This window comes from Dromiciops gliroides, chromosome 2, assembly GCF_019393635.1.
Source record: "Dromiciops gliroides isolate mDroGli1 chromosome 2, mDroGli1.pri, whole genome shotgun sequence".
NCBI lineage: Eukaryota > Metazoa > Chordata > Mammalia > Microbiotheria > Microbiotheriidae > Dromiciops > Dromiciops gliroides.
Window position 1 is genome coordinate 395,136,081 of NC_057862.1, and position 144,179 is coordinate 395,280,259.

The window sequence follows — 144,179 nt, forward strand, 5'->3', positions numbered from 1 at the left end:
AAAGCAGTAAAGAAGAGGGGAATACTGATTGTAACAGGAAAAGGTGGGGGTCTTTAGGTATTCCTTTGTAAATAATTATACTCTTTCACAAAGTCCAATTAGAATTTAAATGGTCTTTTATTTGACACTAGAGAGAGTGGCCAAGGAGTAAGACAAAGACTTCATCCCTTGGAAAGGAGGGCTCAGAAAACATTCCCCTTCCAGAACAGAGGGAAGGCCAAAGCTTTTATAGAGGATAGATAAGGTGACCACCTGAAAGTGGAAAGTTCCTTTTGGGGTGGGGTGGGGAAAGCTTGGATGCTTATCATATTCCTTAGAGTCAGAGGGATTTTTTTTGGAATGATGGTCCTGTCCTCTGGGGTTATTTCTGTCTCCAAACTCTAGTCAGATAGTAGCCACACCTAAGTGAATTTCCTGCTATGTATAGAATTTTATCTCCCCTTACTTCTTAGGTATGTCTGTCCTGATATCTAGTTGGCCAATCTAAGCTTTAATAGTCCCTTGATTCCTCAATATGTCTGTCCTGTTATCTGCAAAACCTTTGGTTTTGCTTCTCCCAGGAGAAACTTCTCCTGAGTTATCCTAAGCCCCATATATGTCACTGACAAAGCAGGCAAAATATTCAATGGCCTAGGTGGATGGTTGACCTCTGGCTAGCTGGGAGGTGAAGGCTAGTTTGGTGTTGTGCCTGAGGTTAGCAAATAGATATAATGGGCTAGTTTTCACTCATTCAATTAACAATCTCCTGGGTATCATTGTTCAGCCTGGTTTTTTTTTCCCCAATCATGTTCAAATCTTCATGACACCATTTGGGGTTTTCTTGACAAAGATACTGGAGTAGTTCGGCATTTCCTTCTCCACCACATTTTACAGATGAGGAAAGTGAGGCAAACAGGGTTAAGTGACTTGCTCAGGGTCACACAGCTACTAAGTGTCTTAGGCTGGATTTGAACTAAGGAAGATGGGTCTTCTTGACTCCAGGACCTGCATTCTATCCACTGAGCCACCTAGCTGACCTTCTAACGATGAGTGGAATAACTTCTCCAGAAATTGGGAGAAAAATTGCAATAGAACTTAGCTCCTCCACTCTCATGAACACAGGGCACACCACACCAACTTTTACACACACTATCATTGAGAAGAATGAGTTGTTCAGAGGACTCATCATGCCTGAGGGGATACTAGGGGCCTAAGTGAAGAGGTAACTCCAGGATCCAGTCTGCCAGGGATGTTCTCTCAGCTCCTCTCAGTAGACTTGCTCCTGGCTAAGTGTGGCATCTCCCTTGGGCACACTGCTGGACTGCACCTGTCCTTGCCAGGTGAGTTGCTGTTCCTAGATGGAGATGGGGGCTTCTCTGCCAGCCTCCATCTCACTGGGCATGGGCTTTCTGCTTTGCTGGCCGCTGGTCGGAGAGAATAGAACCAGCCCTTTAGGGCTGGCTGACAGCTTTTTAGTCTTAGCCACCACACCCACCTCACCAAAACCAGCTGAGTTCTTGAGCCTGAGAGTAGGTTTGACCAAGAGATCAAAGCCTTCTGCTGCTGCTAATTCCTCATCCCACTCAACCACTTTACCCAGCCCCAGAAGTTCTCAGGCTTAGCTGCACATGAATTTGAGCAGAAACAAAAGGTAATGGAGGGAGGCTGCCAGGCGTGGTTCACCATTCTTTGCTGCTGCTATATCCTGGCCAATGAAAAGCCTCAGTTTCCCTATGCATTGATGGGGAAACTGAGGTACAGGGAACTCAAACAGCAAGGACCAGAGGTTGGATTCAGATAGCGTCCTCTGACTGTATAGCCAACTTCATGGTCTAGATTGAGGAGAGAAGATGAACCAGATGAAGGAAGTCACCCCACCCTCACAGATTAGACAGTGTAGATGGTATGGGGGATAGAACTAGGCCTGGAGTTAGGAAGTCAAATCTGGCATCTGATACTTACTTGGCTGTATCACCCTGGGTAAGCCATTTAACCTTATTTGCCTCAGTTTCCTCAACTGTAAAATGGAGATGATAATAGCACCTACCTTCCAGGGTTGTTGTAAGGATCAAGTGAGATAATAATTGTAAAGCACCACAGTACCTGAACATAGTAAGTGCTATATAAATTATTATTATCAGCAGCTAGATGGCACAATAAATAGAGCTCTGGGTCTGGAGTCTGAAGTCCTGAGTTCAAATATGACCTCTGATACTTGCTAACTGTGTGACCCTGGGAAAGTCATTTTGTTTGCCTCAGTTTCCCCAATTGAAAAAAGGGATAATAATAAAACCTACCTCTCAGGTTTGTTGTGAGGCTCTCTCAGCACAGTGCCTGATACATAGTAGGCACTAAATAAATGCTGCTTCTTTTCCCAACTCCTTCTTCCCTCATTCGTCCAAAGATGAAGATAACAAAACCAAATAGAGACAACCAACTCAGCAGACATCTAAGAGCTACCCCCCCCACCTCCCGTCCCAAATCAGGTACAATGTTCTCTGTTCAGGTGGTTTGGTCTCTGATCTACAAATGTGAGTCACCAACTCAGTTAGTCTGTGAATAAGCATTTTTGGAGGCTCCATAGGTGCTGAGTAGCAAAGTACTTGGCTCATTCTGAAAGACAGCAAGGCAGCACAAAAAGCACTAGAGGCAGACTCAGAAATCCTAGGTTGGGATTCCAGCTTTGACTCTCCCTGGGTGCCTCAATTTTCTCATCTTTGAAAAGGGAATACGAATATTTATACCATAGTACAACCCAGAGTCAGTGAAGGGGAAGCACTTTGTAAACCTTCAAAGTGTTAGAGAGAAAGAAGTTGCTGTCCACTCACTAGCTGTCTGCCCAGGGGCAGCATCCCCTGGTAAGACACCTCAGGCTGTTTATTGTCTGTCCTTTCCTGTAATGGCTGTACCTAATTAGCACTATTCTAAAGTCTGGGCTCATCCAGCTTTTGCTTGAAGACCTCCAGTGATGGGAAGTTCACTCCAGTTTTTTTTTACCTACTCTAATTGTTGGGAAGTTTTTCCTTTTATCCTGATGAAATCTGCCTTCTGGTCACTCCTACCCAATGCTCTGGGAGACGGTGATCAGGGCTAACTTTGGTGTTCCTTTATATTAGATTTCCACAGAGGCAGCCATAAGAGAAAGAGTGTTGGGTATGGAGCCAGAGGATCTAGCATTGAATCTCAGCTTTGCTACTTCCTGCCTGGAGTGACCATGGGTAAGTCTTTTCTGGCCAGAAATCCTGAGGGTCTTTCCCTCCTAGATTTGTTTGTTTACCTATTCATTCATTCATTCATTCATTCATTCATTCATTTTTTGACTAGGTAAAAGAGGCCATTCTTGGCCTCCTTTCTTACCTGGCCTCAATCACTGAATAGGTGTTGTCTCAAACAAACTGAGACCTGGGAAAAGCCTTAGTTTCATTTTTGGTTTTTGTTTTTTGCAAGGCAATGAGGGTTAAGTGACTTTCCCAGGATCACATGGCTAGTAAGTGTCAAGTGTCTGAAGGGCCTTAGCTTAAAAAGGCCATGATCTCCCACTGCATCCCTGCCATCTCCAGTCGTCCTGATCTATATGCTGCTGGACCCAGATGGCTCCGGAAGAGAAATTGAGACTGGGGACTTTTCACAGCCCTCCTTTACTTAAATCCAATTCAACTGCAAGTCAGGACATTGCCTTCCCTGATACATTGGCCTTCCTCAAGAACGAAGGACAAACAACAACGACATTGGGCAAATCACTTCTCTTTTGGGACCTGAGTTTCCTCTTCTGTACAATGAGGAGGTTGGACTCTAAGCCTCTAAATCATGGGTTCTTAACCTTTTTTGGTGACATGGACACAGGGTCCTGCTAGAGCCAGCTCCAACAGGCACAGGAGAGCTGGTGGTTAAATTTTCAGGGTGAGCATTCACATCTTGGAAATTGGCAAATGTTACAAGTCAAGGCTTGGTATATTGTTTGGTTGACATGATGGAGAAAAATGTTAATTAAGCAGACTAAACCTAAAAGTGTGCCCTGGGTACGTTTTTTCCCAGAGAGCTAGTTATTAAACATTTCCCTGAACACCTTTGTGTGGGTCCCTCTGTTAGTCTGGTAAAGGCCTTCTTAAAGTAATGTTGTTAAATACATAAAATAAAACACACAAGATTACAAAAGAAATTATATTATGTTCATCATATTAAAAATAACAGTGTAATTTTTGTTCATTCAAGTGTATAGACTGCTTGAAATCTATCCATGAACTCCTGGGGGGGGGGTGTCTATGAACAGAATCCCAACTCCAAGCTCTCTGCCAGATCTAAGTCCTAGGATCTACCTAGATTAAAATGCCAGATGTAGGAAGAGGATTATGGGATTTGGAACTAAAAGGACCTTAGTCATCATCTACTGCAATCCTATCATTTTAAAGATGGGGAAACTGAGGCCAAAGGAGTGACGTGACCTCACCTGGTTGCATGAACTAGGATTCTCACCCAGCTTCTCAGATGCCCAGTTCAAAGTTCTGTCCATTATACCCTGCTGCTTCTAGATCAGGCCTTGCCTCGGCCCCCCACACTTTCCCTAGCTGGGCCTTGAGTTCCTATTTTCAGCTGGGCTTCACACTGGGTCCTGGGCTGCTCTGTCCCACCACTAAGCCGGAAGCAGTCTGGCTGGCCTTCCGGGCTCCCCGTGAGAGAATTACCAAACCAAATTCCTCAGAGCCTACAGGGAGCCAAAGCGAACAATTGGGCGCTGTTTGTGAGAGAGAGAGGGCTGGCTGCAGCTCAGCCCTGCACAGAGCCCACTGCCAAAACCAGGGCTAGGCTGCTGCCTTCCAGCGCCAGCCCTCACGTGGAGGGGGGCCATGAGAGGGAATTCATTTCCATCCTCTTCAGAACCCTTGCTAAGGGTCAAAGAGTCCCTGAACACTTGGCACTCCCTCCCAGTAACAGGTTTTCTCAGGGCTGGGAAGCTTCTCACCACAGCCCTTTAACAAGATTCCAACAGTGGGTTCGATTATCACAGAATCCCACAAAGTCAGAGCTGGAAGGGCTCTTAGAACATAGAATGTAAGAGCTGGAAGTCACTCTGGAATATAGACCATGGAATGTCACAGTCAGTCAGTCAATCAACTAGCATTTATTAAGCACCAGGGACTGTGCTAAGCACTGGGGAGATAAGAAAAGGCAAAAAAAAAAAAAATGGTCCCTGCTCTCAGGGAGCTCACAGTCCAATGGGGAGGCAGCATTAAAAAGTGTACAAACAAGATCTTTTCAGGACAAAGTGGGGTCATCTCAGAGGGAAGAGCCTAGCATAAAGGAGGACCCAGAAAGACTTTTTATGGAAGGTGGGACTTCACCTGGGGCTTGAAGGAAAACAGGGAAACTGGGAGGTGGGGATGAGGAGGAAGAACATTCCAGAATGAGAGCCAGCCAGGGAAAATGCTCTGAAACAAGAGATGGGGTGTCTTGTACAAGGAACAAAGAGACCAGTGTTATTCAGCTACAGAGGACAGGGTGGTAAGGTGTCAGAAGACTGCAAAGGTAAGAAAGGGCCTGGTTAGGAAGGGCTTTGAAAGCCAAATATTGGATTTTATATTTCACCCTGGAGAGAAGGGATCTTGGGAAATAAGACATAGAATCTTAGGGCTGAAGGTGACTGTTGTTTTTCAGTTGTTTCTGTTGTGTATGACTGTTTGTGGCCCCATTTGGATTTTCTTGACAAATATCCTGGAGTGATTTGCTATTTCCTTCTCCAGCTCATTTTATAGATGAGGAAACTGAGACAAGCAGTGTTAAGCGATTTGCCCAGGGTCACACAGCTAATGAGTATCTGAGGCTAAATTTGAACTCATGTCTTTCTCACTCCAGGCCCCGGTGCTCTCTACACTGCCACCTAGTTCAACCCCTTCAGTTTATATTGTATAAAACCAAGGCCCACAGAAGAGAAAGGACTTAACTGAAGATGACTCAGATGCAGCAGTGAAATCATGACTCCTACATCTGTATGATTTCATGTTGTTATAGAGCTGGCCCTTGGCAAAATTGGGGGGCTTGGGAATTTTGCTCCCCTATGGTCAATGAGGTGCAGAGGAAAGAATACAGAAGACCTGAATGTAAGTCCTGGTTCTGCTACTTACTCTCTGTGGGACCCTGGGCATATTCTCTCTGATCCTCAGTTTCCCCATCTGAAAAGCAGGTATATTAATCCATTGCACTGCCAATTTTACTGAGTTGCTTTGAGGTGACCCCTCAAGAGCAGAATCTCACTTTTGTCATTTTATCCCCAAGACCCACCCCGATGTCTGGCACAGAACAGGTACTTTGCCAATGTGTGTTGATTGATGGAGCACCCAGGAGTCCCCATCCTTTCCTTGACTCTTGGGCCCAGCAGGGTCTACTGGGGTAGTAGCTCCACTTGGTTTGGGGGTGGGGGTGGGCAGGAATTAACAGACCAGTGTGACAACAGGAGGTGTCCAGTGCTTGGAGAGCTAAATAATGAGGACTGGAGCAGACAACAAAAGGCATTTTCATCAGATAATGGATAAAGTGACTGGCTATTTCATTAACAAATGTAGCCTGTAAGCTGAGAAGAAAAGGGCTGGAGATCCACAGTGGGGAAGTAGGACTGTGGAAGGAGAAAGAACTGAATTGTCAAAGAGCTAAAAGACCCTTATAACTCCTCCAAGAGGAGGTGATGGAGCAAGCGCTCTAGACTAGAATAGTAGGGAAAGCCTTGGGTTTGAAGTCAAAGGACCTTACTTTGATGTCCAGCACAGATACTTACCAGTCAAGTCACTCCCCTTTGGTGAGCCTCAGTTTCCTCATCTGTAAAATGGAGACAATAATATTTGATCTGGAGAAGCAACGTTCTAGTGGACTGAGTCTATCCTGAGTCAGGAAGATGTGGGTTCAAGGCCCACCCCTGACACATATTGGTTATATGACACCAGGCAAGTCACTTAATCTTTCGGCATCCCAAGCAACTATCTCTCTGACTATAGGGTACATAGCTGGTGCCAGGGATCTTCATGAGAGGAGAAATTCTTCTCCAACAGTTGTTCTCTATATCAGTTGAAATCACAAGGTATATTAAAAAAAATACTGCCTACCTCAGAGGACTATTGTAAGGGAAGCCACTGTAAACCAGAAAGCATTTGGAAGTGTGAGCTCTAGTCACTGGCTGTGTGACCTTGTACAAGTCACTTCCCTTCCTCCTTTGTCAGATGGGGAGGTTAGACAGTAGTAAGACGAGACATTGTCTAGGGGCAATTCCAATTCTGATGTTCTATGATTCTACTGCACAAGACTGATGACAGGATCCAAGTAGGATATTGCAAAGGAAAATGCCTTGGAAGCTATAACACTCAGTACAGATGTGAGGAATTCCTGAATATAAAAATAGAGCCAGACCTTTTGACATTGTTCCTACCCTGCCCTTCATCACAACCATCTCCTGAACCCAGATAGATATTAGGAGAGCATACAATCATGGCATCATCGACATAGCTGGAAGGGGGGTCAGAGGCCATTGAGTCCAGTCCCCTCATTTTATAGATAAGGAAACTGGGACATAGAGACCTTGACTTTCCCATCAGGATCATAAGATTCAGAGCTGGATGGTTCTTAGAGATCATCCAGTCCACTCTCATTTTTACACATGAGGAAACTAAGGCTTGGAAAAAAGTCAAGTGACTTGCCTAAGGTCATAGGGACAGTCAATAGCAGACCCAGAAAGAGTTCAAACTCAAATCTCTTGACTTCTAGTCAAGGCCTCTTTCCCCCACACCATGATGAAATGGAACTGGGAAGGAGGAGATTTTGATCAGTCCTCATAACCTTATTCCTTAGCCTCATGGGGTCATAGATTTTGAGCTGGAAGGGACCTAATAGGACGTCTATGTCTAGCCACTCGTTTTATAGAAAAAGGAACCGAAGCCCAGTGAAGTTAAGAGACTTGCCCAAGGTCCCCTTCTAAAGCTAACACATGACAAAGTGGGAATCTGGCAAACATTGTACCACACTACATCACCCGGGAAAGTTCATCCTCCTCACTGGGCCTCAATTCTCTCATCTGCAGAACAAGAGGGTCAAGCTAGATGATCCCTAAGTCCCCTTGAAGCCCTGTGATAGATTATATGATATGCATGGAGGCATGAAGGACCCAGCTGTTGCCATCAAGGTCAACCTTCTTATCAAATCCTTTCTGTGGTACCGAGACCACTATCAAAGAGCCCTGAGCCATTTTGGGAAGTCAAGGCTAACACCACCCTTCCTGCCATGACACAGGCAGTCTGGCGTCTCCCTTCCATGGCTCACACTTCTCTAGTGATTCAAGGTTTATCAAGGACTTCCTTTATGACAATCATGGAGCTCAAAGGATCAGAGATCCTAGAGTTAGAGGGGACCTCAGAGTCATTTTACAGATGAGAACACTGAGGCACATAGAGGTTCAATGATATGGAGTAGACAGTATAAGGATTATCTTTTTTTTAAAAGGATCATCCCTACACTAATGCATTGTTGGTGGAGCTGTGAGCTGATCCAACCATTCTGGAGAGCAATTTGGAATTATGCCCAAAGGGCAATAAAGCTGTGCATACCCTTTGACCCAGCAATCCCACTTTTGGGTCTTTTGCCCAAAGAAATCATGGAAGGGGGAAAGGGACCCACATGTACAAAAATATTTATAGCTGCTCTTTACGTGGTAGCAAGGAATTGGAAGTTGAGGGGGTGTCCATCAATTGGGGAATGGCTGGACAAGTTGTGGTATATGAATACAATGGAATACTATTGTGCTGTAAGAAATGATGAGCAGGAAGAGTTCAGAGAAACCTGGAGGGTCTTACGTGAGCTGATGATGAGTGAGATGAGCAGAACCAGAAGAACATTGTACACAGTATCATCAACATTGAGTGTTGACCTACTGTGATGGACTATATTCTTCTCACCAATGCAATGGTACAGAAGAGTTCCAGGGAACTCATGATAGAAGAGGATCTCCAAATCCAAGAAAAAAAAAGAAAGAAAGAACTGTGGAGTATAGATGCTGATTGAATCATATTATTTCTTTTGTTTTGGGTGCTGTTTTTTTTTTCTATTTTGAGGTTTTGCATCACTGCTCTGATTCTTTCTCTTGTAACAGGATTAATGCAGAAATAGGATTAATGTTATTATGTGTATATATATGTGTGTGTATATCTATCTATCTATATGTATATGTATAGAGATATATAGATATAACCTATATCAGATTACCTGCTGTCTAGGGGAGGGGGGAGGGAGGGGAGGGAGGGAGAAAAATCTGAAATTGTAAAGCATGTATAAACAAAAGTTGAGAACTATCTTTACATGTAACGGAAAAAATAAAATACCTCATACATTAAAAATAAATAAATAAATAAATAAAATAAAAGGATCATCCCTGTATTTGCATGCAGAAGACCTGCTTGGGTTCAAATACTAACTGTGTTACTTATTATGCAATCTTGAGCAAATCATTTGCCTACTTACAGGAGACCAAGTTTCATCTTCCGTAAAATAAGAAACTGGAACTGAATCACCTTTAAATTTCCCTCTGGCTCAAAAATCTTGTGAAGCCCGTTTTATGGAGGAGGGAAAGAGGCTTAGATTGTCAATGATTTGTTGATGCATACACAGCTAGTTTTAAGAATCAGGATTGGAACTTGGGTCTCTAGATCCCAAATTCAATATGTTTTCTACTACTCTATCCTTCTACTCCTAGAAACACTATTGATACTTTGCCTTTTCCCTCCTCTGGGCACTGAAGGCCATGAGCCAGTGGAGCCCATGGGGCCTGGCACCACCATGCTGGAGCCAGTCAGAATAATTTCACAACATGTCAGGTCCCTTGTTCCGTTGTCGACAAACCCCAAGCTATCAGACCCCCCCCCCTTTCCGGAGCTCACTGGATTGGTGGGGAATGCCAACACGGTGATCGGTATAATTACTTAACCTCTGAGCACTTCCAGCTCACTCCAGGCCAAGTTCAAACAAGAGGCAATCAGGGGCTTAAGTGACTGCCAGGAAGGGATAGCTGCTCAGTTATTAAATATTAAACTAGGTTGGAGACGTATAATTGCAAATGAGAACCGTAGGCAGATGGGCCAATTGGGCTTCTTGGCCTTGGAATTTCAGCTAGCATGGCTCACTGACCAAAGCTATGAAGAGGGGTAGCCTCCCTTGGTGACCACTATGTAACCTCTGTGTCAAGCCTGCCAGGCCCAGGAACCCCACTGGGTTTTCACAATAGCTCCTAGGACAGGTTCATTTGGAGTTTTCTCAGAGGAGCTAACAAAGGAAAAACTTATATGAGAAAAGCAATTATGGAAAGGAAATACAACAGTCGAATATTCTCCATGTGTTCTGGGCTAAGTGTGACTTGAGGCTATCCAATGGTTCATGCTTGGGACTGGAGTAAAATGAGACACTCGTAGACAAAATGTCATTTAACAAAATGAAGTTTCCTCAACAGCGACATGAAAAGGATGTTCTGCAAAGACACAGTGCTGGTTCTTTTGGAAATAGCTCTTTTAGCTTCTGCTTTGGCCATGATGGTGTGTCCATTCACAAGTGTACATCATCCTAGGATAATGGGAAGTCCATGAAGTCTGAGAAGCCCAGACTGGGCTGGGAGTTTCTGCCTTGAGCTACCAGGAAGTTATGTCAATGATGAGAGCCTTAGTCTTCTTAAGTCTCCAGGACAGTGGACATTGGCAATAGGCCTTAAAGGATTCAACTGGTGTCTTAGAGGGAGAAGAATGGAGACAAGAAAAAGAGGGCACTTTGGGCCTAGGGATGGCATAAGCAAAGACAAAAGGCAAGAGAGGCAGGTATGTGTTGGAGAGATGGGAAACAATTTAAGTTGCCTTGAGGTGCAGAGTAAGGCTTGATTGAGGCTGGTTCTGAATGTCAAGCAGAAAAATATGAACTTCACATGATAGGCAATGGGGGGTCACAGCATGTCAATGCTGGAAGGAAACTTAGAACACAGAATGACCGAGCTGGAAGAGACCTTAATTCAAGTCAACAAACATTTATTAAACCCCTACAGTACAACAAACTGTGCTTGGGATACTAAAATAAAAAAACAATACAGTCCCTACTTGTGAAGGAACTTACAAATGAATAGACCTTAAATGTTAGGAGCCAAAAAAAGGAGCCTTATAATACAGACTATAGAAAATAAAATGTTAGAGCTAGAAAGGGCCATAGAACATGTATGGTAGACTACCAGAGCCTGGAGCCATTTTGTTTGGCCCCATCATTTTACATATGGGGAAAGACGTCCTGCTCCAGAAAACTGTTGGACTTTCCATATGAACTTGTTTTTTAAATTTCCTAAGAACTCCTTACTATCCTTTTTATCCTCACATGTGCAACTTCCTAGCAACATGCTAGCAACACAGTTGGCTTTGTTTTTTAGCAATGAGATAGCCACTTCAGAAAGCAGGTAACCCGGGCCACTGAGGGAATACATGATTTGCAAATGGGGAAGGTTAAATAGAAAATTAATTTTCAGGGTGGGAAGGCATTTGTACACTGCCTTCCCCAGGGAAGTTCTCTTCAACTGGTCCTCCCTGAAACAAGGGAGGGGGATGAGATGAATTTTCAGGTGAGCTGCAGTCAGCGGTGTGCTATATAGCCAGCTCTTCTGATACCTCTTATGAGAGCTGATTGTTAAATTTTCAGCACAGAAAGAGCTGATTGTTAAGCTTTCAGCATATACTTTTACGTCTCATAAATTGACAAATGCTACAAATCAAGGCTTGATGTACTGTTTTGTTGATTTTCTAGATTTAAGAAAGTGGTAGAGAAAATGTTTATAATTTAGATTAAACTTAAAAGGGTGTCTTGGGTACATTTTTTTCCCTCAGAGAACCAGTTGTTAAAACATTTACCAGTGTAGCACTGCTCCTGGCCTATGATTGAACGGTAAGGCAAATTTATTTGGTTGTTTTTTTAAGCTAATGTCATAGGATCACAGATTTAGACATGGAAACAAACTCAGATAGCATTGAGACTAATGCCCTCATTTTTCAATTGAGAAATCTGGGTCCCAGAGAGGTTAAGCAGTTTGCCTATGGTCGCGCCAATAAGTGGATGAGCCAGAATTTGAACTTAGGTCCTCTGAAAATCCAGCCCCCTTTCCATTATACCCTGCTACCTTAGGGCAAGGTAGGATAAGGCTGGCATGGAATCAAGAAGAACCTGAGTTCGAACCTGGCCTCAGGCACTTACTAGCTGTGTGAGCCTGGGCAAGTCATTTAAGCCTGTTTGCCTTGGTTTTCTTATGTGTAAAATGAGCTGGAGAAGGAAATGGCAAAAACACTCCCATGTATTTGCCAAGGAAACCCCAAATGGGGTTATGGAAAGGGTGGACACGAATAAACAACAACAACAAAGTTAAGACACCATGAAATCTGCATTTATTGAGCACCGACTACATTCTAGGCATTGTCTTCAGGCAGTCCAGGAAACCAATACCAAAGTCAGATAATCCCTGAGCTCTAGGAGTTCACATTCTAGACATAAGATATAAAAATCAGGCACGGGGCTTCCAGAGAGAATTACACACTTGCTTGCTTGCTTGTTTTTTTCCTCTCTTCCTTTAAACTGTATCCTCCCTCCTGAGTGTTTATGGAATTTCTGTGTACCTGCACCCCTCCCTCCTTCAAGTCTGGCAACAGAACATTGGCCAACTGCATAGAACCCAGTGATTGTCATAAGCGTGCATAAACTCCTCCCAGCCTGCCAGGCAGCTCTCCTTAAGCCTAATAAGGTGACTCTCAGTTGCCCATGAGGGCTCTGAGTTTGAAAAATGAGAGCACACCCAATACAGATATTTAAATCTTCCCTGTCTCCCTGGTCTGTCTTCTCCTGAGGCCATTGGCTTCAGCAACACCCCCTGAGCAGCCACCTGGCACCCATCCATGGGCTAGAAAGGAACCCAGAGGTCATTTGACTCTGTAAGGTAGGCAGGGTGGGTATCATCACCCCCATTATACAGAGAAGAGGACTGAGGTTCAGAGGGGCTAAGACTGGCCCAAAGCCACAAAGCTAGTAAACCTGTGGCAAAGCAGAGACTCAAACCCAGGTCTTCTGATTTCAGATCCAGCACACTTTGCACCATACCAGGCTTCCTCTCAAGATGAACACTCATGAAGCTACAGTGAACGATCCGTGACAGGATATAATTAAGTGCTAAATTGTCTAGTACCGACTCCAAGTGATAGAAGAGATCAGAGGAGAGAGATCAGTAAGGGCTGCAGAGGCTTTCAGGAAGAAGTGGCCTGAACTGGGCCTTGGAATCAATCAATCAAAAAGCAGTTATTAAGCACTTATTATATGGCAGGTTTGGTGCTGGGTGCTGGAGACACAGAGACAAAAACAGAGTAGTTTCCCTGGCCTCAAGAAGCTTATGGTAATAGAACAATAGATATTGACCTTTTAATAAATGGTTGATGAATGAATGAATGAAGTGAATGATGGAATGGCTTCCTTTAAGTCCCATCTAAAATCCCACTTTCTACAGGAAGTCTTCCTCAACCCCTCTAAATTCCAATGCCTTTCTTCTGTTAATGATTACTTATTTATCCTGTATATAGCTTATTTGAATATATTTGTTTGCATTGTTGTCTCCCCCATTTGATTGATTGATTGCCCACCTTGAGGGAAGGGATTGCCTTTTGTTTCTTTTTACATCCCCAGAACTTAGCTCAGTGCCTGGCACATGGTAAACATTGCATAAATATTTACTGATTAAATGAATGAATGAATCATATAGTGGAAAGAACACTGGTTTGGGAGTGAAATTTCATCTCTACTCTTTCTCAGGGGAAACAACACACACAAATATAATAATTAGTATTATATAACACCTTAAGGTTTGCAAAGTACATTACAAGTATTATCTCATTTGATCCTCACAGTCCTGAGAGGTAGTTGCTATTATAATCCCCATTTAGAGTGAGGCAAACAGAGCTTAAGTGACCTTCCCAGGTTCACAAAGTGAGAGAGTGTCTAAAACCAAATTTGAACTCAGGTCTTCTGGACTTCAAGTCCAGTACTGTCGCCACTACACAACCCAGTTACTTTTAAGTAAATACAAAGTAATGGAGGGGGTGGGGAAAGAGAAAGACTAGCAGCTGGGAGAATGAGGAGAGGTCTTATCTTGGAGATGGTGGTACTTGAGCTGAACTTTGAAGGGAGCTCAGGATTCCAACAGGTGAGAAAGAATGCATTCCATACCTGGAAGATGGCCTGTGCAAAGGTGGTGGGATCGTAAAGTATGTAATGAACCTGGAAAGATAGGCTCGAAGCAGATTAAGAGAGATTTTTGGATGCCAAAGTTTCTCCTTGAAGAAGTAGGGAGCCACTAGAAATTTTTGAACAGCTGAGTGTCCTGGTCAGACTCATGTTTTAGGAATATCATTTTGACAACAGTGTGGAGGATAGATTGGAGAGGAAAGAGGCTTGAGGCAGATTAGGAGATTAGAGTAATAGTCCAAGCAAAAGTTGATGAGGATGTGAACAAGGGTGGTGAATGTAGAGGAGATAGAGATGAGGTGTTGTAGAGGTCTGCTGATGCCAATTGATTCAATATGGTGGAGGAGGCAGGGAAGAGACAGAATAAGGGGAATTGAGGATTTGAGAATGACTCTTGAGATTTTGAACCTGGGTGACAAGGAAAATGGTAATTCCCTTGACAAGAATAGGCAGGTTTTGAAAGGGGATAGGTTTGGAGGACAAGATGAGTTCTGTCTTAGACACATTAAATTTGAGATGCCTATGGGGCACCCACTGGGAAATATGCAAAAGGAAATTGGAACTCAGTGGACTCAAGTCAACAAGCATTTATTAAGCACTTACCATGTGTCAGGCACTATCCTAAGTGCTGGAGATACAAATTCAAGTAAAAAGAAACTTAATCCCTGCCTTCAAGGAGTTTACAGTCTAAGGAGGGAAGACAGCAGGTGGGGGAGAGGTAGCTAGAGGGTAGCATGGTGATGAAATCCATAGAATGAAGGATGGTTGGTCTGGTCTCATATTCAAAATGGGGGTTCAGGTTGGAACTCACCAATGGGAGAAAGGGACCCAGGAACGGAGGGGGAAGGCAGCCACAGCATGGTTTGGGTGTGCAAATCTGGGAGTCCTCTCCATGGAGATAATTGAACCCATGGCAGATAAGAAAATTACTAAAAGGGAGGTTAGTAGAGAGAGAAGAGGGCCTTGGTGGAGGCAGGGAGAACACCTACAGTTAGGGGAGGGAACATGGAATATGATTAAACCCAGAAGACAAAGGAGCGGCCAGTAAGTAGGAAGAGAACCTGGAGACACCCAAAGAGGAGACAGTCGAGAAGAGGACAGGACAAAAAGCTAATGGATTTCTTTTTTGTTGTTGTTGGTTTTTGTGAGGCAATTGGGGTTAAGTGACTTGCCCAGGGTCACACAGCTAGTAAATGCCTGAGGCCAAATTTGAAGTCAGAAATATGAGGCTTCCTTTAGTCCTGGCACTCTATCCACTGCATCACCTAGCTTCCCTTTGGACAGTTGCTATGGGCCTTTTAATAAAGGCTTATAGAATGAATGAATGATGCCGTAGGATGGACACTGGCTTTAGAGTCAGAATATGTGGATTCCAATTTCATTTCTACTACTTAATACCCACACAACCTTACAAATCTTATGAATATAACTGTAGTCTAGAGTGAGGGACTAGAGAGGTGCCAGTTCTTAAAAATACAGCAAGTCAGTTTCTGCAAAGATTCCCATGGAAGGGCAGGACCTCATATTTTGTCTCCTCAGTGGCCAAGACCAGTTTGTAGCTGGCCCTTTAGAGGTAAGTTAGAAAGAACACTCACCCGTTGTTCAGGGAAATTCCTCTCTAGAGAGCAACAGGACCTATGGTGGGAAATGGGAAAAGAGGCAAAGACAGATCCCTGGGGCCACCCTCCTAGTTAATATGTCCCCATTAATGGCTCCTTCTTGGGTCTTGCTATTCATTGGGGTCTAGCAAATTGCACTATCCATCTAGCTCACATATTTCCATCTTGTCCTCTCAGATAATTCAAAAAACTTTGTTAAATGCTTTGTCAAAATCCGGGTAAACTCTTGTCCACAACATCCCCCTAACCTAACAGTTTAGTAACCCTATCAAAATAGGAAATGTTTCCTCAATCATAAGCCCTTCCTGATGAAGCCATGCTGTCTCTGAGTAATCACTGCTACCCTTTCTAAATGTTCATGAACCATCCCTTTAATAATAAGTTCTAGAATCTTGCCAAGAATTGGAAGTCAAGCTCATTGACCTGTGGCTGCAGACTCTACTTTTTTTTTTCTGAAAACTGGGAAACATTTGCTTTTCTCTGGTCCTCCAAAACCTCTCCTTTTCTCTCTGATCTTTCAAAGATCACTAACAATGGTTTAGCAATCATTTCTGTCAGTTCTGTCAGCATATTAGGATATGGTTTATCTGGGTCTGCAGACAACTCAGTAGCTAAAGCAGATAGATGCTTTTTTACCATTTCCTCACTTATCTCAGGTTTCAACTGCTTATTAACTGCTTTTGTTAGGTCCTTTCCAGTCCAAAGATCTTCCCTTTTGGCAAGAAAACAAGCATAATAAGTGTTAAGTGGTTTCCACCCCCTCATTTTGCAAAGGAAGAAAATGAAGCCCAGAGAAGTTAAGCAATTTGCAAAGTCACACAGGAAATAGAATTTGAACCCAAGTTCTTTGGAAATCCAGGGCTCTTTCCAACATGCTTATTAGCTACACAACTGTCAAATATTTTAACTTCTTGGATCCTCAGTTTCCTCCTCTGAAAATTGGGAATAATTCCAGTACTCCCTTTCTCACAGTACTCTTGTAAGAAAAGTGACATGTAAACCATAAAGTGCTATATGTCTCATAATTACTACTACTACTACTACTAAATTCTAAAGTGTTATGGAAATGTCAGATGCTAGTATAATTAATAAATGCTTGTTGAATTGTTGCTCAGTTGAATTGAACAGTAGGCGCTGAATAAATACTCATTGACTTAGCATCTGAAAGAGACCTACTGCTACAGCTCTGTGAATGTAGACTGTGGCTTACTTCATGGGGACATCATTCAGACACCTGCTCTTAGTTACAGGCAAGAACACCGTCTGCCTGTGGACACCTGCCGGTCCCCAAATTGAACCTCAAATAGACTCAGCCCAGGAAAAGCTTTCTGCCTTTCAACAAATGAATAGATCACCTACTACGTGCAAGGTGAATTTCCTTCCTTGATGCAGCCTCTAAATAGTAACCCATTAGCCGACCCCCTCCCTCATCCCTTCTCTCCTAAGAGTCAGGAAACCATGCATCCCAAACCTGGCTCAGCCACAACTTGCTGGTGGACCTTGGGCAAGGAACTGGACCTCTCTGAATCCCTATTTCCTGGCTGTAAAAAGGAGACAGCAGTCCTTTTACTGATTTCCTCACAGGATTGTTGTTAACTTCAAAAACAATAAGAATAGCTGAGCTTACATGGTGCTATGAGGTATACAGTGGTTTTTCCTGCATTATCTCGTTAGATTCTCCTAACAATCCTGTGAGGTATATGCAACAGGTTATATTATCTCCATTCTAGAGATGAGGAAACTGAGGTCCAGTGACTTGCCTGCAGTGATTGCAGAGCTAGTAAGTGTCCGAGAAAAGATTTAAAACCAGGCTTTTTGACTCTGAGACCAAGACTCCACCCACTATGCCAAGTTCAGAGAATCATAAGCTTAGAAGGGTACTTACAGCTCATATGTGGTCCAACCCCCTAAGGATGGAAAATATGAGGTCCAGACTGGGGAAGTAATTTGTCTGAAGTTACACAGCTCTTTAGACACGGAGCAGGGGCCAGAACCCAGATCTCCTGAGCCCCTGCTTTAGAGTTTGTTTGCTTTTCTTATGCCATGAGATAAGCACCTCAATGGCTTGGGCTCCCTCTCAGCCCCAGCCTTGTGTCCCCTGGAGGCAGGGTGGGTTCAGTTAAGGAACAAGGAAGCCCTGCCTGGCCCCTGTGCCCAATAGCCGTATTTCAAACCTGGCAGTCCTTAACCCGCTCCCCCAGCCCCCTTCTCCCACCCCGCTGATGAATAGAACAGCAAGCTGTCTGCAGAGCTGTGGGTGTTGCATTCCGAAGGAAACTACTAATTATGGCGTTCTGTCTCTAAAACAGCTCAGGACTAGCGGCACTGTCAAAGCCAGGCGCCTGGCTTCAGAGGGAGGTGGCACTTTCATCTCAGCTGATGACTCTTAACAGGCAGCCTTGCCACAACCCAGATGCCTTTCCCCAGAGCTGAGCTCCAAAAAGTGCCATTTGCTTGAATGGTGGAATGTTGTCAGGGAGCCAATAAACCCAAGGTGGGCAGGGCATGGACAGACGGGAGCCCGTAGGTTGGCTTACCTTTTGTTTTTACTACGATATAGAAAATGACATCCTCTTCCTCTCCTTCCCCGCCCCACCCCCACCATTCTCCATCCCTTAATAGGATTTAGAGCTGAAAGAAATCTTAGACCATAGAATGTCAGAGCTGTGAGGGACCTTAGAAAACAATGTCATAGGTGGAAGGGACCCTAGAACATGGAATGTCAGATCTGAGAGGAGCCTTAGAACATGGAATGTCAGACCTGAGAGGGAACTTAGAACATGGAATGTCAGACCTGAGGGGGCCTTAGAACATAGAATGTCAGAGCTGGAAGGAGCCTAGCATATACTTCAATGAATATCTAATCCCATAGCCGTGAGGGCTTCTTCCATTGGTCCAGATGGCAACTCATCTCCACCTTCTCATCTCATGTGATTCTTGTTCATGCCCTCCCCAGAAAGCCATGGAAGACCTACTCATTGCATGGGAGACCTTTTTCTCTAGTTCTTTTGGCATACTAATGTAATAATTGCCTTTTAACGAAAAATACTCATGAAAACAACAACAACCTCACATTTCTACAGTGCTTTAAGGCTTCCAAAGTGACATCCTCATGATAATAATAACCCTGTGAGGTTGCAAGGAAAATACTGTTATCCCCATTTAACAGATGGGGAAATGGAAGCATAGAGAGGTTTAAGCAACTTACCCACAAGCACACAGCTAGTGTGAGAACCCAGGTTCAAGCCCAAGTCCTTAGGCTCTAAGACCATCACCTCTTTCCACCACACCGAGTGAAAGGCTCTATAAAAAGGTATTATTATTATTATTACAATCCAGTTAGGGCCTCAACACCGTCTCTAAGCTACTATCCAGGGCTACAGTTTGCATCAATTACCTATATAGCAGCACGGAATTTTAGAGTGGGCAGGAATCTTAGAGATTAACTAGTCCATTTTGCAGCTGGGGAGACTCTGGCCCAGAAGAGAAAGCAACTTCCCCGAGATCACTTACTGTTTTGCATTACAGTTTTGGGGGCATGTGTCATATACCCCTTCTCAGCAGGCAGGTGGGCAAGAAGCAGCAAGACACCCCGAGGGAGAGACAAGGGGCAGCCCGAGCCTGCCAAGTCAAAACATCGCTACCACCTTGACCACCAGTGTCCCTCAGATGCTGATGGAGACAGCCCAGGACCCTGAACCCAAGAGCTTTGGGCCTGGCAGTGCTTCCAGCCCAGTGCCCTCAGCTCTCCTCCTGGAAAGTAACCCCTGTGGAGATACAGCCTGGGAACTGCTCCGGTAATTGCTGCAACCACCGCTAATGAGGATCCAGAAAGCAAAGTTCTTGCCGTCAAAGTCCTTCACACTGTCAAATGGTTCAACATCACAGACTGATAAGATTTCATTAATGGAAACGTCATTCAAGAAGAGGCATTAACATCTGCTTTGCCACTGCACCCTAAGAACCATGGAACCCTTTCATCTGACTTGTAGCCGGTAACAACATAGGGTGTTGTCACCCTCATTAGAGTGGGAGCTTCTTGAGCACAGGGATTAGCTGGTTTTTCTATTTGTGTTCTCAATGCTTTGTACGTAGTAAGCACTGAACAGATTCTTTCAGTCATTTATTCGCGCACTCAACAATAAGATCTATGAAGGCAGAGACCATGTTTCATCAGATCATTCTATCTCTCTACTTAACAGAAAAGGTGACTTGCACAGTCCATGTTAATTACACACAATTTGGGGAAAATATGGTCTGGAACCAAGAGTATTGGCACCAAAGTGCCAGTTTCCTACTGTCCAGAGAGCTGGTAAGAAGGAATGAAGCCCCCTCTGCAATGCCCCTGGGAACTGCCTAGAGAAAGGGGCTTTATATAAATAAATAGCAGGTGGTGTGATTATCATCCCATACTAATCCCCCAGGCCTCCTAATCCCTTCCTGGTGTGCGTGTGTGTGTGTGTGTGTGTGTGTGTTTGAGTGTGTTCTGTCTCTTGGTGAGGGCAGATCTTTTGGAAGATTGGGAGAATTGAAATTGAGGTCTCAGTCATAGAGTAGAAAGAGCAATGGATTTGGAGTCAGAAGACTTATCTCTGCATCTACATGGCTTTTTCCAGGTCTCAGTTTCCTGGTCTTTGCAATGGGGTAGAGAAGTAGAGGTTCTTAACTTTCTAAGTATGGTGGACCCCTTTGGCAGCCTGGTGAAGCTTATAGATCCCTTCTCAGAATAATGTTTGCTAAATGCATAAAATAAAATATGTAGGATTACAAAGGAAACCAATTATATTGAAACACGGTCATCAAAATACTTAAACAAGTTCATAGACTGCAGGCTAAGAATTCCTACTACATGGTCTCTAAAATCCCTTCCAACTCTGAATCTTGTTAAGAACCTGTAGCAGTTTAGTCTTGCTGGGAAAGACCACTCCCATTTCATAAAAATCACCAAGTATCTGCCACATTGAAGCCCAATGAAATCATCAGGTCACTTTCATTGTGACATTTCTCAGTTCCTTCCTATGAGGAGGTAATAATCATGACTCACATCTCTGATACTATTTTGATTTCCAAGATGCTTTTCTCACAAACACCCTTTGAGGTATGCTGTGAGATTATGATCTCCATTTCACAGATGAGAAAAGTGAGGCTCAGAAAGGAGAAAGCCACTTGCTCAAGCAAAGAAGAAGAAAACAGGCAAACAGAGGTTAAGTGACTTGACCAGGGTCACACAGCTAACAGGTATCTGAATCTGGATTTGACCTCAGGTCTTGCTGACTCCAGGACTAGATCTTCATCCTCTACATCACCTGAATGTAAGGTGTAAGGGGGGGGGTCTTTCCACTATACCACTACTCTAGGTGACCTGCTCTCAAGAACAGGTAAGAAAGACTTTTCCCAAGAGATGGAATATTATTTTCTTTTTCTATTCACATGCTACCCATAAACCTCCAGGCATCCCATAATTTATATTCAAAACTTAACCACTCCCAACAACTATTTTCAGGTCCCACAATCCCCATTGAAATTCAGATATTAGCACAGGAATCAGGAAAGCCTGGTTTTAGTTCCAGCTCAGACATTAACTCACAGTATGACCTTGAGTAAATCACTTCCCTGCTCTTGACTTCAATTCCTTCATATATTGGGGGAGGGGGAATTTCAGATCTCCCCCCCCACCTTGTTCTAACACCTTCATCTGCCAGTTATCAATATAGGATGGACTTTTCTCCATTTTTTTTTTTTAGTTAGGCAATTGGGATTAAGTGACTTGCCCAGGGTCACACAGCTAGTAAATGTTAAGTGTCTGAGGTCGGATTTGAACTCAGATCCTCCTGACTCCAGAGCAGGTGCTCTATCCACTGTGCCACCTAGGTGCCCCCCCCCAATTTTTTTTAATGGTAGTCAAAGTTTCTCAGTGCTGTTTTCATCCTCTCCCAGTTACCTGTTCCTCATTAGATCATCATAGATTACTGTCATTGATAACAGAGTGCATTTAGAACACACTTTCAACTTTGCAAAACACTTTCCTCAAAACCTTTGGAGGTAGGCAGGGGAGTGACTTGAGCATAGTCACATGACTAGGAAACATTAGACTTCGAAACAGACTTAGAAATTATCTGGTCTCCCCCTCCCCTATTTTTTTCCAGGTGAAGAAACTGAGGCCCAGATAGGGGAAGGGACACAAGGTCACGAAGATGTCATCTTCAGTGCTCTTGTCCAGACGCTGTCTCATCTGCAGAATGGACTGGAGTCTGGCTCCCAGGTTAGCCTAGGAACTGGGAGGCCAGGATTCAAGTCTGAACTTGGTCCTACTTTCTAAGTCTGACTGCCTTGCTGCATGACTCACCTATGATGATTCGGCCATCAACCAGGTGAGCACATAAATCATTTCTAGCTACAAGTAGGCATCCTCTTCTGGTCCCCTCTTTGCCCTGTCAACTTGCCATCCTTTGCTTCCCTACCCCACCTCCTCTTCTCCTTTCTCACCATCTTCTATTCCTTTCCTTTCTGCCTCTTTTCCAAACGGTGTTGAAGTCCTTCCTACACACACTCTATTTTTGTCCCCATCACCCTACCCTTCCTCTCCCCTCCCCCCCCCCCTTCCCTACATACACACTTCCTGCTCCTCTATCTCTCTTTCCACCTCAGGAAAGCTTTGAAATAAACAGGCATGGGGGGAGGGGGGAGGGAGGGAAGGAAAGGAGGAAGGATCCCCCGATGTTCTTGCTGGAAGAAAAGAAGGGAGGCAGTGAAGAAAAAGGACTGGACATTCGGAGTCACAGGATTTCGGTTTCGATCCTAGCACCGTTACTTACATACCTGTGTGACCTTGGGGAAGTCACTTTACTTGCCTAGTTCTAAGTTTCTTATCCGTAAAATGAGGGCATCGCTTATTAGTCCTTAGCCCTGGATCTCTAAGCTTCTTTCCACATCTAAATTCAGACTGGGATGAGAACGTTGGCCTAAGGGGGCGGTGGCTGCTTGGGTTAGCAAGGGATACCCCTGGGGAAGGTGGGTTTTTGAAACCTGAATGAGTTCGGTTTCGGCTCGGTGCAGGACTGATACATAGAGGGTACTGAATGGCTGGAAGGGGTTTCCCAGTGCCCAGGAGGTAGGCTGGCCAACTCCTCCAGTCCACCTTAAGAGAACAATGTTTAAGGCACACCGAGATGACCTTACAAAAACAAGTTTGCTCTAAGTGTAGCAGTGCCCTCTGTCTCCCGTTACTCCTACCAGTTGCCTTTTAAACTACCTTAAATCAATCCCGGGCTGAGCCTTTCTCGGGCTGACAGTGGTAGGGGGTTGGGGGGTGTAGAGGTTTTCTGAACTGGTACATTGTCGAAAACCGAGCCCCATCTAGTTCCGAATGCTAGGCAACGGCGGAGTGGGGGTGCTGGGAGACGTTATCGGAGGAATCGAGAGAGGAAAGGCAACAGCCAGAGAGGAAGGGGAGGAGGAAGAGGAGGACCCTGCTGGGGGAAGCAGGACTGAACAAGAGGGAAAAGGAAGCCTTTTGGAGCGAGGGAGCGGGCAGCTGCGCGCTTCCGGGAGGGCGCGGGGCTGGAGCAGCCCCAATCCCGGGCTATTGTAGGTGCGGCTGGGGGAAAACCGGCGCAGACTCGGGAGCGCTGGGGCTGAGCTGCTGTGGGGGTGGCGGGCGTACAGACTATGTGATTGCCTGTGGAAGGCGTCCGATTTCCCCGAGTGTTTGGGAAAGGCTCCTGGGCAGCGCACGGGCACCACGGCCAAGATTGACCAGGTCAGTGCAGCCGGCGCACTCTCCCGCGCGCGCGCGGATACACACACACACATACACACACACACGCACACACACGCACGCACCACACACACACACACACACACACACACACACACATACACACTCCTCCCCATCCCTTCCATCTCTCAGTCTCTCGCTCGCTCTCTCTGCCTCTCCCTTTCTTCCTCTCTTCTCTCTCTTCCCCTCTCCTCTCTCTTTCTTCTTCAATTCCTTCCTTTGCCTCTGTCTCTGCTCTCCCATGTTCAGGTCTTTCCTTCCTTGCCCTCAAGTTACCTCCCCCCACTCTAGGTCTGGGTCTGTCTGTGTGTCAGTGTCTGTCTCTCCCTCTCTCCTCCTTTTTTCTCCCTCCTCCTGTTTCCCCCTCTCTCCATTCTTTCTCTCCTTCCTTCCCTATCTCCTCTTTTTTGTCTCTCCTTCCATCCTTTCTCTCCCCATCCTTCCCCTCCATCCTCTCTCTCTCTCTCTCTCTCTCTCTCTCTCTCTCTCTCTCTCTCTCTCTCTCTCTCTCTCTCTCTCTCTCTCTCCCATCCTTCCCTCTCCCCTTCCCCCTTTTCTCTCTTCCCCCCCTTACACCCCCCGTCCCCCCCCCGTCCCCCCTCCCCCCCGCCCATGAGGGTTTCTCAAAAATAACCGCGGCGTGGCATCTCTCTTGCTGCGCCAGGTCGGTTCCCTTTTTGGGTTTTTTTTTTGGGGGTGGGGTGGGGAAGAGGGAGGCAGGGGCGGAGGAGAAAGGAGAAGGGACGGGGAGGGGCGAAGGAGGGAAAGGTAGAAGATTGTCATATTTCTGCTCCATCCGCCCGTCTGGTTGCCCGCACCGGGCTCGCTCCTAGCTCATTTGCCGCTCTCCTCTCGATTCCCCACAGCAGAGCCCCATGGAGCCTGCCCGCGGCTCTCGCCGGCTCCGCTCCTGGTCCCTGCTCTTCCTGCTCCTGGCAGCGTCCCATAGCTGGTCAGGTAAGTGACGAGGCTCACCTGCTGCCAGGTGTCTCCAACGTGTGCATTTTGGGGTGGCAGTTTGGGAGCTTCCCTCCCCCCTTCTCCCTCCCTCCGCCTTCCTTCCTCCTTCCTTCCTCTTCCTCCTCCTCCTCTCTCTGCAGTCTGCCCTCCCTCCTGCTCGTCCCTCCCCAGTCGTCCACCCTCTCCAGCACACACAGTGGGAATGTTTTCCAGGCATTCTGCTGTGTTGGGCACAGGAGGATTGGAGTACTTAGAATAGAGCACTGGGCTTGGAGGCAGGATTGGGTTCAAATCTGCTACTTCCTTGCTGTGTTATCTTTGGCAAGTCGTTTCCCCCTTCCAAGTCTCAATTTCTTCATCTGTAAGAGGGGGTTGAGTCTCTAAAGGCTCTCCTAGTTCCAAACATTCTATGATTCTGTGCTTTATGGAGGCAAAGGGATGGATACAGGTGAGAAGGCCAGAGTCACCCAGGGGAGATTGGTCTGGAGCTGGCAAAGGGTTTAGCCCCTAATTCCTCCCACTCCCGGGACTTCCCCAAACCCTTAATGCCAAAGGGCTCGAAGTCCCCTGAGCTCTTCCATTTGTAAGAGGATGGGGCCACCTTGCTCCCTCCTGCCACACTTCTACTGCGGTGCTTCCTAACCCGACCTAATGACTATGCCTTTAGTCTCCCCCCACCCCCCACCCCACGACACACACACCTCTCCTCAGCTGGTAGGACTGAGAAGCTGGATCAGCTAATCCCTGGCCAGGACTTCCCTTTGGGAAAGCAGGGGGATCTGCTGTGGCCCTAGGAGGGCCCAAATTCTCTCTCTCTCTCTCTCTCTCTCTCTCTCTCTCTCTCTCTCTCTCTCTCTCTCTCTCTCTCTCTGTGCCCCCTCCCTCCTCCTTCCACCCCCCTTTCTGTCTCCTCTCTCTCCCTCCCCCTCCATCACATGACCAAAAAGAGTGACTGTTTGGATGTGAGAAAGAAGGGGTATCTTTCACCTCAGTTGGTAAACCCTTGATTTCATTCCATTAGTGTCTGGGGCATGGTAGGCAGATTTGCTTGGGAGGGGGGTCTCCTGAGAGAGAACAACAACCCACACTTCTTTGAAATTCTGTGACTTTTTCTTGTGGTCAGTAAAAGCATAGCATCTGATGTTCCTCTTCTTTCTTCCTATTTTTTGTCTTGTTTCTTCTCATTCTGTCACTTCCTTCTGCCTTCCTTCCCAACCAATATACCAGTAAACTCCTATCCTGGGGAGCCACATTATTGCAACCAGGGTGTTCAGCTTCTTAGTGGACATAAATGAAGGCCATATCCTTCACATCATTTTACTCAATGTGTGACAAGTCACTTTCCCTCTCTGTGACTGTTTACTCCTCTTTAAATGAGGACATTGGATTATAGAGTCTAAGATTGCTTTCACATCTAATGTCCTGTATGCTAAGGCCCCTTTCAACCCTATTCAACATTCTATATGATATGTTCTGAGATTTCTTCTAGCTCTGATAGTTTGTGTTCTATTTGGCAAAATCTCTCTCAGACTTAACATTCTATGCATCTCCTCCAACATTATAACATATTGTTTGTATATGGTCTAAGAGCATGGCCCAATTCCTACAATGTATATATTCTTTAGTCATAATTCCAAACAAGGGTACTTTTCCAAGAGGGATTTGTGCCTAGGAGGAAAAAGCACTTTTTGTAAGGGTAAGGAATCAAAGGATTATGGAATTGAAAGTGACCACAGAGGCCATCTGGTCCAGCTTCTTCATTTTACAGATGAGGAAATTGAGGCTGAAGGACACAAAGTGATTTGCCCAAGGTCATAGGCTGAATTTGAATCCAGGGTCCTCTAACTCTAAAACTAGTGTTCTTTCCATGACACCATTACCTTTTGGGGACTCACTGAATCTGTGATGTGTTATAGTAAGCAACAATCTCAGGCCCTAAGCAGGGGAGGAAGGAAGGGAAAGTAAGATCCATCTTTACTGTGCCTTCACCATTTTCTGCATCGGGTGGGGGGGGTCTATGGTGCCTCTCCATCTTCCCTTCTACTCCATACATATACTAATGAAGGGAGTTAGTTAAAAGAAGGGGGATTTACTGTAATCATAAATTTAGAGCTGGAGGAATCCTTTAGTCTGACCCCCCCCACACTCACTTTACAGATGGAGAAATTGACTCCCACAGAGGTTGTGACTTGCCCAAAGTCTCACTAGTAATAAATGGGAGAGCTGAACCCAGAGCCCTTGGCTCCAAATCCAGCTTTCTTTTCACTGTATCCCTCTCTCCAATCCTTCTGCTCTGGCCATCCCCACTAAAATCACAATCCCCACCAAACACATTTCACGAGATTGTAGTTGAGCCAATACTGAGAGGAAGGAAGACTTGAAGCATTTGTATATTTCATGTCACCCTGGTGAATTACATCTGAAAGCTGACCTTTCCCAAGCTGGCCAGATGTGCCCTAGAAATTCATGAGTTACTGTCTAGCTATCTCTCTGACCATCCTTTTCCAGAGCCTGGAAAGGACATGATTCTTCCTCAGCAACCACTTGTTAATTTTCCTAAGTGGGGAATCTCAGCCAGTGTAGATTTTTGAGCTCTGGGCCTCATGGGTTGCTCCTTCCAGATCTTTCTCTGTTTGGATATATCTGGTTCTGCCAAGCAGAGAATGACACTGATTAACAAGTGTTAAGACTGGCTGCCTGTTTATTTTGGGTGACCATCGCTTGGAATACTAACACCCCTCTCCTGTGACAGTCTTCTAGCAAATCTTCCTTCTTTGCCTATAAAAACAATCTATAAACTGGCAAAGATTAAATCATAAAACTCCCGTTCCAATCCATTCAGCATCAATAGGCTGAGAAAGTGGAAACTGTGGAGGGGGCTGCATGAACGTTACAATAAATAAATCTTTTGAGCCTTAATTCTTTTCACAGAGGATAAATTTCCCTGCTGAAGAGGATGAATGGGACTGAGGGGGTTGGATGGCCACTGTCTATTTTTACCTCTAAGGCAAGGGCACTATAACTCACCTCTCCCATTGTCAGTACCTCCCGTTCTCTGTACTAAGCCCAGGAAGCAAACTCTGAACCTCTGAGCAATGCAGGGATTCCCTTCTGACAGGGTGGGTGCACAGAGTTCACCTGGTTTGGCTGACTCACAGATTCATTTCTTTGCAATTGATCCAAGCCTGGGAGTGATAAAGCATGAGATAGTAGAAATAGAAGACCTGGATTCAAATTTTGACCCCCCCCCCCAACTTAGTCATCAGACAAATCCAAACCCTTTTCTGAATCTCAATTTAGTTCTCCAAAAAACAAGGTGGGGTTGGGAAGCTTGGGCTCGGTGATCTAGCTAAGGTCCCTTTTAACTCCGACATTCATTAGTTTAGTGAAATTTATAAGAGGGCAAGAAAAAGGACTAGACTCGGAGGCAGAGGAGGTGGGATGGAACAGGCAAACAGTTTATGTTAGAAACTGGGTTTGTTCAAATGAGAAACTATAAAATGTCTCGTTTGGAAGGCAGCTTCTAAATGAATGACTGCTGGTGTCTGATGCAGAACCTGCCATTACCACTTGAAAATAGTATGATCATGTGATTCCTGCCAGGATCACGTGACCTGGGCTTGTTGGGGGTTCGGCATATGAATTTGGAAAAGGGGGTGGTGCTTTTGAGATAAATTCAGCTCATAACACTGCAAAAGGAGGGGTTCTGAGGAGATGCAAATGAACTTTGTTCTTAGAACGAAAAAGAACCAAAATGCCCAAAACCAACAATAGCTCCCATGTGGTAGTACAAAAGAAGAATTTCTATTTCCTCCTTCCCTTGGGTTCCCAGAGCTGAATCCCTGAGTGGTCACTCTTCAGTGGCCCCGCCTCCCCCATATCCCTGTTTGTTGGTGTGAACTTGGGCAACCTCTCTCAGACTCAGTTTCCCCCTCTAGATAATGGAAGTTTTGGTTTACAGAAGGGGCTTCTTTACTTTTTTGTATCATAGATCCTGGGATCTTTTGAAACCTATGGACCCCCTCTAGAATAATGTTTTCAAATCACTGAAGGAAATGTTAAGTTTCAGTTAGAAATTAATGAAAATAAAGATGTAATTTGTTTCCTGTCCAATTTTATAGACTCCCTGCATTCTATCAACAGCCTCCTTGGGTATCCATGGACCCCACGTTAAAACCCCCTGGGTTCAAGGATCTGCTAGCATTATGTTCTAACACCCTATCTTTCAGTACTTGTGTTGATGGTCTCTCCTCCAGAGCTCCAGGGCCCATTCTACTAATAAGATTCTGTGTTCTATGTTCTGTGACCTAAGCAAGGGGCTGAGTTGGGATCCGGCTGGCAGGTGGTGATTTGGTCCTTCAGATGATCCTTGACCTTTCCTAAGCATCATGACATTTTGCTAACATAGTTTAATTTGCTTATGTCTTGGACTTCATTTCACTTCTTCTTTCATGGAAAGAGAATTTGACCACACTGATGTGTCAGAGGTACTCTTAAACTGATGGGGTGTTTTTCGTTTATGATTGTGCAGTGAGCAATGATGCTTTTTGGTCATTAGCTGTTCACTACCACAGACTTTTAAGTCCAAGCTTTGTCCCAAAACCTAGTGGAAAGAACCTGAATTGGAGACGGGATTGAGTAGAACTTTGATGAGTTTAAGTTCTGGTGATACCATTGTATGACCTTGGGCTCTACTCTCTGACCCTTGGTTTGGTCATCTGTAAAATAAGGGGGTGGGTCCAGAAGATCTCTAAGGACCCTTCCAGCTCTGACATTTTAGGTTCTGAAGAAATAGAGGCACAATAGAAAGGTGACTGCACTGGCAGTTGGGAGACATGGGTTCTAGTGCTGTCCCTGACTTATCCACTTTGTGATCTTGGGCAAATTCCTTTCCCCTCTGTGGACTTCAGTTTCCTGCTCTGTCAAATGAGTTAGTCGACCCAGGTGGTCTCTAAAGGGCATCCTATCATTTGTGAAGGTAAATTACTTTAACTGTTAGTAACAGAGCTGGAGTAAAGGTTTGGGATTCTTGGCTCCAAAGCGCAGGTCCTCTGGGCTCAGCCCTGACAAACGTCTCTGATTGAAAAATGCATCCGAGTTTGGGGTGCTCGGGGAGGGTATTCATGGAATCCCTGTGATTGCGGCTTCATAGAAGGGGTTTCAGCTCTGGGCAACGTTTTATGACTAAGTTACAGTTCATTTCTCCGAAATCCCCAGCTGATCATGGAAACAGTGACAGACCCTTGGCCTGTATGAATAATACATGGAGTGTGACTTAGCCATAGCCAGCCTATTGACAGGGGAGCCCCAGGCCCAAGGCAGAGCTGATTTCTTACCAGGAGTCCTCGCGATGTGGGGAATTTGGGAAGCCAAAGCTGGAATCTTCCTCCTGTAGTTTTCTCTCTGCCCTTTTTCCAGCAGATGGAGAGGAGGTGGGTGAGGGGGAAGAGAGTTCTAAAAGTGTTACATGAATCCAACAAGCTTGTGTTCTCATTGCTTTGGTTTGCTGAGAGCGACAGGTTATTTTCTCATGTGGAATCTTGGGCCGAGGGTCTTTTTTTGTTTTGAGTTGTTTTTTTAACATGCCCAAACCGTAGGCTTCTAGGCATTTTTGGGAAAAAAAACCCGATTCTGTAGCTTTCCTACTTGTGCGACAGAGCCGAGCCGAGTCCTGGCAAACGTAGTTTAGTTATGTGCTGCTTTGACTTCTTATGAGGAAGGCCTTCCTAATAACCAGAGCTACCTAGCAAGAGAATGAGTTGACACAACATGGAGTGAGTTTCTTGTCATTGAAGGTATTTAAGCAGAGACTGGATTCCCCCTAGTCAGGGCTGTTACAGGTTAGACTAGATGCCCTTTGAGGAGGTCTCTTCCAACTCCAAGATATTATGATTGTTAAAGTGCGGTGTGGCAAGAAGTGATGTGACACAGTCAAAATAATTTTGAGTTTTGAGCCTGGTTCTGCCATTAATTTTTTGTGGGACCTTAACCTTTTTGAGTCTCAGCTTCCTCAACTATAAAATGAAGGGTTTAGTCATACTTGATTCTTTGTGACCCGATTAGGATTTTCATAGCAGGGACACTGGTACGGTTTGCCATTTCCTTTTCCAGTGCATTTTACAGATGAGGAAACTGGGGCAAACAGTGTTAAATGACTTGCCCAGGGTCACATAGCTAGCTAAGTGTCCAAGGTTGGATTTGAACTCAGATCTTCCTGACTCCAGGCCTGGTACTCTATCCACTATGTAACCTAGCTGCCCTGGGGTTGGACTAGCTGACCTCTAAACTGTCTCTATGATCCAAAGATCCTATGTCCTGGAGAAACAGGTTGAAATAGATGGCAGTTTTAACAAAGCACGGATTCATAAAATATTAGAGCTAAAAGAGACATTCAAATATGCACAGCTTTGGAATTAAAAGAGATATTAGGGGGCAGCTAGATGGCGCAGTGGATAGAGCACCGGCCCTGGATTCAGGAGTACCTGAGTTCAAATCTGACCTCAGACACTTAACACTTACTAGCTGTGTGACCCTTGGCAAGTTGCTTAACCCCAATTGCCTCACTAAAAATAAATAAATAAATAAATAAATAAATAAATAAATAAATAAATAGGTAGATAGATAGATAGATAAATAAAATAAAAGAGATATTAGAATACAAGACATAAGGAAGGGGAAAGAATAAGCATTTATATAGCACCTACTATGTGCCAGGTACTGGTTTGTTTTACAGATATTATCTCATTTGTTTTTCACAGCAATTTGTGAGGTAGATGCCATTATTATGTCCATTTTACAGTTGAGGAAACTGAGGCAGAGAGAGGTTAAGTAACTTTCCAGAGTCACATAGCTAGTATTTGCAGCTGGATTTTAACCCAGAGCTTCCTGACTCCAAGCCTAGTGCTCTATATACTACATCACCAGCTGTGTTTAGATTAGAATATTGGAATTAAAAGGGATCTTGAAACATACCTAGACTATCAGAGTGAGAAGGGATCTTGGAACACAGACTGTCAGACAGTGTGGTATAAGAGAAAACACTCAGGCTCTAGAGTCAGAGATCCTGGGTTCAAATTCTATGACTTCAGTTCCTTTGGCCTCAGTTTCCTCGTCTGTAAAATGAGATTGGACTCATTGGCCTCTGAGGCCCTTTCCAGCTCTAGAACCTATGATAGAAGGGATCTTAGAAAACAAAATTTTAGAATATAAACGTTCAGACCAAGAAGGGACCTTGGAAATCTAGTTCAACACCCTCATTTTGCCAATGAAGAAACTGAGGTCCCAAGGGTTAGCTGAAGTCTTGCTTCCTCTGCATTTTTTTCTCAAGCATTCCTGTTGATCAGTGAAATGGGACAGGGGGCATACAGTAACTCCCTGGAGTTCTTCTGAAAAGTGTGACCATCACAGAACAAAGAGAACCAAAGAGAACCAAAACGAGTTCCAGATCCACACAACTATGAAGGAAACATTTATTTTCACAGCCGAAACTGCTTTCCTGTTAACTTCCAGGGTTCCTGGGACAGAACATCCTTGCTGAGCCTATTACAAGATCTATTTACCCTGCCGGGCCCCTAGTCCAGAGGGATGCAAAATAGCCGAGCTGGAAGTTGGAAATGATGTAGGATTGGTTCTTTATGTCTGTAAAATTTTCTAGCACATCAGTTTCGAGCATCAGCATGGTGAATGGCCAGTGCTTACAGCCATGGGCTATAAGATCAGATCAGGTAGGCATGTCAGGCCTGTAAATTGGAACCTCTGAATGAGCAATGAACTTTGGAGCCAGCAAAAATGGTGGAGACAGGTGGGTGGTGTTCACAGAACCCACATTGACCAGAGATTTGAAAGCCCAGCTGTAACTCACGGAATCATAGTATTGGAGTTAGAAGGTACTGGGCCATGGAAGAGAGAATGGCAAAATGGAAGAGATTTAAATACCATCTAACCCAGCTCCTTTGTCTTACAGGAGAGGGGACTGAGGCCCAGAAAAGAGAAGTCACTTGCTTAATGTTTCTCAACTGCTTAGTCACTGAGCTGGAATTAAATTAAACGCAGGTCTCCTGACAGCTAGTCCAGTATTCTTTCCATGATCTCATACCAACTCCACATGATAGTCTGCTCCCCTAGCTGACAACAACAACAACAATAATCATAATAACCAAAACACAAAATACTTTAAGGTTTACAAACTATTTTCATCTCATTTGAGCTTACAAAAATCCTGTGACATAGGTACTATAGGAATTCCTTTTTTAATTCTTTTTTATTTTGGTAAGGTAATTGGGGTTAAGTGACTTGCCCAGGGTCACACAGCTAGTAAGTTTTAAGTGTCTGAGGCAGGATTTGAACTCAGGTCCTCCTGACTCCAGGGCCGGTGCTCTATCCACTGCGCCACCTAGTTGCTCTTGTAGGAATTCTTAATCTCCATTTTTCACATGAGGAAACTGAGGCACCAGAGAGGTCAAGTGACTTTTTTTAAAATTACATTTATTTAGGATTTAACAAATGCCAAATAAAATGGACATTTCCATATACAAAGAACAGAAAAAGAGGGTTTGCAGATCTCTATTATGTATAGCTTACTTTTCTTTTTAAGTATATAAGGTCAGGCTTTCAAAGCTGTCATACTTGTCAATGCTTCTTTATGGTCTTCTGTTTTTTGCATTTAAAAAATGCCCCATTGACCCTCTTTTCTTCCTTTCCTTACTCTCTCAACCTTCCCTCACTCCACCCTTCCCCACTGGAAAAAAGAAGGAAAGAGAAAAAACAAAATCATTATAACAGATATTGATAGTCAAGCCAAAAAAAGAAAAAATTTCCACATTGTTTCTGAAAATGTATGTCTCCATCTAGAGTCCATCACCTCTTTATCAAGAGGTGGGGGCACATTCTTTGTGACTGGTCCTCATTTCATTCACTGATCAGAATTCCCAAGTCTTTCAAAGTTGTTTTTCTTTACAATGTTGTTGTTATCATATGTTGTTTTACTGATTCTACTCACTTCACTCTGACTCGTTTCATATAGTTCTTAACAGGTTTCTCTCAAGAGGATTTTGCCTGTGATCACATAGGTAGAAAGTGATAGGAGTAGAATTTGAACTTGGCTCTCTGTCGACTCCAAGAACAATGGTCTTTCCTCTAATATGAGGAATGGATTTCACTGTGGAATGGTTGCATTGGGAAACAGAGTGGACTAGAGGGGAAAACAGGTCCTCTTGACTTGGGTCAGTCATGAAATGATTTGCATAGGGCAAACCCCGCTGGTTAAGATCAGGGTCAGAATTCGAACACAGGTCCTTGGGGCCAGTTCCTTTTGCCCTTTACCACAAATGAAGGCTAGCTTAATAGTTCTGTACTGATGGCAACAACACATATGCAGTTGATTTTGCATGTATGAGACATGGGTACAATTGCATGTGTGTTATGCCCACAAGTACAGAATTATTAAGCTGAAGGGGTCAAGCTCAAATAGAAACAGGGCTACTGGTGGATCCTGCAGGTTGAATGTTGACTTAGAAAATAACACATTAACGTTATCTACCTTCGTATTGTATTTTTTTAAATTTATTTTGTCAAATATTTCCTAATCACATTTTATTTATTTACTTAATTAATTAGTGGGGCATTGAGGGTTAAGTGACTTGCCCAGGGTCACACAGCTAGTGAGTGTCAAGTGTGTGAGGCTGGCTTTGAACTCAGGTCCTCCTGAATCCAGGGCTGGCACTCTATCCACTGCGCCACCTAGCTGTCCCCCCAATTAAATTTTAATCTGGGTCTGGATAGCATGGGCCTGAGGGTGGTGTGTTTGACACCTGTAGTTTAGAATATTGAATTTAGAGTCAGGGTATTTTCTTATGAAACTTGACTCTGACACAAGCAGGGTGCAAATCATTTAATTTCTCTGAACCTCAGTTTTCTCATCTGTGAAATACTTAGATTCCCTATCTTTGGGGGCTTGGGAAAGGAAAGAGCTTTGTAAATCTTAAAGAAATGCTATAATTATTTTTGGTTTTGGGGTTTTTTTGAGAGGCAGAAGATTGAGGCTAGAGCACTAGCTTCAGAGCCAGAAGCCTTGGGTTCAGGTCTTGCTTCTGACTCATACTGACTTTATGACCATGGATAAGTCACTTATCCCCTCAGTGCCGGGCAAAGACTAGAAGTCATAGAGAATGTGCCAATACACTTTGGGAGAAGGAGTGTTCTAGGGATTCCCTGTACCAATAAAACCATAGGTCCAGGCCATTGTTGTTTAGTTGTTTTCAGTTGTGTCTGACTCTTCATGACACCATTTGGGGTTTTCTTGGCAAAGCTACTGGAGTGGTTTGCCATTTCCTTCTCCAGATCATTTTACAGATGAGGAACTGAGGAAAACAGGGTTAAATGACTTGCCCAGGGTCACACAGCTCGTAAGTGTGAGGCCAGATTTGAACTCAAGAAGATGAGTCTAGTGGCCAGTATAATACAGATGGAGTAGAGAGGGTACCTTCCCCTGTCTTGGCACAGGTCAACCCAAGGCACCAGCATGGCTCAAGCTCTCATACTTATTGTGTATGAGTTCTGGGCCAGCCCTGCAGGGAGATGCAGAGTTTAACTAATACTTGGTTCCAAAACCAGCATACCTTTAAATATGATATAAATATGAACAAGAAGCATTATAATGGGAAGAAAGCCAAGCTGCCCAGTCAGGAAAACCTGGGTTCAGGCATCCCCTCTGACCCATTTGGTTGGCATGACCCTCACTTAAATTCTCATTGGTTCTGGGCAACTCTTTGAGACAAGCCTCATTGTTAGAGAAAGTTCCTCCCCAGAAGTGCCCCACACAACGACAAATTTGAATAAGATTCATGCCTAAGAAGAGGACGGGGTGTTTTACTGTGAGACCACATGAAGGAGATGCCAACTGCAGCTGAAGGTCCCCGGGAGAGCTTCACGGAGGAGGTGTCCGAGCAGGGCCCTGAACCATGACTGGGTTGACTACCTCCTGAGCTTTCAGCTTGCAGGGAGGTAACCAGGAAGCTCTCCCGGAAACCAGGACAGGTGTGAGGCTATTTAAAGCTAGAGTGTCTCTTTTGCAAGCTTCCCGCACCTGCTCCCGCACTATCGCCAGCATTATCATACAGTGTAAGTGTATCTGCTCACTTCACAGTTTTAAAGTGGTATGTGTCGATTTCCCTGAGTGATGTCCCATGAATGCCAGCTCAGAAGCAGGGTGCCAGCTGCTGCCACCACTAGGGCCTGCTATCCATTCATTCCCCCAGGGGGGTAAGTTGGATGTGCTTTGATTGTTGCTTAGACAGAGGGCCCCAGGGTGAGCTCAACTAATAATAAATAAGTGCTTGGATTCCTGTTTCACTTCACAATTTACAAAACACTTTGCTGATATCAACCTTGTAAAGAAGGTTGTGTGAGTGTTGTGATCTCTATTTTACAGATAGGGGAAAAAAAAGAAATGACCTGCCCAGGGTCACACAGCTTACACAGTGACAGAGCTGTTCCAAACCAGCTCCTTTCTTTACCAGGGCCCTTTCTTCAACACCACGCTATGTGTCCCTTGTTTAGCAGTCCCCTAGAGTAGCAAGGCAGGTTGTCAACCATTTGGGACCCTTGGGTGGCTGTCCTAAGCAAGCGAGAGGGGACGGCATCTTCTTAGCTGCTTTCTCTGCTGCTGGATTCAGAGAGAGGCTTCTGAAACACCCCCTGCCCACCCTCCCCTCCCCCAGCTAAGAATTCTAGAACTGAGCTGGTCAGTTCTCATCAGAAGCTCTTGATGCTTGGTGACTTGACTGGGCCCAGGACCGGCTTCAGCCCCCTCCCCATGCACACAACTAGTAGATTATTGGAACTAGAAGGACTTTAACTAGTGGAATGTTAGCCCTTAACTAATGCAGGAGTTTCAGAACATTAGAGCAAGCAGAGACCACCTATAACCAACCGCCTAGAAGGTAGCTAGGTCATATAAGTAGATAAGTTAAACTTGGAATAGAGAATCTCAAAGTAGGGGAGTTTAAATGCTGCCCAAGTTTCCTCAGTTTCCTCATCTGTAAAATGTGGATAATATTAGCCCCTGGAGCATGGGGTTGTAAGAATCAAATGAGATAACATACATAAAGCCCTTGCAAACCCTGAAGTTAAATGCTAGCTATAGTCCTTAAAACTATCTAGTTTAAGCTGATCCTTTTACAGATGGAGAAGCTGAGGCCCAGAGAGATGAAGAGACTTCTCACAAGGGAACTCCACTTTTCCCAAGAACATAAAAGAGATGACTCATTTGCCCACAACGTTGTCCCAGAAGGAACCACACAGACTCACAACACAGAGGAAAGGGGCAGCCAGCCACTAGATGCTGCCAGGGCAGAGTTCTTGGGTAGAACATATTCAAACATTAACTCCTCGTACTATCTCACTCAGAGGTAGATATCTGTGAATCACTCTCCAGCGGAGCTGGAATGAGGCCAGGTTAGCTAATGAGCACAGAAAGGCATTTGGTGTTGGCTTTCATAGCTGTTGCTACACGGCAACTTCCCAATGGGAGGGGTAGCTCCCATGCCGATGTGCTGCAGGTATCCTGGAGTGGGGCATGGGCAACCACTCCCAAGATCCTTTGCTACAGCGGCTGGTGGGGCTGAAAGATGGCTCATAGGATGACGAAAGCTGCATTTGAAAATCTGGAGACCTGGGTCTCAGTCCCATCAACATTTCTGATGTAATGTGAGATCTGGGCTTCAGCTTCCTCTTCTGTAGAATGAGAAGGCTTCATGAGATGGTCTAGGAGGGTCCTTCTGTCTCTGACATTTCATGGGTTTACCAGTTTGATTCCTTGTCATCCCCACTCCCGGTACATGCCAGAATTAATCTTAACCACCTTACCTACTCCCTTCCCTCATCAAACCTTTTCTGTCTCACCCCACTCTTTCCCTGGAAAAGGATCTGCTACTAGTCATGTCTACCTCAGTATGAATTCTAGTCTTAAGTCTCCTTCTCCCAGGAGCATTGCGATTTTTCATTCAGTTTTTAATTGGAGAGTGAAGGACTTTATCCTTGGATGAAAGACCATCTATAAATCCCAAGTGTCAGAGTTGGAAGAGACCTTAATACAAACTCCTAATTGTGGGAAATGAGGCCCAGACAGAAGAGAATTAATTGCCCAGTCACTCAGTAAGTTAGTCTTAGAGTCAGGATTAGAACACAAGACTTTTGACTCTATCTCCTGTATTTTTCCCATTGAACTAACTTTAGGCATCTCTGAAGAGCAGGGGTGGAAAGGAATGGGTGCCTGGGTCATCTCCCTATAATCATATCTCACCCTGTAGGCAGCTGGCCAACCCTGTCAAGTTGGTGGAGACTGTCTGTGACATATAGCAGATTTGAGGGGCAGAGAAACAGCCTAATGAGTGGATGTTACAAAGAGGCAAATTTAGGAAAAACTTCGTAATAATTACAGTTTTGTGAAATGGGCTACCCTAGTAGGTAAGTGGGCTTCCTGTCATCAGGGGTCTTCTAAGATTAAGTGACCACTTGTGATGTATTGAATGGGGGTGCTAAACTTGAATAAGGAAGAGTTGGATTCAGATCCCACCACAGACCCTTGCTAACGGCATGACGCTGATCAAATGGCTCAGCCTCATTGCCCTTTTCTGTAAAAATAGCCCCCACCTCCCAGAGTGGTTGTGAGAACCAAACGAGATCATCTTTATAAAGTACTTTGGGAACCTGAAAGCACTGGATGGATGCGGCTTATTAATACCGTGTTGTAGTGGGGATCCTTGTTGAAGTTGGACTGGAAGGCCATTGAAGTCCTCTCTGGCTCTGAGGGTCTGTAATGACCCCATGATGTCCTCTCGTTCTGCCCTCCTCTGAGTCGCCTCATGTGGGGAGCTGGAACGGGAAAGCTCAGCTGTATTATCTGGCCAAAGCCGCTGAGGCTTACCTAGGAGGCTACTCTATTTAAACTATTGATCTTGCATGGACCCTCAGGCCTGCTCCCATCAGACCAAGTCAGTGCATTAACCCTGGCTGTCAGAAATGTGCACTAGCTGAGCCCCAGAGGGGAGAGGTTACGTGCTGTGGGAAATAGAGATTTCATTCATTCTTTCATTCTTTTAATCAGTATCAACTCATGGAATGTCAGAGCTAGAAGGGGCCTTAGAAATCTTACCTGATTAGACTCTATCATTTTACAAATAAGGAAACTGAGGCTCAGAAAGGAGAAATTACTTACCCAAGGTCACACAGCTAATAAGTATTATATGTAGGATCAAAATGTATCCTCTCTGGATTTCAATTAAACCCTTCATTTTACAGATGAGAAAAAAAAGAGTCTCAGAGGAGAGTAGTGACTTGCCCAAGGTCACATGCAGCTAAACGACATCTGAGCCAGGGTTTGAACCTTAATACTCAGACTCCAAATCCAATACTCTTCAACTGCACCAAACTGCTTTTGTTGTTGTTTAGTCGTTTTTTTGGTCATGTCTGATTCTTTGTGACTCCATTTGGGGTTTTCTTGGTAAAGATACAAACGAAGGTTTGCTATTTCCCTCTCCAGTTCATTTTACAGATGAGGAAACTGAGGCAAACAGGGTTAAGTGACTTGCCCAGGGTCACGCAGGTAGTAAATGTCTGAGTTAAGATTTGAACTCAGGTCTTCCTGACTCCAGGCCCAGTGTTCTATCCACTGTGCCACCTAGCTGCTTTTATATCCATGAATATTATGCATTCAGAGAAGGAAGAACTTCCTGTGGGCAGGAGTGGTAAGGAAAGCATCCCTGGAGGAGGTGGGAATGAAACTGGGCCTTGGAGGTGCTGGTTCTGGATCCTGCAGGCCTTAAAGTCCTGGGCACTCTCCAAGTCCAGCTGAGTTGTCGGGCAGAATGCCCACCTCAGTCTCCTACTTCCCTTAGCTCTTTGAGTTTACTTAGTCTCCGAGGTGGTGTTCCATCCCCCCTCACCCCGTTTTCCCTTTGGTGTTCATTGTGTGATCTCTTCTATTGGAGGCATCCAACGAGGTCCTTCTCAATAGGGTGCTTTGAGAGCCCCTCCGCACACTGCGGCGCTTCTATGGAGACGGGACCGGCTCCCAGTCTCAACAGAAGTGTCAGTGAGATGCCCATCCTGTATGAGTCTGGTTTTCGGGAAACATAAGTTTTAGCTTCATTATTTCAGCAGTGAGGGATGTGGACCCATGAGAGAGGGACACCATGAGGATTATGGGAAATGAGAGCAGAAGGCCAAACTTGCTCTCTGCTGGGTCCCTCCGCCAGCTAATTTGAAGACCTCTGTAAGCAGTGGCTCTCCCTGCCAAGACCCAGGGATGAGATGGGAAATCGTGGGGTTTGGTTTGATAGTGAGAGCACAGTGACTGAGAACACCACATGGAGGATTTTTAACAAGCCTTTCCCTAAACAGAACATGCAGAGAGAGGGAGGGAGGGGGAGAGAGAGAGAAAAAAAAAACACCCTTCCTTGGTAAACAGATTAAAATAATACTTGGCACTTATGTAGCGCTTTTTAAAAAAAACCTTCAAACACTTTATAAACACTAGCTAATTAATTGAGCCAGCTAAATCTGTCTGCAGTTGGTGGAAGGAGTGTGAGAGGAGCTAAAAAAAAAAAAAAAACCCAACCCTACACCACTCCAACTTTTATCATCAACTGGGTGGTGTTAGAGCCTTCCGGGCACTCTCTGGAAGGTTCTCCTGTTCCAACATGCAGCGTTCTTGACACTGACAGACTTTGTTTGTACATTTTAGCACCCAAAGTGGAGTAAGCCATCCAGCTACTGGTTCCTTCCCTCATTTGTCCATCAAGCCTAAATAAAATAGCTGAACAGAAACTGGGGAGCCCCCTTCCAAGCCAGATGCTGTTGGGAACAGAATGGAGCTGCATTTCCGAGACCTTTCTAGCCCATCCAGTATTCTTTTTCACCTACACACAAGGCATTGGGCATCTGAGGATCTGATCACTTAGGGAGCTGTCTGGGTGCATTTTGGAAGCCACCAATTCTGTCTCTGGAATGCTTAGCATATCATGGGGTCTTGACCCTGGAAGGAACCTTGGATTGTAGAACAGAAAATGCTAGAACTGGAAAGGATTTTAGAACACAGGAAGTTGAAACAGTTCTGTGCTAATAAATGTGAGAACTTAAAAGAAGCAGATGAATATAAAATACAAAATATAAAATACTCAAATTAACAAAAAAGGATGTGGGTGATCTTAATTGACCAATTTCAGAGAAATCAGCCATTTAACAGCTGCTCTGCAAAAAAAAAAAAAAAAGATACCAGGACCATCCAGATTGACAAGTGCATTCCACCAAGCCTTCAAAACCCAAGTACTTCTCATATTAAGTATACTATTAATTTTTGATACATTTTTTATTACGAACATAAACACCAAATAAAATTAGTATTTCCATTTACAGGGTTGAACAGAAAAAGAATTATATATGAAATTGTAAATATCTATTACATAGTGTTTGCTTTTCCTCTTAAGTTTATCATAAATTTAACATGTAACTTTCAAAGCTGTCCTATTTGTCTGTGTTTCCTTCTGGCTTTCTGTCTGCTTTGGAGCATTAAAAAAAAGCTTCAATGATCTGCCTTACCCCTTTTTTTTTTTTTTTTTTTGGCAATCCTAATACTAGCCTCTTTCCCTGCTAACTGCTCCCCTCCCCCACTGAAAAAAAGAAAAAGAAATAGACAAAGATGGTAGGCGACTCATTTCCTTCCATGAGGATAATATAATTTGGATCCTTAAACCTGACAAAACTAAGTCTGGAAGAGAAAAAGGAGCCAGGGAGTGGAGGAGGGGAGAATGGTAGAGCTGGAAAGAACCTTGGTGTCCAACCCCTTCCTTTCGTAGACGAAGCTGAGCCCCAGAAAGGAGAAGCAACCTGGCATGGCAAGTTAGGGGCTAAGAGAGACTAGAACCCAGGTCTTCTGAACCCCCCTTCTTTCTACTACACTGGGATCTTTGGGTAGTAAAAGAGGGGTCATGGTAGAGGTAGCTTTCTTACTAAGGTGCATCTTGGCTTTCTGTGGAACCACAGTGCCTCAACATGTTCTCTGTGCTGCTCTCTACTTCCCTTCCCTCTCTGGCTACAAAATGAAATGATGTGTCTACAATTTCTCTCTCTCTGTCTCTCTCTCTCTCTGTCTCTCTCTCTCTCTCTCTCTCTCTCTCTCTGTCTCTCTGTCTCTCTCTCTCTCTGTCTCTCTCTCTCTCTCTGTCTCTCTGTCTCTCTGTCTCTCTGTCTCTCTGTCTCTCTGTCTCTCTCTCTCTCTCTCTCTCTCTCTCTCTCTGTATCACACATAGAATATCTCTCTTCCTCCCTCCCTGACTTCCTCTCTCTCTTTCCCTGTCTGTCTCTTTTTCCCTCTGTCTCTCTCTCACACAATATCTCTCTCCCTCCTTCCCTTCCTTCTTCCCTCCTTCACTCTCTGCCTTCCTCCTTCTCTTCTCTGTCTCTCTCTCTCTCTGTCTCTCTCTCTCTCCATCTCTCTCTCCCTCTTTCTTTCTCTCTGTTTTCCTCTCTCTCTCTCTCTCTCTCTCCTTCTCTCTCTGTATCACACACAGAATATCTCTCTTCCTCCCTCCCTTCTTTCCTCTCTCTTTCCCTGTCTGTCTTTCTCTCCTTCCTTTTTTCTCTCTCTTTTCCCCTCTTTCTGTCTCTCTCACACACAATATCTCTCTCCCTCCTTCCCTTCCTTCTTCCCTCCTTCACTTTCTGCCTTCCTCCTTCTCTCTTCTGTCTGTCTGTCTGTCTGTCTGTCTCTGTCTCTCTGTCTCTGTCTCTCTCTCTCTCTCTCTCACACACACACACACACACACACACACACACACACACACACACACATACCCTTTAGAAACAGGGAACTGCTGCTATTCTGTGTTCTGGGTCTGCCCTCTTCTTTACCTCTATCCATTTACTCAAACTTACCTATAAATAAACACTGGCCATCCCTGTCTTGTAACAATAGGGCAAAGGAATAACTAATTGCTAGAGAGAAGGTAGCCAGATATTCCTCTTTAGTCATAAGATCATAGATTTAGAGCTGGAAGGGAGCTTAGAGGCCATCTGGATCACTCCTTCCATTTCACTGATGAGGGAACTTACTCTCAGAGATGCAAAATGATTTGCCCAAGGTCATACAGGTAGTAGGTTGCAGAGGCAAGATTTGAACTCAGGTAATCTATCTAACCCTGCAGGAAAGTAGGAGGGAAAGAGGATAAGGAGGAAAGGGTGAAAGAAGGGAGGGCAGAGTGGGGGACGGTACAATCAGAAGCAAAACATTTTTGAGGCGGAATAGGGTAAAAGAAGATAGGAAATAAAATAAATATCATGGGAAGGGAATAGGATGGAGGGAAATAGTTTTGAAGATTGATTATAATGGCAAAATATATGGTACTTACTTTGCTGAGCTGTTGTGTAGAAAATTATTTGTCAAGTTTAAGGTACTATATAGGGGCAGCTAGGTGGTGCAGTGGATAAAGCACTGGTCCTGGATTCAGGAGGACCTGAGTTCAAATCCAGCCTCAGACACTTGATACATTCTAGCTGTGTGACCCTGGGCAAGTCACTTAACCCCCATTGCCCCAGAAAAGAAAAAAAAGGTACTATATAAAGGTTATGATGAACAGGATGCTATCAGAAAAACCTGGAAAGACCTACATGAACTGAAGTAGAGTGAAATGTACTATATACAAAATAACAGCAATAGTGTAAGATGATCTGCTGGGAAGGATGTGATTATTTTCAGCAATGCAATGATCCAATATAACTCTGAAGGACTTATAAAAATTGCAATCCATCTACAGAGAAAGAACTGATGGTGTCTGAAAACAAATTGAAACAATTTTTTGATAGTTCCTTAATCTGAAGTTTTGTTTTTGTCTGTTTTCTCTCACAACCTGGCTAATGTGGAGATGTTTTCCGTGACTACTCATGTATAATTTATATTGAATTGCTTGAGTTTGGGGCGGGGTGGGGGTAGGAAGGAAGGGAGGAAGAGAAGTTGGAATACAAAGTTTTTAAAAATTGATGTCAAAATTTGTTTTTACATGTAATTTGGAAAATAAAATTCTAAACAGAAGATTTGAACTTAGGTCCTTTGACTCCAAATTCAAGTTCTCCAAACTCAGTGCTGTTTCCAGCATCCTGTATTGTATCTTATATAATCCATATAGGTCTCTTATTAGTACAAGGCATATTTGGGCGGGGGGGAAATATTCAGCATAGTCTTCATTTTTAAAATCACAGAACAGATGTCAGGGAGGCAGTATGATGCAGTGGATTTAAAGTCAGGAGACCTGGGTTCAAATCTTAGCTCCAATACTTACTATCTCTATGACCCTGGGCCAATCCCTTACTGTCTCTGGGCCTCAGTTTCCTCATCTCTAAAAATAAAGGGGTTTGACTCCACGACCTAAGGTTCCTTCCAGCTCTGGAGCTTTACTTCTATCATTGTGCCATAGTGGGAAGTTCACTGGACTTAGAGTCAGCTGGTATCAAGTTCTAGCTCTTGTCCTGTGAACCTGTTGGTTTCCTCTTGTAAGAAGTAGGGACCATGGACATTAGAGAGTGAGAAAGCATCTCAGAGATTATCTGTGCCAACTCCCCCATCTCACAGGTGTGATAACTGAGTCCCCAGAAAGTTGAGTAACTTGCTTAGGGTCATACAAACAATAAATAGCAGTCAGGATTTAAACCCAGGTGCTTTAATTCCAAATCCATCGTCCATTTCACTGTTACTTGTTCTACCTTCCTCAGAGTATCATGAAGAAAACATTTGTAAACCTTTAAAAGTAAACTTGATTACAAGCTTTTGTTTATCCATTTCCTTGCGTTTCTACCTTTATCCCTTCTTCCCACCTTTTGAGAGAGCCATCCCTGATAACAGAATTTATTTATTTGTTTGTTTGTTTTATTTTTTGGTGAGGCAATTGGGGTTAAGTGATTTTCCCAGGGTCACACAGCTAGTAAGTGTCAAGTGTCTGAGGCTGGATTTGAACTCAGGTCATCCTGAATCCAGGGCTGGTGCTTTATCCACTGAGCAATCTAGCTGCCCCCTGATAACAGAATTTTTTAAAAAAGATGAGAAAAAATTAACAAAATCAGTCAATACATTGAAACCTCCCTGACATTATATGTGATATTTCACAACCAGCCTCTGCAAAGGGATGTGGGAAGTTTCTTTTCTTTGGGGACAAGCTTTCTTCTGTAAACCTTTTATTGATGTAGAAATGTGGGGCTGTCATTGTTCATTATTGTTCTGTCCTCCACGTTCCTTCCCTTAGTTATCAGGGATAACTTCATGCTTGGCTAAGGTCTCATCACTCACTCTTTCCTGACATTCTTGCCTTTGAACCCTTTCATTCATTTCTCACCCCTTCTCCCCCCCAGCCCTGGGCGTCTTTCCCTCATGCTTCTTTAGTGCTGCAAGCCCACTCAGAGGGTGACGGGTGGGGACAGTAGTCGCTGCACCATCCTCATGGGCTGGATTATGAGTTTGAAAGGAGCCATCACCAGAGGGTCTCAGCTCTCATCCTGTGTTCCTGTGTAGTGAGAATCATGGTCTCTGGGTCCCCATTTCCTCAGATAACTGATATCATTAAGGGAAGACTACCCCACCCCTACCCCAACTCTGTGTTTGCCCCAAGTGACACTGCCCAGGCCTACCCTGGGCTTTTTTCTCAGGATAATAAGACTTTGTTGTTGTTGTTGTTGTTATTGCTGCAGGAGCCTGGGGTCAGGAGGAGATTCAGGTGCTGCAGCCTAAGGAGCCTGTGTCTGTGGTAGAGGGAGAGACGGTCACACTGAACTGCACGGTGCCTGGAACACCACCTGCAGGGCCAGTAAAATGGTTCAAGGGGAAAGGGCCCCAAAGGCAGGAAATTTACAATTTCAAAGGAGACCTCTTTCCCCGGATAAAGGCTGCTGACCTATCTGCCAGCAACAAGGACTTCTCCATCAGGATCAGCAACATCACTCCTGAGGACTCAGGCACCTATTACTGTGTGAAGTTCAAAAAGGGGAATCCTGACACAGAGGTTAAGTCTGGAAATGGCACCATGCTCTCTGTGACAGGTGAGTACGGCCTGACTCTACTCTCTTAGCACTGGCAGTGGTACCATCAGCACCTTCGATTTAGAGGAATTCCACTATGTGGTCAAAAAAAAGAAAAGGGAGAGAAAATGAAAGAGTGGGGAGGGGAGGAGCCTTCCACTGAATGAGCTTGTGCCCTGGAGTGAGCTAAAATGACAGGCATGAATCTGCATGTGGGCAGTAGTGTGGCCCCTACCACCTTCCCCAACCCCCTCCTGCTCCCAGCAAATCCCCCTGCCCACCCCCCCCACCCCCGCACCCCCCCACGGACTTAGAACCCTAGCCCAACCCATCCACCAGCCCAGCCCTTGGAGCTACACCTGTTATGCCGGCCTGCATGTTTCCAGTACTCTAGAAGCTGTTCACCCTGGAAATGTGCTCCTGGGGTGGATACTTTTTTTTTTTTTCTTTAGTGAGGCAATTGGGGTTAAGTGACTTGCCCAGGGTCACACAGTAAGTGTTAAGTGTCTGAGGCCAGATTTGAACTCAGGTACTCCTGACTCCAGGGCTGGTGCTTATCCACTGCGCCACCTAGCTGCCCCTCTGGGAAGGATACTTTTGACTAGACTGGGCCTTAGACCACAACAGGTGTGACTCCTCTCTGTAGGCTTTAAAGCCAGAAGGGGCCTTAAATAAAGGGCATCTGGTCCAAACCTCTCATTTAACAGAGGAGGAAACTCAGCGGGCCCGGGCACGGGGTAAAGAGACTTGGCCAGGGTTGTACAGATGGTAAGTGTTGGGGCAAGATTTGAACCCAAGGGAGCAGCTAGGTGGCACAGTGGATAAAACACCGGCCCTGGATTCAGGAGGACCTAAGTTCAAATCCAACCACAGACACTTGACACTTACTAGCTGTGTGACTCTGGACAAGTCACTTAACCCTCATTGCCACCCCCCCCAAAAAAAAAAGATTTGAACCTAAGCTCTCTAGTATCATATCCACAGGCATTTCTAGGACACAATGCTAGCAGCTTCTCTTGAGTCCTCCTTGGGTACTTTAACCCCAGATCTCTCAGTCAGTCAGTCACTCAGTATTTATTCAGCTTTTACTATGTGCCTGCCACTGTATAAGCACTGAGGATAGAAAGGCAAAAACAACCCCAAAGAGTTAAGTGAGCCCTTCATAGGAGCTCATGGAGCTAATAGTGGTGACACTGGGCTCTCCATCAGTTCTGTCAGTGAATAAATTGTCAGCACTCAGCATAGTGCCTTAATAAATATGTGTCAATAAATATTTATGGGGCAGCTAGGTGATGCAGTGGATAAAGTGCTGGCCCTGGATTCAGGAGGACCTGAGTTCAGGTCCAACCTCAGACACTTGACACTTACTAGCTGTGTGACCCTGAGCAAGTCACTTAACCCTCATTGCCCCGCCTATATATATATTATATATATACATAGTCACTACTGTGCGCTTAAACACAGTGTTAAGTGCTGGAGATAAAAAGAAAGTTAACAGACAGTCCCTGCCCTTAAGGGGCTCACATACATTGTTGTTGGGTTGTTTTTTAAAGGCAGTTAGGGTTAAGTGACTTGCCCAGGGTCACATAGCTAATATGTGTCTGAAACTGGATTTGAACTCAGGTCTTCTTGATTCCAGGGCCAGAGTTCTAGTCACTGCACCACTGAGCTGGGGGAAACAATGTGCAAAAAACTATGTACATGCAAGATGAATGTAGGTAAATTATGGAGACTGGATCTTAGAGGGGTGTCTTCAGCTCAGCCAGAGTTCTCTTCCATCCACCCAACCCTTTCATCTATATCTATATCTATATCTATATCTATATCTATATCTATATCTATATCTATATCTATATCTATATCTATATCTATATCTATATCTGTCTATATCTGTCTATATCTGTATCTGTATCTATGTCTATACTTATACCTATACTATCTATATCTATCTCTGTCTCTGTCCACATCTATATTTATATCCACACCCATACCCATACCTCTATCTGTTTCCTAATGTGTTTGCTCATTTTGCTGTAGACACTTGTGATATAACAGAAAAAAATAACTGGATTTGCCATCAAAAGATCTGGGTTCAGATCCTGGCTCTTCTACTTGCTACTGTGGTGACCTTGGGCAAATTTTTTCCCCTTTCTGGATCTCATTTTCCTTATCTAGAAAATAAAGAACTTAGACTAAGGCCCCTTCCAGCTCTGCTGTCTTATGTGCTAAGGTCCTTTCCAGCTTAAACATGCCTTGTTCTAATGTCACTTCTATCTGTGACATTCTGCTTTCTTGCCGAATATACTCTTCACATAATACTCAAGTACCATAGGCATTTTCACCAGTCTTTTGCAGAAACAAAATCTGCACATTACAACCAACAGGTCCCTCCAGACACAGAACCTGGGTCCTGCCTCCGGCAGGGAAATGGAGGATTGGAAGAGTGAGGCCTCCCAGATGAGACCTTTTTCTCTGTTCTCAAGAAACACCCCCGCCCCTTCCCAGGAAGTTTTTCCATTCTTGAAAATGTTTCCATTTAAACAGACTCCGGCATAACAACAAATGCTCACTGTCCAAACACACAAGATGTGGCTGCACCAACCTGCAGAAATGTCACTGAGAGAATCTGTCGGAGCTCAGAAAAAGTCTCCCTGCATTCTGTAAATAGCAAACCCGAATAAGAAAGCATGTGACGTGGGCTTTGTTTCACATGGTCCCCAGAGTGGCTCCCTAGAGTCATTGTCTGGTGGTTTGCTGCTGCTGCTGAGAGGCAGCTTTATCCATGGAAAGAGACCTATACTGGGTTTCTGTCCAGCCCTGTGACTATGGGTAATAATGATAACCCTGACATCATATATAGATAGGCCTTAAAGTTTTAGAAAGCACTTTCCTCAAAGGAATATGGTGAGGCAGGTGTGGTATTATTGTCCCCATTTTACAAATGAGAAAACTGAGTCTTAGGGGAAGGAAGTGATTTGCCTGGAATCTTTCAGATATCGAGTATAGGAACTGGAATATAATAATAATAGCTGGGGGAAGCTAGGTGGCACAGTAGTTAAAGCACAGGCCCTGGATTCAGGAAGACCTGAGTTCAAATCCGGCCTCAGACACTTGACACTTACTAGCTGTGTGACCCTGGGCAAGTCACTTATCCCTCATTGCCCCACAAAAATAATAATAGCCAACAGTTATGTGTGTGTGTGTGTGTGTATATATATACATATATATGTATATATACATATACACACACACACACATATAATGCCTACTATGTGTCAGGCACTGTGCTAAATGCTTAACAAATATCTCATTTGAGCTTCACAACAACCCTAGGAGGTAGGTGCCATTATTATTATACCCATTTTATAGATGAGGAAACTCAACCCAAGCTTCCTGACTACAAATCCAGTGAGCCACCTTTCCCCTCTTTTCCTCAGTTTCCTTCTCTTTTGAATGACTAAATGTTTCCTAAGGTCCCAACTTTAAATCTTATTTGTTTTTGTTTTTGTTTTTTGGTGAGGCAATTGGGGTTAAGTGACTTGCCCAGGGTCACACAGCTAGTAAGTGTCAATTGTCAGAGGTTGGATTTGAACTCAGGTACTTCTGACTCCAGGGCTGGTGCTCTATCCACTGCGCCACCTAGCTGCCCCTAACTTTAAATCTTATGATCCCAGGACTGGATGATCTCCAATGACCATTCCAACTCTTAACACTCTGGCTGTAGGCTTATTTTCTGGGCATTGGGGGAAAAAAAGATTTTTGCTACTTCCAAGGTCTTAGAATCATAAAGGAGAGCAAAGAATTTCAGAGGCAAATGAGCCTTTATAGAGACCATTTAGTCCCATCTCCTTCCTTTATAGATGGGGAAACAGGCCCAGAGGAGAAAAGTTACTTACCCAAAGTCACTGTCTGTGTCAGAGCTGATAGCTGACCTGGAACTCCTGACATCTGGACTAGTCTAGTCTTGGCACTTCATGAAAATTCAGATCTCCTCCTGTTACAAATGCTCCCCCTATTGTTTTAATAATTTACTTTACTTAAATGATTCCTCTCTTGTGGGAAAAAATTAATGGGATAATATGAACATAGATTAATGAAACTAAAAGTGTGCCATACCATGTTAAATATTTACAAAATTGGCTAAGACTAGTGACATCTCTAGAGAGGACCAGGTAATAATTAGCAGCTGAGAGAGCCTAAGTTAGTCTTTGTAAGGGCCAGTGAGGGTAGAAATAAACCAAGCACCTGCCTTCATTCAGACTCTACCAGTCTTCTCAGTCCTCCTCTCTCTGCAGCCTTTGACACCGTTGATCACCCTTTTCTCCTAAACACTCTTCTCTCTAGGTTTTTGTGTCACGTCTCTCTCCTGGTTCTCCTCCTACCTCTCTGACTGCTCCTTCTCAGTCTCCTTTGCTGTATCTTCATCCAAGTCATTCCTACTAACTATGGGTATCCCCCAAGGTTCTGCCCTGCAGGGCTCTCTTCTCTTCTCCTTCTCTACTGTTTCACTGGATGATCTCATCAGTTCCCATGGATTCAATTATCGTTTCTCTGCTGCTGATTCACAGATTTACATATCCAGCCTTCACAACTCTTTCCTAACCTCTAATCTTGCATCTCCAGCTGTTTCTTGGATATATCAAACTGGTCATCCCATAACATCATAAACTCAACACCCCCAAAACTGAACACGTTCTTTTCCCTCCAAGACTTCCTCTTCCTAACTTTCTTATTCCCATTCTTTCTCCCAGTCATCCAGGCTCTCATCCTAGGTGTCATCCTTGACTCTTCTACTTTCTGTCACCCTCTTTATCCAATCTGTTGCCAAGTCCTGGTGACATTTCTGGTGTAGATGCCCTGCTCTCTGACATTGCTACCTCCCTGGGCAGGCCCTCATGACCTCATACCTGGACTATTGCACCAGCCTCCTGATTGGGCTCCCTGCCTAAGGTCTCTCATCACTCCAGTCTGTCCTTCCCTCGGCCGTCCAACTGATATCCCTAAAGTGCAGACCTTACTATGAAATGCCCACTTCAATTGTTTGCATTTTGTCTCTCCCATTAGAATGTGACTCCTTGGGAGAAAGGACTATCTTTTGCCTTTCTTTTTATCCGTGACTTTTAGCACAGTGCCTGGACATAGCAGGCTCTTAATAAATTCTTCCTGACTTAACATACATTTTTTGTTGGTGGTTTTGGAGAGGTAATTGGGGTTAAGTGACTTGTCCAGGGTCACACAGCTAGTGTCTGAGGCCATATTTGAACTCATGTCCTCTAGACTCTAGGGTTGATGCTCTATCCCTTACACCACCTAGCTGCCCCTATAGCTCACAATTCTAATTGTTCATATTTCTACACCATGAGATGCTTTACTAAGCACTTTACTCACAATAACCCTTTGAGGTCTGTGGTGCTTATGTTACTGCCCCCATTTTACAGATGAGGAAATTGAGGCTAAGAGAGGGGAGACAGTCACACAGCTAATTTAATTGGTGAAACTGGGATGCAAATTCAGATCTTTGACTAAAAGCTCATGGATCGTTTTTTTCTTCCTTCCTTCCTCTTCCTCCTCCTCCTTCTCTCTCTCCCTCTTTCTTATTCTCTTTCTCCCTTTCTCCCTTCCTTCCTTCCTTCCTCCTTCTCTCTCTTTCTCTTTCTCCCTTCCTCCTTCTTCTTCTCTCTTTCTTTCTCCCTTCCTTCCTTCCTTCCTTCCTTCCTTCCTTCCTTCCTTCCTTCCTTCCTTCCTTCCTTCCTTCCTTCCTTCCTTCCTTCCTTCCTTCCTTCCTCCTCCTCCTCCTCCTCCTCCTCCTCCTCCTCCTCCTCCTCCTCCTCCTCCTCCTCCTCCTCCTCCTCTTCTTCTTCTTCTTCTTCTTCTTCTTCTTCTTCTTCTTCTTCTTCTTCTTCTTCTTCTTCTCTCTCTCTCTCTCTCTCTCTCTCTCTCTCTCTCTCTCTCTCTCTCTCTCTCTCTCTCCATGTGCTATACTGTGTTTAAAGCTAGCAGGAGCCTTTCTGCCAACCTCCTAATTTTACTGGTAGAAAGTGGATCAGGAGAGCCTGGTCAGCTTAATGAGGTTAAAAGATGAGACCATTGTTTGAGATTTTTATTACTTCTCTATGGTAGGTGGGGAGGGCTTTGATTATGTGTCATAGATAGGGGGAGTCTATCCCCCTGAGTGATTGATAGTTTAATTGGATTATGTTATTATAGCTTTGAGCTACACAGGCCCATGAAAGGGAGCAGATAGATCTGCTTTGAGGACATGGAGACAGAGCAGACTCCAGAGCGTAGAATGTGGCAGGAAGAGGTAAAGCCTATGCATTGCCACACATCCCTGTGTAAGAACTATGGAGCCTCCTCCTAGACAGATCTTAGCCATCCAGCAGCAGCTGGTGAGAGCGCACTGGTGAAGTGACACAATTTCCTGGACCTCTATGCCCCGGGGAGGGTAGAAGAGAATCATACAGCCTCCGAAAAGTAGGGAAACACCTGACCTGGTAGGTTGTAGCCACCAAGGTGCAGTGGGAGAATGCTGAGAGAACTGGACCCAGCCTTCTAGAGAGGAGAGGGGACTTTTTATAGGATTGACCTTTATTTAAAACCCCCTGAAAGAGTCTCAGAGACCCCCAAGTGATCCCAGGCACTTTTTTGCAGGACAATGAGGGTTAAGTGACTTGCCCAGGGTCACACAGCTAGTAAGTGTCAAGTGTCTGAGGCCAGATTTGAACTCAGGTCCTCCTGAACCCAGGGCTGGTGCTTTATCCACTGTGCCACCTAGCTGCACCGAGAGGGGACTTTTGGACAGTGTGCCAAGTTGCCAACCCAGCTCTCTTATGGCTTCCACTGCAACTATGAGTTCCTCAAATCTGTGCAGATCTGATGGGTGACTCCCAATATAACCCTGAGGCTTTTCCCCTCCTGGGGAAACTAAACTATAGAGTGGAGCTATGACTCTGGAAGACTACATAATTTCTTGGAAGGGAAGGTGGAGCTCACTGAACTGAAGGAGGATTGGGGGTTTTGGTTTGCTTTTAAGATTGGGTCTCCCTGTTTCTCTTCTGATCAGCATTGGAACTTTGACCATGCCTGTATCTGACTCAGGCCAGTTCAGCCCTCTGTAAGCAATTTAGCAGTCCCCTCTTTCTAGGGGCTAACCATACTGATGGCAGTTTTAGTGTGGACAACTGGTTGGCTTTAGTTCCAACATGGTTCAGTGCACAAGAGATCCACCCTGGTAGCTGGTTGGATGGCTGGTGGTTGAGTGTTGTCTTTTGTTCTTGAAGAAGAACAAAATGATATAACTATGTTAATAGGCTTAAGGTACAGTGTGTCCAACTGTGGCTGATCATGAGCTTGGAAGGCTCCATCATCAGTTGAGCACAAATGGCCTATATTATAGGCATGTACCACCACACTCCGCAAGAACTGTGTTTTATTGATAATGGGCTACTCTTTGAATTGGTTTTGCATTTTCTGTGGAGTTAAATCAAGCCTATTCTGAATCCAGATATGTCCACTAAGCTGGATGCTTGCAAGGAAGATAACACTTTTCAAAAACCTACATCTAGAGGCAGCTAGGTGGCACAGTGGATAAAGCACTGGCCCTGGATTCAGGAGGACCTGAGTTCAAATCCCAACTCACACTTTACACACTTACTGTGTGACCCTGGACAAGTCACTTAACCCCAATTGCCTCACAAAAAACCCAAAACCCTACATCTAGGGGCAGCTAGGTAGCACAGTGGATAAAGCACTGGCCCTGGATTCAGGAAGACCTGAGTTCAAATCTGACCTCAGACCCTTGACACTTACTAGCTGTGTGACCCTGGGCAAGTCACTTAACCCTCATTGCTCCCCCCCCAAAAAAATTAAATTAAATTAAAATTTAAAAAAACCTATATCTAGAAGACCTAGATATGTCCCAGGGACAGCTATGGGTGGGGACAAAACAAACAGAAGATTTTGTGATAAGATCCATCCCAGTTTGGGGGTAAGGGGTTACATACAGATGGAGAAACTGAGGCCTTGTCTTCTGCAAACATGTCCAGGCCTCTTCCATCCTAAAACCCCTTCACTTAACCCTGCCATCCCCTCAAGCTATTGTCCTAGCCACACTCCTGTCACAGCCAAACTCCTAGAAAGGTTCCTTTCTCAGTGCTTCCACTTTCTTATCTTCCAGTCATTTTTCAGTTCCTTACCATCTGGCTCCACCCAACCATCTTGCCTCCAAATGAAACTGCTTTTTTCCCCAAAGTTATATATGTTTTCTTCATTCTTATATCCAATAGCAAAAAAAATTAAAAATCAATAAATAATTACATGAATCCAATGACCTTTCCTTAGTCCTCATTCTTCTTAACCTCTCTGACACTGTTGATCATTTTCTATTCCCTTGGCTTCTGGGGTACTGCTGTCTTTGTTCTCCTCCTGAATGTCTAACCACTCCTCATTCTCCTTTTCTGGGCTATCATCCACTTTCCACCCTTATGTCCTTAGGGTTCTGTTCTGGGCATTCTATATTCTATCCCTTGGTAATCTCATCAGTTCCCCTGATTCAGTTAAAGACAACTCCTAAATCTATTTAACCAACTCTAATCTCACTACTCAACTCTAGGCCTGTATTTACCAACTGCCAGCTGGGCTTCTTCCCCTGGATGTATCCCATCACCATCTCAAACTTAACATGTCTAAAAATAAAACTCATAATTTTATCCAAACTTATCCCTCTTCCAAATGTGCCTATTTCTGTTATGGGAAGCATCACTCCTCCAATCACCCAGGTTTGCAACCTCAGGACCACACTTGGTTCTTCCTTTCCTTCACCTTTCTCCTTCCAGTGGTCATGTCTTGTTGACGCATCTCCACAGCAACTTTCACATCAGCCCCTTCCTTGAGAAAAAATTAAACTTTATTTTTTCAAAGAACTAAAATCCACCTTTTCTCCTTCCTATCCACCTCTAATTAAGAACAAAAGAAATATAAAACTCCTCTTACAAACATGTATCTTTCCTAACACCAGGGTCTTTTCAAATGAGACCTGTCTTTTCATGTGACTAGAGTAATTAAGCTTCAGCTTCAGTATTTGACCTTTCAGTGAAATAGTCTGAATTAATTTTGTTAAGTATTGACTGATTTGATCTTCTTGCTGTCCAAGGGACTCTCAAAAGTCTTCTCCAGCACTACAATTCACAAGCAGCAATTCTGCAGCACTCAGCTCTCCTTATAGTCCAACTCTCCCAGCCATACATTACTACTAGAAAGAGCAAAACTTTGACTTAAATGGACCTTTGTTAGCAAGGTGATGTCTCTGCTTTTTAGTATGCTGTCCAGATTTGCCATAGCTTTCCTTCCAAAGAGCAAGTGTCTTTTAATTTCATGGCTGCACTTACCATCTGTAGTGATCTTTGAGCTCAAGAATATAAAATATGACACTGCTTCGATTTCTTATCCCTCTGTTTGCCAGGAATTGATGGAACTAGTTGCCAAGATCTTGATATTAAGCTTCAAGCCAGCTTTTACACTTCCCTCTTTCACCCTCATCAAGAAGCTTCTTAGTACTTCTTTATTTTCTGTCATCAGAGTATATCTGCATATCTGAGATGTTAATATTTCTCTCAGCCACCTTAATTCTGACTTTTGATTCATCCAGGCTGGCATTTCACATTATGGACTCTTTATATAAGTTAAATAAATAAGGTGACAATATATATCCTTGGCATACTCCTATTCCAATCTTAAACCAATCAATTGTTCCATGTTTGTTTCTAAGTGTTGCTTCTTGGCCCGCATATAGGTTCCACAGGAGACAAGCAAGATGGTCTGCTACTCCCATCTCTTTGAGGACTTGACTTGCCACATTTTGTTGTGATCCACATAGTCAAAGGCTTTAGTATAGTCAATGAAGCAGGAGTAGATGTTTTTCTGGAACTCTCTTGCTTTCTCTATAACCCAGCAAATGTTGGCAATTTGGTCTCTAGTTCCTCTGCCTCTTCAAAAGCCAGCCTGCTCTTCTGGTAGTTCTCAGTTCACCTATTGCTGAAGCCTAGCTTGCAGAATCTTAAGCATAGCCTTGTTGGAATGTGAAATGAAAGCACTTGTTCAGTAATTTGAACATTCTTTGGCATTGCCTTTCCAGTAATGAGTTTTCTAAATTGCTGGCATATATAGTACAACATTTTAACAGCCTCATCTTTTAGGATTTTAAACACTTCAACTGGAATTCTGTCACCTCCACTAGCCTTATTGTTACTAATGCTTCCTAAGGCCCACTTGACTTCATTTTGGGGGCTGTCTGGCTCTGATGAGTAACCATACCATTTTGGTTTTAAGTGATATTAAGATATTTCTTATATAGTTCTTTTGTGTATACTAGTTATCTCTTCTTAATCTCCTCTGCTTCTGTTAGTCCCTGCCATTTTTATCTTTTATCATGCCCACTTTGCATAAAATGTTCCCTTGATACCTCTAATTTTCTAGAAGAGATCTCATCTTTCCCATTCTATTGTTTTCTTTATTTCTTTGCATTGCTCATTTAAGAAAACCTTATCTCTCCTTACTATTCTCTGAAATTCTACATTCAGTTGGATATATCTTTCCCTTTCTCCTTTACTTTTTTTTTTGGGGGGGGGTGGTTGAGGCAGTTGGGGTTAAGTGACTTGCCCAGGGTCACACAGCTAGTAAGTGTCACGTGTCCAAGGATGGATTTGAACTCAGGTCCTCCTGACTCCAGGGCCAGTGCTCTATCCACTGTGCCACCTAGCTGCCCCTCTCCTTTACTTTTCACTTCTTTCCTTAGGTATTTGTAAAGCCTTATCTGTCAGCTATTTGGGGTTTGTTGGTTTTGGTTTTGTTTTGTTTCTTTGTTTTTCTTTTTCTTTAGAATGTTGTTTTTTGTTGTTGTTGTTGCTTCCTCATGTACAGTATAGTACTTTCCATAGTTCTGCAGGCACTCTATCTACTAGTTCTAATACCTTCATTCTAAATCAGTTCATCACTGCCACTTCATATTCATAAGGGATGTTATTTAGGTCATATGGTCTGATGGTTTTCCCTACTTTTTTCAATTTAAGCCTGAATTTATCATGATCTGAGCCACAGTCAGCTCCATGTCTTATTTTAACTGACTAAATAGAGCTTTTCCACCTTTGGCTGCAAAGTATAAAATCATTGATTTTGATATTGATTGTCCATATGTAGTGTCACTGTTTGGGTTGTTGAAAAAAGTGTTTGCTATGACCATCTAGTAATCTTGACAAAACTCTTATTAGTTTCTGCCCTGTTTAATTTTGTATTCCATGACCAAATTTGTCTGTTATTACAATTATCTTTTGATTTCCTACTTTAGCATCCTTTTTTTTGGTGTTGTTTCTAGATGTTGTAGGTCTTCCTAGACTGATCAACTCCGGCCTCTTCAGCATCAGTGTTTGGAGCATAGACATATTATGGTGATATTGAATAGTTTGCCTTGGATTAAAACAGATATTATTCTGTCATTTTTTGAGATTATGCCCCAGTACTGCTTTTCTTACTCTTTTATTGACCCTGAGGGATATTCCATTCCTTCTAAGGGATTCTTGCCCACAGTAGTATATGTAATGATCACCTGAATTAAATTTACCCATTTCTATCCATTTAAGTTCACTAACACCCAAGATGTCAATGTTTAATCTTTCCATCTTCTATTTGATCACATCCAGCTTCCCCTGGTTCATAGATCTTACATTCCTGGTTCCCGTGCAATATTGCTCTTTACATCAGACTTGTCTTTTGTCGCCAAGCACACCTGCAAGTTAGCTTCTTTTCAGCTTTGGCCCAGCCACTTCATTCTTTCTGGAGCTACTTGTAGTTGTCCTCTGCTCTTCCTCAGTAGAGTGTTGGCTACTTTCCAACCTGAGGGACTCATCTTCCAGTATCACATCTTTATCATTTTAATACTGTCCAAGGGATTTTCTTGGCAAAGATACTGGAGTGATTTGCCATTTTCTTCTTCAGTGGATCACCTTTTGTCATAACTCTCCACTATGACCTGTTCATCTTGGGTAACCCTACATGGCATAGCTCATAGTTTCATTGAGCTATGTAAGCTCCTCTGCCACAACAAAGTAGCCATCCAGGAGAGGTCCCTTACTCTACTCTCTTTCTTATTCCCTGCTCTTCTTTTTCCCTTCCCCCCACTTTTTCCTTGTTGAATGAAATGTATTTCTGTATTCATGGTGTGTGTGTGTGTGTGTGTGTGTGTGTGTATTCCTCTCTCTTTTGACCAGTTCAGATGAAAATAAAGTTCAATGATCATTCACTTCCCAGCACCTATTTCTCATTTATACAGACATCTACTTCTAGATACTAATGATGAGATAAATTTCCCCATCCTTCCTCTCCTTTTCCCCTTCTCTAGTGTATTTCCCATTCCCCTTCCTTTCTATTCTTTTTTTAAGATCGTCAAAATGTAACAGAACCAGTTCCAGGAATTCCCTTTAATTAAACTCCCCCATAAACCCTGATAATGACAAAGGTTTTTTTGGTGGGGGGGAGGGGAGGAAGGGCAGGACAATGAGCGTTAAGTGACTTGCCCAGGGTCACACAGCTAGTAATTGTCAAGTGTCTGAGGCCAAATTTGAATTTAGGCCCTCCTGAATCCAGGCATGGTGCTTAATCTACTGTACCACCTAGCTGCCCTGGTAATAAAATTTTAAGGGGATATGTGAATCATCTCCCCATGTTAGGAAATAAAGTTTAACCTCATTTAGTCTCTTAAAATTATTCATTAATGTTTACCTTCTTATATGTCTTGACTCTTGTGTTTGAACTTTAAAGTTTCTACTCATCTCTGGTCTTTTCATCAAGAATGCTTAAAAGTCTTCAATTTTAGAAAGGGACCATTTTTACTCCTGCCAGATTATACTCAGTTTTTCTGGCAAATTGTTCTTGTCTGTAAGCCTTTGTCATTTGCCTTCTGAAATACTGTATTCCAAGCTCTTCTCTCCTTCATAGGTATGGCTATTAAATCATACATGATACTGATTATGGCTTCTCAGTACTTAGATACTTTCTTTCTTGATGCTTGAAATATTTTGGCTATGATCTTCTTGGGAGTTTTGGCTTTGGTGTTTCTTTCAGGAGGTGACTGGTGGATTCTTTCTATTTCCCTTTTGTTCTCTAGTTCTAAGAGATCTGAGCAGTTTTCTGATTTTTTGAAATCTGATTTCTATGTTCTTTTTTGGCCATGACTAAAATAGATCCTTGATCTATTTTTAAGGTCATTTTTGCGATGAGATACATTACATTTTCTTTTTTTCCAGTCTTTTACCTTTGTCTTAATATTTCTTGTTGCCTCATAAAGTCATTGTCTTTCACGTGTTCCATTTATAATTTCCAGAAATTTGTTTGGACAAAGTTTTGTTTCTCTTGTGCCAAGATGTTAATTCCCTTTCCAAATCTTTCTTCCAATGCTCTCATTTCTTTAACTTTTTTCCCTTTAGTGCTCTCATTTTATTTATAAGAAAATTTTTGAAACTGTTTTTTAACTGTTCATCTCTCCCAGGAATTCTAGTCAACCTTGAGCCTAAGCTGCATTTTTCTTTTAGGCATTGCTTATGGATTTTTTAGAGTCATTCTCTTCTTCAGGGTTTGTGTCTTGAGCATCTCCAACATTATAATAGCTTTTGATGGTCAGATTCTCTTTTTTTATTTGCTCATTCTTCTAGCCTACTTCCTGACTTCAGACTTTTTCTTAAGGTGGACTCTTCACACTTTTATAAGCAATGACTGTTTCCCCTAGATTACTGTGGCTGTGTCCTTGGGATATTGAGTGTTGTTATTCCAGGATCTCAGGTTCAGCTTATGGTCAGGTCCAATGAAGAACCTGATTGATACTCTTCTGGTCTAAACTATGCAATTTTCTAATTTGGGTTTGGGTTTGCACAACATACCTCTTGGCTTGCCCCAGTGGGAGTTCCAGTAGACTACTGCTATACTCAACCACCATCAATTAGGTAAAAAGTGACAGAACAATCTATAGGTTCCCTTTTGGTCTGCCCTGGCTATTTCATTGCAGGCTTCTGGCTGGGCCAAAAGCTAAAACTATGACTCCACTTGAGTTCTGGGGTCAGAGCCACACAGCTGCTGCTGGCTTCTGAACTTGTTTTGTGCTCAACACACAGCCTGATCAGTCTTCATTCTGCAATGCCACTGCAAGTAGAGGTTCCCTCTTCAGTCTACCCTGGATCTGTGACCCAGAACTTGGTAGTGAGCTGCCAGTTAATGTCTATTCCTGCCCCTTGCACAGTCAGGCCCCTTCTTGCCATGGTGTATGGCCTCTCCCTGCTCTGAGATGCTCACTAGAGTCATTCCTATCTACCTTGACCCAAGCTCTAGTATCCACAGATCTCCCTATCTCACTTTACTGACCTGGGCTGGAAAAATGGCTCACTGTGATTTTTTTTTACTTGTATTTCCAAATCATAACTTGATTTAATGTGTTTTCTAGCTCTACTTGGAGGAGTTGTAGGATAGAGTTTAGCCATGCTTTCTTCTGCTGCTCCTCAGCCTGGGCTCCTTTTCCTTCCTTTCAACTCCCACACTCTCTGTCTGAATTCAGATCCTCAACACCTGACATCTGGAATATGCTATAACCTTCTAACTGGTCTCCCCACGTCTAGTCTTTCCTCACTCCAAACCACCTCACACACAGTTGCCAAAATGATATCCTAAAATATAGATCTGACCATGTTACCACCTCTCCCTACATACACATACACACACACATACACTTTAAAAAACCTACATTACCTCTCTATTTCCTCTAGAATAAAATTTTAAATAGTCAGATTGACTTTTAAGGCCTTCCACAATCTGATTTCCACCTACCTTTCCAGTCTTTTTTATTAATATACTCCTTATAATACACTCTGTTCCAGTCAAACTGACCTGTTAGCTATTACAATATTCCATTTTCTGCCCCTATATCTTTGCACCAATAATGCACTCTTTTGTGGATATTTACTTTTCTTTCCACCTTCTACTCAGAGAATCTCAGGTTTCCTTTGAAACAAAGCTCAGGGGCCACATCTTCACAGAAACCTTTCCTAATCCCCCTTGTTGTGAGTGCCCTCTCCCTCTTAAAATGACCCTGTATCACTTTGTGTGTACTTGTGTACCCTTCCAGCAGAATGTTAGCTCCCTGAAGGCAGGGACAGTTTCATTTTTTTTCCTTTCTTTGTGTCTCCAGTACTTAAGCACAATGCTTTGTACAGAGTAAACATTTTAATGTCTGTTGAATTGAATTGATGTAGCTTACCCATGATTACACTGGGAGTAAATAGGAAAGCTAGAACTCACATTGTTACTTAAATCTGCCAGAATGATCCTAATTATTAAGCCAGCCATACCTCTTCCCCTTAATAATTAAGATATTAAATTGTCTTTACATATACCAGTAATATACTATATGATTTGTTTCTCAATGTTCTGCAGATGGATGATGCTGCTCTCAAACAAAATATAGCCCTATGTTAAGTGAAGTACAGTGAGCTGTTCACACAATATTGTGTAGTAGAAAGAGCAGTTTAAAATCTAGCTAAGGGATCATCCTAAAGTGTGGGTCTGATCATGGCACACTCCTACTCAGTAAACCCCAGTGTCTCCCTATCTCATCCAGGATCAAATATAAAATGCTCCGTTTAGTGTTCAATGCCCTTTATAACCTGCGCCCCTCTCTGCATTTCCAGTCTTCTTATGCCTTATACTTTACACCTCACTCCAACCCCCGCCCTGCAACATCATCTTCACCACCAACACTCCCCCACCACCATCATTATCACTATGATTTATATAGTACCCACTGTGTGCCAGGCACTATGGTAAGTGTTTTACAATTATTATCTCATTTGATCCTTACAACAATCCTGGGAAGTAGGTGCTACTTAAAGATGACAAAACTAATTCAAACTAAGGTTGTGACCTGCCCAGAGTCATATAGCTACTTAGTATGTGAGACCAGATTGGAACTCAGGTCCTACCAACTCTAGGCCCTCTATTCATTAAGGCACCTTGCTGCCTTAATGCAGTAACATTGGCCTCTTTACTGTTCCTTGAAGAAGACCCCCCCCCCCAATCTCTCAGTTCCAGGCATTTTCTCTGGCTATCCCTCATGCCTGGAATTCTCTCTCTCTTCATCTCTGCCTATTAGCTTCCCTGGCCTCCTTCAAATCCCAACTAAAATCCCATCTATAGGAAGCATTTCCCACTCATTCTGTTGATTATTTCCAATTCATTCTGTATATAGCTTTTTTGCACATAGTTATTTGCATATTCTCTCTCATTAGATCATAAGCTTTTGGGGAGAGAGGAATGAATGTCTTTTTTTTGGGGGGGGGGTCGGGCAATGAAGGTTAAGTGATTTGCTCAGGATCACACAGCTAGTAAGTGTCAAGTGTCTGAGGCCAGATTTGAACTCAGGTCCTCCTGAATCCAGGGCTGGTGCTTTATCCACTGCACCACTTAGCTGCCCCCATGAATGTCTTTTAACTTTCTTTTTATCCATAGCACTTAGCTCAGTGTCTGACACATAGTGGGAGCTTAATAAATGTTTACTAACTGGCTGTCAGCCCAGAGTTACCACTTATTGACTTGTGTGACCATGAATGACTCACTTAACCTCTCTGGGCCTCAGTTTCCTTTTCTGTAAAATGGAAAGGATATCTGACTTGCCAAACTGAGAGGGGGTTGTTATAAAGATTAAACAATATAATGTATGAAAGTACTTTGGCCAAACTGCTATATAAATAAAACAAAATTATTGGTTAAATTCACCATAACATTAATTAGGTATCTACTGTAAACAATTTTTTGTGTGTGACATTGAAGGAGATAGAAAGTTTAGATAATTCAATGCAGCAGATACTTCTTAGATACCTATTGTGTATGTCACCATATTAAGTGTTGGAGATTTAAAAAATGTTCCTGACCTTAGGAAGCTTACATTTTACTGAGGAAATACACAGATACATATTATATAGGGTAAGGAGTAAAGGGGGTAAAGGAGAAACCAGACAAAGTGCTCCAGGTCTACTTGGTGAAGAAAAAAAGAATAATTAAATGGGGTGGGGTGGGGAGAGGTGGAAGGGGGAAAGGATCAGGGAAGTCTTCTCGGAGGAGTTGGCAACTGAGCCAAGACTTCAAGGGTCCAAGGAGGTGGACCATTATCATCAAGAAGAAAGACTTCTGGATAGGAGAACAATTTTATGAGTAAACAAGAGAGCTGTATGAGGTATAAAATGGATAATTTCATTTACATTAAATTGTTAAATTTTGTAGAAATAAAACAAATGTATCCAAAATCAAAAGGAAAGCAGAAAATTGGGGGAAATTTTTATGGCCCGTTTCTCAGATAAAGGTTTCATACCTCAAATAAAGAACTTCATCAAATCTAGAAGAATACAAATCATTCCCAGTTGATAAATGGTCAAAGGATATGAACACACAGTTTACAAGTGAAGAAATCAAAACAATTTATGGTCATATAAAAATGTTCTAAATCATTATTGGTTAGAGAAATGCAAATTAAAACAACCTTGAGATATCATTTTATGTCTCTGAGATTGGTTAAAATGATTGAAGGGGAAAACAACAAATGTTGGAGAGGATGTGGAAAAATTGGGACACTAATTCACTATTGGTGGAACTGTGAAATGATCTAACCATTTTGGAGAGCAATCTGGAATTATGCCCAAAGAGTTATTAAACTGTCTATACCCTTTGACCCAGCAATACCACTACTAGGTCTGTTTCTCAAGATGGTTAGGGGAAAAGGAAAAGAACCTATATCTTCTAAAATATTTATAGCAGCCCTTTTTGTGGTGACAAAGAACTGGAAATTGTGGGAATGCCCATCAATTGAGGAATGGCTAAACAAGTTGTGGTATATGATTATGATGTAATATTACTGTGCTGTAAGAAATGATGAGTTCGTTGATTGTAGAAAAACATGGATAGACTTGCACAAAATAAGAAAGAGCAAAATGAGCAGAACCAAGAGAATATTGTATTTAATAACAGTAATATTGTTTTAAGAACAACTCTAAGGGGGCAGCTAGGTGGCACAGTGGATAGAGCACCGGCCCTGGAGTCAGGAGTACCTGAGTTCAAATCCGGCCTCAGACACTTCATACTTACTAGCTGTGTGACCCTGGGCAAGTCACTTAACCCCAATTGCCTCACTGAAAAAAAAAAAAAAGAAAGAAAAAAGAACAACTCTAAGACAATAAGTCATTCTATTATAAATACCCAAATTAACTACAAAGGACCTATCAAGGAAGATGCTATCTGCATCCAGAAAAAAACTAATAGAAATATGTATAGAATGATTTTTATATTCACACACATATACATATACATATACATATTTGTGTCTAATGGTAACCATCTATCTCTAGGGCAGGGGGAAACGGAGGTGGGGGAAGGGGGAAAAAAGGAGAGAAGAAGCACTTCTGATATTGATACTTTTACCCCAGGATTTATTCCACCCTCTGCCCTGTCTGGACTAGGAGAAGTAGGGGCCCCATGTGTGATTCCTCTCAGGGTCTGGTATCGGAAGCTTCCTCAATATTGGGCCTTTTTGGTTTCCATTTGCAAAGGTGGCATCTGTTCCACCCTCCATTACCACATGGTGGCTACTATTACTGTGTGAAACAACACGTACCCATCCTTTATTGTGAGTCCTATGGGCTGAGTTCACAGGGAAGGTAGAATCCACCAGAGAGGAGGGAGAGTTGCTTGATGCCCTCCAAGAAAGGGGAAGAGAATTTCTTTGATTGCTGAGGGACTCTGATTGCTAAGTCTGTTTTGTGCTTCTTGTTGCATCAAATAGAATCTGTCCTATATCTCATATCCTTTCCGCCTGAATGCTTACAGGAGAGCTATCTGTTGTTTCTAGGAAAACCTTAGGCTAAGGCACAAATTACGAAGGTTACTATTGAGAGAGATCCTCAAAGTAAACCCTATCCATCATGTCAGGGGCCAGGGAGAGGTAAATTTCTGTAGGTGGTAGAAGCTGTAGGTGTGGAGCTTCCAACATATGTTAGTATGACATGAATAGATGTGAGAATTATCTATGTAGAGAAAATAATTGAAGCCATGGGAGTGAACAAAATTCATAAAGGATGGGGATAGGGGGAGACAGACAGAGAGACAGACAGATGGACAGGGAAAGAGAGAGAAAGCAAGAGGGAGAGAGAGGAGAGAGAGGGAGATAGAGATAGAAAGAGAGAGACAGAGAGACAGACAGAGACAGAGACCCAGACCCAAGGTCAGACCCTTGCAGAACATTGACAAAAGTCAGGAAGAAAGCCTAAGAAAACAAGGAGCCAACATAGGAAATAGAACAAATAGGGAGTTTGAGGAGAAACATTTTTTAATAAAGCCAGTGAAGAAGAGAGTATCCAGAAGGAAGGTCTGCCAGAAGTATAAAATGTTTGCAGAGAGGCAAAGGATTTGTGAAATAAATTGATTTCAGTTTAATCAGCACTAAAGTACCAACTGTGTACAAAACACCGTGCTAGGCAATGGAAGTACAGAGGAAAAATGGAAGCCAGTGCTTGTCCTCAAGGAACTTGTATTCTGCTGGGGGCATACAACATAATTTTTTTTTCCTTTTTTTGCAGGGCAGTGAGGATTAAGTGACTTGCCCAGGGTCACACAGCTAGTAAGCGTCAAGTGTCTGAGGCCGAATTTGAACTCAGGTCCTCCTGAATCCAGAGCCAGTGTTTTATCCACTGCACCACCTAGCTGCATAATTTGAAGAGGACAGTGCTAATAATTAGGAAGTTTTCCATAATAAATGAAACTTTAGTTTGATAGAAGCTAAGAATTCTAAGAGGTAGAGATAAGGAGTTAGAGTTTGTCAGGCATGTGGTACAGCCTATGCAAGAGCATGGAGGCTGGAGATGGGATGCCAGGTTTGAAGACCATCAAGTAGGCCAATTTGTCTGGAAAAATAATGCATAGGGGGCAGCTAGGTGGTGCAGTGGATAAATCACCGGCCCTGGAGTCAGGAGGACCTGAGTTCAAATCCAACCTCACACACTTGAGACTTACTAGCTGTGTGACCACGGGCAAGTCACCTAACCCCCATTGCCCTGCCCCCCCCAAAATAATAATAATGCATAAAGGGGGATAATGTGAAATAAGTCTGGAAAGGTAAGTTGGAGTCAATTTTCAAAGGGTTTTAAATGCCAAGTTGAGGACTTCTTTTGTCTTGTTTTTATTTTTGTTTTTCTTTACCCTAGGAGCAACAGAGAGCCACTAAAAATTCTGTAGCAGGTGAATGGTATGGTCAGACCTTTGTTCTGTAAAGATTGTTTTGTTGGCAATGTAGAGGTTAGACTCAATATCCATCCAGGAAAAAATGAATGAATAAAGAATGTCCATTGTCCAGATTGTAATATTTAGTTTGGACAACCTTATAGGTTTGTCTACATTTGTGTGGGGGGCGGGGGGTGGGGCAGTGTACACATGCACACACATACTTGTGTACCTCAGACTGACCCTATAGGTGAGTAATGAGTTAGGCAGATTGACCAGGAGGAGAGTGGTCTGGAGTTCCTTTAATGGCCTCAAGTTTCTCCCTAAAATAAAACTCATCTTTTTAATATCAGTATTCTTCCAGTGACATATGGGTATGAGTCACGGAACTGTATAGTTGCTGAAGAATTGAAATTGAGGGTCATGCAAAGGGCAGTGAGGAGGTGTGTGGTGTGAGGAGGCTGCAATATATTACAAATAGGGAATTACTAAGGAGAGGCATTTGAAAGGGTGTCGCAAAAAAAAAAAAAATTATGAACAACAAAAAAACGGACCAGTCTATGATGAGAATGAGGGAAAATCAACTGATGGATAGCCTGTGTGCTCCAAGGTGATGTTAAGAGAACTTAAGGAAGGTTCTCAGAACGTGTTGAAAGGATAATAATATTAACTAGCATTTATATAGCACTTGAAGGTTTACAAAGTGCTTTTACAAACATTTTCTTATTTGATCCTCACAATGGCCCTGGGAGGTAGTTACTATTATTATCCTCATTTTACAGATGAAACTGAAATAGAGTTTAAGTGACTTGCCCAGAGTCTCACAGCTAGTAAATATCTGAGGCTGGATTTGAACTCAAGTCTTCCTAACTCCAGATCAGGCACTCTGTCCACTATGCTCCCTAACTGTCCCTAATACACAGTCTACCCCTTGGCAAACTTATGGGAGAACATAGATAGGGTTGGGCTGGCATGGATGATGGATTGTGATCTGCATTGCTAGAAGTAATAATGAGGTCACAGATCTGTTGGAGCTTTACAGTGGAGGATGATTTGAAGAGGGTAAAGAGTAGAAACAAGGAATCTAATTAGAGGTTACTGCAGGAGTCCAGGTGAGAGGTGTTGAAAGCCTGAACTAGAGAGGTAGCTGTATGAATTGAAAGAAGGGGACAGAGAAGCAGCTAGGTAGCACAGTAGATAAAGCACTGGACTTGGATTCAGGAGGACCTGAGTTCAAATCCAGCCTCAGACACTTGACACTTACTAGCTGTGTGACCCTGGGCAAGTCACTTAACCCTCATTGCTTCACAAGAAAAAGAAAAAGAAAGAAGGGGACAGATGGGAGTAATGTCCTGCCCACCCCACTATCACCCTGTGACAGAGAGCATGCTTCATGCCCCATGCTCCCAGAGCATGTTTTTGTGTTTCTTGCCTCAGACACAAGGGTTCCTAATTATGGCTCTGGTAGTGAGGTGGGTAGGAAAAAAACCAAGAGGAATCAGAAAGAAGATGGAGGAGAGAATGGTAGATGCTGTCCAAAGCTACAGAAAAGCCAAGAGTTTATCAGCCTTGGAGTGAGCAGTTTAGATGAAGGTCAGAAGTTCAATGCAAGTGTGAGAAATGAAAGCAACTATTATAGACACTTTTTTTGCAGAGCAATGAGGGTTAAGTGACTTGTCCAGGGTCACACAGCTAGCAAGTGTCAAGTGTCTGAGACCAGATTTGAACTCAGCTCCTCCTGAATCCAGGGCTGGTGCTTTATCCACTGCGCCACCTAGCTGCCCCCATATAACCACTTTTATAGGCAGGAGGGAGGGGATTCTTGACAAGGTGGAAGAGTCAACTGAAGGTTAAGGGTGAAAGAGACAGAGACAGGAGGGGATAAGGGTCAAGGGCAGACTTAGAACATTTGGCCATGGCAAGAAGATCTGCTTCTTCCTCAGGGACTGGGACAAAGGAGGATAAAATGGGGGATGACACAGAGGGGCTGTCCAGGAGGAAGGGGGCTGAAAAAAGGCCATGAGATTGGGCAGTTAGGGGGTCACTGGTGACCTTTGAAAAAGCAATTTAAGTAGAATGATGGAGATGGAAATCTGATTACAACGGGAAGGGGTAGCTAGAAAAAAAGTACACATGAAAATGTTCTGAGGGCTTTCATGAACTACAAACTTAATGAGACTCAACAGTGTGATGTGGTAGTGAAAAATGCTAACCCAATTTTAGTCTGCATTGACATCAAGAGTGGTGATGTGCAAACAAAGGGGAGGAATAGTGCAATTGTCCTCTGCCCTGGCCAACCACATATGGTTGTTAGGTTCTTCTGTAGGAAGGACATTGGTGAATCCCAGTGTAACCTAGGGTAAGGTAACCATGATGGTAAAAGGACTTGAGTCCATGCCCTAGAAAAAGCAGATGAAGGAATTGGAGATGTTTAGCCTGGAGAAGAGGCTGGGACAGGGGTCGGGGAGTGGGATGATGCACAAAACAGTCTTCAAGTATTAGAAGAATTGTCTCTTTTTTAAGTAAATTTTATTTTGTTTCAGTCAATGAAAACCCTTCTCTCCCTCTCACCTTTTCTTCTCCCATTTGAGAAAGAAAAAACAACAAAACATCTGTTACAAATATGCATAGTCAAGCAACACATTCCCACATTGGCTATGTCCAAAAAATGCACCTCATTCTGCATTCTGAGCCTATCACTTCTTTATTATTTTTTTCTCATGAGTCCCCCAAAATCATGATTCATCATTGCATTGATCAAAGTTTCTAAGTCTTTCAAAATTCTTTGTCTTTGCAATATTGTCACTGTATAAACCATTCCACTTGTTATGATCATTTCACTCTGCATCATTTCATACATGTCTTCCTGGGTTTTTCTAAAATCATTCCCTTCATCATTTCTTATAGCACAATAGTATTCTATCACATTCATATGCTATAATTTGTTCAGCAACTCACCAATTGATAAACATCTCACTTTCCAATTCTTTGCCACCACAAAAAGAGCTGCTATAAATAGTTTTGCACCTTCTTAGAGTTTGTTTTGCTTAAGATTAATCCCTACTTACTTTGCCTTCCCTCTTTTTTTAAAGCAAATATATCATTTATTTGTTTGTTTTTTGTTTATTTATCTTAAGTCTTTTATTTTTTGAGTTCCAAATTCTTTCCCTCTTTTCCACCTACTGAGAAGGAAAGTAAAATTATATCAATTATACATATGAAATCATGCAAGACATTTCCATATTAGCTATGTCACAAAAATCAAAAAAATGAGAAAATTATAATTCAATTTGCACTAAGAGTTCATCAGGGCTTAGTGGATAAGGCACCGGCCTGGATTCAGGAGGACCTGCGTTCAAATCCGGTCTCAGACACTTGACACTTGCTAGCTGTGTGACCCTGGACAAGACACTTAACCCTCATTGCTCTGCAAAAAAAAACCAAAAACAAAAAACAAAAGAGTTCATCAATTCTCTCTCTGGAGGTGGACGGCATTTTTCATCATGAGTCCTTTGGAGTTGTCTTAGATGACTATACTGATCAGAGTAGCCAAGGCTTTCACAGTTGATCATCATTACAACTTTTTAACTGTGCACAATGATCTCTTGGTTCTTCTCACTTCACTTTGCATCAGTTCATATTGGTCTTAGCATGTTTTCCTGAAATGATGCAAAGTGAAATGATCGTAACAAGTGGAATGGTTTATACAGTGACAATATTGCAAAGACAAAGAATCTTGAAAGACTCAGAAACTTTGATCAATGCAATGACGAATCATGATTTGGGGGGACTCATGAGAAAAAATAAAGAAGTGATGGGCTCAGAGTGCAGACTGAGATGCATTTTTTGGACATAGCCAATGTGGGAAAGTTTTGCTTGACTATGCATATTTGTAACAGGTGTTTTGTTGTTCTGACATGTATCATCTTCCCATATAGGAATGTAAACAGTTTAACTTTTTTGAATCCCTTATGATTTCTCCTACATGTTTACCTTTTTATGCTTTGCTTGAGTCTTATGTTTGAATGTCAACTTTTCTATTCAGCTCTGGTCTCCAGGAATTCTTGAAAGTCCTCTATTTCATTAAGTATCTTTTTCCCCCTGAAGTTTTGCTGTGTAGGTATTCTTGGTTGTAATCCTATCTCCTTTGCTTTTTGCAATGTCATATTCCAAGTCCTACACTCCTTTAATGTGAAAGCTGCTAAATCTTACATGGTCCTGACTGTGGCTCCATGATATTTGAATTGTTTCTTTCTATCTGCTTACAATATTTTCTTTCTCCTTGACCTGAGAGCACTGAAATGTGTCTATAATATTCCTGGGAGTTTTCACTTGATGATCTCTTAAGGAGTTGATCTTTAGGTTCTTTCCATTTCTGTTCTACCCACTGGATATAAGATGTTGGAGCAGTTTTCCTTCATAATTTCTTGAAATATAATGTCTAGGCTCTTTTTTTGTTCATGGAGTTCAAGTAGTCCAATAATTCTTAAATTATCTCTTTGATCTATTTTCCAAGTCAGTTGCTTTTCCAAGTTCACATTTTCTAATTTTTTTCATTCTTTTGACTTTATTTTATTTTTTCTTGTAGTCTCATGGAATCATTAGCTTCCACTTGCCCAACACCAATTTTAAGAAATTATTTTCTTTGATGAGCTTTTGTTTCTCATTTTCCATTTGACCGGTACTGCTTTTTAAGGAATTCTTTTGTTCAGTGATTTTTTGTGCTTCTTTTACCATTAAGCCAATTCTGTTTTTAAGGTGTTGTTTTCTTCAGTATTTTTATGCCTCTTTTACTAAGCTATTCTCTCTCTCTCTCTCTCTCTCTCTCTCTCTCTCTCTCTCTCTCTCTCTCTCTCTCTCTCTCTCGGCAGAGAGTGTTAAGTGACTTGCCCAGGGTCACACAGCTAGTAAATGTCAAGTGTCTGACACCAGATTTGAATTCAGGTCCTCCTGAATACAGAGCCGGCGTTTTATCCACTGTACCACCTAGCTGCCCCCTATTAATTCTCTTTTCATAATTTTCTTGCATCACTCTCATTTCTTTTCCCAATTTTTCCTCTATTGCCCTTATCTCTTTCTTTAACTCTTCCCAGGAATTTTTGTTGGGCTTGGGTCCAATTAGCGTGTTTCTTTGAGTCTCTTTTGATAGCTGTTTTCACATTTTCTTCTTCTGAATTTATGTTTTTGTCTTCCCTGTCACCTGGTAAAGTTCTGTTGTTGTTGTTATTTGTTCATTTTCCCAGCCTATTTTTTGACTCAGAACTTTATATTAAGGTTGGGCTTTGCTCATCATGGGGTAGGGAAGCACTGTCCCAAGTTTCAAGCTTTTTCCATGCTGCTATTTTCAGAGCTGAGGGTCTTCAAGTTTTTGGTGTTTCCAAGGTGGTGTGATCCTGGGAGAGATGTGGCCACTGTTCTCTTGGTCTGTGCTCTGGTCTTTACCCAGGAAGGGCCCCTGATCCCCTGCAGCGTCAAGCACTAGTGTTCTTTACCCTGGAACTGTGACCAGGGCCCCTGCTTCCTTGTGACTAATCACAAATGCTTCTTTCCACCCTGAAACTGCAACCCAGAACTCGTCATAGGCAATAGAGTTGCCAGTCAGCACCAGCTGTATCCAATGTCAGCAAAGGGTCCCCTTTAGTTTATTTTTGACCAATTGACTAACCCCCTTACCATCTCTTGGCTGAGAGCTCCTGCTGCTGCTGCTGCTGTACTTGCCTCCAAGGCCCATCACAGAATGTGCCAAGTTCTTGACCAATCCCTACCCCTAGTGTCACAGAATTCTCCTGCCTACCTCCCAAGTCTACTTTGCCTGGAAAAGTGTCTCACTATGACCTTTTGTTGACTCTGATGCCCCAAAATTTAATTTGAAGAATTATTGTAAAGTTGTTTAGAGGACAATGTTGGAAGAGTTCATCTGGGTTGCTACCTGTACTCTGCAATCTTGACTCCACTGTTTTGAAGAGTGATCTTGAGAAAGAGGGATAAAACTTGTTCTCCCTGGCCTCAGAAAATAGAATTAGGAGCAATGCAAAGAAATTGCAGAAGCAGATTTCAGCTCGTTATAAGGAAAAACATCCTAAGCAGAGATGTCCAAAAGTGAACTAGACTACCTTAGGAAGTTATAAGTTTCCCATCACTGAAGATTTTCAGAAGTGGCTGAATAATCACTTATGAGGAAGTTATAGGGGAAATACTTTCTTAGGTATGGGTTTGGCCTAAATAATTTTAAAGTTTCCTCAAACCCTGTGATTCTATGTGTTTAGAGCATCACAGGTAGCCAGGAAATATAGGCATCAGGGATAAGCAGACTGTTTTCTTTTTTTGTCTAACTTTTATTTTATTTTCAATTAAAAGGCTTTTGTTTTCTTTCTACCTCTCACATCCAACCTCCCACTATCAGGGATATGGAGAAGAAAACACTTGTAATAAATATTCCCCCAAAATCCCCATATTGGAAGTGTCTAAAAATATATACCTCATTCTATGTCTTGAGTCCATCAGCTCTCTGTTAGGAGATAGGTAGCCTGTATCATCACTGGCCCTTTAGAATTGTGGTGCTTCACAGAATTTTTCAGAATTCTTAAATCTTTCAGATTTTTTGTCTTTCTAGTGTTGTTCTTTTGAAAATCATTCACATAGTTTTGTTCTTTTCATTCAGACTCAGTTCATACAAGTCTTTTCAATTTTCTCTGAAACTATTGGACCTTAGACACTTACTAGCTTTGTGACTCTGGGCAAGTCACTTAATTTCTGTTTGCCTCAGCTTCCTCATCTATAAAGTTAGGATAATAATAGCACTTAGCTCACAAGGTTGTTGTGAGACATTAAATGAGATAATACTTATAAAAAGTGTTTAGCATAGTGTCTGGCCCATAGTAGGTGCTATATAAATGCTTTTCCCCCTTTCTATCTTCATAATTTTTTAAAAATATTTTTATTTCATTAAATATTTCCCAATTACATGTAAAAATGTAACATTCAATTTTTTTTTAATTTCAAATTCTGAATTCTCTTCTTCCTTACTGCTTCTTCCCTACCCTTTGAGAAAAAATTTTATTAGAACCCAGAGAAATTGTCATAATTAAATTATATATTATACATCATTTATAGACCATAACACAATAAAAATAAAGAGAACAGGCAAAAGACACAGACATAAGTAGAGATAAATTAATTATATCCCTCCAAAATATAAAACTTAATAAGAAAAGCCTAAAATAGATCAAAGAACAAATCATAGAAACAATTAAAAAATATGTGAATGATAACAGAAATGAGGAGACATCATATTAAATTCTTTGGATTCATCTAAAGTAGTCCAGAGAAGGAAAACTTAATTTCTAAAAACATAAATTAAACATGTTAAAAATCATTTTAGTGAACTGAATATACATTTTATATATTTGAAATCTGAGAAATAAACACCCCCAAACACCATTGAAAGATGAGATCTTGAAAACTAGAAAAGAAACAGTTTTACTTGGAAACAAAAACCTACAGAACTATAGACTAAAAATAAAAGCTGACTTTTTGAAATAACTAACAAAAGTTAGAAACCTTTAGCTAATCTGATTTTTAGAAGATGAGGAAATTAGTAGAAATGAACAAGATATAATTTAAAAAAGAGAAATAAAATCTGTAATCAGAATCTACTATATACATTCTTACTGTGTAAACTGAGAAAACTGAAAACTTAAAAGAAATAGAGAATTCTTTTTACAATATTATTACTATGCCAGTTCTGCTGGAATACACAGCAAATATGTAAAGATAATGAACTCTGAGACATAATAATCCTGATCAAGAGAGTGACCAAAAAGAATGCCAAAGGACTCAGTGAAAAATGCTACCTACCTCCAGATGGAGAACTGATGGACTTCATTTTCTTTCTTTCTGGTTTGTTTTTCTTAGAACATGGCTAATATGGAAATTTGTTTTATATGATTTCATATTTGAAATAGGTTTTGTATTTCTTGCCTTCTCAATAGGTGTGAGAAACACTGTGGGAGGGAAAGAATCTGGACCTGAAAAAAAAACAAACCTGAATTTTAAAAAATAAATAAAATAGAGCACTATCTATAAAATACAAAATTCACAAAATTTAAAGAATTTTAAACACCAGATTGTGATCTTAAATAACCAAATTCACAAAAAGAAATAAAACTAGATATGATATATGGAAGAAATCAAAGTGGGTTGGGGGGAATCCTGCTACAAATCTATATAGATTTAAAGAATCCCATCAAACTTTAAAATAAAAATTAACACCTCTACTAACAAATTGTCAAGAATTAAAACAGAGCACACTCTGTCAAACTCCATTTATGAAAAAACATTAATTCAAATACCTAAACCCATGTAGGAATGTAAACAGTTTGATCTTTTAATATCCCTCATGAAGTCTTTTTCCTATTTACCTTTTTATGCTTCTCCAGGATCTTGTATTTGAAAGTCAAATTTTCTATTCAGTTCAGGTCTTTTCATCACAAGTGCTTGAAAGACCTCTTTCTCATTGAAATCCCATTTTTGCCTCTGAAAAATTATACTCAGTTTTGCTGGATACATGATTTTTGGCTGAAGTCCCAGTTCCTTTTCCCTCTGGAATATCATAATCCATGCCCTTCGGTCCTTCAATGTAGAAGCTGCTAGATCTTGCTTTATCCTTATTGGAGCTCCACAGTATTTGAATTCCTTTTTTCTAGCTGCTTGCAGTCTTTTCTCCTTGACCTGGGAGTTCTGGAATTTGGCTATAATATTCCTGGAGGTTTTCCTTTTGGGATCTCTTTCTGGAGGTGATCAGTGGATTCTTTCAATTTCTATTTTAGCTTCTGCTTCTAGAATATCAGGGCAATTTTCCCTCACAGTCTCTTGGAGGATGGTGTCTAAGCTTTTGTTTTGGTCATAGTTTTCAGGTAGTTCAATGATTTTCAAATTATCTCTCCTAGATTTATTTTCTAGGTCAGCTGTTTTTCCAAGAAGATATTTCACACTGCCCTCTATTTTTTCATTAAATTGGATTTGCTTTACTGTGTCTTGGTTTCTCATAAAGTCACTAGCTTCCATTTGTTCAATCCTAATTCTGAAGGCAGTTATTTTCATCAGACAGTTTTTTAATCTCCTTTTCCATTTGGCTTTTTAAACTGTTGTCTTTTTTCTCATGACTCTCCTGCATTGCTCTCATTTCCCTTTCCATTCTTTCCTCCTTTTCTCTACATCTTCTTTCTATTTCTCCTACTTTCTCTTCAAAGTCCCTTTTGAGAGCTTCCATGGCCTGAGACCAGTTCATATTTTTCTTGGAAGCTTTGGATGTTGGAGATTTGACCCTGTTATTATCTTCTTCTTCTGAGGTTGTATTGTGGTCTACCTTTCCCCCAAAGAAGTTTTCGATGGTCTTCTGCTTTCTCTGCCTGCTCATCCTGGCTTACTATTTCTTGGCTTTTAACTCCTTCTTTAAGTGTGTTGCTGTTTCCAGGACAAACTGTTCAAGCTACAGCGTGGCCTGGGGGATGATTGGGCTTCTTCTCAACCTGCCTGGCCTCGCTTTCACTTGATTTTAAACTCTCCACTGGGGGTAGGGTGGGGCTGCTTCTCGGCTCCACTCCTGTTCTCAGCTTCAGAGAGTCCCAGGTGTTTTGGGTTGGGGGCGGGGCAGGCTTTAATCTCACCTGGCCTGTTCTCAGGTCCGGAGATAATCTCAGGCCTATTTACTAAGGAACCAACCAGCAAAGCTTTTAGTGGTGTGGTTCTCAGCTTCCGATGAGACTGCTCCCCTGCTCCCCTCCCCCACCTGGGTCTCCCCCACTCAGGATTTCTTCCTGGTTGCTCCCTGGGGTGGGACAGTCGAGTCCTTCCCCCAATCCACTGGTACCCCCGCACTTACCCCGACCCAGGCCAGTCGTTCAGTCCGACCGCGTGCTCGGTTCCAAAAGACGCCAGTGCTGCAGCCAATTCCGAGGCACTGGGGCAAATTCCTCTGGCCGGTGTCTGGTGTGTCGGCCCGATTGCGGGTTTACGCTTTATTCGTGGCCCAACACGGCCCCCTGAAATCTATCTATAGCTGGAGAAAACTCTCAGCCCAAATTTTTGTGTGTTTTTCTGCCCCAAGGGTTTTTTTATTGCTATTTTTGGGATTATTGTATAAGGATCCCTGTGAGCTTAATGTCTTTCCTCCGCCATCTTGGCTCTGCCCCCAGTATCTACTTCCCTACCCTTTGAGAAGGCAAACAATATGATATCAATTATACATGTGAAGTCATGCAAAACACTTCCATATTAGCCATGTTGCAAAAAGCAAAAAACAAACAAACAAAAAAGCACACACAAAAAACAAAATTTTAAAAGTATGTTTCAATCTGTACTCAGAGCTCATCATTTCTCTCTCTGGAGGTAGATAGATAGATCATGGAACCTTTGGAATTATCTTGGATCATTGTCTTGAATAGAGTCTTTCATAGTTGATCATCCATACAATATTGCCGTTACTGTGTACAATGTTCTTCTGGTTCTGCTCATTTCACTTTACATCTGTTTACATAAATCTTCTTAGGTGTTCAGAAAGCATCTGGTTCATCATTTCTTATACCACTCTAGTATTTCATCACAAGCATATACCACAACTTGTTCAGCCATTCCCTCTTCATTTCTTACTGCTGTAAGAATAATATTCCATCACTCCATCCAGTCATTCTCCAACTGATGTATACCCCATTATCCTCCTCAAAGAACTTCAATAAATATTTGAGGGTCCTTTTTCCTCTTTCTTTGATCTCTTTGGGGTATAGGCAATGTAGAGTAGTTATCTTTCTAGGTGTAGACAGCTTTTCCAAGAAGTTTAGTGAGAGGAGAGACATGAGATCACAGGACTGTGGGTCTGGATCTGGAGGAGATCTTAGACGGTATTTAGTCCAAGCCCTTCATTTTATAGATGAGGAAACTGAGGCCCGGGGGTGGGGGGAGGTGAGTGACCTGCACAAAGCCATATCAATAGTTAATATCTGACAGAGGATTTGAACCCAGGTTTTCTGACTCCAGAGGTAGTGTTCTTTCCACTGTGTTTGATTGAATAAGACAGAGGAAGCTCCTTCTTAGGACTGAGGAGACCTAAGCATATTTTCCTTTCCCTGACACTCTCAATAAAGAAGTTTTATGTAAGTGAATGGCAAACTCACATTCTTGCCACTTTCTACTGTATATAGAGGGTTTTTTAAAAAACTTTTTCTAAAACTGATAGAGTATTAAGATGAAACCAGGTAGCAGTAATTTAAGGAGATGCCTAAGAGCCTGGGCATTGTTAATGATTCTTTTGTATTTAATTGGTATTTTTATTAACTGATTATTTAGTACTTTTATTTCATTGTGTTTATTAACTGTTTCTATGTGCAGCCAAACCTTCTGTTCCTGTGGTGTCCAGCTCCCAGGAGAGAGTAAACGTTAATCAGAAGGGGGATTTCACTTGTAACTCAACTGGCTTCTCGCCCCGAAACATCACCCTAAAATGGTTTAAAAATGAGAAAGAGATCTCTTCCCTCTCGACCGAGATTATCCCTAAGGGTGATAGTGTTTCCTACAACATCACCAGTGCTGCCCAGGTAACGCTCGAAGCTGGCGATGTCGGCTCCAAGGTCATCTGTAAGGTGACTCACCAAACATTAGTGTCTCCTCTTCAAGGGATAAAGAATCTGTCGGACATTATCCGAGGTAGGTGAACCCTTGCTCTGGACACATTCCCTACTTCCTACTGTATTTTCCCTAATTGGTTCTAGGGCACAAACCTGACCTTCATTAGACTATGAATTCCTTGAGATCAGGGACTGTCTTGTCTTCTGCCTTTCTTTGTATCCCCAGCTCTTAGCACTGAACCCGGTAGAAAGTAGGCATTTAATAAATGCTCATTCACTGACTGGCTTGACACAGAGTTGCCTCAAAAGGTTAACCCTTAGCTATCAACCGTGAAGCCCAAATATAATCTTCTGAGGTTCAGTCCTGGAAACTGACTTCCCTTATACCCTTATCCCTTGCTCACAGCATCCCTACTCCTGCTTCTTTTTTTTTTTTTTTAGTGAGGCAATTGGGTTTAAGTGACTTGCCCAGGGTCCCACAGCTAGTAAGTGTTAAGTGTCTGAGGCTAGATTTGAACCCAGGTACTCCTGACTCCAGGGCCGGTGCTCTATCCACTGCGCCACCTAGCTGCCCCCCTACTCCTGCTTCTTGATGAGACCATCCTTTAAATAGTAGAGATAATAATAGCTTCTAAGCCACTGAGAGTTCAGGGGATTTTCATCTCCTTGTGAAGATGCAAATGTTAATGATCCCCATTTTACAGATGAGGAAACTGAGTTTAGAAATTGAAAGTAACTTCCTTGGGGTCACACACCTCCTAAGTTTTGAAGGTAGAATTCACACCCGGCTCTTCTGGTCCCAAGACTAATGATCCTCCTATGACAAGCTGACATTGCTTCCTAATTCAATAGTGGATGATGGAGTTCTTGGCAGCACCAGAGTGAGACAAATGCCACCAATGCCTCTGCCCTCAGAATGCCAGGAAGGAGGAAAACAAGTCTAAAGAAGAGTATGGCATAGTGGGAAAGAGGAGTCAGAAGACCTGGGTCAAGGCCTGCTGTTGGCCAACTATCTGACCCTGGATAAGACATTTAATCTTTCTGAGACTATTTCTACGTCTGTAAAATGGGGCATTATAGTACTTGTGCTACCTATCTCCCAGAGCCGTGGTGAAAGAGATGATGTATAAACCACAAAGCCCTGGGGAAATATAAGCCATTATTATTGTTGGGTTAGAATAATGAAGGTAGACTCATTTGTTAAGTTTTACTGTGTGCCAAGTGTATATGCTAAGCTAGGGAGGAGAGGGTGGTCTACAAATACCAAAGCAAAGATAGTCCCTGCCCTCCGAGAAGGCCGCATTCTAACAGGGTAGGCAACACAGATAGCCGTGGAGGCATGGGCAGAGTGAGAGGCATAATTAGGTTTGGATGTGGCAGCTAGGTGGCGCAATGGACAAAGCACCTGGATTCAGGGGGACCTGAGTTCAAATCTGGCCTCAAACACCTGGCACTTACTAGCTGTGTGACCCTGGGCAAGCCATTTAACCCTTATTGCCCTGCCCCCCCCCCAAAAAATTAGGTTTTGAACATTACAGAGGAGCCATAGGGCACTAAGTTCAATTGCTTAAAGTTTCAAAAATGGCTGTCCCTCATTGCTGGAAGGCCTGCCCCCCACTGCTCTGACTTCCGATCTCTTCTTTTAAGTCCCGGCTAAAATCCCATCTCCTGCAGGAAGCCTTTCCCAATCCCCCTTAATTCTAGGGCCTTCCCTCTGTTTATCACTTCTTTATTTTTTTTTCTCCAGGGGGGTTAAGTGATTTGCCCAGGGTCACACAGCTAGTAAGTGTCAAGTGTCTGAGGTCGGATTTGAACTCAGGTCCTCCTGAATCCAGGGCTGGTGCTTTATCCACTGCACCACCTAGCTGCCCCCTGTTTATCATTTCTTATTTATCCTGTATATGAGTGTAACTGTGATAGGATTGGGGGAGCTCAGATTCCACTGACCACACAGAGTTTCTGATGAAAGTACATCAATCAAGGCAACAGGCAAACAGTTAGACTCATTGTCTTCCTTGCTGCTTTACAAGAAAGATAAATCTCAGAGATCTTATAGATACAGAGGATGAACTCTGTTTTTATAAAGGTAATTCATCCTAAGATCCCTGTAAGGAAACCAAGTCTTCCTGAGACTGAGACAAAGGAAACAGTGGGTGAGAAATATGGAGGCGGTTCCTACCTGTTCTTGGGGGTTGTTTTGCATAGTACGTTGTTGTTGTTCAGTCATTTCAGTCATGTCCAACTCTTCGTGACCCCATTTGGGGTTTTCTTGGCAAAGATACTACAGTGGTTTGCCATTTCCTTCTCCAGCTCATTTTACAAATGAGGAAACTGAGGCAAATGGGGTTAAGTGACTTGCCCAGGGTCAAACAGCTAGTAAGTGTCTAAAGCCAGATCTGAACTCAGGAAGAGAAGTCTTCCTGACTCTAGGCCTGGTGCTTTATCCATTGTACCATCTAGCTGCCTTTTGCCATCTAGCTGCTTTTTCATTTTATGTAGAGGTTCCTTCAAAGATAACAAAACTGATTTGGGCTAAGAGCATAAAAATGCTTATACTGTATGCTGCTCAGAGGCATCTGGGTAGTACACTGGATAGAGTGCTGGCCCTGGAGTCAGGAAGACCCGAATTCAAATTTGGCCTCAGACACGACTAACTGGGCATGTCACTTCACTTCTGTCTGCCTCAGTTTTCTCCTCTGTAACTGGGGATAATAATGGCACCTATCCCCCAGGTTGTTGTGAGGTGCAAATGAGATAAGATTTATATAGTAGTGCTTTGCAAACCTTAAAATATGTAAATAATAGCTATTATTATTGTATGAAGTGTTCAGGTTGCTCTATGTCCCTGGTTTACAGTGACCCCCCACCTTCCCTGCATTCCCAGTCCATCTCCCCTGCTCTAGTCTTGATTCTTTCCCCCTCTTTTCCCCTCCAAAATACCTTTAGTTAACCAATTCAACCTTACATTGCCATTGAGCTTTGAAGCCCCTGCCCCAATGTCCTGTTATTGCTCAGCCTTTTCCAAACCCCAGCCCTATGTTTCTCCCACCCTAGCCACCCTCTTTCCTACTGCCCCATACTCCTGAACTCCTCTAGAAGACATAACACAGCTGTGCTGTCTGGGACCTCGAGTGTTACCCAACCTCCACTTGGCATTCACTGCTGCTTATTAGTTCTTTTCCTGTTCCCTGATTGACTCCATTGGATTCTCTCTTCTCATTTAGCCCACCTCTACTGTGACCTCCTTGTTCCCACTCATCAGAGGACCTTATTTAATTTTTCACTGAAAAAAAATGGAAGCCTTATGTCATGCATGTCTACTCTTCTCCAGTTCCATACTTCAGTTCACCTTAGCATCATCCCTAGACTCTCCTCTGTTCTTGGAGGACAAGCCAGCTATTCTCCCTGTCACCAGCAAACTTTCTTCTTGTACCCCTGATCCCATCCTGTACTGTCTCCTTCAGGAGCTTGTCCCTCTGATCATTGCCTCTCCCTCCTGAATTTTCAACTTCTTCTTCCCCACTCACTCCTTCCCTGTTGTCTTCAAACATGCTCACACCTTTCCCATGCTTTTAAAAACCTTCATTTGACCTTACCATCCCCTCAAGCTATCATCCCACAGCTCTCCTTCCTTTCACAGTCTTTATACCCTTTCCCAGCCAAACTCTTAGAAAAAAAAAAAAAGCCTTCTCCTGCTTTCAGTTTCTCTCCTACCTCTCATGTCTCAACCCTTGGTAGTAGAATTCCCATTCTTAGCTCTTCCTCATTACATAGTCCACTATTCCCCTCTTGCATCCTCACCATTTCACTACATCTGTCCTCTCCAAGGGCACCAGGTCGGGATACAGAAAGAAAAAAAAAACAGTTCCTGCCCTCAAGAAGCTTACAGTCTACTAGGAGAATCTGTCGCCCCTAATGTTAGGGATTTCCCAATTAAGCCTAAAGATACCTACTACCAGAACAGTCCTGGTCCTTCTTTATTCTTGCTTCCTTCCTTGTGTTATAGCCCAAAGGACATAACACAGACAGGTCTTCACTTGGTTAACCTAAAGGCTTTGCCTTTTCTTCTAGTTACACCTGAAGTGAGCATTTCTTCTCATACACTTCCCATGAATGGCACCAATGTCACCTGTCATGTGAAGAAGTTCTACCCCCAAAATGTGAGTGTCACCTGGCTAAAGAACAACACTGAGAGTGAGAAAGTGAATCATTCTGAACCCATAAAGAATGAAGATGGCACCTACAGCCTCAACATCTCACTCATGGTCAACATGTCTGGGCAGAAAGAAGCTGTGAATATCACTTGTCAGGTGTTGCATGATTCCCAGGCTCCGATTTATGCCACTGAAATAATTGGAGTCCCAACCAGTTCTGGAGCTATGGAAAAAAAAGAACCAGGTGAGTTCATCTCTGCTTTCATAGGGAGACTTTAGCTCTCTGCTGCTTGATTTGGAAAAATCAGAGTAGATTCAGCCCCATGGGTACATTTTAATCCACCATGGCTGACCTGACCAAGGATGGTGATCAAATTGTCATTAGTATCATCCTTCACATGGAGTATAAAAACTTTTTAGTTTACAAAGCTCTTTCAAACCTGTTGTTTCATATGGTGGGACAATGGCCAAGAAATGACTTACCCAAAATATACAGCTGGTAAGTAACAGAGCCTGGACAAAATCTGAGCCTTTGGTCCCTTGTCCAGGATTCATTACACTATTCAAAGATGTCAGCTAATGGGTACATAGGATAGAGCGCTGGACCTGTAACACAAAGAAGTGTTGTGAAGATCAGATGAGATAATATTGTTAAGTTCTTAGCACAGTGCCTGGCACATAGTAGTCACTTAATAAATGTTTTATTCTTTATTTTGGGGGGGTAGGAAACAGTTTACCAGTGTCATTGTCAAAGGTCCACCATAATTGTTTTTACCACAGTTAATACTTAATTTATTACAGAGAATCAACCAGCATGTCATATGCTTCTGTATGTAATATAAGACATACAGGTGGTACAGTGGATAGAGTGCTGGGCCTGGAGTCATCAAAACTTGAGTTCAAATCCAGCTTCAGATACTTATTAATTGTGTAACCCAGAGCAATCACTTAATCTCTGTTTCCCTCATCTGTAATATGAGGATAGCACCTACTTTCCAGGGTTGTTGTGAAATTCAAATGAGAATATTTTTAAAGTGCCTGGCACATAGCATGTGCTATATAAATGTTAGCTATTATTATTTTTATGATTATGTTTATGCAACTCATAAGAGTAGCATTCTTTCTTTGTGTATGTTTTAAGAGCCACACACAAAATGAGCACAATTAGAAAATACTTTTCAGGAAAAAATTAATAAAAAATGAAAATTTAAAATAAAAATTTAAAAAACACTTTTCACACAAATTAAAAACAAATCTAAACAATCTAATAAATATTTCGTTGCTCATGGGTAGACTGAGCCAGTATAATAAAATAATTCTATCTAAATTAATTTACTTATTTAGTGCCATACCAAACAACCAAAGAATTATTTTATGAGACTTGGAAAAATAATAATAGAATTCATCTGAAAGAACAAAAGGCCATGAATATCAAGGGAATCAGTGAAAAAAATGTAAAGGAAGGCAGCATAACTGTACCAGACTTCAAGCTATAATATAAAATTTTAATTATCAAAACAATCTGGTACTGGCTAAGAAAGAGAGTGATTGATCAGTGGAATAGATTAGGTACATAATATACAGAAGTAATAAAAATTTAGTGTTTAATAAACTCTGAGATCCAAATTATTGAGGCAGGAACTCAGTTTGACAAAAACTGCTGGGAAAACTGGAAAGCAGTCTGACAGAAACTAGGCATAGACCAGTATCTCACACCATATAACAAGAAAAAGTCAAAATAGGTACATGAGGGGGGCAGCTAGGTGGCGCAGTGGATAAAGCACCGGCCCTGGATTCAGGAGGACCTGAGTTCAAATCCGGCCTCAGACACTTGACACTTACTAGCTGTGTGACCCTGGGCAAATCACTTAACCCCCATTGCCCTGCAAAAAAAAAAAAATAGGTACATGATCCAAACATAAAGGATATCATAAGCAAACTCAGGGAGAATAGAAAAAGCCATCTGTCAGATCTATGGATAAAAGAAGATTTATGACCAGACAAGAGATAGAAAGGATCACAGGAGGTAAACTGGATAATTGATTGCATGAAATTAGTTTTGCATGAACAAAATCAATGCAGCCAAAATAAAAAAGAAATCAGGAAACGAGGGTGGTGGGGAGCAGGTTTCAGCAAGTTTCTCTGATAAAGGCCTTAGTTCTCAAATATATAGGTTCCCAAACCAAATTTAAAAATAAGAACTATTCCTCAATTGATAAATGGTGAAAAGATTTGAATAGACAGTTTTCAGAGAAAGAAATCAAAGAAATCAAATGCAATCAATGCACACAAAAATCTTCTAAATCAGTAATAATTAGAGTAATGCAGATTAAAACAACTCTGCATACCACCTTACACCTATCAGATTGACTAACAAGACAGAAAAGGAAAATAAATGTTAGAGAAGATGTGGGAAATAGGGACACTAATGTACTATTGGTGAAGTTGTGAACTGATCCAACCATTCTGGAGAGTAATTTGGAACTATGCCTAAAGGGATATAAAATTGCATACCCATCTGTATTCCAAATAGATCAAAGAAAAAGGAAAAAAGACCTATTTGTATAAAAATATTTATAGCATCTCTTTTTGTAGTGTCAAAGAATTAGAAATTGAGGAGAGGCCCATCAATTGGAGAATGGCTGACCAAGTTGTGGTGTATGATTGTAATGGAATACTATTGAACTATAAGAAATGTTAAGCAGGCTGAGTTCAGAAAAACCTGAGAAAACTTATATGAACCAATGCAAAGTGTAGTGAGTAGAACTAGGAGCACATTGTACATAGTAACAGCAATTATTGTAAAAATAATCAGCTGTGAATGACTTGACTATTCTTAGCAATACAATGATCTAAGACTAAGGGACTCTGGATGAAAAATACTTTCTATATCCAGAGACAGATCCAGTGAATTCTGAATGCGAAGTGAAGCATATTTTTTCACTTTATTTTTCTTGCTTTTTTACATAGTTAATATGGAAATATGTTTTGCATGACCTCACATTTATAATGGGTGTCATATTACTTGCCTGCTCAGTGGCAGGGGGAGGGGAGGGACTGGAGAGAGGGAGAGAATTTGGAACTCAAAATTTAAAAAGGAATGTCTAAAAAAAAGAAAAGAACTACACACAAAGAATATAGGATCATAGATTTAGAGATGAAAGGGACCATCAAATATAACCTCCTTCATTTTCTAGATAAGGATGCCAAGGCTCAGACTTTCCCAGAGAAAGTTATCAGAAGCAGAATTTGAACTCAAGTTTTCCTGTCTCTAAGTCCAGAACTCTATCCACTAGACCATGATGCTCCGTACATATTCTCATGGTCTCAGGTTATCCATCTTTAATTTAAATCTATGGCCTTTAGCAAATATTTTCTCAGAATCCCTACAAGAGTTGGGTTGGGAGGAAGATAGTGGGGGCGGTGATGCATATACATGTAAGGAAAGGGAATTTTTTTTTTTAGTGAGGCAATTGGGGTTAAGTGACTTGCCCAGGGTCACACAGCTAGTAAGTGTTAAGTGTCAAAATGTACAGGGCCTATAATACACCAGGGATACATAAACAAACCAAAAAAACCCAGCTCCTACCCTCAGGAAGCTGACATTCTGCTTTATGTAAATTATCTGGAGTACAAGTATTATAATCCTCATTTCACAAGTAATCAGTCAGTCAACAAACATTTACCAAGTGTCAACTGTGTGCCAGTCACTGTACTAGACAATCCCTACTCATGTGGAGCTTACATTCTAATGGGAGATGCAACAATATATGTGTGTATGTATGCATGTAGGTAGGTAGGTAGGTAGGTATATATATATATATATATACAAATATACTTGTATATGTATGTGTATGGAGGTATGGAGATAGGTATGAAGGTATGGAGGTATGTATGTGTATATATGTGTGTGTGTGTGTGTGTGTATATGTATATATATATATGTATATATATATATATACACACACACACATGCAGCATAAGCATAAGGTGAAAAAATATAAATACATACAAAGTGGGTGAATATAAGATAGTTTGCAAGGGAGAGCAATAACTATAAAGATGGGGATAATGATAGCACCTGCCTCCCAGAGTTGTGAAAATCCTATGAGACAATATTTGTAAAGCACTTAGCCCAGGGCCTGGCACATAGTAGGCAGTCTATAAATACTAGCTATTATTATTCTGTCATGTTGTGAGCTCCCTGAGGGCAGGGACCATCTCTTGCCTCTTTTTGTGTCCCCACTGCTTAGTGCCTGGCACATAGTAGGTAGTCAATAAATGCTTCTTGACTGACTGACAGTTGGGGGAATCAGGAAAGGTTTTATACCCAAAAATAGTGTTTGAAGTACATCTTAAAGGAAGAAATGAGATTATTTGACGCATATTGGACGCCATCACAAAAGCATGGAGTTGGAAGATGGAGTGGAATCTAGTTTGGCTGGATTGAAGAATGGAGGAGAGGGAGTATGTTCAAATGAGGTTGGGGTTATGTTGTGAAGAGCTTTAAGAGGTAAACAAGGGGCAGCTAGGTGGCACAGTGGATAGAACACCGGCCCTGGAGTCAGGAGGACCTGAGTTCAAATCCGGCCTCAGACACTTAACAATTACTAGCTGTGTGACCCTGGGCAAGTCACTTAACCCCAATTGCCTCACTAAAAAAAAAAAGAGGTAAACAGAGGCTTTATATTCTACCCTAGAAGCAATAGGAAGCCATTAGATGATGAAATTGGGAAGTGACACAGTCATATTTGTGCTTAAGGAAAATTATCCTGGCAACAGTGTTGGGGATGGACTAGAGGAGGGAGAGCCTTGAGGTAGGGAGATAAATTAAGAGGCTGCTACAATCATCTCAGCAAGAGAGGACAAGGGTGACTGTGTGTGTGAAGAGGAGTCAGCTGTAAGAGATGTGGACATGAAAAGGGCAGGATCAGGTAAAGTTGGACATAGGAGGTGAGGGAGAGTGAGGAGATGAGGATCATGCCACGTTTCTGGACCTGAGGCACTGGGAGGAGGATGGGGCCTTCAGCAAAAATAAGAAAGTTTGGAAAGTGGGGAGGGTCGAAGGAATAATGAATTTAATTTTGGACAGGTTTGAGTTTAAGGTGTCTCTGGTCATGGATGGAATGAGGTGGGATGGCTAGGTAGCACAAGGGATAGAACACCAGCCCTGGAGTCAGGAGGACCTGAGTTCAAATTTTACCTCAGACACTTACTAGCTGTTTGACCCTGGGCAAGTCACTTGACCGAAATTGCTTCCCCCCAAAAAAAGATGTCTCGGAGATATCTAGTTTAAAAGTCCAATAGGCAGTTGGTGATATTGTGCTGAAGCTCAAAGGAGAGACTGGGTTTGGAGAGAAAGGGAAAGGTGGAGATGGAATCAAAGATGGAGATAGAGGTAAAGAGAGATAATATAGGTCATCAGCATAGATGAGAGTTAAACCTATGGAAACTAAAGAGGTTGGTTACTGATGGAGAATGTAAACAGATAAGAGAGGAGGATCCAGGACAGAACCTTGAGGAAGACCTATAGTTAAAGGGCATGCATGATATGGATAAGCCAGAAAAAGAGACTGAAAGGAATAATCAGAGATGGATAGAAGAACTTCCTCCCTGAAAGTAGTTTCACAAAAACCCAGAGAACAGAGACTATCAGAAGGAGAGCGTAGGTCAGCTGGGTCAAATGCAACTGATAGATGCAGGTGGAGGAAGACTGCCAGCAGATTGGGCAATTAAGAGATCGTTGGTAACTTTGGAGAAGGCAGTTTCAGTAGAGTAATGAAAACAGAAGCCAGATTCCAAAGAATTGTGAAGTAAATGAGAAAAAAGGAAAGGAAGTAGAGGCAGTGAGTAGAGACAGCTTTTTTTCTAGTTTTGCTGAGAAAAGGAGGAGATACAGGACAATAGTTTGAGAGTGGTGGGATTTAGTGGGGCAGCTAGTTCAAGCAGGGGGTAGAGTGTTGGGCCTAGAGTCAGAAAGACTCCTCTTTCTGAGTTCAAATCCGGCTTCATACACTTACTAGCTGTGTGACCCTGGGTGAGTCACTTAACCCTGTCTGCCTCAGTTTCCTTATCTATAAAATGAGCTGGAGAAAGAAATGGCAAACCACTCCAATGTCTTTGCTAAGAAAACCCCAAATGGGATTACAAAGAGTTAGACATGACTAGACAGCAGCAGCAACAACAACAAAGGGATTTAGCGACAGTTTTTTTATTTTTAAAGTTGGGGGCAGACTTGGGCATGCTGAAAGCAATAGGGAAAGAACTGGTAGGTAGGGACAGGTTGAAATTGGAAGCAAATGATTGAGGATGTAGGATGTTGAAAAAGACTAGAGGGGTTGGGATCAAGTGAAGAAAGTAAGGCTCATGGGGAGATGAAGTACTTGCCCTGGACCACCCTGTAGCAACTCTTTTTTTTTCTTTTTGTAGCCAAACTTTTAGGAAACTCCCTCTATTAGTGCAGGTTGACCCCTGCTTTACAATTATGTGACCCTTATGCAAAGAATTGCCTGGGGACACTGGAAGTTTCAGTGATTTACCCTGGAGTCACACTGCCAGTATTTGTCAGAGGCAGAATTTGAACACAGGTCTTCCTTACTCTGAGGCTAGCTCTATCCCCTACTCTGTGCTGTCTCTTTTTAAAAAGTGATAACTAAAAAAAAAAAGATTCCCATGAAAGATTTACATCATTTCTTCTTCATCTACTTACTGCCTCTATGGGAATGCGTGCTTAGCACAGTGAATCTGCCCACACGTCCTAGAACATCTGAAAACACACACCCAGATGCTACTGGTTAATGACTCTTATTTAATATAAAGAAGCATCTCTTTTCTTTTTTTTGCATACATGGAACACCTGCTTCCTGTAATTCCTGCAAGCTTTCTCATTTCAGAGTCTGGATCCCAAAACATCTTTATTGCAGTGGGTATAGTGTGTATTGTGCTGGCAGCTCTGCTGATAGCCACCATCTACCTCATCCGAGCCAAACAGAAAAAAGGTAAGTGTGAATTCCCCTTTCTTTTTTCCTGTTCAAAATCATCATGGGTTTTTTTTTCTTTTTAAAATCGGGCCCTCTGATTTCCTTGGTAGGCCAAGACCATTCCCGGGGAGGAGGAACCCCTCTGCCATTGTCAGTGCAAATGAACAATTGTTCTACAATGTAGAGTCTATAGAACTTGGCCTCTCCTGCTCCAGGCAGCTCTCTGAGATCATATGTTGCAGAATGATTGCCAATCTGCAGTGGTAGAGAGACTTTCCCTACCGGGAGTTCTCAATACTGATGAAATGAAATCACAAGTACAGCCCCCCCCCAATCATAAAATGCCAGCATTCCAAGAGACTATACAATACAGAATGATGAAACCTAGATTGTCGCTGGAAGCTGTATGTCCTTTTAAAGCTGAGATGTTAGGAATAGAAAGAAAATTACAACATTGAATGTTGATATGGATATTGTAAAGTTTGGACAGAGTTAAAAAAGACCTTTGAGGTTATCTCATCCAACCTCCTGCCATTTAGCAGATGTAGAAATGGGGCCCACAGAGAAGGAACAGTTTGTCCAAGGTCACTAGTCTTTCCTCAGGCTGTTCAACCTGCAGCATCCCAGAGTGGCAGGATATTCACTCCCTGGATTGTAGGTTGTGGCCTACACGGTCACTGACATGGTTCGATCATTTGTCTTGTGACCCCGAGATTTCCTCAATTCCTATCAAAGCTACCCTTTGGATGTTAAGTTTTCAGGAGGCATTCTGAATTCAATAATCCATTTTATTTGCTACTTGGAGGCAGTTGGGTGTAGTGGGGAAAGCCCTGGACTTGTTCCAGTCAGAAGATGTGGATCTGAGGCCTGACCAATGATATTTACCAGCTGTGAGAGCTCTTTGAGCCTCAGTATCCTTATAGGATGAATGGGGGGAACAGGGAGTATAACACTTGGGCTGGTTAGGAACAATTAAGCAGGAAAAGCACATGGGGCATGTTTTGTAACCCCAGACTGCTATATAGATTCAAGCTGTGGCTGATAAGAGACAGGGACTATAAAATTAGGAGAATTCAGCTGCAGGTGCATCAGAGAGACTCGGATTTGGGGCATCAATTGCCCAGAACACATGAGGCATCTGGTGAGAAAGTTTCCTTCACCATAGCAGCTTGTACTACTTGACTGTCTGCCTTCAGAGGAGGACATTTAGAAGTGACTTTGCATCTGAGCCTAATCACAGCAATAACTCCCATTGATAGTGCACCTCAGAGGGTCACAGTGGGCTTGAATGAATTGTCATTTGATTCCCCACAATGCTATTAGGTGGGTAGGGCAAGTATTAGTACTCTCATTTTATACATGGGGAAACTGAGACTCAACAAGTTGAAGTGATTCATCTTTGAGTGTCAGAGCTGGAATTAGGACCTGGGCCTTTTCTTTTCTTTTCTTTTCTTTTTTTTTTTTTTTTGGTGAGGCAATTGGGGTTAAGTGACTTGCCTAGGGTCACACAGCTAGTAATTGTTAAGTGTCTGAGGCCGGATTTGAACTCAGGTCCTCCTGACTTCAGGGCCAGTGCTCTATCCATTGTACCACCTAGCTGCCCCCATGGACCTGGGCCTTTTCAATGCCAAATTCAGGGCTTTTTCCCCCTATACAACACCGGCTCTTGAATCTTGAGTCTCAGCAAACTCAGCCATTCCAATTACCATAGTAGAGAGTATGCTGAACTTATAGTTAAGAAGATCTGGCTTCAAATCCTATCTCTTTCAATTAGTATCTGTGAGACCATGAACAAGTAAATCATTTAACCCCTCTAGTGCTCAGTCTTCCAATCCGTAAAATGCCAGGGTTAAACTAGATGATCTCTAAATCCTATCATTTTATCCTTTGTTATTTTGTTATTCTTTCATCTTAGTCATGTCCAATTAATTCTTCATGACACCATTTGGGATATTTTTGTCAGAGACACTGAACGGTCTCTGTCCCAATCTCTGTCCTCTTCTCTGAGGTTCAGAGTAATACCCCTGACACATGTACAAGCCCCAGGTATGTTCTGCACATAATAATGTGTGCCACATACAGTATGGCAAGATTCATCGTATCTTGTCCAGAAAATGACCAATGGTATAGCCTAGTATGGTAGCAGCAGGAACACTCTGGGGTCATAGAGGGATCCCTGGATTGAAGTTGAGAGGACTTGGCCTCAGATCTCTTGTTTTACTATGTAATATCTGTGCGTCCTTGAGTAAGTCACAAGTCATTTAACCTTTTTAGGCCTTGGGTTTCACTTCCATAAAAAAAAAAAAGAGAGAGATTGGACTTTTTTGCTTGTTGTTCAGTCGTTTCAGTCATGTCCCACTCTCCCTGATCCCATTTTGGGGTTTTTTTTTGCAAAGGTCCTAGAGTGGTTTGCCATTTCCTTCTCTAGGTCATTTTACAGATGAGGAAACCGAGGTAAACAGGATTAACTGGCTCACCCAGAGTCATGCTGCTAGTAAATGTATGAGGTAGGATTTGAACTCAGAAAATGAGCCTTCCTGATTCCAAGTGCAGTGCTCTAGCCACCTGACTGCCCCAGGACCACAGGACCAGGTTACTTCTCAAAACCAGGCAAAAGATTAGGCCTTCTGAACACACATGTTAAAGTTGCTTAGACTAGGAATATTTCCTATAAAATAGTAATCATTACACTTTGTGGTTTGCAAAATACTTTCCATATATGACCTTCTTTGATTATTGCAACCTGCCCACCAATAGCACCTCTATTCCTGGTCTCATTTTACAGATGAGGAAACTGAGACTCAAAGAGGGGGGAAAGAGCTTACCCCAGATGCCTAAGAGCTAGGATTCAGACCAGGACTCTCATCTCCAAATCCAATGGTTAGGCCTCCAAGCCACTGCTGCCTGCTTATGATGGCTTGGCTCCTGTTCTTTGATTCTAATGGGAAAGGAACATCAACCTAGGAAATCTCCTGAAACCTCGAGATTTCGTAATTTCATGGATTTTGAACTGGAGGAGACTCTGGAGACCATCCAAGTCCTTCTCCCTCATTTTACAAATGAGGAAGCTGAACCTTCAAAGTTGTGGGAGCAGCAAAGCAGCAGGCCAGAGCGTCTCAACCTAGGTCCCCTCTGTTCTCTCCTCTGTACCAGAAGGCAGCAGACGTGTTCCCCGTTATTTACATGGGTTTCCTTTTCCTCCCTTGCCATCCTTACTCCCAGAAATTGACTTTGTATGGCTTTGAAGAAATACGGTTGTTTTTTCTAAGTTTCTCTGGAAAGCACCGAGAAGGCCTTGCCTGCCTCCTGCATGAAGGTCATAAGAATGGAACCTTTTAAGGAATAATAAATAAATGCAGTTTTCTTTCTCTCTTTCAGCAAAAGGTTCGACTTCTTCTACAAGGTACGCTCAGGGCAGAGGTGGGAGGTGGGGACGGGTTTGTTTTTGTTTTCTTAAATAAATGAAGGCGAATCACTGATGAAGTAGATCGAGGAAGCAGGAAGCCCTGGGTTCCAGTCTTGCCCCTGACTTTTACTGGACAATCCCCTTAACCTCTCAATGTCCCTAAACAACTCTCCAGGACTAGAAGATGCTTGTCTGCATTTGTACTATGTTCCTCACTGGGAGGACCCTGTAGTGATGAAATAACAGATGGGGGAGGGGGGGGAAGAAAAGTATTTGGCAACCCATGTAGAATTCTGCTCACTCTGTCCCCACCCTTTGTTCTTTGTATTTTGTTATGAAATCCCCTCTGCCTTGGTAACCTTCCCTGACTTCCTCCTCTAATGCCTCATCAGAGCAGGGAGATGATTCTGGGTTCTGAAAGGCTGGGCCAGGCAACAAGCATTTATGAAGCATTTGCTGTGTGCCAGGTAGGTCCTATTAAGCAGGAGAGGCACCCAGTGTGAGCCCAGGGACAGACACGCAGCGTGCTGGCCAAGGACCAGCCCAAGTCAGGAGAGGCTTATTGCCAGAGGGTTGGCCACCACAGGGATGAATACACTGACCAAAGGACACCATGGGGAACTATCTCTTTGTATGTGCAGGACTTGCCATCCAGAAGCCACACAGATGATATCACAGACACTTGAAGTCGTACCCTTACAAATACCTCATGCTTGATGTTTTAAAGAGGGTAGATCTCAGTGTAGCCAAAATGCTCTACTCCTAGAGGCATCCCACTAATTCAGGCCCATGACCTGTCAGGCAGGAAGCATTTATTTATTTATTTTTAATTAATTAATTAAATTTTCTTTTTATCAATTACATGTAAAAATGTTTTTTGAGCTCCAGATTTTTCTCCCACCCTCTCTTCCCTCCCCCCTCCCGAAGCCAGTAAGCAATTTGATATAGGTTATATATTACAATCATGTAAAACATATTTCCACATTAATCAGAAGAAAAGGGAAAAAACACAAGAAAAAAAACAAGAATGATAACAAAAGAGCAACAACAAGAGTGAAAGTAGTGTGCTTAGTCTGCATTCAGACGCCGGAATTCTTTTTCTGAATGTGGAAAGCACTTTCCACCATGAGTCTTTTGGCGTCATCTTGGATCATTGCATTGCGGAAGCATTCCTTTACTGTGTACCAAGCACTCTGCTAAGCACCGCACAAACAACAGAGGCCTGCCCTCAAGGGGCTCACAGTCTAATGGGGGAGATGACATGCCAACAACTATGTACAGATGAGCTGTTGACAGGATGAATGGGAATAGTCAAGGGTGAGGGGAGAGCTAGAATTACAGGAGCTCAGAACAGGCTTGCTATAGAAGGTGAGATTTTAGGTGGGACTTGAAAGAAGCCAGGAGGTAGAGGTGAGGAAGAAGAGGGTTACAGGCGTGAGGGGGGAGCCAGTGAAAAGTTCCAAGCAGGAGCTGGGACTGTCCTGTTTAAGAACAGCAAGGCCAGTGTCCCTGGATCACTGAATAGTTGTGGGGTGTGGGAGTGAGGGGAGGTATAATAAAACTGCAAAGTTAGGGGAAGCAAAATTGTGAAGGCCTTTAAATGCCAAAGAGAGGATTTTATATTTAATATATATTATATTATTAAATATCCCTAGCAGGGCAGCTAACGGGCAGAGCCCCAGGCCTAGAGTCAAGAAGATTTGAATTCTAATTCAGCTTCTGATATTTACTAGCTGTGTGTCTCTGGGCAAGTCACTTAGCCCCTATTTGCCTCAGTTTCCCCATCTGTAAAATTGGGGATAATAATAGCACCTAGGTTTGTTGTAAGGATCACAAATGAGATAATTATAAAGTGCTTAGCACAGTGCCTGGCCTTTAGTAGGTGTTTAATAAATGTTATATATTATTATTACATAATAAGTTACTAATAATGGGTAGCACTTATGTAGCACTTTAAGGTTTTCAAAGCATTGTACATGTGTCAGCTCCTTTGATCCTCACAACCACCCTGGGAGGTTGGTGCAGTTATTTTCCCTACTTTACAGAGAAGACAGCCAAGAGAAGTTAAGTAACTTTCCCAGAGTTGTCTGAGGCTGTATTTGAACTCAGGTCTTCCTACCCCCAATCATAGCACTGCATCTATTGTACTACCTAGCCCCCAATTAGTTACCTTGCCTCTGTTCTCCACTTTCTCAAATCCATCTTATAAATACCACCAATTTCATCTTCCTAAATCGCCATTTTTATCAGGTCTCTTCACCGTTCAAGAACCTTCAGTGACTCCCCATTACCTACAAATACAATCTGGCCTGCTTAGCTTCTCATCTCTAAGGCCCTTCACATTTAGCTCAGCTTGGTATAGTGGGATGAACATTAGCTATGAAAATGGTACCCGAGTTCAAATTCTGCCTTGGTTATTACTGCCTGTGTGAATGTGACTGACAGACTCAACCTCTCTGGGCCTCAGTTTCCCTATCTGTAATATGATGGGGTTTGACTGGATGGTTCTAAGTTCCCTTCTAGCTCTGGGATAATGATCCTACCTTTCTAATCTTATCTCCCATCATTCCCCATAATAAACTTGGCCCATACACAGTCCCCCTAAATATGCTTTGAGCTTTTACCACTTCTGTATTTTTTTTTTTTTTTGGTGAGGCAATTGGGGTTAAATGACTTGCCCAGGGTCACACAGCTAGTAAGTGTCAAGTGTCTGAGGCCGGATTTGAACTCAGGGTACTCCTGAATCCAGGGCCAGTGCTTTATCCACTGGGCCACCTAGCTGCCCCTTACCACTTCTGTATTATTACCCGTGTATTCCTCCCTCCTTTGGAATGTCCTTTTCCCCCATAGAAATCTATATTTCAAAGTCCAGCTCAGATTCCACTTCCTCCAGGAAGCCTTCCCTGATTGCCCCAAGTCCTGGCCTTCCCTTTAATGACTCCCACAGCCCTCCCTAACTTTCTGAATCAAAAGCATTTACAGTTAGGTCGCAATCAGTACAAATGATGAATCCCTTGACATGCTTGAATTATTTGACTCCACCCTGCATATTTCCATTGGGCTGAAACCAATTACCCTATTTTATGTAATTATAACTTAGACTAGCACACATTTAAATACAGGCGGCCATTTCATAGGATGCATTGTTCTCACTAATCGGAACCTGGCTATAGCACAGACGACCTTGTAGAGCTAGTTATTCTTGCACGTACGTGCCTTATGTCCCCTATTAGACTGTGAGCTCCTAAAGGAAAGGGCTTGTACCTCGTTCCCCGTACAAAAGCAATCACAGCCTCCTGCACCAAATGCTTAACAACATTTGCTGGTTGATTTTTTTTTTCTCCCCAAAGAAACACGCAGCAGCCCGCTGCTGTTGGTAGTGTTTTATGCCCTGCAGTAGGTTTCTAACGAGACCTCCCCAAGAACTCTTTGACGTGACCAACTCCAGAATTACTTTGAGTCGAACTTAATATCTGCTTACCATTAAGTGCCTGGCTCTCTCTGGAGGTTCCTAGTTCATTGGCTTCCAAAGTCCATCAGTGTTTAACCCCCAAGCGAGATGGCTGAGCAGCCAAGTTGGGAGGCTCCCCCTCTGGACTCAGAGCAGCCTCCAAGTTATAACTGAAGTAGGATTTCTCATTCTACAGCAGGGATGCACACCCTGAGTCCATGAACTTAGATGGGGGAAAATGTTATTTCCTTATCTCGATAGACTTGGTTTCCTTTGTAATCCTGTGTGTTTATTTTATGTATTAAAAATTACTATTCTGAGAAAGAGTCTATAGAGAAGTACCTGCCACCTAAAAATCTTAAGAACCCCTGCTCTATTGGGCAGAGAACCATAAGATCAAAAATTTAGAAAAAAAAATTTTTAATTAAAAAAATAGGGCAGTAGGTGGCACAGTGGATAGAGCACCGGCCCTGGATTCAGAAGGACCTGAGTTCAAATTCGGCCTCAGACACTTAATACTTACTAGCTGTGTGACCCTGGGCAAGTCACTTAACCCCAATTGCCTCACAAATAAATAAATAAATAAATAAATAAATTTCAAAATAAATTTAGAGCAAAAACAAACTTTAGAGGCCATTGAATTCAACCCCCTCCCCATTTTACAAATGAGGAAACTAAGGCACAGAGAAATTAAGTGACTTGCCCAGGGTCACACAGGTAGTAAGTATCTGAGGATGATTTGAACCCAGGTCTTACCCACTCCAAGTCTGACATCCCATCCACTAAGCTACAGTGCCTCTATATACAGGCAGAGCATGCTGTCCGTAATCTATCAGGGCCCAGGAACATAAACACTCATTCAACAAACATTTATTGAGTGTCTACTGTGCCTAAGGCTTTGTTCTAGAAATGCTGGGAGATGCCAAGATGAATAAGTCACAATCCTCACCTGAAAGGAGACTGAAGTCAAGCAGGAAAGAAAAGCAAGGAACACACACGTGAAAAGACAAATGATGAGGCTCCTGCCTTAGCCAGGAGAGGCAGTATGGTGTCATAGAAGGATCACTGGCCTTGGAATCAAAAGCTGTAGGTTTGAGATACAAGTTTTTGGCTGCCAGCTCTGTGAGCTTAGGAAGACCACCTAATTTTTGTTCTGAGTCTCGGCTTCCTCCTAATAACAATAATTTAATTGGGCACCGTGATTCCGGATCCTCCAGTCAGGTGTGCTCACCCCCAGGAGGGAAGTGTTTCAGTGGAAACATAGGATTTGTCATGCTCAGTGACTGCTACTTGAGCTCAATGCTCTGTCACGGCCAAGATTAACTTTTGTGGACAGACCCTGTTGCTTAACACTGATAATATCCAGTCTGTTGTCCCCTGGACCTTGAGGTTCATGCTTGAAAATCAATCACACTCAGGCAGAATAATAACAGCGCCCATTTCTAAAGTACTTGCCAGTTTCTAACAGTGCTTTTCTCACCTAGGTAGTACAGCTATATCCCCATTTTACAGAATAGGAAGCTGAGGCTTAGGGAAGCAAAATAGCTTGCTCAAATTCACATAGCTAGTAAGTTGAGGCTGAGATTTGAATTAATCTCTCTCTATTCCAAAACAAGTGCTCTTTCTACTACAAGGTGCTACTCAGGTAGATTGGAGGATAATCATAGTTCTCATCTCTATATTACCTTAATGTTTACAAAGTGATTTTCTCCCAGTAGCTCTGTGACTAAGGCAGTACAAGGATTATTATCCCCACTTTACAGAATCAGGAAACTGAGGCTTAATGAGGTGAGGAATTCATTGCAATCACCCAACTAGTAAGTGGGACTCATCGGGCCCATGTTCTTTCCATGACACTGCATTGCCTGGGAACCAAGACAACGGTGATGTCTTAGTTCGGACCCATGGGGGTCACTGTCCTTGAATAGCATCCATTAAAGTAAGCTGTCACTGGTTTCTAACTACAAAATGAAGCAATTTTGCTGATTTATCTGATGTATCCCTTGTCCTTCTCCTCTAGATTACATGAGCCGGAAAAAAACGCCAGAGACCTAAGCCAGGTACGTACAGTGCTTCCCGAGGCTGGCTCCTTGAAGGATTCAGCAACAGAAATTGTCGTAAAAGGAAGCAGGCTAAAAATGAAATGCTGAATGGAATCAGTGGAGGTTTGGGGGCAGAGGGAAGATTGTTCCTGGGTGGTGTAAATGCCGAGAGAAGAGGGCTGCTGTTTCTATATCTTAGCCTTTGGGAAGTTTGCCCACTCAGACCCATCTGTCCTTGAATGACAGACTTGTTGGGCAGAGGTTCAGCCACACCTCCTCACTTTGTGTCATTTTCATCCCTGTCCTCCTAGAAGTTTTCCTAAGAGGATTCTCCCAGTGGGCAGAAGGAGGCCTTTCTGCTGCTTTTTGATATTCCATGTAAACCAGAGTATTACATGAATACTGACAGTCTTTTTATCCATCATCAGTGTTGGCACATGACTGACCCTTCTTTTCCAGTCATCCATATCCTTGATGGCTTAAAATGACCGAGGAAAGAATCTGGCTCACACATTGTGCTTGTAATTGCTTTGGGATCTAGATCCTATTCAGTCAATAGCACCCTACTTCAGACTCTACCTTTGATTCTCTGGATAGGCATGAAGTGACAAGCATTAATGTCACTTTAAGGCTTAAAGTAACAACAATAACAATAATTCACATTTTTATAGCTCCTACTATGTGCTATCCACTGTACTCTGTGCTTGACAAGTATTGTATCATTTGATCTTCACAATAAACCTGTGAGATAGGTACTATTATTATCCCCATTTCACAATGGAGAAAACTGAGGTAAACAGGTTAAGTGACTTGCCCAAAGTCATACAGTTAATATGTGTCTGAAGCAAGGCCCAAACTCAGGTATTCCTGACTCCAGGGTCAGTGCTCCATGCAGTATACCACCTAGCTGCCTCCTATTCCTTATACCCAGACTGTGAGGTAGGTAGTGAGGGTTATAGCACCTGTTTTATACTTTGAGAAGTTGAGACCCACCCAGAAAGGTCATGTTAATTTCCTGGGATTGCTCAGCTAATAATGGTCCAAAACAGGATTTGAACCCGGCCTTTTCCATAGTATCACCATGGTACCCTGCCTTCCTTTACTTGATAATAATTCCACCAAGCTATTTCTAGAGGTTTTTTGTTTCTTCCATGGTGAGGTTGTGTATAATTACCCTGTCTAGGTCCTCATTCCTTCAGAAGTCTTTCCCTAACTGCTTGGTTTCCCCCTCACATTGATTACTGTTGGATGGCCCTCCCTCACCAAGCAATACTCGCTGAAGTTATTACAATTCTGTCACTCATGGGTCTTTGGGCCTGCCCCTGAGCTTCCAGTGCTAGAGCTCTGGTCATGCTTGACATTCTCCATCTTCACCTGTATTTTAGATTTAATCTTTGGAAGTGAATTTTGTGCTGGTGACAGCACAGACTTGGAGGCCCTGGCACATAGTGTTCTGTCTGTTGATAAAAAGCCAGTAGTTGTGGCTCACCATTCGTGGTGTTGGATCACCTTTAGCAGGGATGATTGCTGAGCATTGGAAAGGAGTCTCTCATTATGTTTTTTAGAAGGCCTGTAGAGGGGCAGCTAGGTGGCGTAGTGGATAAAGCACCAGCCCTGGAGTCAGGAGGACCTGAATTCAAATCCAGCCTCAGACACTTGACACTTAACTAGCTGTGTGACCCTGGGCAAGTCACTTAACCCTCATTGCCCTGCCAAAAAAAAGAAGGCCTGTAGAAACACATCCAGTAATGATGAGATCCAGCTCAGAGTCCCAGCTATGCTGCTGGGACCATGTCTCCTAGGATGAAGAACTTTTCCTCCTTGGTCCTCAGTTTCCTCCTTTGTAAAATGGCTGGGTGGGATGGGGTGACCGCTGAGATTCTGTCCAGTGTTCCTCCTAGATTTTGAGAAAACGCCATGCAGTGGAGTAATAGGTAGTATCTCATGGGCTCAGATTCTACAAGGGAAGCCAGCCCAGGGAGGCTGGGAAGATTCACAAGGAAGTCACCAACCAGCTTTGCTTTTTTTTTTTTTAAAAAAGATAGGTGTATAGGGGGCAGCTAGATGGCACAGTGGATAGAGCACCGGCCCTGGAGTCAGGAGTACCTGAGTTCAAATCTGGCCTCAGACACTTAACACTAACTAGCTGTGTGACCCTGGGCAAGTCACTTAACCCCAATTGCCCCGCAAAAAAAAAAAAAAAAAGATAGGTGTATGGCTGATGTGGAAATATGTCTTGCATGACTTCACATGTGTATTTGAAATCATATTGCTTGCTTTCTCAATGAATGGGGGAGAGACAGGAGGGAAAGAATTTAAATATCAAAATTTTCCTTTTTTTTTTTTTTTTTGGTTTTATGAGGAATGCCAAAGCTCAGAATGAGTTAAGTCTAGCAAAGAAGCAAAAGTCAACAAAAGAGAGAGCTTTCATCTATTTTGAGGGCAAAGCAGAAGATCCAAAAAGGGGTGAGGCTATTTCTTGGAGTGGATGGGGCAATGATAGAGAGCAAGCAGGGAGAGCTGTGCAATTCTTACATTTCTCTCCTGTTTTCTCTAAAATGGAGAGTGCCCTTTGCACTACAAATAGTCTTAGATGAGTGAAGAGATAGTAAAAGAGCCTCCCTCCCCTCCACTCCAGCTGCCCTTGATGAACTCAAGGCATCCGGCCCCATTGAACTACATCGTTGGCCGCTAAGAGAAGTGACAGGTGCCATCACTGAGTCATTGCTGGGGATCTTTGAAAGAAGGTGGAAAATAGAAGTCCTATAGCACTAGAGAAGGGCTAATGTTCCAATTCCCCACTTCTGTCCCGCCAAAAAAAAAAGAATGATAATAAAGTCTACAAAATATAGACCAGTGAGTTTTGACTTCAGTTGCCAGGGGGAAATTTTCTAATGAATCATTAAAGAGACGGTCAGTGAACATCTAGAAAAGGAAGCATTCATTACAAAGAGCCAGCGTATCATGGACAGGTCATGCCAGACTAACCTCATTTCCTTTTTTGACACTGTTGCTAAGCTAGTAGTTCAGAGAAATGCTGTATATATGGTTTACCTGGGGTTTAGCAAAGCGTTTGATAGAATAGCATGCACTGTTCTTATAGAAAACATGGAGGGTAGTAGATTAGACCAGAGATCTCAAACCTGTGGCATGCAGCCCATGATTCTCTTGAGTGGGGTCTGAACCAGATTAAAATGTAATGGGTCAATATTTAACAAAATTAAAATACAATAGAACACAGATAATTTTTAATATGGGGCAGCTAAGTGGTGCAATAGAGTAGTAGGCCTGGAGTCATGAAGACCTATCTTCCTGAGTTTCAATGTGGCCTCCACCACTTAGTAGCTGTGTGACCCTGGGAGAGTCACTTAACCATGTTTGCCTCAGTTTCCTTATCTGTAAAATGAGCTGGAGAAGGAAATGGCAAATCACTATAGTATCTTTGCAAAGAAAACCTCAAATAGGGTCACGAAAGAGTCAGACATAACGAAACAACAGTTTTTAATATGTGATTTTCTAAATCAGTATTGTGGCCTGCAGGGTCAGAATAGTGGTCCCTTTTTCTATTTGAGTTTGACACCATTGCACTGGATAACAAAGTCAGAATTTCAAAAGATCTTGACAAGCTAGAGCTTCAGAAGTAAAATGTAATCAGATGAAATCCAACAGAGATAAATGTCAGGACTTAGAGTTGGAGTCAAAGATCAACTCCACAAACATTTGATGGAAGAGGCATGGATGCTTAGTAGCTCATCTGAAAAAGATCTGGGGGTTTTAGTGGATCACAATCTCCAAAGGAATCAGCAGAATATTGTGGCAGCCCCAAAAGCTAACACCATCTTGGGCTACATAGAGAGGGGAAGAGGTGATGATCCCTCTGCACTCAGCCTTGGTCATTCCACATCTGAAGTGTGTGTGTGTTCATTCCTGGCTGCCACAGTACAGGGAGGCCACAGATAATCTGGGGAGTATCTAAAGGAGGAAGCTAAAATGGTGGAGGGCCTTGAGTCTATGTCATGAGGTTCAGTTGGGAACATCCAGCTTAATGAAGATAAAACTCCCGGTCAGGATCTTTGGGTATTTGAAAGTCTTTTGTTTGGAGCAGAGATTAGACTTGTTCTATTTGACCTCAAAGAGAGCAGAACCGTGGGTAGAAGTTGCAAAGAGGTGAATGTAGGCCAAATAGAAAACATCCTAATGATGAGAGTTGTCCAGAAGTGGCACGCACAGGTTACCTCAGGAGGGGATTGGTTTCCGCTGACTGGAAGCCTTCAAGCATAGATTGGATGACCACATTTGAGTATTTTAGTAGAAAATCCTTTGGGCAAGTTGGACTGGATCGTTGTTAAATAACACTTTTAATAATAGCTACTCATAACAAACATTTATATAGTACTTTAAGGTTTGGAAAGCCTCACGACTCTGTGAGTAGGTACTATTATTAGATCTATTCTACAGATGAAGAAATTGATTGTTGACAGGTTAAATAATCTGCCCACTTTAATGATTAACAAGTAAGAGCCTGAGGCAGGATTTGAACTCAGGTCTTTCTGACTCCAAGTCTAGCTCTCTATCCACTATACTACACCTTAGATACTTCTCTGAGATTCCCTTCCAGCTTTAAAATTCTTAGATTCTGTGATTTCCCACAGTTCAGACAGTCTGTGTTCTGTGGTCCCCTCCAGCTCTTTGTTGTGGTTCAACTGATCCCATAGCACACCAGGCCCTTCTATCCTCCACTATCTCTAGAAGTCTAGTTTCCATGACACTCTCTATCCATCTCATCCTCTGTCGTCCCCTTGTCCTTTTGCCTTTAATCTTTCCCAGCATCAGGGTCTTGTCTAATGAATCTCATCTTCTCATTATGTGGCCAAAGTGTTTCAGCTCCAGTATTTGACCTTCCAGTGAACAGTCTGAATTAATTTCTTTAAGTATTGACTGATCGGATCTCCTTGCTCTCCAAGGGACTCTCAGAGGTCTTCTCCAGCTCCACAGTTTTAAAGTGTGGTGTTCAATTTTCCTTGTCGCCCAACTCTCGCAGTCATACATTGCTCCTGGAAAGACCATAGCTTTGACTCTATGGACCTTGGTCAGCAAGGTGACGTCTCTGCTTTTTAGTATGCTGCCAGATTTGCTACCGCTTTCCTTCCACAGAGCAAGCATCTTTTAATTTCATGGCTGCAGTCGCCATCTGTGGTGATCTTTGAGCCCAAGAATAGAAAATCTGACACTTGCTCGCATTTCTTCTCCCTCTATTTGCCAGGAAGTTATGGGGCCATTTGCCAAGATCTTGCATGAGTGTGAGCTAGATTCATCACCTGTACCAAGTTCAGCTATTCAATTCCCATAGGATTCCTGTTACCAGATATCAGTGTACTTTCAGGATCAAAACACTATTAGGATACACTTCCCATAAACAAATGAGTCAGCTGAGCTCAGTGGGGAAAAACCAAAGTGCTGGAGATCTCAGAATAAGAGGGAATCCTAGATAAGCATATAATAGAAGACAAAGGGGTTTATAGAGAGCGGGGCCTTCCTGTCACTAGTGGCCTAAAAGGAGGGGTGGTAGAACCCAATTTGGATCTGTTCAGAGGATATAAAGCCAGAAACAATTGTAGAGATCAGCCAGTCAGCCCCAATAGATAGATACTTGTTTGATAAGCTTATTTCTGCTCTGACACTGTTGGCTGATTTCTTATCCCTAGCCATTTTCTTAAACTTCAATGCTTTCCATCAAGAGGAGGAAGAAAAGTAACATTAAAAGATATGAGTTCAGGGGCAGCTAGGTGGTGCAGTGGATGGAGCACCGGCCCTGGAGTCAGGAGTACCTGGGTTCAAATCCGGCCTCAGACACTTAACACTTACTAGCTGTGTGACCCTGGGCAAGTCACTTAACCCCAATTGCCTCACTAAAAAAAAAAAAAAAAAAAAGATATGAGTTCAGGGGGGCAGTTAGGTGGTGCAGTGGATAAAGCACCAGCCCTGGATTCAGGAAGACCAGGGTTCAAATCCAGCCTCAGACACTTGACACTTGACACTTGACACGTAGTAGCTGTGTGACCCTGGGCAAGTCACTTAACCCTCATTGCCCTGTGGGGAGAAAAAAGATCTGAGTTCAGACCCCATCTCAGCCACCCACGAGCTCTAAGACCTTGAACAAATTACTTTTCCTCTCTGGGCCTCAGTTTCCCTCTCAGTAAATGAGGAGGTTGGGTTAGATAGTCTTTCCCATCTCTTCTTCTGAGTACATTAACTGAATTCTTTGTTGCTCTGTCTTCTAGATTCAAGATGCAAATGACGTCAACAATGACATCACGTATGCAGATCTGAACCTGCCCAGAGGCAAAAAGAGCGCCCCACGAGCTGTGGAGACCAACAGCCAGACTGAGTACGCCAGCATCCAGACTGGCCCATCCCCTCAACGAGAGGACAACCTGACCTACGCAGACCTGGACATGGTCCATCTGAATCGATCAGCCAAGAAGCCCACAAGCAGACCCGAAGAATCATACTCAGAATATGCCAGCGTCCAAGTTCAAAGGAAGTGAAAGCCGCCTCTGGGTTGCTGGTTTCACGCGGGCGGCAGCAGCAGCGGCGGCAGGTCAGAAAGGCTCTAGCTGGAGCTCTACAAAATTGGCGGTGTAGCCCCCGAGGAAGTGCAGTGGAAGTGCCCGCCAATCTTTGCTTACCGCGAAAGCTGCGTCCTTTGGGACCCATTGATGATGGGGGAGGATGGCCCCACATTGCTCTCCACTGTACACTAACTCATGAGCTTGGTGTGCACTTCCACCGAGGGACCAAGGGCTTTGGGGCAGGCTACGTTTCGAACATTTCTAAATGCAGAGGGTGGCATTCCAAAACTAGGGTTGAGTAAAGGAACAGAAATCTGGGATATTGTTGCCCCTCCCCACTGTGGTGACATCACAATGGCCTGGGGGCACAGCCCCCCCCCCTCCCTGCCCCAGCCCAGCCTGCCCTGCTGGGATGGGGGCATGCTCTTTAGACAGATCACCTTCATGGCTTTTCAGTAACACAGTCACTGACTCCAGTCTCCCCACCCGGCTACGTTCTTCCAGGGCAAAACTCGAAGGAAAAGCCTGCCCTCTCTTCCCCCAGCCCACCTGCCACTGCACATTGCTCTAGGAGAAGATGCTCCGGATGCTGGAGTTTTATCTGCAGAGAGGCTGGAGAGACCACTTTGTGACCTGTTCAGTGAGATTTGGCTAGGGCTTATGGTCAGGTTTCTCAGCCCTGCTGCCTGTGTTCCAGCACAGACTTGGGGTGCCTGTCAGCAGAGGTGGACCTTCAGACTAAATCAGAACACCTACTTACATAACTCACTCTTGACTAAGGGTTGCGTGTGACTTGCCTCTCCCCTGGACAACCCTCCCCCAGACTCAGTTGTCCCAGTTGTAACTCCATACAGACACACCTCTCATTTCTAGACCTGAATTTTGCTTCCAGCCCACACTAACACAGCAATGCCTCGCTGCTGTTTACTCCTGTAAATTATTAAGAAATGTGAAATGTGCAATCTTGAAACCAAGGTGTTAGAAAATTTGATCTGTGTTATTTTTTTTCCTTTGAAGCATTATATTGGCTCTTTGTCATGTGTTGAAGTCCTGTGTTGCACATGGTTGAATCTTACAGGGTGTAGGAGGGTTTATCCTTTGCTGTTTGGGATGAGTTTTCTTGAAGCAGAAACAGAATTCTATACAGTTGCCAGAAGATTACTGGACAGATAGTCACAGTCCAGCTATTCCTTGGGGGCACCTAGCTTTCTGAGTGTGATTGAATTGGTGAGGATGACTTTAGTGGGAAGGAGCAAGCGCCCTACGGCCAATACTTCTGCTGACCTTAGCCTTTGCCGAAGGCAGAGCTGCCGAGACAATGTCTCTAGCAATTTGGGGTGTGAGCTAGTGCATAGCCTGCCAGAAAATGCCCAAAGCAAGCTCCCACCCAGCTCCAACGCTAACTCACTACGTGGCACTTAGCCTGATGCCTCAGTTTCTCCACCTGTAAAATGGCAACGAGAAGACTCACTACCAGTCTCTATAAAGCACTTTATGATTCGGGAGTCCAGGGGACCATTTAGGTGAATTATTCTTCTTGCAGAAGCAGCTAAAAAGCCCGCACCATAGCTCCTGTCTTCTCTGGGACATCCCCTTCTGTTTCTGCTTTTTGTAACTGGTGAAGTGAAGCTGGACCAGACAGGAAGCGGAGAGTTACTGGAGGGCATTGAAGCTAGTCTCATCTCCTCCCTCGTCCTCCCATCTCCAAAGCTGTGGCATAGGCTAATGGCTTCTCCTGCTTTTCCAGCAGTGACACCAATTACCATCCTGTCATTCAGACTGTGAAACAGATCTTCTAGATGGAAGGCTGACGGGGTGAGGGCATGGTGGAGCCAGGAATCCAGGGAGGGCAGATGTTGCATGACCTGTTTTGACTGTGTTGACACATTAACTGTTCGATCTTTTCCAGCTAAATGCAAATATCCCCACTCTCCCAGGGTTCAATGACTCGATCCAGAATTCCTGGCTAGGTGAGTCAGAAACAAAAGACACTGGCCTAAAGAGAACCTTTGCTCCCCACCCCTCTCCCCAGGGGAGACCTTTCTCTAGAACATTTTATGTTCCTGGCACTAACAAGGCTGTTTGGGGGCTAAGGTTGCGATTCCCAGCACAAGGCTTGTGCTGCCTAGCATGTGAAGAAGTCAAGGAAGTATCTGATTAAACATGCAGCGCGACCGTAATTGTTGCCGCAATCAGTGTCATCTGTGGGGTTTGTTTTAGGTGGCTCGACAACCACCAGCCAGGAACATCTGGTGAAATCATTCCCTTTTCTCATGTAGGTCCTTCCGGAACCCAAAAATGTTGGCTTGCAAACTGCCTCCCTCACCCCCACCCCCAACACTCAGCTTCCTTCACTGGAAACTCCATAGTATTGGAAAAGAACATTCTTAGATTCTCTTGTTCTCTCTGTGCCATCCGTGTGTGTGTGTGTGTGTGTGTGTGTGTGTGTTGTGTGTGTGTGTGTGTGTGTGTGTCTTTTATCGGGGAAAGGGGTGGTATTGCAGGGAGAGAAGGATGGAAAGAAGCCAAAGGAAAATAGGGAGCTTGAGTGTTAGCTCAGCTGCTTTGAGAGGGATCTGTGCAGAGACAGTGTGGTGGCACTCAGGTGAGGAAGAGATCGAAACATGAGAAGAAAGGTTGTGTCCAAGGTTTCTTTGAAGAACACTGGGAAGAAACCAGGCCCCGATTTGTATATACTTGCTTCTTAAACTTTTTTGGCTTGCAAAATATTTTTGTAATAAAGATTTCCGGGAAATAATAATTTGAAAAGTTAAAAAAAAAAGATCTATTGTCTGTGTCTGTATCCTTAATGGCTGTGGTCTAAGTGGCCCCTGGGACATGTACAGAGAAGATTAAATGCTATATCCTCAATTAAGGAGCATTTATTAATTACCTACTGGGACAGCTAGGTGGTCCAGTGGGTAGAGCACTGACCCTGGAGTCAGGAGGATCTGAGTTCAAATATGACCTAGACACTTGACACTTACTAGCTGTGTATGACCCTGGTCAAGTCACAACCCCGATTGCCTCAGACATCCAGGGCTATCTCCAGTCATCCTGATGTATATCTTGCCACTGGACCCAGATGGCTATGGAGGAGTAAGGCTGGTGACTTTGCAGAGCCCTCCCTCACTTAAATCCAATTCATTGCAAATTATGACATTCTCTCCTAATTTCAAGAATGAAAAACAATCAACAACAATTACCTACCATGTTCTGTACAAAAAAGAAATAGTCTCTGTTCTCAAGTAGTTTCTATTCTACCACTTCCAAAGTTTCTAGTAATGTTTTATAATCCTATCATTATTTTATAATGAGACTCCTCCCATAATGATCCCCTGCTGAATTCTTCCCATCATTGACTGTGGCATGGACCTGATCCTGGGTTCTTGAAGAAGAACACAGACTCTGACTTGTCTCTACTAAGCCGAAAAGGAAGGAGCCAGTGATGGACAGAGTGTATGTGTGTCTTTGGAGGACCAGCTAAATGGGGAAGGCTGGGTGAATTTTCTTCAGCCATGGCAACTCACAAAGAACCAATATTCACAGTCAAAGGGTGTGATCTGCATTGTTGGGCACCCAGAAAAGAATCAGATTCTAGGAAGTGACCAGAGCCCATCCGGCTACTGAAGCAGAGCTGTGCCCATCACCCAAGGTGCAAATCTGAGCTGCTGCTAAGTTCCCCCGTGATCTCCTAGGACCATAGGCTAGCAGGGACCTCTGAGACCATTGACATTGTCTCTCATTTCACAGAGGAGGAAGTGGCCCAGGGAGGGAACAGAGCTGGCCCAGCTCAGAACTCTTTCCACTGTACCATGCTGCATTTCCCTGACTAGGTTGATTGACCAAGAATGCAGCTAATAAATGTCTGAGGTAAGATTTGAACTCAGATCTTCCTGACTCCCCAAAACAGTGCCCTATCCATTATGCTGCCCTACTTCAATTTTAGGCAGGGTAGGGACTAGATGACTTCTCAGATTTAGACCTCCTAACAATGTGTACCTCTAATAAGACCTGACACAAACAACATTTCCTTTTGAGTCTTTCATCTTGAGTTTTTGTGGAGTTTCTCCTTCCTCCTAATCTCTCTGACTTCAACTGATGAGGCACAGCAGTGAAATGTCAGGAAAGCACTGGAGCAGAGAGGACATCTCGGCACTCAGCCATCATCCTTGCAACTACTTGGGATAGACCTTGGGCATCACGGAAACCGAAAGGGCAAAGTCACAGACAAAAAAGACAGGTACTGAACACAACCACCATGGCCACACACTTAGCAACAATAGGCCCAGGGGATCAAGACTGAGCAAAGCAGGGAGGTAACGGGGAGACAACATGAAGAAATGCTTTAAACATTAGGGTTTGTGTAACTCTGGAAGGGCTGTTTCAGGAAGTAATGAGTTTCCTGCTTCTGGAGGCATTTGAGCAAAGATTATTGCAGAAATTATTACTGTAAATTCCTAATTCAGATAAGAATTGAGCAAAAGAGAGTGGAAGGTCTCTTTCAAATCTTAGGATGCTTCTAGGCTTCCTCAGCCATGTGGTATGGTGGGACAGAGATTCTGGAAACCTGGGTTCTAACCTTGACTATACCACCAACTGATTATAGGACCTTGGTCCTCCATTTCTGAGCCTCAGTTTCCTCATTATTACTTTGAGAGATTAGAACAGGTTTCAAAATGGCCTTCCACCTCCAAGATCCTGTGATTTGTATGTGTATTCAACATAGATTATGGTCAGTTTTCTGTAAAGGTTGCATTCCCACGCAGTGGTAGTATAATAATAATAATGAGGTTTTATGGAAGATGCCATTAGTGATCCAGCACCAGGAGGGTATATATTTGAGTTTATCTTTCCAAAAGGAAAGGTGAATTCCTACTGGTATCAGAGACATAACTAGGGCAGGGTGACTGAGGCTTTTCCCCAGGGCACTGAATTTAGCAGTCACTGAAAGCACATGCAGTCCTTAAGAACATAAAAACAATAGAGTTTAGTGCCTAGTTGGCAATAAGAAAGCTAAAATAAGAAACTACCAAATGAGCAGATTCCTCTCCCTATGGTTGCCCTCCCAGAAGAGCCCTTCCTCTGCCTGCCCTTTCCACAGCAACGCCCTGGGGCCTTTGCTTCTCCCCCCAACCCAAATGCCCAGCTGAACTGAGGGCATCATTTTGTTCTACTTGCCCCCTTGCAAGAATTGCCAGCTAAGGCCTCACTGATGTCGTGAGAGGCGCTGGGACATAGTGAAGAGAGCGTGATTTTAATAATAAGGAAACTCGAGTTCCAGCTTTATCTCTGTCACAGACTTGCTATGTGGGTAGTCAGGCACTTCTTCCTTCTCTAAGCCTCAGTTCCATCGTTTGTACAAGAGGGTTGGACTCTTTGTGACCCTATTTGGTGTTTTCTTGGCAAAGACACTAGAAAGGTTTGCCAGTTCCTTCTCCAGTTCATTTTACAGATGAGGAAACTGAGGCAAACAAGGTTAAGCAACTTGCCTGGGGTCACACAGCTAGTAAGTGTCAGAGGCTGGATTTGAACTTAGGTTTTCCTGATTCCAAGCCTGATAGCTGCCCTGGGATTGGATTAGCTGACCTCTAAACTTCCTCTTGGCCCCAAATCTATGATCCTAAGATCCTACCTCCAGGTATCTCCTGGGGAAATATAAGCTGAAATAGATGACTGGCTTACCATAGAACATTAGACCTGAGAGAGACATTAGAACATACACCACTTCAGAGTTAAAGAGATATTAGAACACAGAACATAGGAAAGGGGACGGAAAGAGGAAACATTTATATAGCACTTACTATGTACCAAGCACTGCACTAAATTCTTTTTTACAAATATTATTTCATTTGATTCTCGTAATAATCTGAGGTAGGTACTATCATTTTACAGTTGAGGAAACTGAGGCAAAGAAAGCTAATCAACTTTTCCAGAGTCACATAGCTAGTATGTATCTGAAGCTGGATTTGAACTCATGAAAATGAGTCTTCCTGACTCCAGCTTCTGCTCCTGATCCACTGTGCCACCTCTCTGTCCCCATGCCAACTAGCTGCCTCAACAAGGAGGTAGAGCTAATATCCAAGTTTCCTTCCAGCTCTAATAAGCCATGAACAGTTATATGTTTAACTGCAATCCATCCATATTTTCTCACTTAGCCCTGACTCTCTTGGGGCCTCAGGAATGTATTTGACAGATAACTGACTTAAGTAAGGGATGTAGCCTATTCATCAAAAAGAATTTGAGGATCCAGCCTTCGACCTCTCTCTCCTCCAATCTGTCCTTCACAACCCTACCTGAAGAATCTTTCTTCCACACAGATCTGTTCAGTTCACTCTCAAAGCTCAGAAATCTTCAGTGGCTCCCTAAGACCTAACGAGTATAATTCAGATTTCTTAGAATTTGCCTCCCTCCACAATTTGGTGCCTTTTTGCCTTTCCAGTCTTATCTCATATTACTCCCCTTCATTCCTTTGCTCTTCTACCTCTCTGCCTTTATGCCTTAGCCAGAACTAGGGAGAGACAACCGGGCTTAGCCCCACGTCACTGAATTTATAGAGTGCTGAATATAGAAGGTGTAGATAGCACTTTTCCTTCAATAACATAGAAATAACGGTACAGCAAGTAGTAGGCAAGAATAAATTACTTTTGGAAACCACCAGGTGAAGAACTCTGGTGAGTTCCCACTACACACTACACACCATGCTCTACACACGCTCATCCCTGGGTATCTCTCTCCCCCAGAGGTCAGTATCCCCTTCTCTGTCCTGCCTCACACACACACACATACACAATATTCCATGGAAGGCATATACCATGCCATTTGCCCCAGGCACATTTAGGTTTTATGATGCTTGTCCAAGATACAAAAATTCCTAGTTATAGCTCTGCTTTGTTTTTATGGCTTCATAGGCCTAGGATGACTCCCTTTTCCTCTTTACCTATTGAAGTCCTGTTCTTTAGAACTCAACTCAGACACCACCTCTTCCAGAAAGCCTTCCCTGATCAACCATGGCTGTAACATCCCTGCCGACTCACACCTTGAGTAGTACTGGGTTTTTTTCATGTGTCTGATGCTAATAATCATGTAATACTGTATATTGTAGTTACCTGAGTTTGTTTCATAGAAGAGCATAAGATCTTAAAGCCCTTGAAGGGACCTTAGATATTACTTCCCCTCCATTTACAGATGAGGAAACTGAAGCCCAGAGAGGAAATGACTCACCCAAGGTCACACAGGAAGTCACAGAGCAAAGATTCTAAACACATTTTTTAAATTGAAATCCAATACACTTTTCCCTATACTAAGGAATAATTAGCATACCATATTAAAAACTTCTTGTGGGTAGTAACTGTCTTAACCATACTTGTATCACTCCCACCCACGCCCTCCCCAGGATCTAGCACCAGGCTCTACACACAGTAGGTAATTAATAAATGTTGATCAAATAAATGCAATGAATGACTACTTGTGCTCTAACCAACTGCTTTGGTAATCCTAGCCCTGGCAGCAGCTTCTTCAAATAGAAAGGTGTGTGTTCCACAGGCTCCCACCAAAGACTAAAAGAAGAGTAGAGGGCCAAGGTAATTGGAGACCATGCAGAAATCTATCTGGTTGTAACTGAATGCTCTTTGAACTCAAATACCAGGGCCCAGGAAAGGATTTATCCAAGTGGCTGGACTGGAATTAAAGCTCAGAATTCCTGGCTGTATTCCCCCTTTGGGTGCAGCCACTTTGCTCTCCCTGAGGAGAAAAGCGAATGAAATATAGGGATTATTTGTCAGGGAAAGAAGCATTTCAGGGAGTGAATGCACGTGGTTTGGGAAATGACTTAAAGCACTTTTGAGAAAGTAAAGTAAGGATGTGCTGCCTACAAAGAGAAGAGAAAGACTTCTGTGGATGATTCACGTAGTAGGTGTGATTGTTAAATGAGCAGATACTATACAAATCTGGCTGGCTGGAGGTCAGAGTATGGAATTAAGGATGGAGATGACTCCTTTTCTCAATGGACCATGACAAATCTTCAGTGCTCTTGCTGATCTGCGACCTTGAAGAATCTGGGTGCCCTCCTCCTGGAAGCTGATTACAACCAATCAATCAAACAATAAATCAGCAAGCTGTTATCAAGCATTTAATGTGCTAAGTGCTAGGGATACAAAAACAGTCTCTGCCCTCAAAGACCTTACATTCTATTAGGGGAGACAAGATATGCATAAATCAATACACACTAAATAATATCAAACTCCTCCATGCCAGAAGAGATGGTCTCCATGAGTGCTTGCGGCTGAAACGATGTCATTCCCTGGTGGCCAACCTTCAAATAACAAACCTCTTTAAACTTAGTTGGGCTGACCCTCGATGGTAGGCTGACAGTACTTGGGGCTTACACTCAAAATCTGTTCCAGTTAGGAGTAGGGCCTGCTAGAACTTGTTTTCCACTGGTGTAGCTTTGGAGAGCCCCTGGCCACCCCCACCACCATTAATAATGACAGGCATTTCAGGAAAAACTTTGGTACGGAAAATCCACCAACTGATATATTAGATAAGTGGCACAGCCTTCTTGCCTCCACCTGCCCAAATCTCCCACTACCCTAAAGCTCAGCTCCTGTATATAACTCAGGTGCCCCACACTCCATGAAGTCTTGCCTGATCCTGCCCCAGCCTCTGGCTGACAATGTTCCCCCCTCTCCTCAAAATGTCTTACGTGCCTTTGTTTGGATTCTAAGGAATTTAACAGGCGTTTAAGTGTCCCCTGTGAGCAAGGTTCTATTGGGGGGAGAGGGAGCAGGACAAGATATAAAAGGAGGGATGCAACATTTAAAGGGATAAGGTGAATAAATGATTGGCCTACAAGAGGGAGAGAGCCTTCATAACCCAGAGGAAGAGCATTTGAGCGGAACCCAAGGAAGCCGAGGCATCTGCTTCTACGAGGTGAAGTGAGAAGGGCTGCCTGGGCGACCTGGGAGGCAGGAGAGGGAATACTGAGGGCAAGAAACAGCAAACAGGCTTATTTGGCTGGAGAAAATAACGTGTGAAGGGGAATCATGTAAAAATAGCCTGGGAAGGAGTGTTACTTTGCCCCAGGCACACTCGCCCTTATATTATCCTTGTTTCCATGTCCCATCCCCTCCCAGCCATGCTTCTGATTCTAAGGTCTTTGCACCATGGATCAGCTGCCTTCTCACACTGGCACTTCCTCCTCAGTATCTGGGGCCTTCTAGGCTGGGCACATCCCTCCACTACATTGGCCCCTTTGTGCTGTTGGTGAGTTTCTTGGAGCCTGGAGGATGGGCCCATCCCCCACTCCCCCAGCTTCATTTGACACCCAATTCTGGACTCCTGACTGTGCCAACTTGCCGCCATATCCCCAAGGATCCTTCCTCTCCTCACCTATCCCTGCTCCTTTTTTCAGCTACCTTTTATACTCTGAGGGGCAACTAGGTGGCACAGTAGATAGAGTGCTGGGCCTGGGGTCAAGAAGAGTTCAAACCTGAACTCAAGACACTAGCTATGTGACCTTGGGCAAGTCACTTCACCCTGTTTGCCTCAGTTTCCTCATCTATAAAGTGAGCTGGAGAAAGAAATGGTAAACCACTCCAATATCTTTGTCAAGAAAACCCCACATGTCCCCAGTTGGACATGACTGAACAAAATTTATATGTTGTGTTATAGGGGAAATAAGGGGTTTGGAGTAGGGGTTCTTAGGAATTCCTCTTGCACACAAATCCAATTAGAATAAAAATAATAGTTTATTTAGGTGCTAGGGAAAGGAAAACAAGAGAAATCTTTGGACTTCTCATGGGGAGAAGGCATGGCACAGAGGCGTGGCTCTTTATAGAGGACTGATGGGAGTGATCATCTGACTGTGGAAAGTTCCCTTATTGGTGGTGGCTGGGGAAAGTTGGGTGAGGGGCGACTCTGGATCTCTCAAGCCCGCTCTGTCTTCCTCATGCCACAAAGGCAGCAGTCAAACCTAATTTTAAGTCCCCTAGGTGAGGGAGACTGGAATGAAGGGTGGTAGTCCTGGAGCTAGCTCAGAGCAGATCTCAGTGCCACTTATCTCTTTAGGTGTGTCTGTCCTTTGGTTTAGTTTCTCAAGAAGGTTCTTTGATTTGCCCCATAAAACATAGTCTACTCCCGTTAGAATATAAGCTCCCCTGGGGCAGCTAGATGGCACAGTGGATAGAGCACTGGCCCTGGATTCAGGAGTGCCTGAGTTCAAATCTGGCCTCACTTACCACTTACTAGCTGTGTGACCCTGGGCAAGTCACTTAACCCCAATTGCCTCACCAAAAAATAAAAAATAAATAAAAAAATAAAAAGAATATAAGCTCCCCAAGAGCAGGCACAGTGTTTCTTTAGCACAAAATAAGCACTTCATAAATGCTTAGCGCCTACCCGTCCACCAGTAGACTGCAATCTTCTCGAGGGTACAGACTGTGTCTTTTTTTGTTTGTTTGTTTCAATCTTTGTATTCCCAAGGCTTTGCGCCCACTAGTCACTTAATAAATGTTTGAGGGCACAGGGCCTGCCCTTGAGCCTAGGACTCCCTCCGCCCAGTCTCCTTTCCTGCCCTGTGTTCTTTCCACTACATCTTATCAATAAATGCTTGATGATTGATCTCTCTCAGCATGTGGGCCCACTACAGGAGAGAAAATGTCCTCTGACAGCAAGGGGCCTGATAACAAGCCCTTGGAAGGAAAACACAGAGCGCTCTGTAGCCTCAGAAACCAGGAAGGACTGGGGGGGGGGAGGGGGAAGGGGAGCTCTCCCAGATTGTACAGCTCCTGCACTGCTGATGAAACCGGAGGCTTTGCAAGCTGCAGGAGGGAGGGCTGGGTGATACAAGTCTCCTCTAGTGTCTCCCAGGTGGGTCTGGCCACGGCTCAAGGACAGTTGCCGAGCCCTCTGCCAGATCCTGTGGGACTCTCGATTCCTAAGCCATCAATCCAGACCTTCTGTTTCCTGAACCTCTCCATCCCTGCACCGGGCTGCCCAGGCTTGGGCATCCATCTCCCTGACATCATTCTTTGAGGCAGGGCTCCTATGTGTGTCTTGGCTTCCACGGTCATTAAATGTCACTAAAACACATTAAGGGTGAGAGTTTAATCACCCCCGTGATGGGGCACGTCAGCCACATTCCGTTATGTCTCCCTCCCGGGCTATAAATTGGACACTTTGCACATGCAGATTAAAGCATTAAAGTTAATATTATGTGCAGTGACATAAAACTACAGCACGAGGGGAATGAACGGGCATTACTATAGGACCTTTCATTTGGAATTTCTTTTCTTGGGGCAATTAAATCCTGAGCCCGTCTCCTACAAAAAGCACATCTTGCATTTTAATTATCCTTAAAAAGGGAGGGTGGGGGGACTGAGGGTGGAAAAAAAAAAACCTGGTTTACATAATAATGTCTTACATTTCCTCCCCACCACCCGGTGAGACAGACAATAATAATAATTACAAGAGCCTAAATCGGGATTGCCTTCCACAGTTTGTATTGTTATCTCATTTGATCCACCCAAAATCTTGGGGGGGGGGGGAGGTTAGCACTATCATTATTATCCCCATTTCACAGATGTGAAAATAGGGAGGGTTACTTCCCCCCTCAGAGCCTCAATTCCACATCTGTAAAATGGGAATAATCCTACCTGCAGCTATTTAACTCACAGGTATATTGATTAGCCACATGGCTAGTAGGTAGCTGCAGTAGGGAACTGAATTCTACTGAATTCTAATCCAATGTTCTCACCTAGATATCTCCATTAATTCAGCAGTGCCCTTAATTTAGGATCATGGGGTTTCATTTGTTTGTTTGTTTATCCATCCATTCATTGATCTGTTCATTCATCTATTTGCTTATTTATTTGCCCATTTATTTATTTGTTATGGTTCACCATTTCTTTCTTTCTTTCTTTCTTTCTTTCTTTTTTTTTTGGTTACAAAATAGTGAATAATCATACCCTGCCTGAGTGGGGCAAATGGCGATTTGGAATTTGATCAAATCCTGTCTTGAAGTATCTATTTTGAAGGCTTAGGATAAGTAATCTTAGCCCCAGCATTTTGGGCGTGGACTAAGGCAGGCTTGGGGTCACTAGGCTGGAGTCCCTGCACTTCACGACCTTAGAATCAGACTTGGTAACTTTGGAGTCAGACTTGGAGACCTTAGGATCAGTAGTCTTGGCAGCGTTGGGGGTCTGTGTGTTCTGACAACCTTAGAATAGGGCTTGGTGATCTTGGGGCCTGGGCATTTGGTGCAGACGCTAAGGCTTGGGTGCTTGGGGCTGGCACACTGGGCTTGGCCTTGGGGATCTTGGGTCTGAAAAGCTTGGCTTTGGAAGCCTTGGTGCTCAAGACTTTGATGGTCTCTGCTTGAGCATTGGCTTTGGTATTGTTGACCTGCATCTTCTTCAGTCCCTTCTTGTTGTGTTTGGCAAAGTGCATGCTTCTGTAGGCCAAAAACATCCAATCTGCAAGAAAAACAACTGAGGCAGAACCCTGAGCCAATAACAATTTTTATTAAAGGAACTGGTCCCACCCCCCTTAATGAATAGGATCTCAGACCTTCCTCAAGATCTGAGATGCCCCCTTCCTCCAGGACATGGTTATTTTCAGCAATGCAATGATCCAATATAACTCTGAAGGACTTATGAAAATTGCAATCCATCTACAGAGAAAGAACTGATGGTGTCTGAAAACAGATTGAAGCATATTTTTTTTGATAGTTCCTTAATCTGAAGTTTTGTTTTTATCTGTTTTCTCTCACAACCTGGCTAATGTGGATTTGTTTTCCATGACTACTCATGTATAATTTATATTGAATTTCTTGAGTTCTTGGGGTAGGAGGTGGGAAGGGAGGGAGGAAGAGAAGTTGGAACACAAAGTTTTAAAAAATTGATGTGAAAATTTGTTTTTACATGTAATTTGGAAAATAAATTTTAAATAGAAAAAAAAAGATATATGCCCACTTGAGTGTGTATGTTATTCCCTCTTTGAGCCAATTCTGATGAGAGTAAGGCTCACACTCCTCCGCACCTCCCCCATCTTCCCCTCCATTCCATAAGCTTTTTCTTGTTTCTTTTATGTGAGCTGCTTTACCTCATTCCACCTCTCCCTTTCCCTTTCTTCCAGTGCATTCCTCTTACCCCTTAATTTTATTTTAAAGATGTCATCATGGGGCAGCTAGGTGACACAGTGGACAAAGCACCAGCCCTGGATCCAGGAGGCCCTGAGCCCAAATCCAGCCTCAGACATAAGCCACCCCACCCTGCCTGCCCCACAAAAAAAAAAAAAAAGGATAAACAAAAAAAATAAATGCTTTACAGATATCATCCCTTCATATTCAATTCACACCTGTGCCCTCTGTCTAAGTATATTCCTTTCAGCTGCCCTAATACTGAGAAAGTTCTTATGAGTTAGAAGTATCATCTTCCCATGTAGGAATGTAAACGGTTTAACCTTAAAAGGTTAATCTCATGATTTATTTTTCCTGTTTACCTTTTTATGCTTCTCTAGGGTCTTGTATTTGAAAGCCAAATTTTCTATTCAGTTCAGGTCTTTTCATCATGAATGCCTGAAAATGACTTGCATTTTTATAAATTTGACTCAGTTCTCTTTATGTTTGAGAAATGAGGCCTTTATATATACTTGTTACAAAAATTCTTTCCCAGTTTTCTGCTTTCCTTATGATTTTGGTTTCATTGGTTTTGTTTGTACAAAAGCTTTTTAATTTTATAGAATTAAAATGATCTATTTTACATTTTGTAATCTAGCCATTTCTTCATGTTGAGCAAAAGGAGATAACGATGGGTGGAGGGCAAATGGGATAATGAAGGGTGGAGGGGAAACAAAATGGGTGGGGGACTTTCCATGTAATTGAGTCATATCTGTCATGCAGGACTTGGTCCCCTGCTCAGCAGGAAGAAAAACTGGGGATCCTCTAGTTAGCTTCCTATGATTAGGCAAGCAACCTTCCTACTAAGTGACCTTCTGATTATACAATATACAGTTTGGGACCTTTCATAAAAGGTTTGAGGCTTTTTATGAGCCTGTTGTCCTTTATATGAAAAAATCAATCCTATTTGATTATTCCTGATTAGTCGATTAACTAAATGTATATTGATACATATATTAATTGATTAATATATTATTGGTACATATAATATATACATTGATAAAATTTCTCAGAAACTTGTGGTCAATCCCCTTCAGAGACTCATGTCTCTGATATATTTCTTAACAGCCATTTTTTTTCTTCTTCTTCTTTTGTTTTGTTTTGTTTTGTTTTCTTTTTTTGGCCAGGCAATGGGGGTTCTGATATATTTCTTGATGTCTTTTCTGTGCCATTTTCATGAATGGTTGTGGGTGGATTGATTCTTGGACTTAGCCATCTTTATGCCAGAAGAGGATTGAGAGCAAGAGAAAGAAAACAATCATAGAATTTTAGGTATCATTTATTCTAATCCCTTCATTTTCCAAGAAGGGAATTGAGGCCCAGAAAATACAAGATTACCCAATCAGATGAGCGGAAGAGCAAGGATTTGAACCTAGATTTTATGAGTCTCAATCTAGTCCTCCATGACTCAGGATCATAGGTCTAAAGTTCCAAGGGACCTGAGAAACCATCAGATCCAACCCCAACATTTTATATAGGTGGAAACTGAGTCCCAGAGTAGTTGTCACTTGCCCAGAATTACATAGCTAGTAAGTACCTGAGATGAAACTTGAACCTAGTATCTCCTAACTCCAAGTCCAGTACCCTATACCTTTGATAGCGAAGTGCGGGCAAGGTAACACGTTATTATTAGTTATCTTAAGCTAATTACTAATTAGAATGCCAGTCAACATTTCTACAGAATTTGCAGTTTTGAAGCACTTTCTGTACTTTATCTCACTCAATCCTCCCAACAACCACACAGGTAAGGAAAACAAATAATAGAGATATAATATGGTATAATGGGAAAAGCAAGGGAATCTGGTTTCTAGTCCCTGGTTTGCCACCAATGATGTGACTTTGAGCAAGTCGCTAGTCCTCAATTTCTTCTTTTGTAAAATAATAGCTGACATTTATATAGTTTAAGATTTCCCGCTTTGTAAATATTGTCAAATTTGATACTCCTATCAATCCTAGGAGAGCGATACTATAATGTTACCCTCATTTAACAGAGGAGGAAACTGAGACTCAGAAAAATTAAGTCACTTTCCCAGGGCCACATAAATAAATACCTGAAGCCAGATTCAACTATTCAGAGTTTATAAGCTAGAGTGAGTTTATGCTAGCATTTCAACTTCCTTTGTCTTCAAGGCAATGCAGAAAATCTCCAGTCAGTAATACAATGAGAATGAGAGAAACTTGAAAGGGCCTCATTTGAAAGCTATGCTATTCTCACTATTGTGAAAGGTCTGTTGTGGTTTTTTTAACTATAGCAAACAAGAAGGATTAGACTTCATTGGCATTTCTATATAGCAGTGCCAAAACCTAGAGAAAAATAGCAGAAAGGGAAATCCCATTCAAAATAGCTCAAAAAAAAAAAGTTGCACAAAATATCTGAGAGTCAATCTACTGAGACAAACTCATCCTTATATAAATACAGTTTCAAAATACTCTTTACGGAAATAAAGAATGATTTAAATAATTGAAGAATAGTTATTGTTCATGGTTGGCTCATGTCAATGCAATAAAAAAGATAAGACTACCTAAATTAATTAACATATTAAGTTTTATGCTAACCAAACTACCAAGGGAGTACTATAAAGATAATACATTTACTTAATTTTTTTTTTCATTTTGAAGAACTAAAGATCTATAATCGTTTTTGTTTTGTTGGACAATGAAAGTTAACTGACTTGCCCAGGGTCACACAGCTAGTAAGTGTCAAGTGTCTGAGGCCAGATTTGAACTCAGGTACTCCTGAATCCAGGGCCAGTGCTTTATCCACTGTACCACCTAGTTGCCCCTAAAGGTCTATAATCTTAAATAAATGAGGAAAATAGGAGTAATGAAGGAAGAATAACAATTCCGTGGCAATATATCACTGAACTATAATCAACAATTAGGTGTTTTAAAAAATAGAAAAAACTAATCAGCAGAAAAATCAGATAAAGGAAAATTAGAAAAAAGTTGAAATTAATAACCCATTTTCCTATAAACCTAAAACCATAATTACTTACTATTAATTAATTAATTACTATTTGACAGGAGCCACAGGAGAAACTAGAAAGCAATTTGGTAGAAATTAAGTTTGGATCAACATCTTACACCTTATGCCACAATAAACTCAAAATAAATATACAACTTTAATATAAAAAGATCTATTAAAATTAGAAGAAAAGATCAAATACCTCTCATAGTTATGGATAGGGGGAATATCTTTAATGAAATAAGATATAGAAGAAATCACAAAAAGAAAAAATAGATAATTATTACATAACACTGAAAAGCTTTTAAATGAATAAAGTCAATGTAGACTAATGTGGGTAATGTAGGTAAGAAAGGAAAGTGTTGATTGAGGGGTGGGGTACCTTTGCATAAAATATTCTGATAAGGGTCTAATATCCAAGAAATAAAGGAACTTAACATAGGCCAAGAGCTATTCACCAATGGATATAAACAATTTTCAAAGGAAGAATTTCAAGCTGTTAACAACTATGTGAAAGACTGCTAAAATTTTCTAATAAAAACAGACACAAATCAGAACAACTCTAAACTTTTATCTCACACCCAAAAAAATATAAATAAATAATGAAGACAAAAGGTAGAGTCAATTTTGGAGGGACTTTGTAAAGATAGGGCTACTAATTCACTGTAAATGGAGCTGTGTTGATCCAGCCAGTCTGGAAAATAATTTGAGATTATGTAGAAAAAGCAATTAGAATATCTATACCATGGGTCATATCATGACTCCATACTGGTAAGCATAAACTTCAAAGAGGTTAAAAACAAAAGAAAATTTCTCATATACACCAAAATATTCATAAAAGTGGGGTTTTTTGTGTGATAGGAAAGAACTGGAAGCAAGAGTTGCCCATCAACTGAGGAGTGATTAAACAAATTGTGGTACATGAAGGTAATGGAATATTATTATGCCATAAGAAATGATGCATAGAACATTCAGAGATGAGTGAGAAGACTTAAATGAACCAATGTAAAATGAAGTCAAATAAACAAAGAAAATAATATACACAATGACTACAACAATAAAAATGGAAAAAACAAAAAATGATGGAAATTGAGCACTGTGTTATGATGATGATCAAGCTTGGCCCTGGAGAAAAACTGAGAAAACGCACTTGCCTCCTTCCCTTGTTGGTGAGGTGAGGGGACTATAGGTGGGGAATATTTTACATATTGCCAGACATGATTGATCTGTTGATTGTTTTTCTGAACTGCTTTTTTTTTTCTTCTTTCTTTTTAAAATCTTTGTTATAAGGAATGGGTACATGGGTAGCCAAAATGGATATATTTGGAAATAAAAAACAATGTAAAAACAAAAGATATCAATCAAAATAAGATTTTGTAAAAGAAGGATGATTTAGTTCCAAAACACCACTAGGTGGAAATTATAGGAAATCAACACCTCTTCCTGACTACAAATACAACACTCTTCCCCTCATGCCCTGCTACCTCCCTTCTAAGCTAAGAAAATAGATATTTCTATTATTAGCCCCGTTTTACAGAGAAGGAAACTTTGACTCAGAGATGCAGAGATGCATAGGTGATAAGCACTGTGGCAAGATTTAAGCCCAGGTTTTCCTATCTTAGAATCTAACACACTATCCACTATGTTGCTCTCTCCTTCCTCCCCTTTAAACCTCCCAAATTGAGGTCATATGGCATAATGAATAGAGAACCAGCATTGGTGTTAGGACAGACATGGGTTCAAGTCCCGACCATAGATGCATCACTATATTTGTGTCCCCAGCATCTAGGACAATGCCTGGCCCATAATAGGTGTTTAATAAATACTTGCTGATTGATTGGATTGAGGAGTTGCCAATTGATGGAAGGAACTTCCACAATGGAAGTTCTTACACTGAAGAAATCACAAGTACCATCTAAAAAAGAAATTATTACCCCCATTTTACAAAGGAATAAACTAAGGCTCAGAGAGTTAAGTGACTTCCAAAATATTTCCTTGGGATGAACAGGAATCAAGGAGTCTGAGTATGAAGGCATAGAACAGGGAAAGGTAGATTGGGTCCTGTCCCTTAAATGCATGTGTATGGAGTTATAGAAAGATACCGATTCTGTTCTTAGTGTAATAATAACATTTTAAAAAACAAAACCAAAATAAAGGCCTTTATGCTAAGAAACAATGGGCCTCTGGGAGAAAATACCAGCCAAGTCAGTCAAATACCACTGGTTGGAAACCCAGTCTCCTAATAGCAACCTGATCCCATTGCTCACATGCATGAAATTCTTCAGCTCGATGCCTGTAATTTGATTTTCCTTCCAAGTATACATTTGGCCCGTTTGGACTGAGTTTAAAAGTATCTTGTTTAAAAAAAAAAAAAGCCAATCAAAGCTTTTGGAATATGCCTTCTTTCTGTCCTGCTCCCTCCACTTTATATCTGAACTTGGACCTTTCAACAACAATCCAAGAGAATCTTCCCTGATGTTCCCAGCATCATTTCCCTGGGATCAGACAAGAAGGAAGAATTTTGACCTAAAGGGAGCTGTTTTATGTTAGAAAAGCTGCCTCCTCAGGGGCCGGGGATTCTGTGTGGAGAGAGATCAGGCCTTTGGCAGAGCGGGGTGCCTCTCTCCGTGTAGCTTCATACTGACCACAGGCTCTCCCAAGAGAAAAACTTTGAAGTGGTAAAAGCCTTTCTTGCTCCCTGATTCTTTAAAAATTTTTATCTCATTATCAGATGGTTTGCTTTCCACCCCAACCCTGGGCTCTTACCCTTCTCCTCTTATAACAAATCTACCAGCCTTAGCTTCAAATGGAAGTAACTGCCATCATGCTTGGTAAAGCAGCCTCTGATACAAGAAAAAAAAAATGAGAATCTTGTTGTAGAATCAGAACCTTAGGGTGGGAAGTGATTCTCATAGCATTCAAGCCTAACTCTCTCTGCTAGATCCATGAATCCCCTCTACATCATTCTGAGAAACAACAATCCAGACTGTTTGAATTACAGTGCTGGGCAACTCACTAACGTCAAGCATCAGAAGTCACAGGTTCCAGTCCTTTCACTAGAATTTACATTTAGCCTGAGAGGTGATAAAACTGCACTGGAGCTAGCTATATGTAGTGGGTTAGGAACCAGATTAAAATAGAATTCAGAATATTTAGAGGCAGGTAGGTGGTACAGTGGATAGAGTGTTGGGCCCAGAGTCAGGAAGGTCTGAGTTCAAATCTGGCTTTAAAGGGGGGGGGAGGGGTATAGCTAGGTGGCCCAGTGGATAAAGCACTGACCCTGAATTCAGGAGGATCTGAGCTCAAATCCAGCCTCAGACACTTGACACTTATTAGCTGTGTGACCCTGGGGAAGTCACAACCCTCATTGTCCCATCCCACCCCCTCAAAAAAAAAAAAAATCTGGCCTTATAACTTGAATCTGAGTTCAAATCCATTTTTAGACATTTCCTAGCTATGTGACCCTAGGCAAATCCTATAACCTTTGTTTGCCTCCATTTCTTTATCTGTAAAATAGGAAGAACAGTAGAACCTACTTCCCAGGGTTGTTGTGAGGATAAAATGACACAATAATTGTAAAGTGCTTAGTGTTATATAAATGTCAGCCATAATTATTATCTAACAAAATAAATAAAAATACAATAGAACATAGATAATATTAACATGTGGTTTTCTAGGTTAACTTGTGCCCATGGACATCCTTATATATGGTTTAATGGGAGTTTGACACCACTGGTGTACTGTTTTACTATTTATTTGGCATGAACTTGGGCAAATCATTTTCCCTCCTTGAGATTCAGTTACCTCCTGTAGAAAATGAGCTTAATAATAATACTTGTGGGGCAGCTAGGTGGCGCAGTGTTCAAGAGGACCTGAGTTCAAATCGGGTCTCAGACAGTTGACACTTACTAGCTGTGTGACCTTGGACAAGTCACTTAACCCTCATTGCCCCGCAAAATAATAATAATAATAATAATAATAATAATAATAATAATAATAATACTTGCCCAACCTACCTCATAGGATCATTGTGAATAAAGTGCTTTGTGAACCTTAAAATGACATAAAAATGTGAGTTGCTATTATTCCCTTGTCCATTTCTTTAATATACTATAAATTTATTTATTTAGAATTTTCCCCAAGTTACATGTTGTGATGTTTAAAATCTAAATTGTGGTCGCCTTAAATTAGAAGCTTCAGCATCAGTCTTTGGGCATTAAACATTTATTAAAGCATGTAGGTATTCACATGGAGTTCAGAAAGTTAAGAAAAGGCCTATCTAGCCTAGAGTTCCAGCCTGGTCGGGTTCTTCCTCAAGTCCTCTATCATGAGCCTGCTTCAATCAGGAACCCCCTAGCAAGCTGGTTGTGGAAGCTTTTTATAGGTCTGGAACAGAGGCTGTCCTTACACACTACTTCAAGCTGATTGGTTGTCATCATCCAAATCCATTGGTTTTGAAGGTGTTCTCAAGTTGAGTTCACAGTCTAGCTTCTGAGAATAATACCTTCTTAAGGGCTAGACAGGTGTGATTACAATCCAGTTAACTTGAAGTAGGCTAATCAGCAGTCAATCACTCTCACTTGATTCAATCAGTTTAGATTAATCTCCAGGTGGGTCTTTGAGTATCTGCTAAATCCCATTATTTTGTCACAATGTAAAAACAGATTTTCACATTGATTTTTTTAAATTTTGTGTTCCAAATTATCTTCCTCCCTCCCTCCCCACCCCTCCCTAAGAGGGGTACATGTACAGTCATGAAAAACATCTCCATCTTAGTCAAGTTGTGCAAGAAAACAGACAAAATAACTTTAGAAAGAGGAACTAACAAAAAAATTATACCTCAATCTGTATTCATGTACCATCAGTTCTTTCTCTGTAAATGGATTGCGTTTTTCATAAGTCCTTCTGATAGCATCCTGCTCATCATTTCTTTCACAGTTGCTATTGCTAACTGTATTACCCTCCATCCTATTCCCTCCCCTTGATATTTACTCTATTTTCTATCCCCTACCCCTCCTCAAAAATGTTTTGCTTTTTGTTGCCCCCTCCCCCAGTCTTCCTTCACCTCTCCCCCCTTATCACCTTCCTCTCCCATTTTCCTGCAGGACAAGATATATTACTATACCCACTTGAGTGTATGTTATTCCCTCTTTGAGCCAATTCTGATGAGAGTAAGGGTTTACTCAATCCTCTGCTCCCTCCCCATCCCTGCCCCCACTCCATAAGCTTTTTCTTGTTTCTTTTATGTAAGCTACTTTACTCCATTCCACCTCTCCCCTTCCCTTTCTTCCAGTGCATTCCTTCCCTTGTCCAATTCTTACAAAGTTCTTCCTTACCTGCAATTTGTCTCCTTGTACTTCTATCCCATAGCTCTAGTTTTCCCCTCTAGATCTTTACAGTACAAATCTAATCCTCATTAACAATGGTTTAAAAAAATTTCCAGCCAGTGCTTGCAGTTACTATTGCTTACAATTGTGACTCTTCCATTCTGTGCATCCTGCCCCCACCCCCCAATTCTCACATTTCAACAGATTGGAGCTTTTTCTGTGTTGCAGGGAAGACAAAGGGTGTTGAAATGCTAGCACAAACCCACTCTAAAGTTACAAACACTGAGTGGCCCATTTCAAAAAAGTCCTCCTCCCTCCTCCTTTCCTGAAATCCAAGAATTGTATGAGTTTTTGTTCTTATTTTGAGGCAGGTCTGAAATCAGGGTGAAGCTAACCCAGAGCAATGGTGTGGCAGCTTGGGGTCAAGAATCACAGCATGTAGAGCTGGAAGGGTCTGTAGACATCATCCAATCCAGTAACTTCTGGGTATAGAAAGGGAGGCTGGGCAAAGGTTAGGAAAAGCCATTTGTCCAATATCACCCAGCTAGAAAGTAGCAGTGCCAGGATACCAATACAAGTCTATATTTTCTAAGGGAGATCAGCAGTCTTTAGCAGACTGCATGGATACACATAAAAGCAAAAGGATATACTAGAAATAGCCTCCATTTTGGCATTAGGAGCCTGAGATTTGAGCACTGATTCTCATTAATTAATTATCTTAATAGCCTTTATTAATTATCTTAAGCCCTGGGCAAGTCACCACCTCTCTCAACCTCAGTTTCCTTTTCTGAAAAATGAGGGTCTTCCACATGTACAAAAATATTTATAGCTGCTCTTTACGTGGTAGCAAGGAATTGGAAGTCGAGGGGGTGCCCATCAATTGGGGAATGGCTTGACAAGTTGTGGTATATGAATACAATGGAATACTATTGTGCTGTAAGAAATGATGAGCAGGAGGAGTTCAGAGAAACCTGGAGGGTCTTACATGAGTTGATGATGAGTGAGATGAGCAGAACCAGAAGAACATTGTACACAGTATCATCAACATTGAGTGTTGACCTACTGTGATGGACTATATTCTTCTCACCAATGCAATGGTACAGAAGAGTTCCAGGGAACTCATGATAGAAGAGGAACTCCAAATCCAAGAAAAAAAAAACTGTGGAGTATAGATGCTGATTGAACCATACTATTTCTTTTGTTTTGGGTGCTGTTGGTTTTTTTTTTCTATTTTGAGGTTTTGCATTACTGCTCTGATTTTTTTCTCTTATAACAGGATTAATGCAGAAATAGGATTAATGTTATTATGGATATATATGTGTGTGTATATATATATGTATATGTAATATAGATATATAGATATAACCTATATCAGATTACCTGCTGTCTAGGGGAGGGGGGAGGGAGGGGAGGGAGGGAGAAAAACCTGAAATTGTAAAGCTTGTATAAACAAAAGTTGAGAACTATCTTTACATGTAACAGAAAAAATAAAATACCTTATATGTAAAAAAAAATAAAAATAAAGATATTCATTAACTGGAAAAAAAATGAGGGTCTTGAACTAGAAAATGCTTGCTGAAGGTGAGTCCAGCTCTCTATCTATTGTATATTCTCAGTTCTCATTTATAAAGCAATTCGTAGCTTACAAAGTGCTTTCCTCACAGAAACTGCATGAATGAAGTAGGCAAGGCAATAATCATCATGCACATTTTGAATGAAACCCAAGGTTGGGAGACACAGAAATCCCCAAAATGCATAGCATCAAATGATGGAGAGAAACTCTGGGAGTCCTTGTGTAGGTGACTGGGACTGGTTCACATATCTAACGAAAGAGAGACAGAGAGAGAGAGAGAGAGAGAGAGAGAGAGAGAGAGAGAGAGAGAGAGAGAGAGAGAGAGAGAGACAAACAGACACAGACAGAGAGACAGAAACAGAGAGGGAGAGACGGAGACAGACAGACAGAGAAGCAGAGACAGAGACAGAGAGCTTTAATGAAATAGAGGACTTTAAGCATTCCTAATGAAAAAGCCAAAATGAGTAGAAATGTGGAAATACAAACTCAGGAGTCCAAAGAAACCTAGAAAGAGAAATACCTTTGAACATTTGGAAAAGACTAAATGTTCATGAGGTGATTGCTTACTAATCCAGAGAGAAGAGACAAGTTTCCCTCCAGAACCCTAGTGTCTTCAAATGTTAAGGAGAGTGAAGTAAAATAGATGATCTTAGGGGTGATTTTGTTCTGTTCTGATGGTTTTAAGAGTGGAAATAGGGGCAGCTAGGTGGTGCAGGTTGAGGAGGACCTGAGTTCAAATCCGGCCTCAGACATTTGACACTTACTAGCTGTGTGACCCTGGGCAAGTCACTTAACCCTCCTTAACCCTCTAAATAAATAAACAAACAAACGAATGAATGAATGGATAGATAGATAGATAGATAGATAGATAGATAGATAGATAGATAGATAGATAGATAAAAGTGGAAATAAAAGGGGTGGGGAGGAATAAGCTAGTGATGAAATAAGGAAGAGGTGCCATCTACTATTTCTCATAATTAGGGTACAGAAGAAGTATATACAAACAGATATGGTCACACCTGCAAACCTGACTAGAAGGAGGTTGATGCCCTTAGAAAAATTGGGAAGTATGGGAGAAAGGTTTTGGGGGAAATATCAATTCAGTTTGGATATGGTGAGTTTGAGATGCATATAGCACATTCAGTTTGAAATATCCAGCATAAAACTGGAGAGATATAACTGGAGGTCAGGAGAAAAGTTAGAGCTAGTAGTATATATCTATAATCATCTTGAAGAGATAATAATTATTTTAATTATATTTTTTTCAGTCAATGAAAATCTGCCTTCTCTCTGTCACCTCCCACATTGAGAAAGAAAAAAACCCAATAATTCTGTTACAAACATGTAGTCAAACAAAATAAACTTTCACATTGATCATATGTATGTATGTATGTATGTATGCACGCATCTATGTATATCTTAATGTGCTGACATCTCTATTGGGAAGTAGATAGCATGTTTTATCATGAGTCCTCTAGAATCATGGTTAATCCTTTCATTTATCAGAATTCCCAAGACTTTCAAAGTTGTTTTTGTAATATTGTTGCTATTATATAAATTTTTCTCCTGGTTCTACTCATTTCACTTGGCATCAGTTCATAAAAGTCTTCCTGAGTTTCTCTGAGAAAATCCCCTACATTATTTTTTAATTCAATTTTTTTTCAGTTCTGGAATTCTTTTTCTCCACCTTCCTGCTCCCCCACCCATGGAGAAAGCAAGGTAAACAAAACCCATCACAAAAATGTATAGTCATGTATGCTAAACAAATCCAGAAGTTAGCCATATTCTGCCCCCCTCCCCCCAAAAAAAGAAAGAAAAGAAATATGCTTCAATCTAATCTGCACTTTGATTCCATCAGCTCTTTACCTGGAATTGGATAGCATGTTTCATTATGAATCCTTTATAACTTGACAATTGTGACTGGTCATTGTGTTGATCAGTTACTAAGTCTTTCCACGTTGATTATTACAATATTGTTATTATTGTATAAATTATTCTCCTGGTTAGGTTGATTTCACTTTGCATCAGCTCATACAAGTCTTCCCAGGTTTTCTGAAATCACCTTCTCCATCATTTCTTTTTTATTTCTTTTTTATTTTTTTCTCCATCATTTCTTTTTTTTTTTACATATAAGGTATTTTATTTTTTCTGTTACATGTAAAGATAGTTATCAACTTTTGTTTATACAAGCTTTACAATTTCAGATTTTTCTCCCTCCCTCCCCTCCCTCACCCCTCCCCCAGACAGCAGGCAATCTGATATAGGTTATATCTATATATCTATATACATATACATATATCTATACACACACATATATATACACACATAATAACATTAATCCTACTTCTGCATTAATCCTGTTATAAGAGAAAAAATCAGAGCAGTAATGCAAAACCTCAAAATAGAAAAAAAAAAAACCGGCACCCAAAACAAAAGAAACAGTATGGTTCAATCAGCATCTATACTCCACAGTTCTTTTTTTTTTTTCTTGGATTTGGAGATCCTCTTCCATCACGAGTTCCCTGGAACTCTTCTGTGCCATTGCATTGGTGAGAAGAATATAGTCCATCACAGTAGGTCAACACTCAATGTTGATGATACTGTGTACAATGTTCTTCTGGTTCTGCTCATCTCACTCATCATCAGCTCACGTAAGACCCTCCAGGTTTCTCTGAACTCCTCCTGCTCATCTCTCCATCATTTCTTACAGCACAGTAGTATTCCATCACATTAGAAATGATAAATAAACCCATAGGAGCCAATATGGTCACTAAGTAAAAAAGCGTGGAGACAGAAAAGAAGAGGGGCCAGGAAAGAATCTTGGGGAACATCCAAGATTAGGTTGCCATCATAAAACCTACTATTTCCACAAACAAATTCTCACAACTCAGTCTTTCTCTTTGATGCTTCTTTGTTGATATATTGTTGCCTGAGTTCTTGTAGATGTTGCCCATGTGGGGAGTTGTGTTTCCATTCTTGGTTGTTTCATCATTTTCACCCAGAGATAAAGCATCTTGGGTTATATTTATAAATCCAGTGGTATATACCTGTTACCAACCTTTACTATTCCTTGGCAAAGTGATATCTGCTTGTTCCAAAATTATTTCTTTAGGGGTTTTTTTTTGTTTTTTTGTTTTTGTTTTTGCGGGGCAATGGGGGTCAAGTGACTTGCCCAGGGTCACACAGCTAGTAAGTGTCAAGTGTCTGAGGCCGGATTTGAACTCAGGTACTCCTGAATCCAGGGCCGGTGCTTTATCCACTGCGCCATCTAGCCGTCCCCTTCTTTAGGTTTTTTGATCCATGTGACCTAAGAACTTTTATCAATCTTCTTTCTTTTTAAAATATTTTTTTGGTGAGGCAATTGGGGTTAAGTGACTTGCCTAGGGTCACACAGCTAGTAAGTGTTAAGTGTTTGAGGCTGGATTTGAACTCAGGTCCTCCTGACTCCAGGGCGGGTGCTCTATCTACTGTGCCACCTAGCTGCCCCTAATCTTCTTTCTTTTTGATGAGGAAGTGTTCCCCTTTTTATAACTACCTTAGGATGATGAGCCTTATGTTTAGTAAAATTTAAATGAGTTTCTAAAAGATAATTTCCAAATCTGTTATCATTCATTTTACAGTTCCAAAAGTGTAAGTGATTAAAAGGATGTTTTGGTTCTACTCTTTTTTTTTCAACTTGGACACTATACTTTAGCCTATATAAGGGAGATGATAATGGAGTTAAAGTCTAGGCACATTATAACAGATTTAATCTATCTTCCTGATATGAAATGCCACATTTTATATCAATTGCTCTCGATATTATAGTGTTTCATGGGTATTTTAAATAAAGAACAGTTTTTCTCATGGACGTCAAACTCTCTAGTATTCTCACTATATCTAAGTCTATTGCATATATTTTTGTACAGGAACAAGTCATGAGTGCAAGACTAAGTCGAAGCCTTTGTGCTAACAAAGGCAGTGCAAATGGGATGGTGTTTTTGAGCAGCTTGTTCAATAATTACTTAATCAATAATAAGTTGCTCTTTACACCCCTGAGATTTTCTGGCACAGTCCTTTTGCTCCTCAGCCAATATACTATTTCTTATAAGTGTAATGGGAAAGTCTGTGCAGACCTCATTAGCTTTCTCAGCTGATGCAGCCTCTCCATGTGGAGGATGCTAGGTAGCTTCCTTTGAGAGAATCATGATGATGCATAAGGGGAATGCCTTGGAGAAATGGTGGAACATGTGTAGACATTCTGTAACTGACTCCAGTTGGCTAACCACATGGTTGGGAGAAAGAAGCCTTTTTGAATTTGCACTGGCTGCAAAAGCAGGCCTGGATTCCAATTCCCACATCCTTATGGCTTATTCCCCAGTTAGCACTCTGCTCTCTTAACCTAGAAAAGAAAAGGACAAACAAATGACAACAACAACAACCAAAAAAGCCAAGGACCAATGCCAATATCTCAAGGCCATATGTCCTTAGAAAGGGAGAAAGCCCTAAGACCTTTCCCCTAACATCATAGTCTCTCACTGAACTCCCTGACCAAAGGTATAACTGAATGAAGCAAAGATAGCTGAAAGTAAATCAGTCCGTTGCAAAGCTATAGATGGTTCCAGTTAAGCAGCCAACTGGAAAAGGCTCCTCCCAACCATGTGCTAGAACCAGAAACAGTGACAAACATGTCTCTTTATGCTTAATAGGTTATCCAAGGCACTTCCCTTGCTTGTCATCCCAATTCTCCTGGAAGCAGCTCTTTAGTGCCCTCCAGTGAAGGAGCTGCATCAGCTGATCAAACTTATGGGTGTCTATGCATGTCCCAAACCTCCATCACACTAATAAGCTCACTACTGTGAAGTGAACAAATCAATGAGTATGGATCTTATCCAGCCCCAAGGCTTCCTGATTTTACAGAAGCAAGGATGTCAGCCACTTCCCTTACTTTAACCTCTTTCATTCATTATGTTAATAGTGTACAAATTTTTCAGACCGGTCTATCCTTTTGTTATATCAGACTTCTTGAAACCATTTAAATGACCCAAAATATTCCACCTCCTTCTTCATCAGGGGCTCTCTCACCTCTGATTTCTTTTGTTCCCAAATCACTTTAGTCAAGTGGAGTCAACAAGTGAAGTCAACACACATTTATTAAGCACCTATTATATCCTAGACACTGTGCTAAATGCTGGGAATACAAAGGAAGGTGAAAACAGTGTCTGCTTTCAAGGAGTTCACAGTCTAATGGGGGAGACAACATGCAAACAACTATATACAAACAAACAAAAGAAGGGACAAACAAGCTCTCTCTCTCTCCATACACACACACACACACACACACATATAAAAAATACACACATATATGTGTATACATACATACACATATATACACACATGCACATATATGTGTGTATACATACATACATAAATATTATATATATAAAATAATCAACAGACACTAGAATCAAGGGAGATCAGGAAAGGCTTCCTATAGAAAAAAGAAGCCAGGGAAACCAGCAAGTGGAGGGAGTACATTGCAGGCATGGGGGACAGTCACTCAAAATACCCAGAATCAAGAGATGGAGTGTTTTATTATGCAAGGAATAGTAAGAAGGTTAGTGCCACTGTCCCTTCCACAAAGGGTAGGTAGAAAGGAGGAATGTGTAAGGAAACTGGCAAAGTAAAGTAGAGCTCAGTGGTCAAATTTTTTATTAATTTTTTTTAAATTTTACTTGAACCTCATAAATTCCCTTAAACTTTTGGTTTTTGTTTTCAATTGCTGATTAAGGGAATCTAGAATTTCTGACATTCTTTTCTTTGTTCCCAGAGTCTATCCTGCAGGTTTCTTTTTTGTTGTTTTCAGTTGGGCAGTATGGCAACCAATGTTTTTACTGGACCCATAGTAGCTGAACATAATCTTCCATTTCCAGTTATGAATGTAATCTTCCAATGCCTTATTCATGGATTTTCAAAAAGCTCTCTGAAGTTGCTTCTGCTATGATATTATTTGAGGTATTGGTGTATTTTTGTCAACCATTTCATTATTCAGCATAGTTTCAGGAGTTTATACTGTGTAAATTTTCAGCAATCTTGGGTTCTTCAAATACTCCTTCAGATTTTAATAGAGCCTCGATTTCATCTCTTACTTCGTCTAATATAGGCTTAGGAGGTGAGGTTATCCCCAACAATTGCCCTCCACTGGTTGGCAATACTTTGTTGTGTTGTTAAGACTTTAGGATGCCATTGTCATTGCCTATAATCTGAATATGTGACTCCCACCCTGGATTTCTCCGTTGGCTTCCTATTACTTCTAGAATAAACTTTTAAATCTTTACACAATTTGGATGCAACCTATTGTCCCATTCTCATTACCTATTACTCCCTCTTCTGCACTCCTACAAATCAGCCAAATTGTCCTCTCTGTTGATCACTTATGACAATCCATCTCCCATCTCCATGGCTTTGTACTGGCCATACCACATGCCTGAAAGGCATTCACTCTTTAACTATGCTTAGTTGCTACAAGGGTTCCACACACTCCACCTCCCCTGCTTTCTTCTCCCATTCGTTCTGTCTTTCTCTTTTTAATTAGAATGGGAGAGGTTGGTGGGAGGAAGGTTAGCCATAGTGATGCCCACCCCCAAAAAAGAAGGGAAACTGTAACATTTTTAAAGGCACAGAAGAGAACAGAAGGCGGTTTAGAAGAAAAAAGACAATCAGGACAGTAACATATAGAATGTATTATATACTCTTCTTTTCCTAAAAAAGCATGTAAGATGAGATGGAGATTCATAACTTCATATAGAATTCTCTCTTTAGGTTCTTCTGTGCAATGGAAATGCTACTTTTTTCGGTGTTTAACTACAGAATTAAATTTTTTCTTCAAAAGACTGCTCGAGCACCATCCTCTGCATGAAGCCTTTCCTAATTCTCTCCAACTGCTAGTGTCCTCCCTCCCAAACTGCCTTTAACTGCTTTGTACTCAATTGTATTTATTCAGTTTATACTTGTGGTATATGTTGATATAGGCACTTGTCTCCCCCTTTTGAATGTAAGAAAGGACTGCTACATTTTTTTGGTACTGGTATCCCCAGCACCTAGGCCAGTGCCTGGCTCATAGAAGATGTTTAATAGATAGGAGCTAATTGATAAGATCTGCTTCTAGTTGTTTTTATGAGATAGTACTGGTGTATTGCCAAAGCATACATGTCCTCAGTCAATTTCATGGGCACTCCTGGTTTCCCTGCTTCAGTAGTCAATGGCATCTGCACTGAAGCATTTCCAGCAGAAGTTTCTGATTTCTTCTGGTGTATGCTGCCTTCTTGTTATATCTGAACACAAAGGAGCGCCGCTCATTCCCTTGGGCTCCATGTCAAGCTGATCATCATGATAATTTCAAGTAGACCGAGCCTGCAACCCTCTGCCTCTCTGTTTATTTCTTTGCCTCTTAGAAGCAGTTACAGCACAGTCATGGGGGTGGGGGGGCTGAACTAGAGAGTGGGACTGGTCAGAGCTGATGGGCCAGCATTTCAGCATTCCTGTCAGTCCCTCACAGGTACCCAAATGGCACAGGCAAAGGGAGTTCCCACTTTATATCACCCTAGCTGGTACACGCCTACTTGACCCTTCCCTCCTTCCCCCAACATTGATGATGGGTTAGAAACGGAGGCATTATTATTATTAACATCATATCAAAAACAACATCACCACCATCATCACTATTAGCTCATGTATATATAATAAGCTATAGTTTACAAAGAGCTTTCCTCACAACAGCCTTCCAGTCAGGTAGAGTAATGAATACCATAACATCCCATTTCATCAGAGAAGAAAGAGAAACTGCAAGAGTTTAAGTGACTTACCCAAGGTCACACACAATGACTATGTAGCAAAAATTGAACTGAAACCTCCCTGACTCCAAGTCCAGTGCTCTTTCCCCCTCTCCCACAATGCATATATTTTATTTTGAGTCACAACAGAGCCTCATAACTGTCTAATTTATTATTATATAGTATGGTGCCAGATAATTATACACTGTGGTACAATTTGTTATAACTTGGGCCTGGGCCTGTAGCTGCATAATTTATTATTATACAGTGCTGCCGTGCAAAATACTGGGAGCGTGTAATTTATTATAGAGCTTACTACCTAACCTGTAATCCAGAATGCAGCACACACGCAATGTGGGTGAGTTAATGTTACCATGGGAATCTTAACTTAGAAATTTCTTCGTTTTTAAACTTCTTTGCTGAGGAAAAGAAGATTTTCTGTTACCTTTTACCTGTCTCTGTGGCCCTAGTCATGTGTACACCTGTTGACTTGAACAAGGTTGATTCTGATGACACCAGACAGACAGAGAAAGTGAAGATAACCTAAAGCCAGAAAAGGCAGTGTGGTGAAGGGTAAAAGATATTGGACCTGACATCGTAGTACCCGGGTTCAAATTCCAGCTTTAGGCAAGTCACTTAAATTTACCCATTTTTTCCCTCCTCTGTAAAATAAGGGTGGGGGAAGGTTGCCTCCAAGGCCCCTTCTCATCTACATGTGAAGGATTCTTCCACAGATTCATAGAAGGTTAGAGTTAGGAGGAACCTAAAGGGGGTCTCTTTGGAAGTTGGGCTAGAGTTGGGATGTGGGCCTAAAGAAAGCCTAGTCTTTTGGGACCCAAAAAAGTCAAAGGTTTAGCAGTGGAAGAGACCTTCAAGATTATCTAATGAATCCCTCTCATGAGTACACCAAAGACCCCGAAGGAGAAGTGACTTGCCCAAAGTCACTTGGGAAAAGTCTTCTGACTTGACTGTAACCATAATCCACTTTGGAGCTTTGAAAGGCCTCATGGTATAGTGGGTGGTTAACTGCCTTCACAGTTAGAAAGGTCTGAGTTCTAATCTCTCCTCTGACGCATACTGGCTTTGTGACCCTCTAAGATGATGGGGTGCAGAGAAGAGACAAGTTTCCTTGAGGGAAGCCTCCTTGGAGGCTTGGAGAGTTCCCTATGACATCACAGGTCCAGTCTCTAGTGCTTATCTCTGTGAGATGATGGGAGAAACATTCTTCCCTAGCAAATTAATCTTTTGACCTTAGGGCATATGTCTCATGGGAACAAATACCTAAAATTCCCAGGGTGAAGGGCTATGGGAACCTCAGAGATCATCTGAGTAGAGGTTGCTAGAGATAGAGGGTTGGTCCTGGAATCAGGAAAGCCTGTATTAAAATCTTTCTATAGGCACTAGCTGTGCGACATTGGACAAGTCACTTATAAAATGAAGTTTTATAAACTTTACACATGGTTGTTGGTGAGGATATGATGAGATAACACACATAAAGGACTTTGTACACTTTGTAGCACTAGAAAGATGTGAGCTATTTTGATTATTATTATCACCCTATATATACAGTGACTTACTGAAGGTCACTCATGTAGTAAGTAGCAGGGAATCTTTCCATTCTAACATACTACCTTTCCTGGCAGTACCTAAGACATATATTTTTATACTTAACCTACCCAAGGGATATTCAGTAAAGATTTAAGCCCCATTTAACTCCTGCATCTCTGGGAGATTCATAGAACATCAGCGCTGGAAGAGACTTTGCAGATTACCTAATTCAGCCTCTGTGTTTTACAGATAAGGAAATTAAGAAAAAAGAAGTGTGTTGTCAATGATCACACAGCAAAGTCAGAACTATAAATAACCTGGATCTCTTGCTTTCCATTCAGACATTCTTTCCACCATGTCATGATACTTTTTTCCCCATTCCCCTCATTTGGGGCCTGTTCTAATCCTTAACAGTTATGGGACTTAAGGGAGTAGAGTGAGGGAGGGAAGGTTTAGATGCAATGTAAAATTTGATAGTGGCTAAGAATCAGAAATCAAAGGAATGCTCATCAACTGGGGAATGGCTAAACAAGCCACGGTATATGATGGCGATGGAATATTATTGTGCTATAAGAAATGACAAGCAGGATGATTTCAGAAAGGCCTAGAAAGACTTGTATGAACTGATGTATAGTGAAGTGATCAGAACCAAGAGAACATTGTGCACAAAGGCAGAAATATTGTTTGATGAAGAACTGTGAATGACTTAACTATTCTCAGCAATACAATGATCCAAGACAGTCCCAAAGAACTAATGATGAAGCATACTATCCACCTCCAGAGAAAAAACTGATATTGATTGAACACAGACTAAAGCATACTATTTTGACTTTCATTTTTTTCTTTTATTCAAGTTTTCTTATACAAAAATATAGTAATGTTTTCCATAATTGCACATGTACAACTTATATCTGATTGCTTGCTGCCTCAGGGAGAGGGGAGGGAAGGGAGGAAAGGAGGGATAAAAATTGGAACTCTAAACTTTAAATAAAAATGTTTAGGTGTGTGAAATATTTTTGATGACTAGTCCTAATTTGGGGGGCTAATCTGTGGATGACTAATCTAGGGACTGTTGACTGTTTGGCTATCTGACTGCTATTAATTTAATGTGGGCTGTTTATAAAGTTCCACCACACTGCTCCACTCCCAAAATTGATAAGCAAAAGATTAAGAAGGCTCTTAACTAAATAATCAAAGCAGAGTTTATTTATGAGATACTATTTAAAATTAAGAATACAGGGAAATAAAATGTACAACCTGACTGTGTTGCATTTGTCTCTTTCCCACCAGCTGTGCCTCGAACTTTTTTAATACAATAAGGGCCTCAGCCACCTCTTGCCTCAGGGTATGTACTTTCCCTGCTCAGCTACTTTCTTCTAACTTGTCTTAATCTTCACTTTCTCCAAACTATACCCTGTGCTGACCGCTTCTGTGCTCTCTGCTGCCTCCTCTTCAGTCTGTCTTCTGCCACCTTTGCTCCTAGCCCTGCATTGCTGTTCGACTCATCCCCGTCTCTCCTTTCTAAACATCTTCTCAGCCTCTCTCACCCATCCTTGTCCGAACCTCTCTAATCTCGTCAGCCGCTCAGCTGAATCTAACTCCCACTTTTCATCTCTCCACTCAATCTCGGGGCTTCCTGTGCCCCCACAGACCAAGCTAATCCTCTAGCCAGGGCTGCGGCTGCAGGGGCGGGTGGGGGTCGGGGTGTGCTCAAGCAGCTCATGCCTCAGCACAGGCTATGTGTGATCTTTCGGATAGCTCCGCTCAGGTCAGAGGGAGCTGGGGGCTTTTTTTCCCCAGCTGTCTGACCTGGCGTCTTGTACAGCCCACGGGGCTTTATGGCTCAGCTGAAGCAGAGGGGGAGGGGAAGAGACCCTGAGGGCCTAAGGCTTTCTAATCTCAGCCTAAAGGTAGGGTCCCCAAATCAAAATAATTTCCACAGGTGGCGCAGTGGATAAAGCACTGGCCCTGGATTCAGGAGTACCTGAGTTCAAATCTGGCCTCAGACACTTGACATTTACTAGCTGTGTGACCCAGGGCAAGTCACTTAATCCCCATTGCCCCGCAAAAAAAAAAAAAAAAGTTTAAAAATGTTTATTATTATTTTAAAAAATAAAGCTTAGTTATAAAAACAAAAACCTGATGGGTCATATTTGAGATTAGCCACTAGTCCACTGGCCCTGGTACTTGTACTATAAACTCCTGGGTTTGCAGATGGCAGCTCTCAGGGGGCTTCCTGCTCTCATACAGAGCATCACCAGAATAACTAGGTACCTTAGATTCAAGGTGCTCTCTTGCTTCATAGGGACTCAGAACCATAGTTAGCGAACTGAATGTGCTTATTTTTTCTATAGGCAGCTGCAGGAAACAATTCAAAGGTATTTATTGTAATAGTGGAGTAAGAAAAAATCATGGTATAACATTCTCCCCATCCCTCCAGAGCATAACCTCTCACAAATATACTAAGCAGAAGTGTACATGAATAGAAATGCTGCATGAGGGGTACACACATATGGAACACATGTGGTCAGAGCATATTCACGAAAGAGGAATTCATGTCTCGGATACCACAGGACCACTGGCATCTTTGGTGATGTCAGGGCTTGCTTTCCACTGGGGATAGTGTGTCTGCTGGGTTCTTTGCTCAGCTGATAGCCATCTTGGCTTGTGACTGGTTTCTGGTGGGTGTGAGGTCTCTGCTAGACATTGCTCCCTGCTACAAGCCTGCAGTCTCATCTCTTTCAGGGCCAGTAGCTGGTCATTTCAACTCTAGTATTCCAGGCTATAATAGTTATAATTTCTCCTTGATTAGGGCAGGCAGACAACTAACAACAACTAGGCAGAATAGCCCCAGGCTAAGATTAAATCTTTCTTTTTGATCCCTTTGTATGAGGAGAGTTCAAAGCTCTCTGTTAAAGATAACTAACTAAGGGTTAGATTTTCTCAAAATGCTTTCTGGTTTAGCACAGATGAATTGGAACTAGAACAAAAGGTAAGCTAAGAAGGTATAGGCATTGTACTGCATTCACCTAGCCCACACTCCTGCCTTTATCATGCATATATGTCAACAATCAAGCCTTGGTGAGGTATATGTGGCACACATGAATATCCAGGAACACCATAAACAAAATAAGTTAACAGATGATATCCAACTACATAGTAGAATTCATACACAAATCCCTAAGACACGGCATTCACACTAGAACTACATGCAGCTGTCATTCATGTATGGGATGATATATATCACATACATACATACATGTATATGTGTGTGTAATCAATAGCACACATGACAACACACCTGTCAAGCCAAAGACACAAATCTCAGTGCTATACAAAACACACAACAGGATCACAGTCAGCGACTATGAGCAGAGGCATACAACATTCACCACAGCAGAGTATATGTAGAATACCATATACTAGCATCTGTAGAAGTGATGCTTAATACAGCAACAAACACAAGTCATATTCAACACATAATAGCACACAGAGCCACTTACTACAAAACACCTATTAGCTGTGTGACCCTGGGGAATGTCATTTAATTGCTGTCTACCTCAGTTTTCTCATATGTAAAATGGGGCTAATAATAGTGCCTGCCATCTCGTAGGATTGGTGTGTGGATAAAGTGAGCTAATATTTGTAAAGTCCCTTGCAAACCTTAATGCAATGTTGTTGTTATTATTATTATTATTATTATTATTATTATTATTATTATTATTATTATTAGTGTGTGACCATCCCACATAAAGTATGCATTACCTGCATTACAGCAAGCAGCATGGTTTCATTATATAGGCTGTTGTTGTTGTTCGGTCATTTCAGTCATGTCTGACTCTTTGTGACCCTATTTGGGGTTTTCTTTGGCAAAGATGCTGGAGGGGTTTGCCATTTCCTTCTCTAGGACATTTGATGAAGAAACTGAGGCAAACAGGGCTAAGTGACTTTCCCAGAGTCACACAGCTAGTAAAATATCTGAAACCATATTTGAACTCAGGAAAATGAGTCTTCCTGACTCCAGGCCCAGTGCTCTATCCACTGTACCACCCAGCTGCCTCACCACATAGATAACCACTCCTATTTCTCTTAAATATCATGTGTGAGATTGGGTCCTGGTCTAATAGACCTAGTACTTTTACTATAAGCTCCTGAGCTTGTGGATGGCCCAGGCTTCCTGTCAGCATCCTCAGACCTCCTAGCCTACAGCTCCAACCTCAAACTTGTCAATGGCTCAGCCTGACTTTCATCGCCTCTGGGCTCTATGGGTGCCCTCTATTCTCCAGGTGTTTCCACAATAGAGTATTGGCAAGAAAGAGGCTGCCTAAGCTAGTCAACATAATTAGAACCCTGGGAACACAGGTCAAGGCATCATCTCCTGATATCATTGGTCTTCTTCAAGAATAAAGAAAAATCAACAACAATCAGCCCCCTGAGCCTCAAGTCCCAACCTTCAGTTTATAAATGAGTCAGGCTCTCTGGGTATCCTGTGTTGATTTCTCTCATTTTCTAGCAGGTACCACTGCCCAGTTTCTTTCTCATATGAGTTATTATCTCCTGTGCTATGATCCAGTTCTCAAAATCTCTTTGGTGAGAAGGCTTTTCTTCTCAGTCTCTTTGATTCTCCATGGTTCTTTCTCTCCTGCTCATAAGGGAACCCAACTAACTCCCCAGTAGGGGAGTTAGTTGGGTTGTATTGCAATGTATTGTGTTTGCAGGCTTTCTACCATTTTCCATGGCCATCTTTCCAGACTTCCAATTCTTTGGTATGGGATGGCTTTTTGTCAGTCTGCTATCTTGTATGTTCCCTAAGGTTTCTTAGAAGAATAGTATTGACAATGATTTTATGCATCAAACTGTCATTTGTCCATGTTGCAACAAGCTGAGGCAATAGCTAAGTGGTAGGCCCCCATGAGCTATTCTTTCAACCAAGAGATATATTGGTTATGAGTTTCTACATTTTCTCCATCTTCTGAGATTTAAAAGTACAAGTTGATAGGCAAACTTGCTCTCATTCGGACATCAGCAGGAATTATTCCTGGGAGCATAATAGGCATACATGAATGCCAACCCATCTTTTGTCATACCCACAGAGGTATGGCCACAGAAACCCTGTGGTGGTGGTGGGGGGTAACTAAGCCCTTACTTGCTGGTTAAGTAGATGACCCAGAATTCTCTGTGGGGTTCCTACCCCTTGAGTTTGTCCTGGGACAGAGTTCTCAGACTTTCCAAGTGCCCATGACATTAAACTAGAGGATACCAGTGTGGCCATGGGGAGATAAACAACCATCTTGCTTAGCCACCTGGACAAGTAGTGGCCAGGCCTCTTCCAGGGGAGAGGTCGCACAGAGCCAAGGGAGGATGAGAATGTATACATCTGAATATGGTACAGGATGATAAGCAGGAGTGGCTGAACTGAGGAGGTATTCAGACTACGAGCTAAGAAGGAACTGGACTTGGGTTGCTGGCCAAGCAAGTGTAGAGGAGCAGAGCTGGGAAGGTCTCTCTCTTTCATCCTCCCTCTCAGGAAGAAGCTGTTTCCAATCCACCATTTTACTTCCTGTTTTTTCTTATCTCTTCCAGGTTGCTTTAGCTGGTATTAAGAGTTTTGGTTTCCAGAGAAATGCAAATTAAATCAACTCTGAGGTATCACCTCACATCTATCAGAGTGACAAATATAACAAAAACGGAAAATATAGGATGTTGGGGGGATGCGGGAAAGCTGGGGCGCTAATCCACTGTTGGTGGAGTTCTGAAAAGAACCAACAATTCTGGAGAGCAATTTGGAACTATGCCCAAAGGGCTATAAAACTGTACATACCCTTTGATCCAGCAATACCACTGCTAGGTTTATATCTGAAAGGCATACCAAAAAAGGAGGAAAAAATCTTTTTGTACAAAAGTATTTATAGCAGCTCTTTTTGTGGTGGCTAAGAATTGGAAATCTAAGGAATGCTCATCAATTGGGGAATGGCTAAACAAGCTGTGGTATATGATGGTGATGGGATATTACTGTGCTATAATAAATGACAAGCAGGATGATGTCAGAAAGGCCTGGAAAGACTGTATGAACTAATGTATAGTGAAGTGAACAGAACCAAGAGAACACTGTGCACAGAGACAGCAATATTGTTTGATGAAGAACTGTGAATGACAACTATTCTCAGCAATACAATGATCCAAGACAATCCCAAAGGACTATTGATGAAACATACTATCCACCTCCAAAGAAAGAACTGATATTGATGGAACACAGACTGAAGCATGCTATTTTTCACTTTCTTTCATTTCTTTTCTTTTATTCAAGTTTTCTTCTACAAAATTACTAATATGGTAATGTTTTACATAATTGTACATGTATAACCTATATCTGACTGCTTAATGCTTCAGGGAGGGAAGAGGGGAAGGAGGGAAGGAGGGATAAAAATTGGAACTCAAAACTATAAATAAAAATGTTTATTATTTAAACATTTTTAAAAATTTTTAAAGAGTTTTGATTTCCCTGTTTAATTTTGTGTTTTGATATTTAGCTGGTTACTTATTTTAAAAAATAAAAAACTTGTTGGCCAACAAACCCGAGCTGTTTGCTTGCTTATTGAATTGTGGGGAGTAAGACTGAGAGGGAGAGAGCTGGAGATAGCCAACAAAACCCCTTAAAAGGGCAGGAAACTATTTTCCCCTCAGTATAAATTGTGAAACGGATATTTTTATAACCTTTCAGATTGTGTGCATGCCAATTTGAACCATCGGCTTATTTTCTTCTCACTTTTTTTTTAAAGACTGTGAGCCAAAAAGCCCCTCTGTGGAGATGAGCAAGCCTCCTGCAGGGCTGCTTAAAAAATAGCCTACTCCAAGATGGGGGTAGGGACTGGGGAGGGGAGAAGGACTTCACATAAGCACCACTGACTTATCTGGGCTGAAGAACTTAACTGCAGAAACCAGCTCTAGCTGCCAGGGCTTAGGGTTGGATGACCCCTGTCCCCACTCACGAGCTCCCCCTGGTGGTTAGATTAGAGAATGGTACCTGCTGATTCCACTGACCTTTCTGCTAAGACTTGTTTCCCCAGCATATCCCCTAGTGTACATTGCAACCCCCAGGCTGTGGGTATACCTAAGGTAGGGTTCTAGTCTTCTTTATACCTGACAAATTCAACACCTTGGTCAGAGCAGAGCCCATCTGGGAAGTCAAATACAGAGAAATACATGGCCACAGCACCTTAGCTACTATAGAGATTTTTTATTTCTAGTTGCTCATGCTTGTGCATACAGGGTGAAATGGTCCATCATCGTGAGGATAATGCTTATATTTTTCCTATCTCCTTCCAAAAAAAGATTTTTTTAAAAGTCCATATACACGAGTTCCAACAGCTTGCTGGTGCTTATATTCTACAAGTATTCAACACAATTTGGCAAGACTTTCCTATGGACATATGGGGCATAAGTCTGACACTTCTTATAGACATCTGCTGCCATTGGAGGCCAGGAAAATCTGTTTCTTAGTAGCTCTACTGCCCTCTCTTGACCTGTGTCCAAAATCATCATGTAGTGCTGTCATAACCAGAGAACAAAATACCTTGGGTACCTCCAACTGCTTGCT

General features: G+C 42.3%; 1 protein-coding gene and 1 long non-coding RNA gene across 5 annotated transcripts; one reads left to right on the forward strand and one right to left on the reverse strand.

Annotated features, from left to right (window-relative positions):
- The first annotated feature begins 23,080 nt into the window (after positions 1-23,080).
- Positions 23,081-106,939, forward strand: LOC122740295 (tyrosine-protein phosphatase non-receptor type substrate 1-like). Of its 4 annotated transcripts, none has more exons than XM_043982312.1 (9): positions 23,081-23,625; positions 24,513-24,600; positions 45,334-45,681; positions 77,341-77,655; positions 81,648-81,974; positions 88,624-88,728; positions 92,089-92,113; positions 97,588-97,627; positions 103,891-106,939. In XM_043982312.1, exons 2-9 carry the CDS (start codon positions 24,519-24,521, stop codon positions 104,155-104,157), a joined length of 1,509 nt encoding a protein of 502 aa, XP_043838247.1. In that variant the 5' UTR covers positions 23,081-23,625; positions 24,513-24,518; the 3' UTR covers positions 104,158-106,939. The 4 variants fall into 4 exon arrangements, with proteins under 4 accessions (XP_043838247.1, XP_043838246.1, XP_043838249.1 ...); XM_043982311.1 differs by having other exon boundaries at positions 23,082-23,625; positions 24,510-24,600; XM_043982314.1 differs by lacking the exon at positions 23,081-23,625 and adding an exon at positions 24,273-24,307.
- On the reverse strand, positions 81,834-92,041 carry LOC122740296. The gene is made up of 3 exons (XR_006354733.1): positions 91,536-92,041; positions 82,214-82,336; positions 81,834-81,953 (listed from the first exon to the last, which is right to left on the reverse strand). It is a non-coding gene; the product is annotated as an uncharacterized LOC122740296 (long non-coding RNA).
- Positions 106,940-144,179: the final 37,240 nt, after the last annotated feature.

Bases quoted from the DNA above. Each gene is read 5' to 3' on its own strand.
- LOC122740295 (XM_043982312.1), top strand. From the start codon at position 24,519: ATGGAGCCTGCCCGCGGCTCTCGCCGGCTCCGCTCCTGGTCCCTGCTC. The intron at 24,601-45,333 runs GTAAGTGACGAG...TTATTGCTGCAG, and splicing joins AGCGTCCCATAGCTGGTCAG to GAGCCTGGGGTCAGGAGGAG. The intron at 81,975-88,623 runs GTGAGTTCATCT...TTCTCATTTCAG, and splicing joins TATGGAAAAAAAAGAACCAG to AGTCTGGATCCCAAAACATC.